Source organism: Monodon monoceros, unplaced genomic scaffold (genome assembly GCF_005190385.1).
Source record: "Monodon monoceros isolate NGI ecotype Baffin Bay Population unplaced genomic scaffold, NGI_Narwhal_1 Super_Scaffold_4, whole genome shotgun sequence".
Lineage (NCBI taxonomy): Eukaryota > Metazoa > Chordata > Mammalia > Artiodactyla > Monodontidae > Monodon > Monodon monoceros.
This window is the reverse complement of record NW_021703781.1, coordinates 13,915,144-14,059,322: the sequence shown is the minus strand read 5'-3', so window position 1 is coordinate 14,059,322 and position 144,179 is coordinate 13,915,144. Positions and strand designations below refer to the sequence as shown.

The following is a 144,179-nucleotide window of genomic DNA, read 5'->3' as shown; positions in this document are numbered from 1 at the left end:
GTGTGTGTGTGTATGTATATACACATACTTATGTGTGCGTGTGTGTATATATATGTTATGTGTACACATACACACACATAATTTTATATCTATACATCTGACTAGAAGAGCTGAGATGCTGTTCAACTTTTGATTACATGATACAGCAGCATGAGAAGTAAGGACTGGCCATGTCTTTTAAAAGGTGTTCAGTTTCCAAGCTGGAAAAGTAAAGTCAGCAGAAGAAGTGAGCACAGAAATGTAAATAAAGGCGAGAACTAATGGGCTTCCTTTCTTTCTCATTGCCTTCCATTATTTTCTCTGAGACCTTCTTAGCTCTGGGTTACTAATAATTTATACATTTCTTAGTTCTGGGTTACTAATAAGACTAAATACTGAAAATATCATGGCTACATTTTAATTTTAGAATTCCTAACCACCAAAGTCAGGTGATGATCACAGAACTTAAGAGGCCAAAAGCCCTTATACAGCATCTAGTCCAACTGCTTCATTTTATAGAAGAATGATAGGCCCAGGAAGACAAACTGTCTCATCCAGTCAGAAGCAGGGTGGGAATGATCTAGAAGCCAGGCCCTCTCACCTCACATCTGGGCTCGGTGACCTCATGCCACAACCCTCCCCTGAGAGATGGCAAGGTGGAAGAAGGAGGCAGGAAAGGGCTCAGAGTGTCCCTCCAGCCGAGACTGCACTCTTGCATTTCCCAAGGAGGTGACAGGGGAATCGAGGAGGGGAATAAACGTTCCTTCTCAGGGGACCACAGACACCCACCTGGAAAATAATAAATACGTCAGGTAGCTGAAACTGCTTTGATGACAGTTACTGAAACCTCACAAACATGACACATTTACTTCCTTCCAGTCTACTTTGTTCCTGACTGGGAAGTTCTGGCGCTTGCCCAACTGTGCGGCTCGAAGGCTGAGGGAACGTTACTACAGTAGGCACTGTGTAAGATTCTTCATTTCTTTCCTTCCTCCATGTCTCTGTTCTTTCCTGCTGTCTTTCTCCCTCCGGTCTTCCTTCTTTATCCACATGCCTTTCATTTCATTCCTTCTTCGATTATTTAATCATGTATCCTGTTAATCTTGGCTTCCAGACTGCTCAACCTAAACTTTTCAATCCACCAATAGCAACCTTACTAACCTTTTGGTTAGCATAAATGTTCCCTATTTTTCTTTTCCTCATATATATAGTCCATTTGGGGGTTAGTAAATGAATCATCTTTAAATCTTCTGGGAAGGTGGTAATAAGCATAAATAAAATTCAATGGATAATGAAAATGTTATAAATAAACCACTTTAGGTTTTCAAAAATCCATTCTTTGGCTTTGTTGTTTATACCACCAAGGAAATTATATAGAGGGCAAATATGGCCATCCACCTCTGACACCTACAGCATGGTTATTTGTAAACACCCCACCCTCTGAAGAGACCAGGTAATCTGGATCAAGCCACTTATGAGGGCCTTCCCTGGTGGCGCAATGGTTAAGAATCTGCCTGCCAATGCAGGGGACATGGGTTCAATCCACATCCAGGAAGATCCCACATGCTGTGGAGCAACTAAGCCCGTGTGTGCCACAACTGCTGAGCCCACGTGCTACAACTACTGAAGCCCGCGCACCTAGAGCCCATGCTTCACAACAAGAGAAGCCACTGCAATGAGAAGCCCGTGCACTACAACAAAGAGTAGCCCCCGCTCGCCACAACTAGAGAAAGCCCTCGCGCAGCACCGAAGACCCAATGCAGCCAAAAAAAAAGCCACTTATGAGAGTCTGGACCTTCATCCATATTCAGGGTTCTCACTTGGGCTCTAGGCGTTTTTTAAGTCCCTGAAACCATATGTAAAATTGTATGCAAAAATGTATTATAGCATATCACCTGTGAATTTTTCTTAGTCTTTTTGAAAATCTACTTAAAGAATGTTTCACCTATAGAGACTACCAAATAGTGTTTTCCTTCCTATTAAAGAAAAAATGTGGTTAAATTTTGCTAACTAAGAAGCATGAAAGTTTTCAGAAGATTCCTTGAAGAGCTCCAAAACAGGATAATAACTTCCAATATACTTGACACCAAGGTAGGGACAGATGATTTCTTTGTATACTTCGGACTGTCATTCTACAATATAAAAATATTTCTACCAACTCAGCTTGGTGTGGAGCTGGAGAGTGAAGAAATGGAGACCGTGCATCCAGGAATGTAGCTTACTTCCAAGTGTCTTGAACTCACCTGTATCACTTCCCCGACACAGGCATGGCCAGGGCAGTGCTTTCAAATGACGTCTAGAAAATTCCTACAAATCATTCCCCAGTTCCCTTTTCTTCTGTCCTTGACCCCACCTGATATATCACAGCCCTCACACCTGGTGCGGGGCCTGCATGACTCACCACGTGCTCACTGGTGTCCCGGCAGAGGCCAGCGGCCTGCTGGCTGTGATAGTACTCCAACTGCTTTTCCGCCAGTTCTACCCGGTGCAGCAGGTTCTCAATAAAATCCTGGAGCCGAGCTTTTCCCTGAACCTCCTTCTCAGCGGCTGCTTCCAGGAAATGGTTGAATGTAACCACTTCTCTGCAAGGCAAAAACATCAGAACACAAAATGGAGAAGCGAGACAGGAATTCATTCATTCAATACATATTTACTGAGTGCCTACTATGTGTCAGGTACTGCCCTAGGCAGTATGGCCACAGCATGATAAAAGAGATAAAATTACATTTTAAGTGATACATTTAGAGGCTACATTTTAGTAGAAGAAGATAGTCACTATAAAATATACAAATAAACATATATGTCATATGGTGATAAGTGCTAAGGAGAAACAGGGCAGGGGGACAGCGAATGACGGAGGAAGGGAAGGAGTAAGTGAAACTATAGAAAGCAAAGTCAGGACAACATTTTGGATGGGGCAGCATTTGAACAGACACCAGGAAGCAAGGAACAGCCATGCAGATAGCTGGGAAGAGCAAGCCAGGTGCTCGGTGGGAATGTGCAGAATGGCCTGAGGTACAGCAAGGAGGCCTGCAAGGACAGAGCAGAGTGGGGAGGGTAGGACAGCCAGAGCAGGGAGCCAGGCGGGGCCTCACAGGTCAGTGTGCCAGATGTTATTATGAGATGGGAAACCACTGGCCACTTTTGAGAAAAGTTCTGACTTACATTTGAAAAGTCTGGCTATTGGGGAAGAAAAGACTACAGGGAAGGAAGTATGGAAGCAAGAGGCCACACTGAGCACCAAAGCATATAAAAGGAGTCACCATGTCCAATAGTGTGTATATATATATATATATATATTTTTTTTTTTTTTGCGTTACGCGGGCCTCTCACTGTTGTGGCCTCTCCCGTTGCGGAGCACAGGCTCCAGACGCGCAGGCTCAGCAGCCATGGCTCACGGGCCCAGCCACTCCGCGGCATGTGGGATCTTCCCGGACCGGGGCACGAACCCACGTCCCCTGCATCGGCAGGTGGACTCTCGACCACTGCGCCACCAGGGAAGCCCCAATAGTATATTTTTGAGCTAAGAATGAAACAGTCCAAGAACTGCCATCTTGAGGTAGATCCAAGGTCTGTTGGGGAAGCTACGTTAGCTGACATAGGAGAAGCAATGTTCAGGTTGCCCTTCCCTAAAAAGTTGAGCAAAATACCTTTACCTACATAATTCATTGTGATTCAGAAATCCAGAAAAATTTTAATAACTATATTACTATTTTATATCTTTTTATTTCTAATGCAAGTATGAAAATACTGAATTATAACTAAATAAGTTCTTTATAAAAAATTCAAACACATTAAAATATAATGAAGAAAATATCACCTGAAACCCCATTATCCTAAGACCACCACTGTTTACATTTTGGTAACCATCCTCACAAACATCTCTACATATACACATACACACACACACAAATCAGTACTACCAATAGGTATACAGTATCACAATTCTCTCATTTGATTTGCCTCACTTAATAAGAAATCATGAAGATCTTTTTGGCCATCCCCTTTGTATGTTTTGTCACACTCACTGGAGCTACTGATTTCCATAATTTCACTACCTGTTGGATATAGTATTTCCTTTATGTGTCTTTGAACTCGCAACCTTCAGAGAGCAGTCCCTCATGTTTCTGGCCATGTTCTACTCACGCAGAACCAAGATTCTAAGGACTCTGATCATTGTTCCCCTAAACTTCATTCATTTTAGATTTAAAAATCTAAATGTTTTCTTAAATCTAACCTCATGCAGTTGTTCTAGAGAGTTCATTAAATTCATTGCCTTCTCTGAATCTTCTCAACCTCCACTTGATTTTTATTTTCTGCTAAGCTCCATAATTTCTTGAGAGTAGAACTTCAGGGCTGTTCAGCTCAGGAAGTCATAGTTTCAAAGAAGGTCTTTGCAAAACAGTTGGTGGTGGCTTCCAGATCCTTTATTCTGTACAACTGGTCAGGGAGCCACTTTTACAATTAGTCATGACTTTTCTCTCATAAATATATTACATCACACTTGGCCATACTGAAACTTTTCTGACACTTCCTACAGAGTCAAACGTCTCTGTAAAATGTTATATCATATATTTATAAAATTATTTATAAAAACAGAAAAGAGACTGGTTCTAACAATGATTCACTCCAAAAATTGCTCATCATACCAGTCCCCTTTTTTCTAGTTTCCTATCCAGATCAAACATAAACCCAGAGCCCATAATAATTCCATTATCTTTCAGGAGCTAAGAAGTAGTCACATATAGGAAATAAGAGTCCTTTTGGAAAGTTCTCTTTCATCACTAAGTTTCAAGTTTATTTCCAGATGTTTCCGTATGAGCCCTGCATAGAAGATGTGCACTTTCCAAGCTGTTCAAGCCACGGATACAAGCCAGTTTTCAAGCTCTGCCGTCATTTGGCTCTGACCTGCCTCCTAGGTAAGTCACAAACCCCAACCAGCAGCAAAACAGTGGAGGGTCCACCCAGGTGCCACATCCAGCCCTGTCATGGTTCTTAGTTACAACTGAGAACGCTTGGATGGGATATCTTCACACAGCTCAAAAGCACCGCTGAAAACAAAGCCCAGGAAATGGCTGCTCCTTCCTCTTTCCAATATCAAGGCTTCAATTCATTTGGAGTCAAGTGATGTTTAGTGGTGATGTTTGGTGACGTTTAGGATAACTGACTCATAAACCAGTCTCCAAATTGGTACTTACAGGGGAAACAACCAAAAACCCACAACCCTCTCGCCCACCAAAACCAAAAACATAGCAAAAAGAGCCAGTGTATTTTTTCAATTCATTTTGGTTTATAATATTTGCTATATTTATCTCATTACAGAAATATTTCATGTTTATTATGGGAAATACAAAAAGTGACCTATGGAAGATCTAACTGAGCAGGGACTGAATCAGCTTTTTGTTCTTTGCTGTAAGCCCATCACTCAGTACAATACCTGACACATAATATTCAATAAATATTTGTTGTAGTCAATGTTTAAAAAGGACAGGGAAGAAACAAAAAATGACCCATAATCCTACCACCCAGAGGTAACTACTGTGAACATTCTGGTGTATTTTTTCCAGTCTTTTTTTTTCTCTGTGCATATTTACTATTCTTGAGCTCTCAGGCTGTTACTGTTTAGAATATAAGACAGCAATATTTGACAGCTTAATCCCACAGAATTAACATCTCAAAAGCAGGAAAACAAATCTGAATGCAATACAGCTTATGATTGTGGCTACATTTTTAAATCATGTGATGTTTTATTACCGGTTCCATATAAAAATTTTTAAAACATTAATGCCACTAGTTGATTGTGGAGTGTTATGTTGTAAAAATGAAGCATCTTTTTCTAACCTCCCTCATTCAATTATCTTGTCCCCTAAAGCTAAGAAGTTAATACCCTTTCTTCCAAACAACCTGGCACCAATGCTAACCTAATTTCAGCTTATGGATGTTTCACATCAACTAAGAAAAAAAAAAAAAAGACATTTAAAACAGTGATGATTTAATTTTAAAAGAGAAGTTACACGAGACAAGGGCTGGAGATGTTCATACTGAGATTCTGTTTGGGTATCTGTATTAGGTAAAAACAGGAACAGAAACTAGTAATTAATTGTGGAATAGCACATGTACACAACTTCAAATCCCCCTCTCACATCCTGTTCAGTCTGGATTAACAATATCCAGAAACACGTCTTATTTTCCCAAGGAATCTTGTGAATTTCCTGAATGAAAAAGACAGAGATTTAACTACTTTGCATTTGTACTTTCTTTAATCATTATACTCCAAACAGTAAAATATCCATTCAAAGTGCAAGACAGACCAATGGATTTCAATGGAAGGGAGAAGGAAATGTTCGTTCACTGATGTGGTTTCAGATTCCACATTGCAGTTAACCTTTGAGAAGCTACCAACTGTCAAGCTCTGGCATAATATCAAAGCAGAATATCCACTATTCTCTCAAAAGGCTGTTAACATACCTCTCCATTTTCCTACCACATATCTGTGTGAGACTGGATTTCCTTCATCTACTTCAACCAAAACAACAAATTTGCAACACATTAGAGGCAGAACTAAGTTTCAGCTGCCTCCTATTAAATAAGCCAGGCATTAAAAGTATTCGCAAAACTTTGAAAACAATACCACTCTTTTCACTAAATTGTTTTTGGGAAAATTGTTCTTTTTCACAAAAATATGTTAACAAGTAATGGATTTAATCATTATTTTTATATGCATTAGTGTTTTTACTTTCTAAATTTTAATTTTTAATACAGTAAATATTGACAGATAAAACCCACACAGAGAAAACTTCTTGGGGTCCTCAGATTTTTTTAAGAGTGTAAGGGGAAGCGAGGCCAAAAAGTTTGAGAACTGCTGCCATGCCATGTACAGGGTGATCCTAAACCTCAGAACTCTGGTAAGGGTGGACGACGTGGGCTAGAACTCTAGTACGATGCAGCCACAATCCATACATTTATTTACTCCATTATTCAGGAACTCAACAAACATCTATTGAATGCTACAAGGTACTGGGCTTAGTGCGAGGGCATTCATGAACCGGTGGCTGTCCTCATGAAGCTTACTGTCTAACCAGGGGTCAGCCAACTTTTTCTGTAAAGGGCCAGAGAGTAAATATTTCAGGCTCTGCAGTCCATACGGTCTCTGTTGCAACTACTCAAGTCTGCCTAGCACAAAAGAGCCACAGAGGCTGTGTAACAATAAAACTTAATTTATGGACACTGAAATTTGAATTTCATATAATTTTCATATATTATGAATTATTATTTCTCTTTTGAATTTTTTTCAAGCATTTAGAAATATAAAAACTATTCTTAGCACGGGGCTCCACAAAAACAGGTGGCAGGCTGGATCTGGCTGTCTTGCACAGACCCCTCACATAGTGGGGGAAGCAGACCTTAAAAGAAACAAATACTGAAATAAGTACAAAATTACAAAGCTGGGCTGAACGTGACTAAGAAAAAGAATAGCACATGCTATCAGACAGCAGAGTAAAAGACCTGTGTGGTTTTATTTTAAGTTCTCAACCCTAACTCAGAATACAGTGTAAAGCTGGAAGGCCAGATGAGAAGATAAGGGCAAACGTGAAATTCAGTCCAGGTGTGGGTGCAGACCAGCTCTGGGGAAATTAACTGATTCTAGGCTGCTTCCAGCCCTATCTTTGACTTCTTTTTTTTTTTTTTTAAAGGTTAAAAATGACTGAAATCCAGGTTTTAAGCTTCAGTGGAAAATATGCTTATTTAAAGCAATATCTGATACTAAAGGAAAAGATACCAGAATACTACTATAGTATAAGAAACTGGCCTGAAGTTCGTTATCATGCTGAATGATTTGCAGACCTAGAAATCTTTCAGTATCCTGAGATTCACAGGCATTCAGAAACAAACACAGTAGAAGGAAGCACTGAGTGAAAAAGCCCCTTCAGTACAATCAAAGTTTTATTGAGAAAAAAATATCTGTTCACTCTTGCACTCATTTATTTACAGGATGGTTATAAAGGTCTAAAACATAGATAATATTTTATTTTTTACAGATTGAACCCCTTCAATTCCTTCTTCTGAGGTGGGTTAAAGATGGGTTAATTTCAAAAAAAAATCGAAGATATACTATCATGTGAACAACACACTCTAGAAGCAGGTGTAGAGATAGAGGGAAATGCACGTTAATGCACTGTGGTGTTCATTGCGATTTTACATTGGCATTGAACTATGCATTGCTTTTGTTTGTTTGTTTTAAATATTTACTTATTTATTTTGGCTGCGAAGGGTTTTATTTGCGGCATGCTGGATCTTCGTTGCAGCAATGTGGGATCTTTAGTTGCGTCATGTGGACTTCTTAGTTGTGGCATGCAGACTCCCAGTTGCGGCATGTAGGATCTAGTTCCCCGACCAGGGATGGAACCCGGGCCCCCTGCATTGGGAGCACGGAGTCCTACCCACTGGACCACTACACCAGGGAAGTTCCAAACTATGCATTGTTAATGAGGGAGGACACACTGATCATATCACTCACTGTAATCTACTATCCACAAACCATTTATCATGTCTATCTCCCTACGTTTCCACCTTTCATGGACATCCTTTAGCCTTACAATCCCCTTGGGTCTCATCGCTGCACATCACCTCCTTTCTGCTCCAGCATCAGTGAACTCCACTCAGCCTACAAGCCAGATGCTTTCTTCTGCAGATGCTGTTCCCTCCCCCAGGGTCCCTTCCCAAGCCCCCACTCTAATGATCCCTCTAACCTGAGGGCTCCACTCGCCTAAATGTGGGCTGGGTGACCTGCTGTATTCTCCCGCAGACCATGCAGCCTATCACAGCACACACTGCAGGGACTCGTCGTGCCACTGACGCCGTCAATCACAAAATCAGTGAGTTCAGGGCCCTGGCCTGCTCCTACACTGTGATTCCCACAGCACCTAATGTTGAGCCCAGCACACAACAGAGACTCCACAAATTTCTGCTGAATGCATGAGATGTCTAACTACATCTCTAGACAAAAATCTTTCGCTGACTAAAAGATACTTAGGTTTCCTTGTCTCTTTTTCCAGACAAGTATTGGGGCATAAAACCAGTAAGTAACCTACAACACAGGTACCTGCTGCAGAAATGAAGGTGGGATCTAAAATTGATGCCTCTCTCCTGTTCTTTTTTGTTTTTAAACATCCAGCGCTTTTTTTTTTTTTTTTAAGATGTTGGGGGTAGGAGTCTTAGTAATTTATTTATTTTTGCTGTGTTGGGTCTTCGTTTCAGTGCGAGGGCTTTCTCTAGTTGTGGCAAGCGGGGGCCACTCTTCATCGCGGTGCACGGGCCTCTCACTATCGCAGCCTCTCTTGTTGCAGAGCACAAGCTCCAGACGCGCAGGCTCAGTAGTTGTGGCTCATGGGCCTAGTTGCTCCGTGGCATATGGGATCTTCCCAGACCAGGGCTCAAACCCATGTCCCCTGCATTGGCAGGCAGATTCTCAACCACTGCGCCACCAGGGAAGCCCTCTCTCTCCTGTTCTTAAACAACACCTTTAACAGCTTCTTATCCCAAGGGCAAAGTTCCACCAAGTTATTTAAATTTCATTTTGCATTACTGATTTATGAACCTCTTCAGAAGTATATGAAACAGTAAAAATACCCCTGGCTAAAAATAGCCTAGCTACTGATCACAGAACACCTCAGACCGACTGTAATGTCAGCCACGAGGCAAATCATAAAGCTGGAGCCAACCACCTCCGAGCACTGGAAGCCAGGCTGCACACTCAGAGCTCGGGGTCAGCTCCTGTATCCCTGGCGGGGCCCACAGGGTGGAATCGACACCTGCCCCACATCAGGAGCCATGTCACATTTCTACTCTTGTCAGCCCTTTGCCTCATCTCTCTTTTTTTCACTTCCTGGAACACACCAAAAAGTGTAATATATGGTTCTAATTAAGAACTTAAAAAATAACTCTAAGGAGAAAGTCAAATTATTCTTATAAATAGATCAAAACCACATTCTAAGCCCCTCAGTCCAGACAGAAAGGGTAGTTTGGGGAGGGAGGGACAGACATGAGAGAGACAAATAGAAATTTTTTTTGGGGGGGTCTCCAAATTTTACCAGATGCCATCTCTAAGAGGGAATATTTGACATCCAGTTTTTCCTACATTGGTTCGTAAGTCTGCATGGAACACAGCCTGGATAGAGAGGCCCCATTTACATAAATGCAGTAAAATGTGGAGCAAACAGACACCTCCCTGTCCCACTGAACTCTACATCTGACATGATTTTTCTCGGCCTGCTTCCTAGCTATGGATCAGTCTGGAGACCACGCTGTCCACGCACTGCTTTAGCTGATCAAAACCGGGAAAGACGTAATTGAGTGGCAAGAGGGTTTAGTTGTGCAAAGCAAGTTACCAAGTCAAACTTGTCCTTCAAAGGACAGCATTCTACAGCCAGCTTTGGATAGAAACCTAAATGGACATTCCTGGTTCAAGCCACCCCTCGATGTCTCTTTTAACATACCCCTAATGATGTTTAATGTCTAATTTATCTGCTTGTCTACTCCTGTCATGAAAGCAGGAACTGGACTCATTTGGTTATCACTGTATGACCAGAACCTAGAATAGTACCTGGCACTCAGCAAGCACTCAGTAAAGATTTGTCTTCTGGCTGACACCAGGCTGGGAACAAGTCAAATGATGAAGGAAGAAGGGAGAGATTCTATCTGTCATAGCTCGCAAGGGAGCAGGATGGAAATTAGAGATGGAATTACAAAGAGGTCCCTCACTGCCATCAAAGGCTGGTAGTGCCACGTACTCTACCCTGACGGGGAACAGACATCCAGAGGATCAAGTTAAAAGCCGTTGTTGGAAGCTACAAGTCCCGGGTTGGTGTTCCAGAAGCTTAATATCAACTGTACTGATGATGCCACCATTTCCCCATTTCCCAACACCTTTGATGCCACCTGACATTTTCTTTAATCTCATCAGAAAAATAAATGACGTCACCATGGCAGCCCTCTCAACATAGCAGAGAAGCAAGCCATTCCAAAATGGGCCAGATTTGGTATTACCTAAGTCTTGATACTCTGGGCAAATAGCGTATTTTCAAAAGTCTGGCTGAAGCACAGTGAATTAATGGAAAAAGCGCTCAGCAGAGAGATAGGGAACTTGGGTTCCTGTTTCAGCTTTGCTACTAAATTTTTGTCCTTGTCATTCTACTGTTCTGGGCTTTATTTTCCAAATCTGTAAAATGAAGGTGGGTACCTTCCAGAACTAAAATTACACAGTCTCCTCAGGGTTCGTTTACAACAGTCACCTCTCTGATGTCCTTCAATGTCACTGTCCTCCAGCTACCAATGCAAATCCCGCCTTTCCTCCTCACTCCTTCAGTTTGGCCTCACCACATGGGAAAATGTGTTCTCTAATGTTCATGAACTTGAAACTGTGGCTTGTATGTAAGCACTTTTTCAAACTACCCTGAGTTTGAACATGGGTATGTTTTATTCTTCCTATGTAGCGTGTAAGTTCCTTAGGGAAAAAGACCAAGAATTTCATGTCCCCCAAACACACCTAGCACAGTGCTGGGCACATCACAGGTGCTCAGTCGGGGTCTTCCAACCTTACCAACAGATGAGTGTGCAAGTAAATTTAGGATTACTGCTATTACACTGATGTTCTCCAAAGCCCAGGTCACCAACTCAGCCAGGAATCAGCTACAATCTGTCCTTTCTTGTTAACGGACACCTTACTGCAAGGTTGGCTGGGACTGATTTACCTGATCATGGGCAGTGCTACCCTACAAGCTCTGAATACTCCTGAACAAGTAAATACAAGTACCTGTTTCCATAGGACTTTTAAAGTTGCACAAACTTTGTGAAGACAATGAGCAGTTTCTTTCTTGGATTTGCACTCCAGAAACATACAGACACCTCTCTGTGGAGGTACAATGAGACTCAGGACAAAAGTACAAAACACTGCCAGTTCAAACAGTCTCCTCTGTTACAGAGCATATATATGACTTCTGTAATCCGAGTTGATTCAGCCTATAGATGGCCTCAAGGCAGAATCAGCCCTCAAGTCTTTTTTTTTTTTTTTTCAGTATGAAAGAATTTTAAAGTTATGGGGAAAATCCATAAGCAAGAGAGCCTCATGTGAATGTCAAATACTAGGTGTTTGCTTTTTTTTAAACCAAAGCTACTATCTGTGTCTTAAAGGGTCCCCAGAGTTTAAGTCAATTTCAAATGGGACTGTAACAACCTACTTCTTCTCACAAATGGGCCTTGAGAGCTCGTTTGGAGGGGTTTAACAGGAGAGCACAACTCCTGGTATGTTCGTTGGCCAAGCAGGTCTTCCGTATATGAAAGGTCATCTCTTTGGTGGAAGGCTTAGCACTGTGAGGGAGTGGTGGAAGGAAGGAGCGTGGCCCAGCCAGGCAGATGTAGTCAAATCACCCTGGTTTCAGTAGTGTGACAGATGGGCAGCTGGCTTGCTCTGCTCCCCATTTTGGGGTGGGGGATTTAGACACTGTAGCCACTGAGGCTGTTGGCCACAGTTGCTCTCTCAGACCAAGAGCTCCACTGTCCTTCCTGGAAAGAAGACTCTTTCAGTTCTGTTTTATGTACAGAAAGAGTGATTATTTGAGGCTTGAATACAGAAATTAATGGCACAGGCCAAATGAAGGCTTAACAAAATGAAGACTTTGTTTATTTTATGTTTAAAAGTTTAAGGCAGTTTCACTGAATTTTCATTTAAGGTGTTTTTTTAAATGTCATTGCTTTTTTTCCCCTGGTAGTTCAAAAATGTCATACTAAAAATCAACTCATAATGTACCCTCAGGTATACACCTAAAAACATGAATGAAGATATATGTACAAGGACGTTAACTGAGACATTATTTTTAACATCAGGAAAAATGGAACAAAACCATGTATTCATCAATAACAAACTGATTAGAATAGTATGTGTCATGATTCCACTTGGGAAAACACAGTAACTCTGTATGTGCATAAAAAGTATGTATGATTGTATGGACACAGGAAAGGTCTAGAAGGACAGTCACTGAACTAAACAGTGGCTGTCTCCAGAGGATGGGGTGGGGGATGTTTGGTGAGGAGGGAGGACTTTTAACACATACAATTTTACCCCATTAAATTTTTTTTTTTACAAGTATATTTAATTTTTTAACTGGTCCTCAGGTAACAGCACTGGATTAACCATATATAACATATTATCACTATGGATTCATGCATGGCCCACTTTTACTAAAGTTAGTTAACCAGTTATTTTTAATAATAAATCACCCTTTGGGCTTCCCTCGTGGTGCAGTGGTTGAGAGTCCGCCTGCCGATGCAGGGGACACGGGTTCGTGCTCCGGTCTGGGAAGATCGCACACGCCGCGGAGCGGCTGGGCCCGTGAGCCATGGCCGCTGGGCCTGCGCATCCGGAGCTTGTGCTACGCAACGGGAGAGGCCACAACAGTGAGAGGCCCGCGTACCGCAAAAAAAAAAAATAATAATAATAATAATAAAGCACCCTCGAACACACAACCCAAAATAAAAGGTAGATCCTTGACAATAACCTACATCTAACCATATGCTCCTCCCTACCGTCACATTGTTCTCCCATACTCCAGGCAGCCACCACCCCAAATCCCATGTCCGTTATTACCTGTGTACTTAATAAATAAAACATGACAAACAAGTAAATGCACACAATTAATTTGGTTGTCTTTTAAATTCAATGCTCATCAATCACACAGAAATATCACTAATTTAATTCTAGGCTTTTCTCTGCACATAGAGCAACCCCATGTGCCATTTTTTCAGTGGTGCAGTGTTAGTCACCCTGGGTGCTACAGCAGGTCAAGGCACTAGCTTCCCACCAGGGAACGTCAAGAACCAAAAGAGAAACATTTTTCGATGGAGATCATCTCCCTAGGAGCAGAGTATCAGTAAATCAATGGCTGATTCAAATCCGTCCTCACTACATGATTTTAAAATCATCTAGTTGAGCAGAGCAGGCTTTCCCTCTAGGTAGGCAGTAAGCATTTAGTAATAGCAAGTGATGATCTCTTTAATATATAGAGTTTCTCAGCCTCTTACCAAGTAGAGAAGCTTTAATTTACTACATTTTAAGAGAGAACACAAAATAGAAGAGTGCCACAGGGCAAAGAAAGCATGAAATTAAGACAATCTGTATAATAGAACTCAACTTATTTGAAAACCTGCCTTTTAGGCTGTTTCCGTCAATCAATTTTTACGTCCTTTGGTTCTGTGAATTCTGAGCCTCCATTTAAAATTAAATCCAACATTAAGCATTTGGGAAATAACACTGCATTGTTACATATACTTTTCTAGTTTGGGTTGAATCCATACTCATTGATAAGGAAATGCTTTTCCAAGTGTGATAATTTTTAAAGTAATAGCTTCTCTGATCACCTATAACTTGTAAAAACCCGTGTGAACTCTTTGCAAGCAGGCATGACTTAGTCTAGTATTTTACAAAAAGAAAATTCTCAAACTTAAATCAGAAGAGTATGGAAATCTCAGAAGCTTCCTCTGGGTATCCTAATGTCTGCTTCTTCAAAATAAAAATTATAATTAACAGATTCTCTGCTATTGACATGTAATTAATATAGACAGGTAATCCAAAATGGCAAAGAAGCCAAAATTATTTATATTTAGAGTATACTTGAACAAGACAGCCTCTCATGTTCTTGATTTTATTGCCTGGAGACCGTCAGTGAGACGGAAAGGGTCCCCTAGTACTCCCTTTCTGCCTTCCCTCTCAGCTCTCTCCCACCCCCCCTCCCCACCCCACCCACGACCACGGCCAGGAAAGGGTCCCATGAACAGACGGCACTACTCCTCTCTCTAAAAAACTTATTTGTAGTGGTTTACAGTTTCCAAAGTGAGAAGGAATTCGATATTTCGACTTTCATGTTGCTGAGCTGGAGACCACAGTGGAGAGGGTAAATAGTATTAAAAGCCTTATGCCTCCTACATTCAACTATATCAATGGGAGATGTAGCCAAGGTACCTGCAAGTGATTAAAACCAAACCTTCCTTAACATTCGAGTGTAACTTGTGAGGGGGTGGGAAGGGCCTAAAGCAACGGGGTTAGCATCCTGTTTCAACGCCACTTACTCTTCTTTCCTGAGAAGCTCCTCTTCAGATTCCGTCAGGCGTTGCCTCAGCGCTGCGATCATCTCCACGGCCACATCCACCTGTCTGTTCAGGGCCCGCTCTCGTCTCTGCACTTCCTGCTTTTTCTGAGTCAGCTGCACAAAAGCTGCCCGAACTTCCAACAGTTCAGCCGTTTTCTGGGCCAGCTCTTTGGTGAGTTTATCGATTCTCTTCTCAATGGTCCTGTCCACAGCCTCGACCATCCGATTGAATTTTTCTCTGACATGTGCCTCGAAAGCTGCTTTGGTGTCTGAGGTGGGAAGGCCAGGACTGGACCTCAGGCCATCCAGCGAGTCTGCACGTAGGTCTACCGTAGTGTAGGTCTGCACATAGGACACAGGCCTCTCTGCCACCACCTCGAATGGCTTCCTGTCCTTGCCGTGTTCATGCGAAATGCTACACAAGTTAACATAGCTCGGTTTCTGCTTCACTATGTTGCCACAGCTCTGCAATTTTCCCTGTTTCAGGGGTTCTGAGGAACTGACTAGGTCTGTGTCTTTGAGGGACGGAAAGAGGCTGCATTTTGTCAAGAGGGTTCTTTCCTGGTAGCTGTGACTGAATTCCAGATGGGCCCTCAATGAGGACAGGCTTCTAAATCTGGTATGGTCCCCACACCTCGGGCAGCGGAATGGCAGGCACACAGCGACATTCTCAAAGGACTCCTGCCAGGGGTATCTGCTTTCCTCAAAAGCCTTCTGTTGCATTACTCTCAAAGTCCTGGGCAGGGGAGAATAAAACAGGTAATTGGCACGTCTGTTTAAAAAATGCTACTGAAACGATTGTTGCTGATCATCTCCATGAGGACAGAGGCTTTTAAATTCCAAATGACTTTTGCATTTAATATCTTATTACTAAAATTAAAAACCTACAATCCATGGGCCAAATCCAGCCACATTCCACTCATTTGCATATTGTCTACTGCTGCTTTCGCACTAAACGATAGAGGTGAGTAGTTGAGACAGAGGCTCTACAGCAGGCTAAGTCAAAACTACTTACTACTTGGCCTTTATAGACAAAGTCTGCCAAACCCTGCTTAGGATAAAAAAGGTGGGTAACATTCCCTTTCCACAGATGAGAAGACTGGAGCAAGGAGGTAAAGTAATTAATCCAAGGTCAAATGGACAGTGTCAGATTCCGACGTGGAATTCAAGTTTCCTGCCCTCCTGAATTTAGTACAGTAACTGCAAAAAAGTGTCCTATTTTACTGATGACACTGATAAGCATGAATACAAAAAAAAATGAGAAAAACTCACATGAATTGCCAAAACAGGTCCTAAGACAGCAAGCTCAGCAGTCTTTCCTCAAGTCTAGGAAAGGTTATCACTCAAACTAGGTGCAGTGGCATTAAGCACACAATCAGCTGAAAAATTTTCAACCTGAGATTTTTGCCTTTAATTTTTTTTAAATTATTGCCATGATGATTTAAATCAAAGTGTTATCATAATAATGATGGCCCCCCAATACTCCAGATTTACTGAAATCTGGAAACCCAATATGTCAAATACTATTGAACGTTAAGTGGGGCCACAGACAAGATTTTATTAAAACAGGGTGTCCTGGTTGGATTTGTCCTGTCTGTTTTAACACGAAAACCTCTAGGATGGCAAAAGTTTGAACCAGGTGGGTATCAGCATAACTCTTTTAATAACGGGAAGTTCTTATTTCCTTGCAGACATTTATTATCTTAGCCCTAGCAACAGATGACTGCTAGCAACCCGATTCCACAAGCAGCGCCTATCTATTCCCTCCAGGAAGGGTTTCTTCTTAAATGTAACAAGCGCTGGGCCCCAAACAGAGGTCTAGACTGAGAAGTGTTGTTCCTAGGCCCCTCAGCCTCGTCAGAAGTAGAGGCACCAACGGTCCCCACACAGCTAGGCAAAGCTTCCAGGTTAATAAGCCTCTGGCCCCCAAAGAGGGGACCCTCTTCCTGTGCTACACCAGGCTGTTGGACCATGGGTTTTCTGGAGACAGGATGCCAACCCTGGCCGGAAACTCAGGCCAGAGGTGAAGAAGGGGAACTCGGGATTCTAGGGAGCAAGGGGAAGGGGTGGAATCCCTGCATGGGGAAATGGGTAATCACGCACTCCGGGAGTACGCAAGGTTTCAATGGCCCAGAGGAAGCTCCAGTTCACAGGGTGGGCGGACAAGCCCGAATTTCCTCTGCCTACGACAGGGCAAGCTGGAAATGACTGTGCCTCGGGGGTCCCGGCTCTCCCCGCCCCTGCCCCGCAGCGTGCCAGCCCGTCGGTGCCAGAGTGGATACATGCGCACACGAGTTCCCGCAGGCGGGGGCCGAGAAGCCCAACTCCCCGCCGTGGTACGGGGACGGGACCTACTGCCTAGCCCGGACGGCCCCCTCTGCCGCGCCCCCGGCGCCGGGCCGCGGGCGCAGATGCCCACTTACCCGACTTGTTGCTGCCCCTGCAGCTGCTGCTGCCGCTGCCGCCGCGTCGCTTCTACTGCTGCGGGTGCGAAGCGGTTTTCAGCAGAGCCGTAAATCAGGCTGAGCTGGTCCGCTCCCACCCCCCGCGCACCCCCGCTCCGGGACGAGCGGCGTCCAGGGCGGAGCGTGGCGCGGGCCAGCGGGGGCGGCGTGCGCGGTCGCCGGGGTCCCGCGCGCTGAGAGAGCTTATGGCCTGGGGGTCCCGGACTGCCGTGGTCTCGCAGGGGACACCCCTGCTCTGCTCAGCTGCCGAGAGCATCGTCCGCCCTCCCCCAGCCGTGGAGCGGGATCCGGCTCAGGATTCCACTGACATCACCGGGAGCGGTGCTGGGATCGCTCCCCTGGAGAGGAAGGAGGAAAGCGTGCCAGCCTCGGAAGCGCTGCGCTTTCCGCAGGCCCTGGCAGGGTTTTTTCGCACTTCACAGTTATTGGGGAGCGGGAGAGTGTGCATCAGGATGAAGCACGGCTGGGCATCTTCTTTGAAAATCTGCCAGCAGGAAGATCCGGGTGTATATGTTAGGACCTCTTCATCCTAACATCCCCAAATAACTAACCTAGAGAGTCTACCCTAACCTTCCTGGCAAGTGTCCTCCTGCTAAGTTAACTGGCAGAACTAAATCTAGAAAAGTACAGGGTTGTGAATAGAGAAACGAGACCCGCAGCATTCGCACCCCCATCTCTGAGGGGCACCCTCCCCCCCAGCAAAAGTGAAGATTTATCACCCTAAAGGGAGGTTTGTTTCCTTCTAAAGGACACTGATGACTCAGCTTTTTTTTTTTTTTTTAAACCTCTTGGAATATTCCTAGTCTAACTGTTGAAATACGAAACCAGAATAAAAGTTACCATTGGGTTTTCTTGTCAAAAGGAGAGGTTTTGTTCATCTGCGGACACTTTAATGAATCTTCTTGACTCCATAGGGTGTCTCTCTTCTCAGAACTTATTTCAACCTTGATTTTATTTTAACTGTAAATATCTCAGTAATTGTCTTATTTTGTTTGTTTGTTTTTTGGTTTGTTTTGTTTTGCAAATGAATCATCACATCAATGTAATTAAGAGTCCAAACTCTGGAGTTAGGCCTGATTCAAATCCTAGTTCTAGAATTGAAATGTATTTTACAATATATGAAATATGGTCATTACATTAACCAAAAATTGACCTTAGAAGAACCGAACAGGAACCTTCTCAGATGTGAATACGCTCCTGAGAAGGGAACCCAGCTCAGTTCCTATACCTTCTCCATGTCTGCAACACTCATGTGTGTGCAGAGTCCCCTGCGTTGCAGAGCCCATAAGTGGCCTGAAGATCAGAGGCAGTCCTTTGGAATCAGACAAATCATTTCACACACCGAGTGTCAGGTAATTATGAAAATCCAGAGGTTATGAATGAACCTGCTCCAGACTGACTGTAAGGATTAAGTAGCATCTGCTGCTACATCTTCATCTCCCTAATGCAACTAATTGCATTCATGTTTTCTGTTTTTCAACCAGTGTAATTGTGTACCTACCACCTACCAGTACTAATCAGTTGCATCATTTAAGCTTCAGAGTCAGAGCTGTAATCTGGCTTTCAAGCCTCCACCAGAATAATCTACTAGAAAACTCTATTTCTGTTAAATTTCGTTGGCATGGCAACCACCACGCAACACCATGCCTTAAATCCCACAGCAGTCTGTTAGCCAGAGTGAGTCTGCAGAGAGCAGGCCGTATACAGAGGCTAAAAATAGACAATTTTACAGCGCGGTTTCCCCTCCCCCACTAGGAGGAGTGTGCCTTACTTGCTCCCTTTGGTGAGGTCAAACGTGAGCCAGTTGAGAGAATGGGCTAATCTTCCAGTTTACAGATTTCTCCACCCCAGTGCCTGGACTAGGAATGTGGAGACCCAAGGTCTAATACCAACTTCACTCCCTAATTAGCTGTGTGAGATTCAATGCAAGAGGGGCAACATCTCTGGGCTTCAGTGCCATCATTTGTAAAAGGCAGGAGCTGGAATGGACTAAGGATTTTCCAGTGCCACAGTCCTAGCTGCTAGTTCAGTTAATGTGTTTGTCATTTCCCTGCTAGTGTGGATGGGGTGGCTCGCAGAGAGGACATGGCAGGCAGGCGTGGTGCTGGTGAAGTTTGTCGTTTGTCAACAAGTGATTTGGCAAAAATCATTAGGTGTGATCTCTGGTAATTATAGCTGATGTACAGAGTGCTTATCACATGCCAAGGACGGTGCTAAGTGATTTTCACATAATATGCCATTTAACTTTCCTAACGAGGCCAAGAGAGAGAGATTACTAGTATCCCTATTTCATACATGAGTAAACTGAGTCATAAAAATAGTAGAATTAATAGATCGTTTTTACATAGGTAGTAAATTATATAGCTGAAATTTGAACCCAGGCTACCTAAATTCAGAACCTGCATGCTTGACCATTATTCCATTGTATCTCCAGTGCCCAGATCATTGCCTGCTCCCCTAAGGGCCCTCAAAAACTAATTGTTGAATGAGCAGTGAATGACCACTATGCTAGAAGGTTCTCAGTGCATATTATTCACAAAGCTTCAAAGCCCTTTCCTTTCTTAGTAGTTTATAATGTGAAGAGAAAGCTTTGCGACATCCGCCCTAAGCTAAATGGTTGTAGGGGAGGTAGAAAACTCGTTACTCTGGAATAAAATATACAGAAAAAGATACAGTTAAATTATGAGTATTGGTAGGTAATGAGTCTGAATTATGTAATTATGTGAAAAATGAATTGTGGAACTGATGCTCTGTCAAAATAGGGCCTGTTTCCTAGGACCTAGAATACATAAGCAATTTTCTCCTACTATTTTAGGCAAAAGTTATATTTGTTTTTAGAAGCAGAGAGGAAAAAGAGGGCACTTAGGACTATGGGCAAGCGAGAACTGAACTTGCGAATAACATATAGGCTATAGAAATAAATCTGATTGGGAAGAAGGATTCCCACCACCTCCCCTGTCTCAGCCTCCCACAGCAGGTCCTAGGTTCTGCTAAGACCATAAGATGAGTTGAAAAGATAACTTCTTTGGAACAGTAGTATTATAAGGTGAAAATTAGTAGTGTTCTTCAGTCTCTACCTTCTAGTCTAACGTCTCGCTAAAAATGAGTTGTTAGCGTACTTTAAACTTTTTATTGGAGACGAATATACCTATACTAGTTTTTCATATCGTAAGGGAAAGCCCTAATGAATTTTCACAACTGGAAGCATTCGTGTGAGCAGCATCCAGATCAAGAGACAGCAGTTCCCTGCCTCAGAATACTCCTTGGTGTTCCTAGCAAGCACCTGTGCCCTCCTCCACGAGGGCAACCATCATCCCGACCTCTAACAGCACGGCACACGCCTGCCTCTGTATGCTTCATGTCAATAAAATCCTGTTAGGTCTTCCCTGGTGGCGCAGTGTCCGCCTGCCGGTGCAGGGGACACGGGTTCGCGCCCCGGTCTGGGAGGATCCCACATGCCGCGCAGCGGCTGGGCCCGTGAGCCACGGCTGCTGAGCCTGCGCGTCCGGAGCCTGTGCTCCGCAACGGGAGAGGCTACACCAGTGAGAGGCCCGCGTACCGCAAAAACAAAACAAAAACAAAAACAAAAAATAGTGTCTGGGTCCATTTTAGGTCATGGTTTCTTCATATAAAGTTTTAAATGGAGAATATCCTATCAATATCTTTGACATCTCCACATTATTGGATCTTCCAATCTTTTAATATAGTGTAAATCTCTAATTTGTCTTTACACCTTTTATTTAGTTTTAGTTTTTTCTCCTTAAAGGAGTTGCTTTTGGGGGGGTTAGTTTTATGCCTAGGAACCTTATATTTTAGAATAACTTTTTTGGTAAATTTTCATACATGTACAGAAAGGGTATGTCATAAATTTGTGGCTTGATGAATTTACACAAAGTGAATATACTCATGTAAATACTAACCAAATCAAGAATAGAACATTACCAGGCCCATCCCTTAAGAAGTTTCCTTTGTATTCCTTCTAAGTCACTACCTCTACCCTCTTCCCAAAAGAAACTACTCATTTAATTTGTCATTTTAATGTAGTTCAGTTTTACAATGTTTCCCTTATAATTAGTGCTTTTTGTTCCCAGTTTAAGAAATCTCCTTCCTAAGTTTATTAAAGTATTCTCCCTTGTTATACTCCAGATGCTTCCACTGTGACATCTTTGGCTCAGAAGTTATGTAACTGTATGTGATTGATCTCCAGCAGTTGGGGTTATTTTCTAATTTTCTTTTTATTATTGATTTCTGGTTTAATCCCAACATGATCAAAGAGCATATTCTGTATGTTTTGAGTCTTGTCAAATTTGTAGAGGCTTGCTTTATTGCCCAGCATGGGATTAATTAAGGTTTGTTCCATGTACACCTGGAAGAATGTGAATTCTTTCACAGTTGGGTAGAGTTTTCTGCATATGTCATTTATGTCAAGTCTGTTAATCCTCTTATTCAAATCTTCTTTACCTTTAATGATATTTTCACCTTAAAAAAATGTTTTTTTTTTTTGGTGAGAATGCTGAAGATCTACACTCTTAGCAAATTTCAAGTATATAATACAGTGTTGTTAACTATAGTCACTATGCTGTGTATTAGAGCCTCAGAATTTATCTTATAACTGAACATTTGTACCCTTTGATTAACATCTCCCCCCCCACCCCCAGCTCCTGGCGACCACCATTCTACTCTCTGTTTCTGTAAGTTTGATTTTTTTAGATTCCACATATAAAGTGATACCATATATTATTTGTCTTCCTCTGTCTGGCTTATTTCACTTAGCAAAATGCTGTCCAGACTCATCCAGGTTATCACAAATGGTAGGATTTCCTCCTTTCTCATGGATGAATAATATTCTGTTGTATATATATACATCTTCTTTATCCATTCATTCATTGATGGAGACTTAGGTTGTTTTCATATATTGGCTATTGTGAGTAGTGCTGCAATGAACATGGAAGTGCAGGTATCTCTTGTGATTTCATTTCTTTTGAATATATACTCAAGAGTGGAATTGCTGGATCATTTGGTAGTTCTATTATTAATTCTTTGAGGAACTATTTTCCATCATGGCTGTAGCAATTTATATTCCCACCAACATTATCAAGGATGAATTTTTGACTGCTTGTTTTATCACCTAGTGAAAAAGTATGTAAATTCTCCCACTATTCTTGTAGACTTGGATATTCCTATTTTTAGGTCTTAAGTTTTGCTTTATATATTTAAGAGACTTATAGCCAAATATAATATGCAGAACTTGTTTGTAATGTGATTGAAAAATGTATTTTAAGACACCAGGGACATTTGAAAATAGGCTGTACATTAGATGATATTTAGGAATCATTGCTAAATTTGTTAGATGTGGTGATATCTACTAGAGATAGAGACTAAAAGGTTTATGGGTTAAATTTTACAACATTTTATAGAATTTGCTCACAGAGTAAATTGAAAAGATTAAGAAATATATTTCCTTTAATATTTTTATACTAAATGCCTCTTCCTACATACAAAGATATTATAGAGAAATGATTTATCACATGCTAAATAAATAAAGCTGCCTCATTTCCCATGGAAAGCTGGCTTGGAATTTTGTGAGAGGCCTTGGTCAAACATAGACAAATACTCCATTTTTTTAAACCACTAATAGATGATTCTTCTTTCTTTTTCTAAATGTGAGCAAAAAATATTTTGGGAAAGAAATAATATAGTATATGCAGTTGTGGATGGCTGGGAATATTTTCAGAGTGAAATCAGAAAACTCATGGGATTGTTAATTTTATGTGTCAACCTGACTGGGCTGAGATGCCCATGTAGCTGGTAAAACATTATCCCTGAGTGTGTCTGTGAAGGTGTTTCTGGAAGAGATTAGCATTCGATTCAGTAGACTGAGTACAGAAGATCTACCCTCACCAATTGTGGATGACCATCATCCAATCCATTGAGGGCATGACTAGAACAAAATGGAGGAGGATAAGTGAATTCCCTCTTTCTCTTCTTGAGCTTGGACATCCATCTATCCTGCTCTTGGACATCAGAGCTCCTGGTTCTCTGGCCTTTGGAGTCTGGGACTTACACCAGTGGCCCTCTGGTTTTCAGGCCTTCAGCTTTGGACTGGGAGTTACACCATGGGCTCCCCTGGTTCTCAGGTTTTCTGACCTGGACTGAATTATACCTGCAACTTTTCTGGTTCTCCAGCTTGCAGGTGGCAGATTGTGGGATGTCTTGGCCTCCATAACTGCATAAGCCAATTCCTATTACAAATTTCCTCATATATGTGCATATGTATCCTATTGGCTCTGCTTCTCTAGAGGCTCCTGACTAATAAAACCCATAAGAAAAAATTGTATTTAAAAAAATATTTCTTAAACATGGTCTAAGGGGAGATTTTGAACTAAGATAAGTTCGCTAAGATGTACACTGTCATTAGTACCCATATATGTGAGCCAGTAGTCTTCAACACAGGAATCGACTCACAAGGCTGTGAGCAACAAAATAAGGGAATACCATTGGGAAGGTATTCAACTAGAATGGTCTTTTGTAGGCTGATTATGAAGTGGATTTAATGGAAACTAATATTTTTTTCCTTTATGAGTTGGAAATCACCGGTAAGTAGCTCTTAGGAAATTTGTGCAGATATTAAAAATACAATTTGCTGATTGCCTGAGCTCATCTCTCTGTAGCCCATATAATGGGTACTAATTTTTCTTGTTTTCAGATGTAGAAACTGAAGTTGAGACTTAGATCCAGACAGCTTGCATATAGTGTAACGACAGCAGCAACCCTTACTGGGCAAATACTATGGCACAGGCAGTATGCCATGTATTTTACCAACATAATTTTCCTTGTCAGGAAGGTATGATTATATTCATTTGATGAATGTGAAAACTGAGTTTCTAAAAGTGAAAGTGACCTCCCCAAAGCTCTACTCTAAGTACTGGGTACCTGGAATTTAATCCTGGATTTGTCTGGCTCCAAACCCTGTATTCTTTCTTGTGTATCATAAAACTATTGACCGCCATGTGCTTCAGATTAAAATGATCATTTAACTACATTATATGGGATTGTTTTAGAACACGTTACTTAAAATTTTTCTTTTTCCTTTTCCTTGCCAGTTATTTTATTTCTTCACCATTTAATTCGTTTTTAAAAGTTATGAAAGTATGCTCGCTTGTGTTTTTTTTTAAGATCAAATAATAAGAAGGTATAGTTAATTCCCCTGTTTACATCCCATGCCCTTCCTATAGATGACCACTGTTAAATTTCTTACATAGTCCTTTTCAGAAATTTTCTGTCTATTCAAACACATACACACACATTTTTTTACTTAGATGAATGTATATTTTATTTTGCATATTGTTCTGTACCTTTTTTCACTTAACATATCTTGCACATCTTTCCACAGAAATATATAGAGAGAGCTCTACATTTTCATTTTAATGGCTATGTATATCGGCATTCCATTGTATGGATGTACATCATCCAGGTAAGCAGTTCCTATTAGGATTGCTTCCCTTTTTTTTTTTTTTTTTTCTGCGGTACGTGGGCCTCTCACTGTTGTGGCCTCTCCCGTTGCGGAGCACAGGCTCCGGACGCGCAGGCTCAGCGGCCATGGCTCACAGGCCCAGCAGCTCCACGGCATGTGGGATCTTCCCGGACCGGGGCACGAACCCGTGTCCCCTGCATCGGCAGGCAGACTCTCAACCACTGCGCCACCAGGGAAGCCCGCTTCCCTTTTTTTAATTGCAAACCGTACTGCAATGATCAGTCCTATATGGATATCTTTGCATACTTATGTGAGTATCTGTCAGATTGAATTAGGTGCTTGAAAACCAAGGATTACCTTCTAAGCAAGTTCTAATTTTGGTTCTAATAAGTAATGGGGCATAAATTTCAAGGGACCCAAGAGACCCAGAAGCCAGCTAAAAAGAGTTATTATATAGCACCTTTATTCTCTACTCAAAGCAACTTTATTCAATATTCAGATATTACCACATTGGCTTCCTTCTGCTGCTGGTGAGCAGAATTCTTTCAAATATCTGAGCTGTCTGCACTCTCTGTGTTTTACCAGGATGATCATGGAAGGTTCTGCCTACAGGTGAACGACATCTTCAAAGGGCAAATAAGTTTTGATTCTTTCAATTACCTTCCTTGAGGTAGAAATCCACTGGGACGTGCCAAGTCTCTCATCCTAATTGTTAAAGTAATATTACACAGCATTCTGGATCAGTTTATTGAACAGACATTTTCCATAAACTCTGCAATCTTTACACATCCAATTTGTGGCAATAATGTGAAGCTGGTTTTACTAAGAAAAGAGCATTCCCATCCTGATATATCTTACTTGTGAACAATTGTTATCTCTCAATTTGATATTTCTTTTTCTTCAAAAGACAAAAAGGTCATTAAATATATGGAGTGTGTTAAGAGAGGGATTTGACTAAGGATTTATTGGAATGAGGATAAATTCCTATAAGTAGAAATGCTGACTTAAATGGCATGGTTTTTAAATTTTGATAAATATTGTTAAAATGCCATTCAAAATTGTTTAAATGTATATTCTCACAAGCTTACAGTACTCTGAACCCCTACACACACATCTTCATCTCCACACACACATTTTCATCTTGGAAATTGCTAATGTTCTAATTATGGAAAATATTATTTGTAAAACATGTTATCTTGTTTTTCAGTTGCATCTTTAAATTATGAATGCATTTTAACATCACATATTTCTTTTACTTATGACTGAACTGCCCAGCTAGAATTTATTTTAAGCATCTCAAAGAAAAGTGGGGAGATCATCTCATGATGGGTAAATATGAAGGGAGACATGTCCAAATTCCCTTGGGAAAACTGCTTGTCTTCTGCAGGCTTGCTGAGATTCTTTAGTACAGTCATGGCCACTGTGATTCTCTAAGAGAAAGGGTGGAAGAGGGGTTTGAAGGAGAATCATTGCACACTCCTCCCCACCCCCAGCCTTTCTTACCACAGCAGTTCTGATGACGCCACCTCTGGCTCCTAAATGCTGTGGAAATTTTATGTACGAGTATATATTTCTGCATGTAAAAACTGTAAAGTAAAAGTTTATTTGTTGTTATTCATTATTCAGTTCTGTTATATACTTATTTTCAAGAATGTCTTATGTAACGATCAAAAAGGGGGTTAGATAGTATAATAGATCGTCTGCAAAGATGACTGTGCCTCCCATCAAGCAGTGAAAACTGTTTCCCCTCCCCTTGACTCCAATTGGCCTTGTGTCTTGCTATGACCTATAGAATGTGATAGAAGCATTGTTGGGCAAGTTCTAGGCCCTGCCCTTCAGAGGTCTGGCAGCTTCTGCTTTCACTCTCTTGTTTATAGAGTAAAACAAGAGTTGAACCATAATTGTAAGAGAGAGAATGAGAGACCAGCCAGCTCCCAGCCATTCCAGTCACCCTTGCAGAGATGCCCGGCATGTAGATGAAATCATCTTTGACATTCCAGGTTCATGTGAAGTGTCCAGCTGACTGCAGTCACGCAAGAGATTCTAGTGAAGAGGAAGAACCATGTGAAGAGGAAGAACCACCAACTGAGCCTGGCTAACTCTCAGAATCATGAAAATAAAATAAATAACTGAAACACTAAGGTAGGTACTAAAATAGTACCTAGGGAGAAAATCTTGTGAAATATAAAATAAAAACCAGTTGTCAAGACAAAGGAGATCAGTGTAGATGGATAGAGAAGGCCCCAGACAAACAGGAGAGTACAAAATTCTTATCTTGAGTTAGGGTTCAATGGCTGGGACTAGTGTTCTAGACCTGTGTTTCCAGTATAACTTTTTTCGATGATGGAAATATTCACCTGTGACTATTGAGAACTTGAAATGTGACTAGTGCATGTGTGGAGCTGAGTTTTAATTTTTATTGAATTTTAATTAATTACATTTAAATTTAAATAGCTCCATGTGGCTAGTGACCACCATATTGGACAGTGTAGCCACTATATCACATGTCACACTTCATCCTGATGAAGGGATAAAAATCAACAACTCAACCCCAAATTGTGTCTTTTCACCTGTACTCCTCCTTAGAATTCTGAGAGGAACTTCATTATACTCAGACCTTCATCTGCTTTAGAGTCTCAGCTGAGAATAACCATATCATCTGTCAACTTCTGCATTTGGAGAACCAAGAGTTAGAAGTGGGCTCCCCCTTGTTATGGTCTCTGAGTAAATAGAGAATAAATAGGGGCTGAGAATAACTTTTTTTAAAAAAATCTGTCTTTGCCTTTTATTCTATGTCTATAAATAGTCTTGAAGTAAAAGCACTTGTTATAAAGGAAATTGTTAAGAGCTTTAATTAGGGTATTGAATGCAAACCCAAACATATATAGGTATGTGGTGTTTCCCAAACTTCCTTCAATATAGAAATATTTTGTGTGTGACTTCTATTAATCTCTTACAGCAGCAATAGGACACATTTGGGGAATGCTCTCCTACAAAACTGCAGAATTTTTATTAAACTGGGTTAAATGTCATAATGAAATATTGAACACTTCAACCATGAATACTACATGGTAACTTTCCAAAATCAATTCCATTTCCTTAATTAGAAAATTAATCATTTGAGATTATTAAACAAATATGAAGCAAGATTAAAATGATGATTTTCATTTCCTTATGGGTTAATTTTTAAATAATTTAACAAAAACAGAATAATACTTTTCTCAGAGAGGGCAAGATTATAGCTGAGATTTCATTATATGGTAACTAGACTCCAAAATTTTCAAACACTATTTTTAACATTCCTACCTCCTAAAGGCAATATTGACATTCACATGAATAAAATCATTCCTCTTCTATACCCATCTGGCAGTAAACCATGATTTTCCAAAGAGCCAAGGACAAATAATTATTCCAAGGACTCTTTTTTGCTGGAAAGACATTCTTACTTTCTTAGGAGAATGTAATTCGTTCTGCTTCATTGTTGGATTTAACCCCAGTGAAATTGAAAATATATTATTCCTACTGCCTATGAGTCCTCAAAAGACTCTCCTACCCTCCAGAGTTTGTTCCAACCGGTTTGTCAAATTAAGGTAAACAAGCAAATTATTCCAGTCACTTAAAGATCTGGTTAAAATGTGAGAAAATATCTCTTCTCCCCAAATTCCTATTCATGGACTTTTATGGTTGATAGCAATCCTCAAAGGTCATCTTCCTCCACCTTCTCGTGTTGGCTGCGTATTAGGATGAGGTGGGGGTGCTTTTAACAATGCAGGTCCCTGGGCCCCACTCCAGACTATCTCAGCAGGGGAACGGGAAGCAGGCACAGACATCCTAAAAGCCACTTTGGAGACTCTAATGCCAGTTACGCCTTTGAGCCAGTCCATCCTGCTCACTTTACAGACGTGTAGACTGAGGATCAGCCGGCTAAGTGCGTCACTATTTTGTTTCTTATTTATGAGGCCATCAAAACTAGAACAGTCTGAACAAGTGGTGGTTTTCCAGCTCGTACACAGTCACTAGGATTACAAGTGTGTGTGTGTGTGTGTGTGTGTGTGGAGGGGGGTGTCTCTAGGAACACCTCAGGGTGAAAGGGGACAGTGAGGAAGGGAGAGACTCTAATCTCCCATCAGAACACCCCACCTAGCTGTTTGTATATCGAGGTACTTCATATTTCATTTGAAGAGAGGGTTCCACTGCTAAAAGTATGCCAAGTCTGAAGAATAACAAGGTGAACATCACGAGTCGATTTCTGAGATGTTTATCAAAGTATCTCAGGAGCCAGACACTGGTTCAACTATTCATGAAATGTAAAAACATTTAAAAGAACAGAAGAGTGTTTATTCTTAAATCACATGTTTTTTTTCCAGGTGTTTGATGAGCTCCAAGGGACTATCTAAGCTCAAATATTTGCACCTATGAAAAGTATGTGTAGCAGGTAAGAATCTCAGGCCACAAGTGCAAGCTTTTAAAATGTATTTCATTTTTCTTCAACTGACTTAATTTCTATTTTTATGTTCTATTACCCTGATATCTGATGTACTTTGACTCAGGGTATGTAGGTTATTGCAAGGCATCAGGGTGGGTCTCTGGTCCCTGATCCTGTCTGCCCTCAATGGCATCCTCTGAAATATCCTCTTTCCCACCTGGCCTCAGGTCATGGGTACATATGGATCCTGTTTACTCCTGACCACAGAGTCTCTTAAGTCCTCTCTATTGGACTTGTGCCCATCGCTTGGTCTCTCAGGAAAGCATTCAGCTGCTTCCAGCCCACCTGGGTTTGGGAGACCATGTGAGGGTGTCTCAGGCTCCCCTGGGCAGACAGTCCTCCACCATATCTATTGCTTCCCCACCATGCTGCTGAGGGGAGGCCCATAAAGCTTGCTGTCTCTCCAAGTTCCACTCAGGAAGTGAGGCACAGCTCTTCTTTGTCACTGGAGCCCCAAAACTTTTCAAGGGCATGCCCCAGCAGTGGGCACCAAGGCAGAGGACCCTCTCCAGAAAACAGTATCTGAGTGTGCTCTGATTCTTCTCTCTTATGGATATCATAGTTGAGAGGATAGGGAAACTGTCTTGAACTGAGAATATTTTCTTCAAAAACCATTATTCTGTTCTAAAGCCTTCAGAATCCAGGCTCTTGCAACTCATAACACCTTTTATCTCAAGGCAGTTGTTTCTGCTATCATTCCAAAGGCCTATTTTAATACTCAGAGAATTGCCTACTTACCTTCCCAGAAGCCATCCCAGTGGAGGTAAGGAAATTGATAAGAGACAAAGGTGGACAGGGGGAAAAATGCGTCAGTTAATACATCAGTATCATATCTTTCTACACAAGCATAAGGGGAAATACCGATCAGGTTCTGATCAATTTCTTGACATCTCTTCAATGCTCATCACTGTTTCATCCCTTTCTCCTTGTTATATATACTCTCTAACCAGGACCATCTACATAATTTGAGGAGCCCAGCACAAAATAAAAATGCAAGGCCCCTTGTTCAGAAATTACTGCTAATTTCAAGACAGCTATAGCAGAACATTAAACCAAGCACTGGGCCCTTTTGAACACAATGGCCTGGGTCACACCCATGAAGCCAGCCCTGTTTCTAACCCTCAAAGCACCTCTTTCTTTGATTTTTAGTGGAGTGTTGTTTGTACTGTCGAAAGAAAAGTCAGAGAACTTTACTTGATATGAATAATTTATTGAATGAGAAACAAGAACGGGGAGATTTCAAACCCAAAACTTGTGTAAAGTTCAGAGGCATGGCATTACAGGATAGCTTCTAAAGTGAAAAGGAGGATGTTGTTTAGCCTTTACAATGATTAGTTATTACATTGGGGGTTTCCAGACTGCAGGAGGTTGGTGAAAAGTGATTATCTTATACCATTTGGGGAAGATGACTTAAGTTTTATGATTATCAAAGACATTGACAAGAAATAACCTAAATTACATTTCACTTACCTTCATGAAATGAACCGCTTAGTTTTGCATAAGTGGCTTAAATGGTTTTTGTCAGCTTGAGGGATTTTTAAACCTGGCTTCATTTCATTTTATTTTAAAAGAATTATCAAAATAGCTTAAGACAATCTAAATGTCCAGTAATAGGAATTCATAATATAAATTACAGAATTTCCATATGATAGACGACTATGAAGTTATTTATAATCATGTGGGGATATTAAACAACATGGAAAAATGTTACCATGATTCTATATATTGGAAATGTTAACACACCTGCCCTGACCACACCCCATTGTGAGGGAAACAGCCCCACCCATTCCTCTTGCAGCCAGGCAGGGGGGCCTTGCTTTACCATGTTTCCTCCTTCCACTATTGTTGATTGGCTCAGGAGAGTAACAGATGCAAGGGTAGCCAATTAGTAGACTTGCCAGCAACCTATTGTCTGTATGCGCTGGATGAAACACAGCAGGGCAAAGTTTGAAATTTGTACTAAAAACCCAGAAATCATGAGACAATAAGAGTGAGAGCTCAGTTAAAAGGCAATAAGGAAAAAAAAAAAAAGCAATAAGGTAGATTAAAGATTGAGAAACTGCTGTAAGAAGTAGTAAACTGAAACTATGAGGGAACAAAAATTAAGAATAGTAGACAGAGCAATTGAAGGCGGGGCAAACAGGCAGATGGAGGGCAGCCAACGATGCTGTCAACGCAGCTCTGCAGCAGGGACTCCAGCTCCTGCTGTGGGGTTCTTGGCAGATGCCTGGGCTCCAGATCCAGACTCCAGCCCTTTGCACAGGAACCTGCCCTAACCTGGCCCCTGTTCTTAGATTTCCAAGACAATTTCCTTGTCATTCTTTGTAAATCCTTTCAGGACTGGCCTCAGTGGATCTCTGTCTTGCAACTGTTACAAGGGTGTGTAGACAGCCCAATTTTATTTTTAATGTTTGCTTACATGTATCTATGGATATGAAGTAGAGTTGCCAACTTACTAACAAAATTCTTAAATGTACCGAGATTACGTTGCTTCTTTATTTCTCCATTAACTGATCTGATCCCCTAAAAGATACTTCTCACTGGGTGCCTGGGACAATCAGACTTGGCAATGTTCCAATCTTCTGTGTCATAAATGTTTCCATCCACTTAACACATTTATTTAAATTTCAACTCGCTCGGTTTTTGTTAAAGATATACCTGCATGTAGACAAAATAACATATTTGTAAGGCTATTCGTTGCAGCATTGCTTATAATAGCAAAATTTTATCTATGTTCATCAATAAGGAAAGAGTTGAATAAATTATGAAGTATCCTTACACTACTCTCCAAAAAGCAAACAAAAGAATGGGTACACTATATACTGTCCTGATACAGAAATCCCAGTGATACATTTTAAATGGGAAAAAGGGCCAAAAATAGTTATGCTCCCTTTGCTTTAAGAAAATGAAAAAATAAGATTAAAAATATGTATTAACATTTCTAGTAATAGCATAAAGAAACTCTGGAAAGATACACAAGAAGCCAATTAAAATTGTGTTCTTTGAGAGGAATGCTATTGGGGGATTAGGAATGGGGTGGATGAGAAAGCAAGAGTTTTTTCTGTACATTGTATAAATCTATGGACCATGTCAATATTTTACTATAAAATGAAGCATATTTTTTAAAGCAATAACATTCAATCCATAGTTTCAAATAGCATCTTTTGTGTGACTGAGTAAAGTGATCCATCCCTCAGACTTACCCTAATGCTCTACCAATAGCATCTGATTAGGGTAGATTAAGCCATCTAATGGTGGTAGAATGCGGTGGGAGGGACTTGGACCCTTGCTGGCCACCTCTCTTTTTTGCCTGGTCATGCCTTCCCTCTGGCACTGCAGCTGAAGTTGGCAACTGGTGTCCTTTACCGTCTGATCTTAATGTGGTCTGGCCCAGTGGTGCTACCAGGCTGACTTGGTCTTATCTTAGCACTTGATGGTGCTTAGGACCTCCCGGGTCTCTCCCGTAGCCCCCAGCTGGCTCTGCTTTGAGTCTGATCCCACAGCCTCTACTATAAGATCATCCTTCCCAGGCCTGCTGACTTCCACAGGGTAATCTTCTGATTTGACCCCCAGCCCCCTACCCCATTCCCCACCTCCTCTATCAGGAAACCTTGGACCCAATCAGTGGCATACACAAATTAGAAGAGCACTGGAAAGCTAAACCTTCTTCCTGCATATATCTCCCAGAGAGAGAACTTCCCAGTTCACACTGATATGGCCAACTTCCATGTTGGTATGTGGGAAACTTACAAGGCTATCTTCCCAAGAGACCCAGGAAGAGATCCTGGGCAAAGGCCCCTGCCCTTAGCATCCTGTCCACTTTTCTTACACACTTGGCTTTGGTCTAGAGGGGGATTTTGTTTTGTAAGTTTTACTTTTAAAAGGAGCAAGTATTTTTTAAATGTTAATTTTCTGTTGTAACTGGTGAGGACATGAGAGTTTGAGGTATTGTCCTTTGTACTTTTCTGATTTTTTTTCTCATTATTATTTTTTTTAATTTAAAGACAAAAATTCAATCAAGCCATTTCTGATAGGGCCATTTTTAGAACTATTTTGGGCGAACAAGCTGGGATTTGATTCAGTATCATGATTGGTTTGTGAGCTGCACAAAAAGTGAGGTGGGGAGGGGTTTAGAAAATTAAAAATGGAAGATACCCCCCCACACACATATACAAACACAATACCCCAGTCAATGTTTATTTATCTTCTGCTATCCAGATAGTTGTTGCAGATGACTAGTTTATTTGGCTAGTTCAGACTCAGACTAAGAAACAGATAAAGGGAGATAACTTATGTGGTTCTCCCATAACTCTCTTTTCTCAAGTGAGAAAATTTGGTCTTTGATGTCCATCCTATTTGATCAAGAGAATGCTGACCTTCTTCCTTAGTTATAGCAGATTTTATTCAAGGTAAAAATGTACTCAGAAAAATACTACCTCTTTGAAAATCTCTTATGTAAAAAATAACTCTTGTGTTTTTAAGCTACTGTAGTTGGGTTTCTTTTAATATCAACCTGACTTCATTCCTAACTGATGTAATCATGGGTGGCGAATTTATTCATTCATTCAACAGATTACTATTGAAAATCCAGGTCCCAGGCACTGTGCTAAGTGTTGAGGATTCTGGTACTAGATATTGGAATAATGCGAAAAAAATAGTTATAATTATGGTTATGCTGAGTGCCTTTTCCATTTGCCCCTCCAAGTCCACTCTCCATGCACCCTGCTTTGTACCCCTGGGAGGCTGACCCATATGGATGTCATCAGTGAGCTCCCTTACTCTTTGGCTCCAGTTGGATTATTTATTCCCCCGGCTCCCTCCTGTGGGATTGCTACACACTGGCTTCATCCGTCTACTGAAAGTCCCAGCTCCTCTTGGGCATCCCTTTCCAACTATTCTCTGTCTCCAGGCTCTGGTAAATACCCCCTTTTCTTATTTATTCAGGCCTCAGGTGAATAGTACAGTTGTACTAAGCTTGGGGTTTCACCACATCCTTCCCAGGCCTTTATAAAGAGTTCCTTTACAAAATGCCCCTCAAGTTAGTCAGCTGGATGGGCTCTCTGTTTCTAACGACACAACTATCATTTTATCAAGAACTCCTTTTGTGTTAAGACGTTGCCAGGTGTGTCATTTCATTGAATCTTTACAATCTTGTTAACACTTTACCCGGTAAGGCTGAAGAATAGAGATTAAGTTAACCATAACCAAGTTGTTAACTAGGTTATTTTATATTCTTAACCAGGAAACTTACAGAGATAGGCACACCCTTATACAAAACAGCACGATCAGCATTTTTCATGGGTGTACCCCTCCACCTTGCTTCTCACCCCAGCTTTCCTTTCTGTGCGTCTGGCTCACAGCATCCCAGTGCTGCCTCCTGAGGTGCGGGGTTCCCTTCCTGATGCCTCTCTCTGGTCAGCCATCCCAGCAGTTCTCCTGGCTCTAGCCACAGTTACTTTCTCTGTGCCTCAAGCTTTCAGAACACTGCCCTCCCTTCCCTTCAGTAATGGCAAGTTATCTAAATAATAATACTGCAGCACCTGCCAATGATTATTATTACCTTTCTGAGGGATAGCAAGAACTCTAGTTGACCCATTACCTTCATTTAAACAAAGGGCTTGACCTGTACTGTTAATTTTAGAGACAACTGTGATGATTAGGAGAGACATTTTGGTATTTATGTCCTTATCGACTGCAGATCCACTTGGTATAAAGCGGTCTTGTGCAAGACACTAAGAAAATCTCTCATATTTCTTGGTTCTTAAAACTAACTCTCACATTAGTTTTGTGAAACAATTCTATGGCAATTTTCCACCAATGTAATTTGATTCCTGAAATTATTTTCCATTATGTGTCTTTAAAAATTTTGAGTTATATATTCCACGTTAGGAGAACTCTCCAGGCAACGTGTAGAGTTAACAGAGGTTAAAAAAAAAAGATCATTTTTGATAGTGAAACAGTACTCCCTGTTACCTTTCATTTGTGTAGAAAAAGTCCAGCCAAGTCCTTTTAACAGTACAAAGGAAAATAAGAAATTTAGCCTCCTAAACACTTTCACATTCTCTTTCCACTCTATAAGACATTTTTAAGAAAAGAGTTGTGTCCAAAAGTGCATTCAGTATGTTTCCCCAGACAACATACATTCTATGGCTTCAACTTATTTGTTTCTAATATTACTGGGAGGCAGGAAAAAAATATCCAAATGGTTCTAGCTGCATAACAAAACCTACATGCCAGGAACTCTTAGAATCCCAATTCTAGAAGCAGCCCTCCAAATGTGCATGTGCTGTTTCCATTATCCAAACAATGGTTGAGTGGTTTAGTATGTCCTAACTAGAGAAGCCTTGTTTATAGTGAATGATACCAATGGCAAAGAATTCTGCCAAAACATTCTGTTGCACAGGTCTGAGGCTTGCCTGAAGCATGGAACTCAAGAAACCCAGTAGTCATTTGGCTTGGCATGGTACATTTAATTCCAGCATGGAATTTTCGAAAAAGTGTGGAATCCCTTGTAATATTCTTCTCCTAAGACTGTGGAGAGAAATATATTACTCACACCTACCAATTTTCCTTTACTTCTGCAGTAATAAGACAGAGACTGAAGAGTAGAATAACTCTGGTAGGTTTAAAACATGGCTGCAAACTCTTTGACACTCCTCCCACTGAGAGGTGGGGTCTTAGCCCCTCCCCTAGAACCTGACAAGCTTGTGACAGCTTTCAGACGTACAGTACTGGCACAGGGATGCTATGTGATTTCCAAAGCTGGGTCATAAAAGGCCACATAGCTTATGCCTTGTTTGCTGGCACTTTCTTCTTAGAGCCTTGAGAATGTAAAAGTCTGCCTGCCTTGAATCTGCCATGCTGGAAAGGCCTGGAGTAGGCACTCTACTTGACAGTCCCAGCTGAGTCCAGGCTCCCAGCAATCCATTCCTGTCAAGGAAATAGAAATGTGAATGAAACTGACTTGGACCCTCCAGACCAGCCCAAATTTTCCAGCTGAATACCATCAAGCAAACAAAATTTGGGGAAGTTTGTTTTGTAGCAATAGGTAACCAGAACAATTACCTCCTAGGTTAACTGGTCATTGATCAGCACACCACTATTGAGCAGCATAGTCTGCTTGATAGATAAGAAAATGAACCACGAAGTTACACAGTAATGCAGGGCTAGAGCTTGATTTCAGCTATTATTGAGAACTGTGTGTTCTTTGTTCACTATGACATCTTTTCATGCTGGTCGTAAAATTTTCAAACTAGAATATTAAAAATAATTAAGTCATTGGCTATTGATTATTGAAATTCATTGATCAAACTGTATTCTCTGGAGCCTTAGGGTTCCAAAAAAGATGACCCAAGGCTCATCCTGGGAGAGGAAGCAATAGGGGTAGAATGGCCAAGCAGGGGCGGTTCTGGCCCTGTTTCAAACCAAATTTGTTCTGCCTTTAGTAGCTGTATAAAGTGTGTTGATATTCCACTTACAATATGTTTTTTAAAATATGTTTACTAAAACAAAACTAACAAAAAAGTTTTCAGAGTAGTGATGTCGTCCAAAATCCTCATTTTAAAATTAAAAATCCATGTCCTGACAAACAAAGCATTGTTTCTTGCCCAGAGTTATATCTAGTTATTGGCCAATCAAGTTCCATGATTCCTATTACAGTGATTTTATCATGATTATACAATTAGCCTGTGTCATGCGTATTAGCAACACCCAAGACAGAGCTGAGTTTATTTATCCAATTAGTTTATTTATCCAATTAGTATCTACTGAACATCTATCAGGTACCAGCTCCCACACCAGGTCCTGGAGATGTGGTGTTGAACATGATGGGCAAGGTCATCGCTCTTATCAGGGTTACCACTTAACAGGAAACCATTATCAACCAGTCATCCATGAGCTTCATTTCCATAAATGGCTTTGTCTTCTGTCTCCATCTTATTCATAACGAGAACTATCTATAAAGAAAACGTTAAAAGTCGTATCATTTAGTTTCTTGCTGAGGACAAAAGGGGAAAAGGAAGGAAGCAGGGAACTATAATGATCTAAAAACAGGAATAATTAGGTTCCAATTAAGCAGAGTAGGGCCATTATATAAAAAACAAGGCAATCTAGAGTTTTTAAATTCCTATAAAGTTGCCAAAATGAATTTTCAAGAAGTCTTATCCACTTCTTTGTGTTGTTTATTCAGTTTTGTTGAGAACATCTCAATTATTCCAGGAAGGTTTTAAGTGCTCCATGTTTCAGGTAGCATTTATATAGCATATTTATTATAAAGATTAAACTAAACACAGGTAGGAATGTGAGATGGTTTTCAAAAAGAAGTAGGCTACTTAAGAGAGAATGTGGACGTGGGCGATTTCTGAGCCTCCTTCTGAGGACGTGGGTATAGAGCTAACAAATAAAGTACCTCGTCAGTCCAGTCTTAAAATTCAATCTCTTCAGGTCAACCAGTTGTAGAACCTGCAAACCAAATAACTCTTAATGACTGAGTTAACACCCAGGACTCTTTATTTTTGAAGATTCAAAAGGGATAGTTTACACTTTCTATTTTAATTTAAAATTAAATAGATAAGGCTCTGCTTGAACTGTTGAGAAAGTTTAGCTGTAGGAGCAATCTTTCTAACTCATTCTCTTCTTTAAAAGACTTCAGTTTTGGCACAATCATTTTCAATTCATCCACAAATCCTTTACTTTGCACAGTCCGTAATTTCAAGCCAAAAGCCTTTTTCTTTGTTAATAGACAAAGCTCATTTATCTGGCACTGTCGTCATGAAGTAGTAGTGTGTTATGGCAAGCTAAAATTCCAGAGAGTGACCACTTTTACTACATATGAATGACTAATTTTCACATCTATAAAAACAAACCAGAATATCACACCCAACTGTGTACTGATGATTTAACTTTTGGTGGTTCAAATGGCACAACAAAGATCGAGCCTCAGCATCACATCTTAAACATTTAGTCCCACTGACTACAATAATAGATATAAATGATGACAAATATTGGGCTGGGTCTCCACTAATATGAGAACAAAACTTTGAAGTCTTTTAAAATGAAACTTTTATATGAGCTTTTACTTCCATTTGTCTAGAAAGCATTCTTAAAAAGAAAAAACTGAACTTCATAAACACACACAAATACACACATATAGTTACATATATTTATCTATCTCCCCACATTAGAGATGAAACCTGTGATTACAGCCTGTATCTTGAAGCTTTATATATCAAGCTCCTAGCACAGAAGCACAACCCAAAGATGGTACTCAATGAATGTTTGTTAAGAGAATAGAAAGTAAATAATATTTTATCACATTTCACTTACATCGATTAATTTTGTTTTGTTTTGTTTTACAACAATCTTATGACTGAAAAAGGTTGACTACAAAATTGAGGCTTAGAATATTTATCACTATTACAGCTATAGTATTATTATGTAGTGGGCCCAGAACTGGATTTTTCTGACCAAATCCTGAATGACACACTGGTCTAGAGTCTCATGATTCACCCTTAGGCCCGAAGTAGAAACCTATCTTTCCTAAGACCAGGGATCTCCCCTCTTTAACTGAGCAAGTCTGTCCCCTAGCAAGGTGGAAAAGGCTGCTGAGTAGGTAACAGGGAGTATCTGCCACAATGTTCTTACATAGGAAATTGAAAGCCTTCTGTTGCTTCCACCCAGTTAAAAAAAAAAAAAAAAAGTATCTAGAACCCTTCCTGGCCACCAGTATTATTACGTTCCTACCTTTTCATCTTTGTCCCATCCCTTCCACAGGGCTAATGCCTTCAGTCCTCTCCCCTTCTGAGTTGGACAGCCCTTCTGGGTGCACCATCACTTCTTAGCTGTCCATCTTCTCTGCATTGACCCCTGACAGCTTCCACTTCCCAGGGCCGCCCTATGGGCAGCTCCTTTTTCACACTCCAGGCCCCCCTACTGTGGAAAATAGGACCTAAACAAATTAAACACTCTTCTATGTGTCTTAAATGTGAATTCCTAAGAAAAAAATCATCAGTAAGTCCTAATGACTACATCAGTCAAAATTGAAACAAAATATATTAGATCCATTGAAACAAAGTATATTAAAAGGCACAATTTAATAGTGAAATAATTTCAGAATTATTTAAGTAGAATTCCTAAAAGATAAATTCTGACTCTACTGACATGAATCAAGATTTCAGTCCTTGGTCAGCAGTCACCACTGGACATGTAATTAGATTCAAAATAACACATTCTAAATTGGTCTCTTAACTCTCGCAAATTGTTTTCTGCCCCTCAGCTTTACCCCTCAGCCTCTACTTCTCCCTGGATTGTTCCAGACTTGTATCAGGATTTCACCTCTATTATTAGCCTAAACTTGTTTTTTAGCAAAATGACGATCAAATGTCAGGAAATTGGTAGCGTGCTGCCTGATTCTGTGTTGCGCAGTTTGGAGAGTGGATGTGGCCACAGTGTGGAGAGCAGTCAGTGGGGCTGTAGGAGGGAGATGAGAGAAAGCAGGACAGATTCCCCTGTCCCTGGCGTGCATGGAACATCTGTTCCTGTATATTAAATGGAGAATCAGACTCGCCACAGCACTATAAACCAACTTCTGAGGCATAATTGGGTAGTTAACATTCAAAAGAAATAGTAGGCTCTGTAAAAACAAACAATTTTCTCTTGGCAAGTGGGAAATTACTATTGAAATTTTGTATAACATTAAATAATCTCTTATCACCATTTCAACAGTCAATTTCAAAACAAACCTAAAAGTGTTCTGTCTTATTTCATTTGGTCTTACAATGATAAACAGATTGGTGGTCCTCTCCTCTCCACCTCCCTGCACGTAGGGACATGTGTGGTGTACATACATTCATTAAACAGATAGAAATTGACCATCTATTATGGGCTGGACACTGTAGGTAGAGATGATAGTGTTCAAGACCAACAAAATGCCTGCTTTCAGGGAGGTTACATTCTGGTGGGATGTGACTATAAATAACCATCATACAATAACTGAATAAGCTATATATGTATATATATGTATATACATATATATGAATGCTGTGTACTGTATTATACATGAAAACATGATGGATGAAATGAAAAATACATACATATTAAAAATATATATATTATATATCTAATTAAAGCAGATTTGAGAGCTACTTTAGATTGGGTGGTAAGAAGCCATCTCGGGCTTCCCTGGTGGCGCATTGGTTGAGAGTCCACCTGCCGATGCAGGGGACACGGGTTCGTGCCCCGGTCCGGGAAGATCCCACATGCCGCGGAGCGGCTGGGCCTGTGAGCCATGGCCGCTGAGCCTGCACGTCCGGAGCCTGTGTTCCGCAACGGGAGAGGCCACAACAGTGAGAGACCCGCGTACCGCAAAAAAAAAAAAAAAAAAAAGAAGCCATCTCTAAAGAGGTGTCACTTAAGATGAAATCTAAGAAGCAGCCAGCCACAGAAAGGTCAGGAGATCTTCATTCCAGGAAGAGAGAACACCTAGGTCAAAGGCTCTAAGGGAGAATAAGTGACACACTTGAAGAACAGGAAGGTCAATGGCTAAAGCAAAAAGGAAGAGGGGGATGAAGTTGGTGAGGTGGGCAGGGCCAGGACCTTGTAAGCTGAGGTAAGGTATCTAGGCTTTATTCTACTCCTTGCCATACAGGATTCATTTTATTTATCCATTTGATTGTTGATAGGCATTGAGGTGTTTCCGATGCTATGATAAAGGATTTTATAATGAAAGGGTATATCTACACCTTCCTATCTCCTTTGGAAACCCATACCCCGCTAACACCAAACACACGCTTTGTTTAGATAATAAGAAAGTATATCTAGGACTTAATAGCACGTTTTTACATTTTAAAAGTAATATATGAAATAACATAACTATGAAAGGAAATGTAGAGGAAGAAACAAAAAAAGAAAATCATCATTTCTAGTATCCTATCACCTGATGTCCTAGATACCCTCCCTTTGTCTCTGAAAATCCATTTTCCACCCTACTTTGAGCTCTGGAAGCCTGATCTGCATAGGCTGCATTAACCAGCCCCCTTTGGCTTCTGGACTCCTATTAGACTTGGCTAATGGGAAGCACCAGCCAGAGACTGGAAGGATGGAAAACAGAGAAATTGAGGCATTTATTCTCCTTGTTCACTTCCTGCTAGATCTCCATGGATTGGGTGTATCTTTCTATAAAAGGCCTCAGCTTCTGTTAGACGGCCCTCTCCACATAGCCACTTTCTGGGTTCTAACGACTATTCTCTTTAAATCCTTTCTACATCTTTGTAAATAGTCCCTTTATTAAATTCTCCTCAAAATACCTGCTCTGAGTGTGCCAATCGTAACTGTCAGGAATCTGACTGATAGACCAGAGATAATATTTTCTGTATTTATTCCAATATATTTCCAATAACTAACGCATAGTTTGGATCATTCTCCTGTCTCTTAATATTTTCCCATATTATTAACTATTATTTGAAAATATTACTTGCATGGTAATATTTTTCCGTTTGTGATTTAAGCATTCAGTAATTATTGAACACTTAAATTATTTCCAATTTCTTCCTATCATGATATGATGAAAAATATCAGTATTCCTACCTTTCTGATTAAAAAGCTCTTTCCTGGGCTTCCCTGATGGTGCCTTGGTTAAGAATCCGCCTGCCAATGCAGGGGACATGGGTCCAGGAAGATCCCACATGCCTCGGAGCAACTAAGCCCATGCACCACAACTACTGAGCCTGCGCTCTAGAGCCCACGAGCCACAACTACTGAGCCCACATGCCACAACTACTAAAGCCCGCATGCCTAGAGCCTGTGCTCTGCAACAAGAGAAGCCACCACAATGAGAAGCCCGTGCACTGCAACAAAGAGTAGCCCCCGCTCACCACAACTAGAGAAAGCCCGCATGCAGCAACGAAGACCCAACGCAGCCAAAAATTAATTAATTAATTAATTTAAAAAAATAATAAAAAGCTCTTTCCTTACTCTGAGGTTATTAAAATATTCTCCTATATTATCATCTAAAGCTTTATTGTTTTGCCTCATATTTAGATCTACAATATAACTATAGTGGAATTTTCTTTCAGGACACCCAAGCTGTCCCAACACCATTGATTTGAGTGACCATCCTTTCTCCCTTGGATCTGCAGGGCCACCGTTTTCATAAGTTATATGTCCATATATACGTAGGTTTATTTCTAGGCTTTAGTCTGTTCCATTGGTTTATTTATTCTTGTGTCAATAATACTATATTGTTTGAATTAACATGACTTCATAATAAGTCTTGATATCCAGTACAGTAAGTCCTTGTACCTCTTCTTCTTCTAAATTGTCTTGGCTATTCTTTTTTTTTTTTTTTTGGCTATTCTTTTATTTTTAGGAAGAGGAGAGGTGCTGAAGGATTTCCTGTTTTGTTTTTAATTTTATTTTTTAAATGAACATACAATAACGTTGAATTTTTTGAGGGATACAGTTTTATGAATGTTAACACAACTATAGATTCATTTTATTACCACCCAAGTCCGGACATAGATGGCTTCATGACCCCAGAACTCTCTCATGCTGTTCCTTTGCAAGCCACCTTCTTTCCCACCCCAGCCCCTGGCAATCACCGATCTCTTCTCTATTGGTAGCGTTTTTCTTTTTCGAGAAATTCGTCTAAATGGAATCATACAGTATGTAACCTTTTGAAACTGCCTTCTTTCACTCAGGACAATGTCTTTGATATTTATCCAAGTTGTTGCATGTTCCTTTTTATTGCTGAGCAGTATTCCATTGTTTGGATGTGCCAAAGTTTGTTTAAATATTCGCCCTTTGGAGGACATTTTGGTTGTTTCCAGTTTTTACTGATTATGAAGAAAGCTGCTATAAACATTTGTGTATGGGTTTTTGTGTGAACATAGATGTTCATTTCATTAGGGTAAATACGTAGGAGTGCGACTGAGGGATAAGAACTGTATGTTAACCTTTGTAAGAAACTGCGAAACTGTTTGCCAGGGTGCTTCTACCATTTGGTATTCCCATTAGCAATGCTTGATGGTTCCAGTGGCAGAACACTTGACATTGTCTTTTCTTTTAAGCCACTCTAATAGTTTGAAGTGATGTGTCATTGTGGTTTTAATTGGCATTTCCAAGTGACTAATGATGTTGAACATCTTTTTATGTATATATTTGCCGCCTTCTCTTTGGTGAAGTGTCTATTCAAGTCTTCTGCTTTATTTATTTATTTTTTGATTCACAGAGTTTATTTTCTTATTGTTGAGTTTAAGAAATTCTCCCTATATATTGGATACAAGTCTTTTTTGTAGGATATGTGATTTGAAAGTATGTCACGCTCATCTGTAACTTGTCTTTTCATCCTCTTAACTGTATCCTTCACAGAGCAAAAGTTTTTAATTTGAGAGAGAACTTTGATGCTGGTGGTGCACACAAGATGACTGAAGCAATAGTTGTGGTAAAAATTCCTTGATGGCCTCAGGGCGATGTGGTGCCCGGGGTGTCTGTGATGGTGGTTGTAGGGGTCAGAAAAGGAAGGCCTGTGTGACCTTAAGTGGTCACCATCACGATCTTGCCCTCCAGGTGCAGCCCAAGCATGTGAATAGCAAGTAGTAGCAGCCAAGGTGGTGAGAGAAGAACAGATTAGAACAATACTGTCTGAGGTTTACGGAGTGACATCTTAACAGACCGCCCTTAATGGAATTCAGAGGAGGGGGAGGTCCCTTTTGTGCAGAGTGATAAATTAAAATGAGTTCTTTGATCCCAACACATATTAAATGGTAGTAATTTCTCCTTTTCCTGTCCTGGATGTTCCACTTCACCAGCTGCAGCAAGTTGACTATCCCATTAGCTTAGTACAACCTAAGAACACCGTCTTCCAAAATAATTACCTTGGGTTCATCTACAAAAGGCTGAAACTTTCCAATAAAAGCAAACACAAAGATGTGCTTTAAACAAGCTGTGTGCGCCGTCTCGTAGTTTCCTGTCAGATTCCCAGAGAAAGTCCATTATTCCTCCCGATGAGTTTTTTGATCACTTAAACAAATAGAGCATTCCGTTCCTCTCATGATTTGTCATAATGAATATTTTCAAATTAATGTATCACACAGTTAATAAGTATGGCATTATTGTTTTCTTATAAATTTGCTATCAAACTTTGGAATAAACAGGCCCATGGCAGCAGAATAGATCTATACAGTTTCGAATAGTTTCAAAGCTTATTTCTATTCCTACCATTCTAATTTCTGAAAGAATAACAGAAGCATAATAAATTCCTCCTTTCTTGAACATAATTTTTCGAAGCTAATGAGAAATATAGGACACTAAAAATGTTAAGCCTCAAAACTGAAATCTTTCAATATTTGTCCAACAAACATTAGCTTTTGTCCCATGTAATAGACAGTGGGATTTTCCATTGCTGTTGATGTTTTAGAGTAGTGAAAAGAAGGTGGGAAAGAGATGAGAATCTTCTTTATTTCTATAGAGGAAGATGTTTTCTATGATGAATTTAGATTGTATATAAATATAGCTCTATTCCAAGTTAATATTAACATTAAGACACATTTTAGAATAACATAAGTTTAAAAGGGGGGCTTGGGACTTCCCTGGAGGTCCAATGGTTAAGACTCTGCGCTTCCACTGCAGGGGGCACAGGTTCAAAGATCCCGCATGCTGTTTGGTGTAGCCAAAAAAAAAACCGGGGGGGGGGGGGGGTTATTTTGCAAAAGTCCTTCTTTGATAACATGGCCAAAGTCAATAGTCAAGATGAAGAATAAATCCGTATCTATTTTTTAATGATTTAAAAAAAATTTTAATTTATTTTTTGATTGCATTGGGTCTTCGTTGCTGCGCGCGGGCTTTCTCTAGTTGTGGTGAGCGGGGTCTACTCTTCGTTGGCAGTGTGCGGGCTTCTCATTGCGGTGGCTTCTCTTGTCGCAGAGCACGGGCTCCAGGCGCACGGGCTTCAGTAGTTGTGGCTCAGGGGCTCTAGAGCCCAGGCTCAGTAGTTGTGGCGCACGGGCTTAGTTGCTCCGCAGCATGTGGGGTCTTCCGGACTAGGGATTGAACCCGTGTCCCCTCTATTGGCAGGAGAATTCCTAACCACTGCGCCACCAGGGAAGTTCCTAAATCCATATTTATTAAACAAAAGGTATTAAGAGATGAAATGCTCTCTCTCTTTTTTCTCTCTTTCTTTTTAAAGAATAAATAGGTGATAAATTCAGGATGATCAGTAATCTGACTGAGGTATTCTTAACCTGTCACCATAGGATCTGCCCCAGAAGAACTTTTCTTTCCTCAACTTCAACCTCCTTACATTATTTCTGCTTCCTTACTTTCTCCTCTTCACTTTCTGAACTTTCCTGTACTGTGCAGTGGTGGTGCAATAGGGGCTTAGTAATTCAGCTTTTCACAGTAAGTAAACAGGTTCCAGCATGTAGGTAAATGAGTGTGAATGGATCCTTGAAGCCTCAAAGGAAGGCCAAGAGAATTTTAGCTTTCAGAATATGTATTATCAAAACAAAACAACTCAGGAAAGCACCAAATAACAACATAGCTTCTTGGAGAACTCACTTGAGAGAAAAACAGTAAAATGCATCCCTGGGAAATTAGTTGTTAACTATAAGGCAGTTAATTTTAGGGGAACATTTTCCAAATGTGATCATTTAAATTATGTTATTCAGTGTTTAAGTCTTTTTTTCTAGCAATAATTAGAAAACTGGGTAAGTTGTCATTTCATTTCATGATTGATCAAAATCAGTAATTCTTTGTTTTTAGGTCTTTATTGTATCAATTGGAGATATTTGTAACAAGAAGTTATAATAGAATAATCAGATTCTGAATCTGTAAAGAACCTTGGAAAAGTCCTATCCACCCTTTCCCTACTTCCGAGCCCACCCCCTGTTAATTTCCTGATGTGAATACAGAGAGGCTAGAACACTTGTCCAAGGCCACTGGCAGAGTTGGAAGTAGCCTAGAATTAGCCAAATGCATCAAAAGAGTTTAACTGCCCCTCTGACTTAGCTCATGGTGTTCTCATCATCTCAATTTTTTAAAACTTGGTTTTCATCTCACCCACTCTTGGAAAGTTTTTTGGCAGAAACTGATGCCTCTCCTTTGCCGTTCTCTTGTAAAACCATGACACGCAGTGCACATGGCATTTATCTTCTATGTTGTAATCACGGATTTCCCTTTATCTCCCTCACTAGACTGGGATGACAGGTATTGTGTTCTGAAATTCTGTATCCTCAGCACCTGTGTAATATCCTGGATTGTTCTAGGAAAGGATATAGAACTCAAGTCAGATTCATCTGACTAAATCCTAGGACTGCTTTCAGAACTCTTTTGAAGGAAGTTATCCTTAGGCTGAAACCATAGCAGTAAATATGATGTTAGTCTGAACCTGCCTGGGGCCACTACCTGGAGCCTGATAACGAAGCCAACACTGAGGAAAACAAGAGCTGTGAAAAGAACAGATAAATATTTGTTAATATCCCTCAAGCTTCTGAACACTGCAATGCTTGAAATCAGCAGTATCAACTAGGATGCTTTTGGCTATAAATAAAGCATTCCATTACAATGAGCATTTCTTTTCCTCATATAACAAAGAGTTCAGGTGTAGATTGTTCTAGCAATGACTCAATAGATCAAACTAGGGCTCTTGGCCCACACATCTTGTCCAATCACTGCAGCATCACATCTTCACACAGCCATGTCCAAAGACAAGAAGGAAAAGTGGATTCTCCTTAAGGACTTTCTCTTTTTATAAAGAAGGAAAGTTTTTTAAGGGCCCTAAGTTGGCTTCTCCTTATGTCTCACTGGCCAGGATTGGGTCACATGCTCATATCTAGGTCAAGGGAGGCTGGGTAAGGGCAGATATGTCATTTTTCACCTCCACAGTGAGAGACAGGCTCTTCCAGCAAGCAAAAAAAATGGTAGTGGGGGAGGTAGACCACTAGCAGGGTCTACAACACTGATTTTCCACAGGTTTTTCAGGTACATGAGGAAAAATATTTAATTTATTTAAGACTCTTTGAGTCAGTTTCTGTCCCCTACAACAAATCATGTATAACAAAATATTTCATTTTACACATTTATTTTTTTATTATAAATTTCTTAATATTTAAGATAAATTTCTTATAAATTATATACCATTTCCAAAGAAATAAAAAATTATGAAGATTATAAAGGCTATTTTTTTTTTGCTGTCCATATTTTCAGGAGACCCAAACATTCATGTATGTTAAGTAGAGCATTCATGCACTTACTGAGAAGATAATTGAGCTATTATCTCACAAATAGGGTTTTGGTACAATTTCAACATAAAATCAGTTAATATTTTATAGAATTATTCACTGTTATCTTGTTTTCGATCTCTGAGATTAGAATTTAAGATTAGTGTGCTCTTTTATCCACCACACATTCTGCAAATGCATGTCATTCCATTGCTCACTGTTTAAAAGAAATTCACAGAAGAAGAACATAGAGTGTAAAGACATAAAAGCTGTACTCAGTTGACTGGCAGAATTGGGACTCAGAAGTTTTCTGTACTTCACAAGAAAAAAAAAAAAAAAACTTGGCTACTTCCAGTAAAAAATGTATTTCTTTAGTGTATTTTTCAGTGACTAACTTTTAAAGACTTGAACCATTTGTAAATTAGATATTCTTTCCAATTTTTTTTCTTAATGATGTTGCTTTATTTTTTTCAAAAGCCAGGACAGATGGCTTTTTTATTTTCAAATTTAATTATAGCTGTACATATGAGAAGCAAACTTGTCACTGCCTTTTGCATGAATTTTCTCAAAATTTTGCAGACAATTTTATACATACTAAATTTTCTCAGGTTTCATAATGGGTTCAGAAAATAGATATCAGCAGGACAGCTGGACAAATTTGGAATGAGTAGTATTAAAAAATGTGCCTTGTACCCCAATCACAATTATATTGAGATATCGAACTCTTATGAGTATAATTATATTTTAGTGAATAAAAATATAATCTGATCAGGGAAGCAAGGTGAATGCTAATCCTAATTGCAGTTTTTTTTTTTCCAAGAAACTTAATTTAATGGATGGACTATTTGTTTAGCTTCAAAACATGTTCATTTGGTTTGAGGCACACCCTGACAACAAAAAGAGTGGGTGATCATTTTTACCGAGGAGCTCTGAGAAATGAAAGAAAAAGAGATATCTAAAAGTTTATACACATAGACTTAATATAACTTGAAGCAGAATGACACTTCATGGGAAAAATCTGAGCTTTTTTAACCAGCTTCCATGAACCTCCAGGAGACCACGGCATGCAAATAATTGCAGTTTTGAACTCTCTTTAAAGTCATTCAAAATTTAAAAAAATCTATGGTATATCTCAAATCATGTTAAAAATCATTAAAAGTGATGTAATTAATGCCAACAATTACTGTCTGAAATGTGAAGATGATAAAAATATTTCGACAAACTGGAAAAAGTTGGGGAAAAAAATCAAGCTTGAACTTGACTGGGCCTCTAGAGTTTCTCAACCTTGGCACTATTGGCACTTTGAACTAGATAATTCTTATTGGGGCAGGGGGCCTTTCCCATGTATTGTAGGATAGTTAGTAGTATCCCAGGTCTCTTCCCACTAGGTGCCAATAGCACTCACTTCCAGTGTGACAACAAAAATGTCTCCAGGCATTGACAAATGTCCCCTGGGGGCAAAATTGTCCCCCTACCCCCCACTGAGAACCACTACTGTGGATCCAACTACCAATTTACAAGAAATTCAGAGGACAGAGGAACAGGAGATGGAATCAACAAAATTTACTCTGTGGGAAATTCTGCAGATCAAATGACCTTGTTTTTTCTACAAATAAATTGCAAGAAAGAAAGAAAAAGAGGTTAAAAGAGACTTAAGAGGCATCAGCCAATTGCAATGTATGGAACGTATTTTTACCCTGATTCCTACAAAGCATAAAAATATTGTGCAACGATAAGAGAAGTAAGAACACACTGAATGGATATTTGATAATAGTATGGAATTACTGTAATTGTGAGATTGTGGCTATGTCCCTAAAAAAAGATTTTATCTTTTAGAGAGCCTACTGAAATACTTTCAGAAGACATGATATGGAATTTGGGATTTGCTTCAAGGTTGATCCAGGAGGGCTGGGGTTGGGAGGAGGGAGCAACTTAAATAAAACAAGACTGATTATGAGTTGATAGTGTTGAAGTCAGGTGATGGGTTCATGAGAATTCACTTAATTAGTTTCTTTTACTTCGGATTATGTTTAATATTTGCTATAATAAATAATTTAAAAATATTTAGACATGTCTTTTCGAATAGTTTTAGCCTCATACACTATCCCTATAGTAACAGCTTAATTTTTGTACTGAGTTATTAATTAATAAGTTAATTGGCCAGAGAAAAACACAGTGCATTTGCTTTAATCTATATTGGTTGGCTCTATTGATCAACTTAAAATTATTGGTAAATCACTGTCTTATATTAGGTAGACAGAACAAAATCTGACACAATGCTCAGTATAGTAGTTTTCAGGTAGTGCCCCCCTCAACCCTGGGGTCCCACAGAAGTACTTTCAGAAATATTTGATTCAAATTTCACTTTTTAAACACTTTTTCCAATTATTTTTTTAAAACTGTCATTTAAAATAATCCAACTTGGAGATTTACCTATCTGTTAGCATATAAGTAAAGTTAACTTGATTTTCCTGACACTGAAGAGTGAAGCTACGTCTGCCATCACTGTTTAATTGAGTAAAGAACATACTGCAATTGCAAGGTGAGTGGTTGAAAAGTAGTACAATTTCCATGACTAGTTTGTGTGAATTCAAAATTTCTCAGCGTTTTGTAACCCTCCCCAAATGCAAATATTTAAAGTACCTTATGACTGCAACTTGCAATACTAATATCCAAATATTAATTTTTTGTTATCCTTGATCATTGTATAATACTATAGAAATGTTTTCAATTATACTAAAATAATTGTGTGCCAATCAAATGCTGTATCATTTACTTTATACATTTGAAAAAATAGTGCTAGAGCAAGAAGTTTGAATATCAATGTCCATGTGGAAAGAAAATCAGGAGACCTAGTGAGGCCTGGACATCAGGTTTGAGCAAACATACCAGATGCATCTGAGGCAGAACCACATTTCAAGAAATGAGGCCTTACATGTTAGAAATTTCATTCCAGTTAGAAGCCCCATAAGGTCAGGAATCACATCTGGGTTATTCACAACTGTATGCCCAAGCCATTACCAACGAATGGCTTGTGAGAGCTTTATTTCCCACCTGAATCTCCATTAGTTCCCACCAAGACACTCTAAATTCCAAATTAATTATTTGTAAAGTCTCTAATTCATAGTTTATATAAGTTTCTCGAAATGATTAATTTATTATCTAAGCAAACAGACTCTAATTCCATTTTTAAATGTGGTAAATATTTAGAACATGTAGAAAACACTTAGAAAAATGGCATGCTTTCCTAAGCATACCATTTATTCAGCATACTAAGGTCCATAGATACAATTTAAGAGTAGAAAAATAAGCCATGAAATCAAAGCCATTAGGAAAATATGTGCTACTTTAAAGTAATGTAGGTGAGAAAGGAATTGGCCCCAATTAACTTAAATGATAAACTTAACATTAAGAATAATTGGTTGGGGGACTTTCCTGGTGGCACAGTGGTTAAGAATCTGCCTGCCAATGCAGGGAACTCCGTTCAAGCCCTGGTCCGGGAATATCCCACATGCCTCGGAGCAACTAAGCCCGAGCGCCACAACTACTGAGCCTGTGCTCTAGAGCCTGTGCTCCACAACAAGAGAAGCCACTGCAGTGAGAAGCCTGTGCACTACAACCAAGAGTAGCCCCCGCTTGCCGCAGCTAGAGAAACCCCATGCCGGCAATGAAGACCCAATGCAGCCAAAAATAAATAAATTAATTTTTAAAAAAAAAGAATAATTGGTTGGTAGAATTTTCAAAAAAGAATTGTGTTTTCAGGTTAATGATTCTGCTTATCTTTATCCTGCAATTATTTTCACAATTTTTTCCATTTTATTATTCATCTGTAACTTAGCAATTGCTAAATGAAGTGGTAAATTCTATAAGTACATAAAGGGAATGAACTTTCTCAAATATAGAAACTATGGAAGAGCTTAAGCCTCTGTCAAAAACCCAGCATCTCTTCAACATGCCTAAGATTCAAAGGTTTAATTCTTATTCAACATTTCAGATCTATATTATTTACTATAGCTTGTTAGATAGTATGACTCTTGCTAGTATTATATCCTCTGCTAAAAGAAAATTCAAAGAGTTTGATCCTTAATCTCTTGGACTCTAGCCTAAATTAATGACAGATTTGTGTACCAAACATGAAGTCATAAAAATCCAAACCAGAGTACAAAATAATTTAAAAATTAAGGATGTTAATGTCCCCTTTTATACTTTTAGCTAAACATCTTGAAAATAAGTTTCCCCTAATCAATAGTGTAATAATGAGAATGATGTTTGTACTCTGAAGTCAAATATGATTAATTTTAGAGTAAATCAATTTTACAAAATTTATTAGAAGTAGAACTAATAAAATTACTGTGGTATTATCATATTAGTATATGATAATTAAAGAGAAAATGAGCATATCAAATTTAAAGGATCAAAACATGATTTATAATATCCATAAGGATTAATAACTTACAAGAGAATCACTCATTTCTTTAAACAGCTTTGGTTTATTAAAAACTAAAAGTGTGAAATGACTAGCACTCATTTCATGTTGACCTATTTTAGAAAAAAAGCAAGTTGATTATTAGGAAAGCAAATGAGAGCCAAGAGAAATAATCTATCCTAATTGATCATTAATTAATTTTGACTGGTTGTTCTTGCTAGACATTTGTATGAAATTATTAACATTGAAAGTACTTCAATAATTTAGCCAAGTATTTGACACAAGTTATTTTAATGATACACGAAAGACATCTTGTTAACACTCTGGAGTGAATAATGTTATTCATACAATCATAAATATGATGATCATAATAATAGATTCAGATTTTAGTCTCATTTTTTAAATTGATTACCATGGCATCAGACCGACATTTTATCTAGTTTTGTATAACCTTTTGATATTAACCTTGTTAATTTGGGGTTTATAGCCACAGAAATAAATAATAATGATCCCGAGGAATTATTTAATTCAACATACAGAATTTTATAAAGTATATGGGAGAATTGAGACTGAGGGTGAAGGTGGCAAGGCTTTTTCTTATACTTTGCATCTGAAAAATCAAGTACATAAAATTAAGCAGGTAAAATCCTATGTTGGTTATACTTCTAACAGAAACCTTTCTCTAATAAAACCTGAAAATGAATTCAACAACACTAAGGCTGACTCTTGACTTTAGAGAGAGAGAGATGTGACTACTGATCAAGAGCTCTATCTTAAAAGCTAGATTATGCTTTATTTTTCAAAAGAAAAATTGCTGCTACTGCTAGGAAAAAAAAATTACTTTCTCAGTGGACAAATGAATATGTTTGTTTTTTGGTTAGTGCAGCTGTACCATAGTGCAGTCAAGGAAGCGTTTTATTTAAAATACATTACAGCTGTCACGACCCCTGAGCTCCTGGTGATTAATGAATCTTACATAAACTATGACAATTGGATATGGAAGACTGGAAAACAAGTGGCACAGCAGGATCTTCAATACTAGGCATCTTTTCCTTCTCACTCTTTTCTTTCCATTTAACTGTTTACATGTCCAATAGGACATGTAAACTTTTAGGCTCACAGCCTGAAATAGAAACCATAGCAGGAGCCTTTCATATATTTCTGTTGATGTTGATGAACATGAGGAGATGGCCATTGGGGAAATCATAAATTGCTACCTGGGTGAAACCTTTACCAATACTGTAAGCAGTCATTTTAAAGTGATGGAAAAATATTGTGGTAGCCAACCATTAACAACCAATTCATGTCCTTCAGTAAATGTTATCATCAAAAAGGCCACATCAGAAAACCACTTTATGAAATGTTCTTTTGTCAGATATAGGAACTGCACCTTAAGATGCCTTATAGTATGTATCAGTGTTTATACAAATACATAATAAATGAAAGCTAGCAATTTATCATATTACTAAAGATCTTTAGGAAGAGATTGCCAGTATGCCTCAGTAGCATATTAAAGGTATTTAATAAGAAGTAAATTCTTTGTTATTTTTATAACATTTTACAATCATTACATTGTTTCTATCCTCTTTTATAAAATTGTGGAATAGAACTAGATAGATAATCTCTAAGGCTTGTTCTAATTTCTAAAATTCTGTGATTGAATCTTTTTTGCTCTGAAAGTCCTATAGTACATTTTAGTAATAGTCACAAAAATTCTGATCTGATAAGCCATAAAGAATTGACATCAACCCAGATCTTTTTTTGCTAACATTGTTACACAATACATTTTATTCTATACCTTAGAAAAACATAGTATAGCACCTATCTTGTTCATCTGGTGATAATTAATAAACCATTCTCATATTCAAAATATGTATTGTAAGATCTTCTATTTATTTAATAAATTTAATCTGTTATTCTATTAAGATGAATTTTCTGGGACAACCTACATTTTTTCAGGGGGAAATATTTTGTTTGAATAATAAAAGGTGATTGACATTATCAGTTTGAATAAAAAAGGTGATTAACATGCTTAGTCAACAATTAGTTTGTTTCCCCTATTAATGAATTAAGGCATAGAAAAAAAAGATACACTAAGGGCTTTTAAGAATTCTTTTTTTTTTTTTGCGGTACGCGGGCCTCTCACTGTTGTGGCCTCCCCCGTTGCGGAGCACAGGCTCCGGACGCGCAGGATCAGCGGCCATGGCTCACAGGCCCAGCCGCTCCGCGGCATGTGGGATCTTCGCGGACCGGGGCACGAACCTGTGTCCCCTGCATCGGCAGGTGGACTCTCAACCACTGCGCCACCAGGGAAGCACCAAGAATTTTGAAAATTCTACAGACATCTTCAACTTATAAAACTTATATTTGTTAAAACTGCAGTATGTTAAAAAGTAACTTATAGTAATCCCGATTTTGTTAACCATTATTTTAATTTTTTTAATTTTATGAATTTGAAACACAGTTAACAGAGGCAAATTTAGTTTCAGTAAATAAATATAATGTTCAAAAGGGGAAACTAATTTCACATTAGGTAATAAAATACGTATCATTTTGTATGTAATTTCTATAATTAGCTTGAACATAAGAAACTATTAAGCAAAGATGCGAAGTAGAACTCAATTAAATAAAAACTATGCAGAAAAATAAGGTATTAGGCATTGGGAAGAAAATTCTTTCAACAGGGAAACTACCTCATCTTTTCTATTTAGTATAAATATCCTTTTTCAGTACAGCAACATTTAAAAGAATATTTTGGTTAGATATTTTTCAAGTAAAAATCAAGTGTATGATTAGTACATAGAATTCTTCAAAGTATTTAGAGCTACACATTAAGGAAGCTACACATTAAACCTGCATGTAAAATCTCGGGTTTTATTAATACTATGCTAGGGAGAAAGAGTGACATTGTTATACTAACATCTACAAAGCAACAAAATGAAACTCCAAAAGATGAAGATATTGTTAGGACATAAAAAATACAGATGTACATCTAATGACTGCATGCTTTGGCATGCACAAATGTCCTTTCAAGAACTCAGAGCCACATTATTTGAGTTACAAGTGACAAGTTTCTTGTTGATGCTATACCATATACTATTCTATATTTTACTTATTTCAACTAAAGAGTTTAGTGCATCTTTTACAAAATGAATATTTTTCTGTAAGTAGCAGAGAAATGATTTGAAGAAGTAACTCAGCATTTCATGTATAATTATTCATCACACATCATCATCATTACTGTGATAGCACCAGACAACCAAGCACTTTATAGAATTAGCATGGAGCCCCACCCTACCTGCCTGGCCATTCATAACACAGCAAATGGCAAGCCAAAAATAACATTCCCATAAGACCCAGAATTCTCTCTCACGGACAGCTCTAGTGAACAGTTTACGGTCGTTGTTAACCAGTGAAGAAGAGCTCAACAGGCTCACACACTTTGCAAAGTGGTCAAAGGATTCTCCTGCCTTTAGGTTTTCAGAAAATAATAGAAACAGCATTTTTACAAGACTCTGTGATTCATTCTTTCCAATGTGAGGATCTCAATGGAAGACAGGGGTCAAGCCCTTGGAACTCAGAATGCGGGGGTGAAGGAAAGGCAGATGGAGTTTGAAAACAAAACAGTTTAATAAGCTTGACTCTGCAATTTGTGGTAAACAAGCCAACTCAGTGCTCACCTTGACATCACACAAAACAAAAATGTAATATTTTCTAAGGTCAAAATAAACTTTTTTCTTCTAAAATTACCTTTGGTTTTACTTTTGTTAGTCACAACTTTTTAACTTACAATAAATTTCAAAAGCATTAAAGACTCTTTAAAGAAGTTTATGGTTGTAAAAGAAGGTGTGCATAGTTATTTAGCTACTTTAGATGGAAATATTACTACTTCGTGCTGAAATTATCAAGTCATTCATTCCACTGTTATCTGATTTAAATCTAGAGTTTTCATAACTTCCCTAATGTTTTCTTCTTGGGATTAGGATTATATAGGGGAGAATAAACCAATTCAGTGTTGTTAATGATACTACTGGCATATATTTGCACATGCTTTACATTTTTCAAACACTTTCACAAATATTGGATACCAAAAAAAAAAAAATCCAGTGACAAGGAAAGAATGATTAATCCTATATCACAAGTGATGAAACTTACATTTACAGATGTCAAGTGACTTGGTGCATAGATATTTGGTGGCAGGGCTAAGACTATAGTTTAAATACCATCTCTTAGTTTGGTACTTGTATCAATCAGGATGGGCTAGGTAATGCTGTAGTGACAAACAATCCCCAGATCCAGAGGCTCAAAACAACAAAGATATATTTCTTGCTCCTAATATATGTCCATCAATAGATGTCTGTGGGTTCTCCAGTTCTCTCACTCTGAAACCCAGGATTTTGCACCATCCACTATCTGTAAGGTTGCCTGTCACTGGGACAGGGGGAAAGAAAATTATAGCAAATCACATACTTGCTCTTAAAGCTGCTGCACAGACACTTCTGCTCACGGTTCATCAGCCAAAGCATGGCTCATAGGCACAGTCAACTGCAAACAGGCAAACTTAGGAGCAAGGGAACCAAACCAAAACTATTTTGTGAATGTCACTGATTACAACAGTCAGTCCTATTAGGCACTAAACATTCAATTCACTCTTCTTCCTATAGGCAATATGTACTCACCTGTCCCTGAAGGAGAAAACCCAGAAGTGTCTTTCAATGAGAACATCAAGTTCAAAGAGCAGAATCTATGGGTGATACAGTGTAGTCCCTACACCAGGAAGAAACATGCTTCATGTCTGAGTGTGGCTCTGCTTGATCCAAAAAACTTCTGAACTAAAAAGGCAAGTCATCAGTTCCCTAAACATCCAGTATACACTGATAAACTTGTGTTCAGGGTAACCTCAATAACTATTCCCTGGAGAAAAATAGGAGACACAGCAGTTGCTGGTGTGTAGCAGGTGTGAAATCCCAGTAGGCAGATATTGTAAGGATCCTTTATCCCGAGACGAGAGAAATGTTCCTTGATTAGACCCGGAAGGGGCTTTCCAGTCCATTTATTCTCCATGGCTCTCTGTTCTAACCTTTGAAAAATGCTGTCTTTTCCATTTTCCTTTTTGGACACATTCAAAGTGAGCATCAGAATATATGACCTTGTTAGGACACAGAGCAGCTTCTTCAGTGGCTACATGTGCAGAAGGAGAAAAGTAAAGATAATATGGTGAGTTTTCCTTAAAATCAAATATGTGCAATTTGACTGCTTTTTATTCTGTAATTATTTACTTCTTATATTTGTGGTGTTCAAATACCCTTTCTTGTGGACTTTTATATCAGCAGCGTGGTGGACTTCATGAATAATGGTTCCTCTCACTACTGAGTAATTTTGCATGAAACATAAATTTTGCATAAAATATAACTTTTGTAGCATTGCTGAGATCTCCAGAAAGAAGAAAAATCTCTAAGGGACTAAAATTAGAATAACAACAAAAATAACCAACCAAACAAAAAAGCCTTGAGTTGAAACCAGAGCTGTAAGCTATATGTGCACACATGCATATGCACTCACACAAAGCATTTTGCTTTGTCACTGGCAAGTAGAAGGATCTGTACCTGAGAACCTTATATTAAACTTAAGAATCTGGCCTGACTGGTCTTAGGTACCTAGAGCCTTTTGGCTCCAAGCAGAAGCATAGGCAAATCCTCTCTGGAAAAAAGTCGAGATTAGCTGAATTTGAACACAATAAATAAGACGATAGAATAAGGTTTAACCTCTGTCTAATTGTAGTCCCTGAATAACAGAATAGAGAGAACAGAGGAAAGGCAATTTTTGAAGAGTTAATGCTTAAGAATGGAGAAAATAAATCCAAAGTTACAAGGTGAACAATGTATACTTAGTGAGATAAAGAGTTAAACATTAGAAACATTTCCTTTAAAATCGTGAAGAAAACAAATATGCCCACTATCACCACATCATTTAACACTATAATGGCTGCCTGTCTCAGCCACTGCACTGAGATAAAAAGAATAAGGAAAATTAGAAAAGAAAGAAACAAAATTGTTATTATTCACACTGAGTCATTTACATAGAATACTGCCCCCCAAAACCTACAGACAATTTATTGGAAATAATAAGAGAATTTAGCAAGGCATCTGGATATAAAACCAGCAGATGAAAATCGGTTTTATTTCTATATACTAACCACAAATCGAAGACATATTTTTAAAGCATTATTTCCAATAGCAAGAAGAGATACATGGAATCCAAAAATGGAACAAAAGATATGCGAGGCCTATGTGGAAAAAACTGTAAAACTTTAAAGACATTAAAGAATCTAAATTTGCAACATATGTGATGTTCACGGATAGGAACGCCCAATAACCTAAATATATCATTTCCTTCTAAATTCAGTGCAATTCTAATAAAAATTCCAGTAGGCTTCTTTTTTATTTCTTTGGAACTTGAAAAGCTGATTCAAAATGTTATGTGAGAGTGCACAGGCCTAGTATGTTGGCTGGATACTCTTGAGACGGAGAAAACAATGGTGCATATCCATAAAGAGAACCTTAAAAGAACCAAAGCAGGAAGAGAAGGGTTTGTCTTTAGCCTAACTGATGGCATTAATGCGCCTAAAGAAAAAAGTTACCTAGAGAAGGAGCTGGGTTTGTCTTGGAAACGAGGGGTGCATATGAGAGGCTGTGAGGGAAGATGGGGAGTGGAAGAAGCAGAATTAGAAAAATTTGAGGAGGTGAGTCTGCAGGTATGCCCTCTGTTAAACATAGATGGGTCTGAGTATTGTAGCGTGATGCTATTATTAGATATGTAAGTCAGCGGTTTTCAAACATTTTCGTGCAAAACACCTAAAAGAATTTTTTAAAACTTTTTACCCCTTACATATTTTTAAGGCGGCATCTGTTATGTTTTAGCATACATCTAAATAGTTACAAAGGATGTAATTGCTGATGTATTAAAAAAATATAATTTAAAATTTAAAACATATTTATTTAGTGCATCCAATGGAATCCAAAATGTCAAAGACCCATCCACCATTTAAATATATGAACAACTTAATCTGTAAGTTGGAAATTTTAGTGTTCCTTTTCCTACTTGAACTTGTATTTTTATTCTACTTCCTCCACAGAATTTTATGCTCATATAAAATATTTTTATGCTTGAGAGGTCTTTATTGCTCATCCTGTCATGTTTCTCTGCAGCAAACATATGCATGTTAATTGGAATTTTATATTTAACTGTCAAGAGTTTTCTTTTGGGTTGCATTATTAAAATCATTAGTAGTACACAATTGCTAAAAACAAAATAAGTATATTACAAATTATAATGGATCAATATTAAACATCAAAAGTGAAATTTTCCTGGCAATGAACCTCATAATGAGATGGATGAGCCTCTTCTTCCCTCCAATTAGTTTATGTATCCATGGGTGAATATTAAATAATGCTAGAATGAGCCAGCTTTCAACATCAAGTCCACATCTGGTTTTCATTTTTATAAACGTAAGCCCTAAGCTTGTGGTTCATTGCTTATAGCAACATCAATACCAATAAATTTAATTGTCCCTTTGGCTCCCAGATGGCTTTTATACCCTGGGGCATGCAGTAGGAATGGGTAAAAGTGATGCCTTTCTTTTGTCAAGTGGGAACAGGTGGCTGTGAAAAGGGGCCTTATGTGAAGCCTAGAGAGCAGGCAGGTCATAAGATGGGGAATATAAGTTGAAGATCATGATGATGATTCCTTTAAAACTGCCCAAGCCTATATAAACCCTGACAAGGTCTTTGTGTGCTATAGTTTGTGGCTCATTGATTCAAGTCCTAAAACCAATTCCTCTGGCTGATTTGCTTGCTCAGTATGGAGCCCTCTGATTTTTACGCCATTCGAATGTCCTTAGGCCTGTGTGTAATATGCATGTCACGTTAACAGTAATAACTCAAATTGCACTTAATTTCGTCCCCACCTGCTGACAGAACCTCTCATCCTTTGCAAATTCCACCCACCCAACCCCCCACCCAAGCTCCTAAACAGCGGCTCTTAAGTGTTCACAGATAAATCCACATGGCCAGTTCTTGTCTCTCACTGGGCATGGGCACCAATGCATTACGGTTGTACTTTTAACTTTCACATAGTATAAAATGTACTGGAAATGAATTAAATGTAAATTAAATTTTGTAAGCCAAAAAATGTATTATTATTTTGTCAAGTAAGTATCTGTTAAAATACCATACATTATTACCATTGTTTAACTTGTACAAGAATATTTTAAATGTTTTAGAAATATTTCTTATTATGAAATGTTTAAGACACACAAAAGAATATATGTAATATTTAGGTAAGTTACCAGGTAAACATTAAAATGAATACATGTGAACCCATCACCCAACATAAGAATTAAAGCATTACCATTACTAAAGCATGCTGTTTCCATCCCATCCCACTGCTTTTCTCCCAGAGAGTCACTATCCTGAGTTTTGTTTTTAGCACTCTCTTCCTTTTTAAATATAAACTTGTAAATACATATATAAGTATATGTATGTATTCCTAAGCAATGTATTGTTTAGATTCTCTTATTCATCTTTATAAAAATTATATATTTTATGTACTCTTCTTCAACTAGCTTTCTTCATTCAGTATTTCTAAGATTCAGCCATGATGTTACATGTATCTATGGTTCATTCATTTTTGTTGATATATAATATTCCATTGGGTAAATCACCACAATTTTTTTGCCCATTCTCCTGAAATGAACATTTGGATTGTCTTAATATTTTTGTTATTACAAGCAGTGTTGCTGGTGCACATTTGCAAGAGTTTATCTAAGGATATATAGATCTAAGAGTGGAATTGCTGGGTATTCCCATTTTCAACTCTGTTAAGATAGTTCTGAATTTTTTTCCAAAGTGATTGAACAAAGTTACATCCCCTCTACCAGTGTATAATATCTTCTTGATTTTCACTTTCACCAATCCTTAGTATTATCAAACTTATTATTACCAATCTAGTGACTATAAAATATTATCTCAATTTTACAGGTTAAAGCTAATGATAAATTTGAGCAACTTTTCACATTTTATTTGCCATTTGGATTTACTATCCTGTAATATGTGCCTACCATAACTTTTGATCATTTTCCACTGGGACTTTTTTTGATTTGTAGGAATTCTCCCTATATAATCTAGGTATTATTTTTCAGTGGTGGGTAATATATCTTGAATATATCCAACCCTATTCACATAAGCTTTTCTCATTCAGTTCTCAGTGTTCCTCAGGTCCTGTACGTTAGCTCATAGGTTCTGGTGTTTTCTTCCTGCAGTAGCAATGCCTCATGTTTATGTGGGATAGCCAGTTTACAAAGCACTCTCACAAATCTTATCTCATTTGGGTCTCTCAACAACTTCTAAAAGAGAAGTTGGGTATTATTATACTTGTTTTATAGATAAGGACACTGAGTGGCTTGCCCAAGGTCACAGGCCTAATAAGTCCTCAGACTCCGTACTCCATATCCCCCTTATGATTATATGATGCTTCAGCTGTTTATAGATGATGGCTTATTCATTTAAGCAAATGCTGCACTTCTGCTTAGCATCTTTACTTCAGTTCCTTCTTTTTTATGTTTATAATTCAAGATACAGCTCTAGTCTATGAAGTTCATTCTAAATTCATTACCTACAAGATAATGTAAGTATCCAGATGAGTAAAGGAAGCTCCAATATGATTATTTAATAGGGTTTTTAAAAAAAGAATGTCCAGGGCTTCCCTGGTGGCGCAGTGGTTGAGAGTCCACCTGCCAATACAGGGGACACGGGTTCGTGCCCCAGTCCGGGAAGATCCCACATGCCGGAGCCTGTGCTCCGCAAACGGGAGAGGCCACAACAGTGAGAGGCCCACATACCGCAAAAAAAAAAAAGAATGTCCAGGAGGATACCAGAAACCACAACAGTTACCTGTTCTGGGGCAAATCACATTTTTGAAAGTAATGGGTCTATTATGTAAGAAAGCTGATTTCAAATTCAGTATTTTTCTTTCTTTTGGCCTTTTAGAGAGTTAAAAAGAGGAATACAGTGAATAAAGAGAAGAAAAATGTACTTTAATATTTATTAGTATTGTCTAAATTGGCTGTTCTATTTATGTCAAATACTGATTTTCTATTTATTTATTAATTACTAAATATTATTTATTTGTTGTATTAGCTATAACTAATAATTAGTATTAAATGTTGAACTTATAATGGGAAGTGATATTGATAGGACAGTAATTCCATCACTCAACCTCTGGCTGAAGCTCCTACACCTGGGCAGTTGAGTGAGAAACCACCTACTGTGGGAGCCCAAGTGGGTGGGCTGTTAGCTCTCAAATGAGAGATACCCAAGTGTTACCTGTCAAGCATTTGAGACGGTGAAATGTAGTACTTCTTACTTTCTAGGAGTTGTTAAATTCGTTCATTCATTCACCCTCAAGCTGATCAAACCACTGTATGTGAAACCTTTAATCATTTGATAGTTTTCGTAGATTATTCAATTTTTATGTACATCACATACACCAGAGAAAACTATGTTTGATGAAATTAGCAGTAATAAGAAAGGACCTGAGTATAAATAAAGAAATAGCATTCCTACTCTGAGGTATTTTAATCACCATATAATAGTTGTGTCTTAAGCACTTCCTGGGTACATCCTTTGATGAGTAATAAAGAGATAGAACCTCATTGTATCTTCTTCTCCAAAGAGAAAAGTTTTAATAGCCACTGTCTGTTCTACAGATAATTACTAAATATGACCTTTCCTAGGTCTCTTTTTTCTAGTATAAATGCATCTCCAATTATATACCTAGTATTTACTCATCAAATATTCCTACATCAGTGTCCAATTTAAAATTTGTTGGCTTGCTATTTTATTTTTGATTAGTGGCATTTTTGCTACTTTAATTAGGGTACTGAACATCACTGTCAGTACTAAGGTTTTTGTTTTTGTTTTTCTTGGGTCTTGCTTTTTTGGCACGTGTGAATTTTGTTTCGTATAAAACAAAATGACTTTCTCGTGGTCTCTGATGATGGTCTCCTTTAAAATTAAAGGAACATCTGGTTTTGGTGTGGGGATGATCCACGATTACGTTGTGACTGATCTATATTAGTTACTTGTACATTCTTTTTTTTTTTTTTTGGAATTTCACAAGGGGAAAACTACAAGTAACGAGTTTTATATCATTAAATTTGTTACAGATTTTCATGTTCAGGATAAACGATTTTTCAACCTTGGGTGAAAAAACTTGCATCAGTTTAAGGTGACTGTGTTTTACCTTAGGACAACTGTTGCATGCCAATTTGCGCCTGCGCACACGCGTGTGTGTGTGTGTGTGTGTGTGTGTGTGTTTAAACAGTTAAAACTGAGTTAAAAGATGTAAATTTAAAATTTGTTGTGTATCTAATCTGTCCCAGGTTCAGTAAATAAACAATTCTTTAAAAACAAACAAACAAAACAATGGTTGGCTTGGTCTTGTTTCCATGAAGTGATGGTTTCTCTAAGTATTTTGTTCTGAGTCTGAGAGCTGTGTATATGAGAAATAATATATGGCTGATAACGAGTACCCTGTGTGTATTTCTGAGTCAGGTACTATACTAGGCTCATAAGGCTCACTTTGAATAGGGGATAATTATACCACAAAGTGGTAAGCATGAGAGAGAGGTGTGCATAAGGGGAGAAGGGTACCTAATGACTCTAGAATTCAGATCTGTGTTTGGAGAGAATGAGTTGAACTCTGTATTGGTAGTTTTGAACTCTACATATTTTATAGTTGTGTGTAAGGATATGGGTCATCCCTAATGACCCATACATTCCTAATGTAAGGGGAGAGCCATTCTTAGATGGGCAGCTTCTAGTGTCACTTGGTCCAGGGCCTTGAAGAGGCAAACTACCCTTTTGAGAGAAAGGGCATTCTTTACATTTTCACAAATTCATCTCCAAACTAACTGGTTTAAAAAAGTCTTGTGGATAATGTGACCACATAACTTAATATCCACTTTGCCTAGGACAAGATTTGTGGGACATTGGGACGACAGACCCAAACAAGGACTGTCTCAGGCAAATAAACAGTCACTTTATATATGGAATGAAAAGTGACCTAGGCCTTTATGAGGTGAGCTGGGATGGTTGATTTGATAGATTCTACCCTCAGGAGAAAAAATTGTCAGAAGCCAGAGACTTCTGTTGCCTTTTCAAGGGAAGGACTGTGGATATTTTTTGTTGTTGTTTTTAATAAATTTGTTTATTTATTTATTTTTGGCTGTGTTGGGTCTTTGTTGCTGTGCACAGGCTTTTTCTAGTTGTGGCGAGCGGGGGCTACTATTTGGTGTGGTGCGTGGTCTTCTCATTGCAGTGGCTTGTCTTGCGGAGCACAGGCTCCAGGCGTGTGGGCTTCAGTAGTTGTGGCACATGGGCTCAGTAGTTGTGGCTCATGGGCTCTAGAACACAGGCTCAGCAGTTGTGGCGCACAGGTGTAGTTCCTCTGCAGCATGTGGGATCTTCCCCAACCAGGGCTCGAACCCATGTCCCCTACATTGGCAGGCAGATTCTTAACCACTGCGCCACCAGGGAAGTCCAGGACTGTGGATTTTTAAAGAGTTTACAAAGGCCTGAAATCTTTGGCACTTCAATTTTGATTTTTAAAGATTCCATGCTTTGCCATTATATTTAATTCCCAATAATTAGTTTCCCAATATGATTTAAAGGGTCTTTATATTGGTCTTTAGTGACAGCAAGAAATGGGACTCTGGGGAAATGATACCTCATTCAGCTGTCACTTTGGGTGTTGGTGGGGAAAGAGTAAGTAATGAAAGAGGTTTTTTTCAAGAAATAACAGACTACTCGGCTGGGGGGGAGGGGCATCTGGAATTACAAAGAAACACTGTGGACACAAGAAAAGGGCTTGTGAAATGCCTGACACGGTGTCTCACCAGCCTGATTAATAAGGCCATGATCTCTAAGTGACCCCGGGTGACAATCTGCGCTGTGTGTGAGTGATCGCTGAGGGCAGTGTCATTTGGTTCTCTGGGAGTGAGACCACGGGTTGTCTGTGGGAGTCCAGGGACTGCAGCCTAGGGTCAGTCCACCCCGAGCGCTTTGGAGGGCCTACGGTGGGATGCAGGCCGAAAGCTCCCTGCGCAAAAGGCTGGCCTTGAAAACCAGCAGCCGAAATCGTGCACCAGGTCAGGTGCTCTCAGTGACCACTGCTTTCCCCACGACCCCGCCCACTCCTGTCTCAGGCCCGCCCACACCCCAAGCATTGCGTTAAGTCGGCCCACCGCTCCCTATTGTCCAGCGGGCACTGAGAACTCGGGTCTCCGCAACGTTCAGGCGTGGGCGGCGCGGGGCGCGCCCACTGCGCGTGCGCGCGCCGGCTCGCAGGCCCCCTCGCCCCCTCTACGCCGGGACTTGGTACGGCCGGGACGTCCCGGCGGTTGGCGTCCTCCGCTGCTCCAGCCAGGGGCGGGCTTTTCAAATCTTACCTTTGGAAGAGTGGCGGCGGCACAGGCTGTGGCGCTGGTGATGGAGGGGCAGATCCTGAGGGGACCCGAGCTCCGCCCGGCGGGGCTTCCCGCTCAGCAGGTGAGTGAGGAAGGGAGCCGGCTTCAGGTCCTCAAGCGGTCGTTTTGCCTGGACGACGGGAAATTCCCCCCCCGCCCCTTCGCGTCTCGTGTTCCGCCGTGGCCAGGAACAAAAGAACTAGGCGACTGCACTTTTGAGGCCCTAATGGAGCTTGGAAATCTCCCCGTTCCTGTCTCCCCACCCTCTCCCCCAATTTTCTTAGGGAGGAAACAGGCCCGGAATGGGGAAGCGACGCCGGAGTCTCGAAGCGCGTTTTGGGGCGCACCTGTCCGCCGCCCCTCCTCCCAGGATTGGGACGCTTGTCTTTTTGGAAGGGTGGGTGACGCAGGGGGAATGGGAGCCCCGGGATATCCCGGAAGCCCACCCGAGGCCTGTGGAGGACACTTGGCTTATTACTCGATTTGACGCAAAGCACAATCACTGCAGGAGCTTTGTCTACACACAGTATAAACTTGGTGGAGAGGGCTGGAGAAGTAAACTGCAACCTCTGAACTCGAGAAAAAGTTGGTCTGATGGTGGATTCTTTTTGAATTGGATAGGAGAGAAGTTTGGTGTTTGGTATTTATCCATGTAAAATGTGTGTTAGGAACCTTTCTACTTAATATAGTCCAACATTATTTCTTGGCCGTTATTAAAAGTTTATACTTTCCACTCTTAACCTTTAAAGAAAACTTAAAAGATGGGACTTAGAACTCTGATCTCTTTGAGCTGGATCTCCACTTCCAGTTTACTCTCCACCGTGTTTTCCCTATTTTTAAAGTAGATTAAACCATATGAAATTCCGAGTTTTGTAGGTCAAAATTGGTAGAATATTAACAATTTTGTATGGTCCCACCTATTACCTTTGCTTAGCAACTCATTTTCTTTTCTGTAAACCTTAGAACCCTCAGCAGATAGAAAATTGTTAGGAAGTCTCCATAATGCTGTGAAAAGGAAAGCAAGACCTTGAGTCGTTATGCAAAGAGGGCAGTAACTTTATCAGTAATTTATGCTGTTATGCCAGCATTTCCAAAAATTTCAAACATTTCGATGCAGAGTGTTTCTTTTCTGTTCTATCCTGTTATGTACTTTTGTTACCGAAATTGGGGCCCGGCTGCTGGCTGCTCAAAAGCCAATAAAGAGGCAAGATTGGTGGAAAGGAGTTTGCTTTGTTTTGGATGCCGGCAAAGGCTGGGGTCGGGTGGTGGGGTGCGGTGTTGGACGCCTGTCCAAAGGCTGACTCTGCCCCGCTGACAACCTCTGGACATGAGCTTCTGTAGACAGAGGGAGGGGCTACATGTGGAAACGGCACAACCAGCTCTGACAGCCGTCTTCAAATTGGTCTTGCAGTGGTCTGACCAGCGTCGTCGTGATTATTTTAAGCACAGTTAACCTTCAGTTCCAGGGTTGGTTTGTTCCCATTTCTTTGAGGCTAGTTCTCGGATTCTGGCAGCTTATGTCTCGGCGCAGTCTGGTCGCCATGTAGTTAACGTCCACCTGCTGGGGGTTTCAGTACCTATCAGACAGCTCCCAGGATGTGGCTCAGAATATTACCTATAGCCCTTGAGAAGGAACTGAAGGCCCTCGACTTGGCTTACTGACTAAATTATTATTGTTTTGTCCCATTTGACTGCTTTTCTTTGCTTCTGCATGTTCTCACTTCTCTGATTAAACTTATCGTTTGACTCAAGTTTTTCCACGGGCAAAAAGGCAGGCTGAGGACATGGGGGGCAAGGACCACAGGGTCCTGCTCCGTTTCCCTTTGATTGTACTAATTATTTTTTTAAATTTGATTTCTAGTGAATTGGTGATCTTGAGGTTCTTGCACTTACCATGTAGGTGTTGGTGAGGCCGATCAAGTATATTTCTTGAGCTGTGTGCACCAGTAAATGTTTTTGTATGGTACAAAAGAGATAAGAGGATAAGGTCATAAAAGAAGTTTAGCTACATGGAATGAAAAGAAGTATTTAAATATACGTAACGGCTGGATTATTTACATGTAGGAAAGTACATTACTTAAAGATTCTTAGGCAGCAACAAATTAAAATAATTGAGTTGTGGAATTCCTTCTGTTTGGATCTTGGAGAAAAATTGCAAAATAGTAATAGGTTTTAACCTAACAGGAATATTGAGGGTCAGTAAGAGAATTTTATACTTGACTAACACTGACTCTTTGTGTTTCCTTTGATCCTAATGAACCTGCCGTCAGATAGGGATAGCACCAAAGATTTTGAGATGGTCACTCACTAGTGTAACACCTCTACTCAAACCTTGGAGTCATCTGTGACTACTCACAGCATAGAATATTGGCTTTGGAGTCAGATTAAGGTAAAATCCAGCTCTGTTGTGCAGCCTTGAATAAGTTACCTGTCTTTTCTAAGTTGCAGTTTCTGCAGTTGAAGAATGGTAAACTGCTTATCACAGAAATTTTTTGGAATTTGAGAACCTCTTTAAAGTACTTACCACAGTACCTAGCACTCATACATGCTGAGAGATGACTTATTTTTGTTATTATCTTTTGTCCCATTCATCTGAATAGTTGGCATAGCCACCTACCTTTTCTTACAAATGTTTAAGCTTTTGAAATTTTTATAAAAATAAAATTTGAGAAATAATATTTTCTCATTGCAGAAAAGTAAACATAGACAGAAACATGAATTTAAGAATTCTTTCTCCAATTCCATTCCCCAGAATGAGCACTGTTAACAACTTCTAGACTTTTCTCTGTATGTAAACAACTCTTAAAATACACAAAATTTCTTTTGGAAAGAATGTATACTGTATATACTCTTCTGCAATCTTTTTCATCTTGCTCTCTTAGCTAACATGGTTTAACTATACCCATTAGGTGGGTGATAGTTTCTATCTGGATTACTACAGTTTTCTTACCAGCAGCCCAACTTCTTTTGTTTTTTTTCTTTTTTTTAGTCAGTGCCTAATTCCAACACTAAAGTCATTTTCTTTGTACTTCCTTTGTGCCCTTCTAGCTCTTAAAATCTAGTATATTTCCATTTTCTACATTATCTAAGTTTGCACATTTAAGGTCATCTGTTTCATTCTTAGCCTTACCCTATCCATTTATTTTTACCTGCCTGACTTTAAATACCTACGAGATAAGGCTTCTCTTTGACCTGATAGCAAGCCCTTATTTAGAAAATTGAAGAAGAAATAACAAAAGGAAGGCTCTCTCCCCATTCTCTGCTCTTCTTGGAGGCTTGAATTCACACACTTCTAAGAGGGATGCATACAGGGAAACATGCTTTTGTCACGGGCCCTAGTCAGCCTTGACTCTGCCATTATGGTTGAGGCAGTGATGATTTTCGCTCCCTACTCTTCCTCTTTGAGGTCAGTAAGCATCACCATTGAATGCCACCCTCATTACATGATCATTGTTCTCTCTGTGGTTCGCACTAGACATCACTCCTAGCCTAGGAGCACTTTGTACCCCTTTTTAACTTAAAACAAATCCTTTGACTCCATTATGTTTTTCTTGGCTAGAGTAGTTTGCTTGACCAGAGATGTTTTCTCTGCATGTAAAGTATAGATGTGTACTATATATTATAGTATATACTATACTAAAAGAACTTGTATGGAGAACACAAAACTGGCTAATGCAATGGTCCTTTTTTTCACCCTGAATGTGTTAAAAAAAGAAACTAGCACAACATTTTAAATCAACTATACTCCAATAAAAAAAATGCATACACTTAATTTATCCATCTTCTGTCAGCCCTCCCAGATCCACATCCACTCACTGTAGAGCAGGGGAGGTAAGGTCATAGTTTACTAAGTATGTTCATTTGGCTGGGTTAGGGATCAGCAAACCACTTCTGTAAAAGGACAAATAGTAAATATTTTCAGCTTTGTGGGCCACACAGTCTCTTTTGAAATTATTCAGCTCTGCCTTTGTAGCTTGAAAGTAGCCATAGACAACACAAATGGGCATGACTGTGCTCCAGTACAACTTTATTTACAAAAACAGGTACTGGCCAGGCTATAGTTTGCTGCCCACTGCTCTAAAGGACAGAATTCTAATATAATATCTGCTAGCTATATCTCATTTCCTTACTGAATATTTAATCTTAAAAATACTGTAATTTTTTTTAAACCCTAACTTTACATTTCCTTTCTCCACTATATCCCATGCCTCTCTACTTTTATGAAGTCTTTATCAATAAGTGAAGAAAGACAATCTTCATTTACCAGATGGAAACCTTTAGAAGTCCGAACTGATTCCTTAGTGTTGTCTCTGGCCACCTACTGGTTTCTAAAGGTTGTTGCAACTTTCCAGATGGCTGGGGAATTTCAAGTAGTGCAGCCCTGGTTCTCTGCTGTGGCTGTGCACTGAATCACCAGAGGAGCTTTAAATAAAAGTGCAGGTTCCACCTCCAGAGATCCTATTTGTTTTGGGGTAGGTCATAAGCTTAGGTACTTTTGTAAGGCCCTTCCTCTCTGCCTGAGGTGATTCTAATGTGCAGCCTGCTTTAAGAAGGACTGTGCTAGTCCTTCAACTGGCTGCCTGACTGTAGTATTTAAACTGGCTGCCTGACTGTAGTATTTAAAAAGCAAACTTGAATTTAATGGCACCAGATGGTATTCGTTTATATTTGAGTTGTGGGGTAAAGTTATTCATCCCACTTTCAAGTTTCTCCCTAAGTAGACTCTCCAACGCTAACCCGCCTGCCAGAGTTTATTTCTATAGACATATGGGTCACATAGATAATTCTTATAATTGATTACTAATTACATTAAAGAAGAATTTACTTTGGGACTGACAAGTCATAAAAAGATGAGATGGAGTTGTTGAAATTCAGTCATGTGTAAAGAAGGAAAAGCAGCAAATGACTACATTTATATAGTACATCAGTTTTGAGTTATACTACAAAAGAAGGTTTTTATGTGGCGATTACATGATGTAATTACAGGAGGTAGTTAAACAGATCTGTTTTCTGCGTGTGAACAGCACACTGATTGATTTGGGTAATCAAGCTAAATCATCTGCAGTTTTTCTTTTCGGGTCATCATAGACTATTGCTCTAACTTTCAGCTTTCCTTTTTGAAAAGATTGTCCTTTCAATATCTGGAAATTTTGTTATTAGATTCATTCAGATTTTTGATATAAATTTTATTCCAGTTAAAAGGTAAACTCTAGCGTTCATTTTTTTGTTTTTTCTAACCGCAGAAGCTAGGATGATCTCTTCATTTTTAGAAATAGACATACTGAAGCATTATTACATGTTTGTAGTATATTAAAGAGTATCTAGTGATTTATAGTTTTTAAAAAGTCACTGAATTTAAATCAGAACAATACATTTCAGTTTATAGAATTTTGATGTTACATATGAAACTTGTTTATAGAGCCAGGCCATTTTAAGATCCTTGTACAGAAGGAAAGACTTTCAGAACTAAAATGATTTAGTAGTTTCATGGTGACTCTTAAAACTAAAATAAATATATCCAAAAACTGTGTTCTAAATCTCTGTTCCAGGTAGCTAAAGCTTCTGACATTTTCTTAGCATAGTTCTTTCACTCTCTTGCTTCTGAGATTTTATTTACATTGCTTACCCTAACAAATAGCCTGTTACCTCTCTGCTGTTAAACCTTAGTTCCTTTATTCAGCATCTGTTCTTTTAGAAAGTTTTTCCTTGGTTAATTTAGTGTCATCGGTTACATCTTGCCATCTCACAGTGCAACTTACATAATACATGCATGTGCTGTATTGTTCACATTGGTTATTATATTCTTGTATTAGTTTCCTGAGGCTGCCATAACAAATTACCAAAACTGAGTGGCTTAAAACAACAGAAATTTGTTCTCTCAGAGTTTTGGAGTCCAAAAGTCTGAAATCAGGGTACCTGCAGGGCCATGTTCCTGCTGAAGGGACTAGAGAAGAATCTGTCCTGGCCTTTTCCAGCTTCTGGTGGTTGCTGGCAATACTTGGTGTTCCGTGGCTTGTAGACTCATTACTCCAGTTTCTGCCTGCATCTTCACATGGAGTTCTGTATGTATCCCTCTGTGTCTTCACTTGGCTTTCCTATGAGGCCAACAGTCATTGGATTTAGGGCCCACACTAATCCAGTATGACCTCATCTTAACTAATTACATCTGCAAAAGTATGTCCAAATAAGGTTACATTCTAAGGTTCTGGGAGGACAGGAATATGTGGGGGACACTATTCAACCTTGTACAGTTACAGTAAGAATATATATTATTTCTCACCTTTGTTTCTGTTCTGTTTATCCAGTAGATTGTAAAGACTTCCTAATAAAGCAAGAAATTAAGATTTCGCACAGAGCCTTTAAAAGATTTTATACTATCATACACTAAAACTTTGTTACTTTCCCAATGTATTATAAAAATATAATACTAGTACATTTTCCATCTATTAGGGGTAAAAAGAAATGTTATAATTTTGGGTTTTGCTACCTTTTAAAAATGCTTTTTCTCTCTCTTTTTTTTAAGGACTGCAGCATTCAAGAAAAACTACATTTAGAAATTCGAATACGAGAAGGGGTATGGAAACTCCTTTCTCTGAGCACTCAGAAAGACCAGATTTTGCATGCAGTTAAGAATCTCATGGTGTGCAATGCTCGAATAATGGCTTACACATTGGAGCTGCAGAAATTAGAAGAGCAGATTGCGAATCAAATTGGAAGATGGTTAGTGACATTGTTTACCTATGGCTTTTAATGTACTTAAATATTTACATTAAAAACACCATATAGGGCTTGCCTGGTGGCGCAGTGGTTGAGAGTCTGCCTGCCGATGCAGGGGACACGGGTTCGTGCCCCGGTCCGGGAAGATCCCACATGCCGCGGAGCGGCTGGGCCCATGAGCCATGGCCGCTGAGCCTGCGCGTCCGGAGCCTATGTTCCGCAAGGGCAGAGGCCACAACAGTGAGAGGCCCGCATATCGCAAAAAAAAAAAAAAAACCCAAAAAACGAAAAAAACAACACCATATAATTTAACCTGAAATGTCAAATCACCAAAGCTTTTAAAAAATACATTGAAGTAGCCTCTGATATCATAAACATTTTTAAGTAGGGCTCAGAGTAAACTTACTATTAAGGCAGCAGTTTTTACTGGCCAGTTTTGTTGTGTTCAGTACTTCCAGATTGTAAAATGAAGCGGTTAAGAAGCAAGGAGTGAGGAAATATTTTAAGAAGAAGGACTATGACTGATATCTGAGTGTATAGAAATGTAAATTTAAAAAAACTAATTGCTTAAAAATAAACTGATAAAAAGATACTAGCTGAGAGTAATGGAAACTTAGAAATTGAAATGAGTGGGCAGCAAAATTAAAGATATAAATGGAATTAAAGCTATGAATGGGATTAAAGCTATGAATAGACTTAAAGATATGAATGGAAGGGAACTTAAAAATCTGCTAACACATTCCTTTCATATGTTGAGTGTAAGTTCCAGAGAGGCAAGTGACTTACTCAAGGACACTTGAGTGACACTAGTGACGCTAGAACACTAGTGAGTGTTCTAACTAGTGACAGAAGCTAATGAGAGGTTACTTACGATTTGCTAAGTAACTTCTGGTCCTTGTTCTCTCTGTCACTACATGCTGCCTTTTTGGATCAGGTCTGGATTTTGTGTATGAAATTTACATCCTATCCTATTTACAATGCCAAGTCTTATTTGGACCTTAGGATTGACTCGATTTAGTGGCTAGATATTGGTTTCCTTTTTAATATAAATGGTTTCACATTATCCATTGTTGATCGGTCTTAACGCTGTAACACTAACTGAAAGTTTCTTTTTAGACATTAGTGGCCATTGATTGGGCTGTTCATGGTACACCTCCATGAAATTCTTGAAAAGTAAGGTAAAAACACAGGTCAGAGAAAGATTTTTGTAAAAATAGAATATTTATGAAATCGTATAATAAACACTTATGTACGAAGTGGCTAATATTTATTAGCTTTATTCCCTTGGGATAGCGATTTAATCTCTTTGTGCCTTATTTCCTTCATTACAGTTGACATAATAATATTTACATTTTGAAAATTAAGATGATATATATTAAAAACCTAATAATACCTTTTATGTAATTAGTACTCAATGTATGTCAAACAGTTTTCACTATTATTTATCCCTGGCATTATAAAATGAAATTATTCCAGTATCATAATCCAGGAAAATACTTTTCAGATACACATACACTGGACTAAGTCAGTGCTTCACCAGCTGTGTCAAATATATTACTTAGAGTAGATGATTTTGTATCACAAAATATGCAAAGCCAAGGAATAAATATGGCATATCTTTTTATAGCATGAATTTTTAAGATAAAGCATGAGGAATTTAGGATTGTGGCATGGTTTTGGATTATGCTACTCATCGGGATACATGTTCCTTCTCCCCAGCCTTTATAACAATATGTTGTCAAGGGGTGGGACTGTTTAAGTGGAAGAATTTTAGAAGCACTGGTTTAAGTACAGTGTGGGACTAAACACTCAATATTATATCATTTCTCACAGTTATATGGAATGTTCCTCTGGGAATCATGTCTACCCTTCATATTCATGTTCTTTAAGTATTTATAATGAATTGTGAACTGGCCATTTTCTTTAACAACTTTCCTGAAGTTGCTGATTTGGAAAAATGTTAAATAAGCTTAATTCCTGTTGGATTTTTATAACAAAGATAAGAAAAAATATCTGGGACTCTCAACTGAAGATGTGTACAATTTTCAGTTTCTTTACTGATTATCTTTGATAGATGAAAATAGCTTTGATGCTATATTTGTTTTATATTTGAACATTTATATTTGTTCATCACTTCTTGCCTCCATTAATTATTGAATTATTTCTTTAAAAAATCTGAATATTCTATATGAATTATTTTGTTTACAACTTCATTTTGTTATGTGCAGATATAACCTGAGGTTACTGATCAAACATAACTGGAAATTATAGTACTTTCCTTCTTACTACATAAAAATGATCTAAAGATAAAAGAGAATCCATGATAGTTTTTTTAGTTCCTTGAAGAAAGTTATGTAAATTATGCCATTTGATTAGTCAATCCAATATTTATTGAATATCTACTACTTGTAGAACACTTATTTAGTATTGTGCTACTGTATCCAAATTCAAAGAACAGAATTTGTCGAAATGTGAGTATATTTGTATATTCAGCATTCAAATACCTTACCTTTAGAGACTCAGTAGTCTGTTCCTTAGCTTGGTTTTGATGGTCTTTAAGATAGAAAAGTGCTCCACTTTTACTTTGCTACCAGAATTAAAATAGCATTTTAACGAGTCTCCTACCTACCACTAGTCTTCCTTCTCTAAAGTTTTATGATAAAATGTAAAAAAAATTAATACAGACAATACATCTAGACTCTTTCAAAGAAGAATCAAATCAGTATGAAATGGTAGAATCGATAAAGGTCTAATGGAAGAATTGGGTCTGAATCTTCCAGATCGTAAAGGATGGGTAGTGTTTGGTTTGTTGAGTAGAAAGAAAGCAGATTAAAAGTAAGAAAAATAGCAAAACAAAAGCATAGGGTGAAAAATGAGCATGAATTCAAGAACATTGAAGAGATGTGTTTGGTTGAGGCTGAAGATCAAGCCAAAGTTGAAAAGGAAGTGGGTAGCAAAATTCAAGAAAGTTTACAATGACATCAGGTTAACTGGTATTAACTGACAGCCTTTCTAGGTGCCAGATACTGTGCTAGGGTTTCACAAATGCCACATCACAAACTGAGAGAGGTATAAACCTCTTTATTAAAGATTTGGGAACAGGAAATTGGAAAATATTAGATAACTGTTTCAAAGGGCACACAGTGACTCTGTGACTAGGATGTGAACCCAAACGACTTAAAAGCCTGAGCCTCGCTTAACCCTCCCCAGAGAAGCCCATGTATTTTGTACTACCCCACGCTGCCCTGTTAAGTTGTTATAGAGCTTTACATTTATTTCATTATTTATCTTTTACCATTTTATTTTCAGTAAGAAAGAGGCATGATAAAACGGGTGTTTAGGAAGGTTATCTGGCAGTAGAGTATTGAAAAGGATGGTGAGACAAAATAACTGAAATAATAAATTTTTAGGGAAAATATTTAAGAACAGGCAGATAGAGAAGTAATCAGATAAGTAACTTTTGATGAGATAAATGAGATAAAAACTAGTGCATGAGTTTTGGGTTTTTTTAATAGGTATTTACTCAAGGTCCTCTTGATACAGTAACAACCATTCTGCAAACAGTTTCACTTATTTCTCAATTTATTGAGTTTATTAAAGTAAGCAAATAGTCTTACTTCATTTTACAGCCTGTTTAAACTGGGGTTCCAGGAAAGAGTTAAGCCCTAATGCCCCAAGACATGCATTGTATACAATGACTTAACTTCCGTGTATTTAGAATAGTACTAGTTTGGTACCATTCTTGGGAGAATTGAGAAAATAGTCATTCTCTGGTTTAGTTGAGGAACCCCACTTGAGAAATCAGTGATATAGTCATATCATTTATTCTTTTTTTAACCACCTATCTGAGAATATTGGTAATTGGTTAAATGTTCCATTACCATAATGTTCTAATAATGTAACAGAAGCTTTGTTCTCCTTAAATGTATGTAATTATGAAACACCTTCTGGTATACTATCTATTTTTTACATCTGAATATGCGAACGATACCCAGGTTTGTGTAAAATTCATAATAGAGTTGTGTAAAATTCATAATTATGAAACACCTTCTGGTATACTATTTTTTACATCTAAATATGCGAAAGATACCCAGGTTTGTGTAAAATTCATAATAGAGTCAGGGTGACTCAAAAAAAAGTAGAATATGGAAAGTTTTCTAGGTTGAGTAGACAGTAGCTAGTGAGGGTATGGAGTGGAGCACGGACAGCTGACTGCCTTATTAGTTCAAAGGGTAGGATTACTTGGTTACAGCAGTCTGTCAATATGCCAGTCTTTTAAGTGGTAAACGAGACTATCTCCCTGCCTTTTCCCTGCATGTTATAGCCATATATACCTACTTAAAAGACTTGCTTATATTGGTCCACTTCTTAAAAAACAGCTAATGGTTTCCATTTACTAAAATTCCTTAGGTAGGCATTGCATTCCAGGATCTTCGTGGTCTGATCTCAAACTACTTTCATAGTAGTTTACAAATTAGTTCTTAACTTTCTACTTTACAGATTTATTTCAGCCAAATGCTTGATCTGTATCCCCAAAACAGTTCTTGAATTTTTCTGTCTCCAGTGCTTTTGCTTATACCGAAGTGCCCTATCTTCCATTCCCATTTCATAAGACCTCTTTTGCTCTGCAATACCCTACTTGCATCATCAAAGTTTCCCTTGAAATTGTATTCAGAAAAAGATCACTTCTTCCTTTATTCTCATAGTAAGGACTCAAAAAATGATTATTTGCCTCCTTTTAGTTCTAGTAGCATCTGAACCATGAATATCTCACTGTAGTATACTATATTCTAATAGTCTATATTCCATTTATGAGCATGTATTATCAATTAAATTATAAACTTTTAGGGGCAGGGACAATGTTGGTTCTTACTTATTAGATGAAGAAATAGAGATGATATCACCACTCATTTCATACGGTTATTTTTGAGGATTTAGTGCCTGGAGCTTGGAGGCAACTCAACTAATGTTGATTCTTTTCTCTTTCTTCTTTGTATCCCCAGAACACCTAACAGTGCTATATAACTATTTAAGAGCAATATAATTTGTGCTTCATAACGTTTTGCCTCCTCCTCCCTTCCATTTGTATCATGAGCAAATAGGGCTTATAATTTAATAACAGTTAATTATATGGCAGTTACTCATTTTTCTTCTTGTTACTTTCTTCCATGTTCTTAGGTTCTTCCTGTTTTTGTTGGCCTCTGTGCTTGACATGTTCCAGATTATCATTTACTATTTTCTACTTCGTTCACTTTTTTAAAACCAACTTTTTATTATGAAATTTCATATGTAAAAAGTTTAAGAATAGTATAGACATCATGTATATTCTCCACCTGGAAGGACCAGTTAATAGTTTGCCATATATGTTCATCCACTCTCCTCTATCTTGGTACTCATACACACAGACACATACTCACACACATATGCATGCATGCATGTACACACATACACATTTTTCTTTTTTTGTGTTGAACCATTTGAAAATAAGTTGCAGACAACATGGCATGTATATCTCAGTAGTTCAGGGTATATCTTCTAAAAACAAGAACTTCTCCTATATAACCAAAATATGGTTATCATATATAAAATATTGACAGTAATTGCATAATCGTCCACTAATATTCAGTCCATATTCAATTTTACCTAGTTGTCAAAAGAAAATTCTTTATAGTTCCTTTTCCAAAACCAGAATTCAGTCAAGATTCATTTGGTTATGTTTCTTTAATCATTTTACCTTTATCTAAAAACTCCTTGCCATTGATGCTTTGAAGAGTCTAGACTTTAAAAAATATCCTTTAAAAATATTCTGCACTGTATATTTGTCTATTTAGGGGAGGGAAGAATTTCTGCTCTACCCCTCTTGGTTCTTTTGACTGGTCTAATAATTAAATAGGTACAAGACAGATTAATAGGAGAAAAACAAATTTAATTTCGTACATATGGTGGTCCCATAGGTATAAGACTCAAGAGGTGACCAAAGCATGTTGTTTATACACCTTTTTAGACAAAGAGTAAATTATTTGTGAAGATTTGACAAAACAAAAGGGTTTGGGCTTGGAGTAGCAAATTAATGAAGAAGTAATGAAGTTTGTTTATACAGCTTCCTCTGCCCCAAACTCTGTATCTCTGGTAATAAGGATGCCCTCCATCCTCCAGCATAGGGAGGATATCTTCCCATGGGAGCTTTGTTTCCTGCTTTCAGGGGAACAAAGGAGGGTTAGGGTGTTCTTCTTGCATGGGCTGTTTCTCAAGTGACTTGATTTCATTTTATTTTTAATAAATTTATTTACTTATTTATTTTTGGCTACGTTGGGTCTTTGTTGCTGCACGTGGGCTTTCTCTAGTTGCGGCAAGCAGGGGCTATTCTTCATTGTGGCGCACAGGCTTCTCATTGCGGTGGCTTCTCTTGTTGCGGAGCACAGGCTGCAGGCACGTGGGCTTCAGTAGTTGTGCCACGCGGGCTCAGTAGTTGTGGCTCACGGGCTTAGTTGCACTGCGGCATGTGGGATCTTCCCAGACCAGGGCTCGAGCCCGTGTCCCCTGCATTGGCAGGAGGATTCTTTGCCACTGCACCACCAGGAAAGTCCTCTCAAGTGACTTTAATTCAAAATAGTCAACATTCCACTTTGGCATATTTTGGGGTGGCCTCCCACAAACCCCATCATCTAATTGTTTCTTTTGGTATTATTGAACCGTTTCTCACATTCCCTGTTTTTGCTGTAACTGGAAGTTGGATCAGACTTAATCAGACTCAGGTTAAACATTTTTTTTGCAAGAATTTTTCTTGGTTAGGTTGGGTACTGTATATGCTGCCAGTGTGGTACGATGTGATATTTGTTTTTACCGCTCTAAATGATGCTGAGTTTGATCCCTTGGTTTAGATGGCGGTTGCCACATTTCTCTTCTGTGATATAATGGTTTTCCCTTTGCAATTCATAAGTAACCTTTGGGCTATTACATTGGGGCTGGGAGAATATTCTGTTATCCAACAAGCTTTCACTTAATGACTGTATCCATTTATGATCCTTGCCTAAATTATTAGGGCTTTACAAGACAGTGATTATCTAATTCTATTATTTTTTTCTATACTTTTTAGCTAATATTCTTCTGTAAGGAAAGCCATTCCTCTTCTTTCTCTTTCCATAGATTTGTGGATTTTTTTTTATTCAATGTTTTATCATTTATAGTCATTAATCATTTTGATAGATTAAATTTTCCTAATTTTGTTCAATGGAAGTTCCGTCAAACTGGCTTCTTTTTTCTTTTGACCTGCTTTTATATAAGTCTTTAAGAACTTTCTTACTTTCTGGCCCAAAAGGTGACCCAGGTTTGCCTTGTATTTTCTGTGCCTTAGACCTAGAGTCGGCCATTTCTCTAATGACTCCTGATTCCCTTTAATGGTGAATAGTACTTTGAAACCAAGATGTGGGCACTAGGTGTGCTCATTGTTATTAGGGATCACTTCTTTTAGGTCTTGAAAAGGACATAGCTATGGGAAAGACTTTTTTAAAAATCATGAGTTTATATTGATATTTATAGGCTTTGTTTTCTTGAATTACTTTATATTTGTATCTCTTTTTCTTATGCTGAAAATCTTAATTGCTAACCAACAGTAATATATTTCCTTATTTGTTTTATATGTTTCTTATTTGTTTTATACTATGATTATATAAAATAGTTTCATAATTATAGTACCAATACGATTGCTGACATAAACCCACCTGGGTAAGTTCAAGATGTCCTTGTAGTTCTTTTCCAACATACAGAAATTATGGAAACTTTCCAATATACAGAAAAGTTGAAAGAATTGTACAGTGAAGACTGATATATCCATCACCTAGAGTCTGCAGTTAATATTTTACTATATTTACTTTATCCTATATCCTTTTATTTATCTGTCAATTCATCTTATTTTTTATGATGCAGTTCAAAGAAAGTTCCTTTTTGTGAGTGTGTATGTGTGTATACATACAAATATACATACATTCTTGTGGATAAAGGGTTAGGAGACTATGTTTAAAAGTTACTTAAAATGATCTTTTTCTCTCTGTATGGTTATGTTATCAGTTTCATAAACAGTCATTTGTTACTTGTGTCAGTTTGGGGTTGCCTTTTTTTCCCTCTTTGAATAAATCATGCTTTCTGGATATGTTGTATTTCTTTTTCCCCAAAGCTGGATTAGTAGTACCTGCCTCTGTCCCCACTTCAAGAGGCAGCCACTGTTCTGCTTTTTTTCCCCCCACCATATGTTTTGCCTGTTCTAGAGCTTAATACAAATGGAATTGTCCAGTGTGTACCCTATCCTTTTCATCAGCATAATACTTTTGAGATTCTTCAGGTAGCTAGCGTATATCAGTGATTTGTTCCTCTTTATTGGTAAGTAATATTTCACTGTATGAATATACCATGGTGCCACTTCTTTCCTCTGGGGTTGACTTTTCTCTAATTTCTTCCTGGTTTTGGTTGCTTGCCAGTCCCTTCAGGTAGTTGTTTTTTAATAGTTTTTCCATATTTTATATTGTTTTCTATGGGAGAATTTCTCTGATATGAGCTATTCCAACATTACCAGAAGATAAATTCATTTTGTTGAATCTTGAGCAAATAAATTTTTAGTTTTTTCTACTTTATGAAATATTTTGAAATTTTCTTTCTGACTTAATATGGTCAATTTTCATGACTGTCATGGGCTTTTGAAGTTATATTTCATTTTTCAGAGTACGAAGTTCGATATGTATATATATATTTATATATATGCAAAAGATTAATGTTATTGATTATGTTTTTATCTTTTGACCGCTTGAACTATCTTTGACTGAAAGAGATAGGTTAAGATTTTTGTTATTAAGGTTTTGCTGTCTTACCCTTGTATATCCTGTACTTAATGTTTTATGAAACATTTGGTACTTTAGTACTTGTTATATATTTATTGCCAGTTGCAGCCTTTAGCATTATAAAAGTGTCCTTTTGTTGTTGTTGTCCTATAATGCTTTTGGATCTGAGTTCTACAGTTTCCTGAGAACAAGATCATATACCCTGATTTCTTATTGTTTGCATTTGTTTGGTGTATCTTTGCCCATCTCTTTAGTTTATTAGCCTTTGTGAATTGTTTGGTTGAAGGTGTGTTTCTTGTATTCATCCCAGAGTTCGGTTTTACATTATGAGCCTATCTGAAAATCCTTTTACTAGAGGAGTTAAGCATACTTACATATATATTACTGATATATTTGGTTTCAGCTTTGTCACATGTTCTTTTATGTTATGTTAACTTACGTGTATTATAATTATAGCTTGTCTTTTACCCTGTGGTCTGTTTTCTTTTTTTTAAATATTAATTTATTTATTTTTGGCTGCGTTGGGTCTTCGTTGCTGTGCGTGGGCTTTCTGTAGTTGTGGCGAGCGGGGGTACTCTTTGTTGCGGTGCATGGGCTCCTCATTGCAGTGGCTTCTCTTGTTGCGGAGCATGGGCCCTATCTAGGCACGTGGGCTTCAGTAGGTGTGGCTCGCAGGCTCTAGGGAGCAGGCTCAGTAGCTGTGACGCATGGGCTTAGTTGCTCCGTGGCATGTGGGGTCTTCATGGACCAGGGCTTGAACCTGTGTCCCCTGCATTGGCAGACGGATTCTTAACCACTGTGCAACCAGGGAAGCCTGGTCTGTTTTCTTTATTTAATTTAAGAAGAGTTTTATTGGTCATAGAAGTTACTAGAACTTTATATTTAAAAACTATATACTGATAACTTTATAATGACCTTAGTTCTTTTTTTCTTAGGCTTTTCCTATTTTGTTTTTCTGCTTTAAATGATATCATTTTGTTTCCACTTACTATTTTCTGTGTAGAAATCAATGAACTTATTCTATTTTCCCATGTCTTCCTTTTCTACCTTTCTTTTTTTTTTTAGGGTTGTATTTCTCCTTTGGTAGGTGGATAGTGTTTACATACTAATCTTGTACTTGTAACTTCACCTTTGTTTTAGTTTTTGATTTGCAATTAAATATATATAATGTTCACTACCTGTCCTTTTGTTGTACTTTCCAAAATTATCTCTTGTTTAGAGGAAGCTCATGAGCTAGTAGAGTCCACAACCTGAGTGCAGTTTTCTTCACATTCTTGCATGTTTAAAGTGCTTTTCTTTAGTGTTGGTACCTAAAGTGCAGCTTGGCTGGATACAAAATCCTTGGCCAACACTTTCTTTCCTTGAGCTTCTTGAATACCTTGCTCCATTGTTGTCGTGTTATCAGCAAACCTAATGTCTAATTTTTTTTCCTTTGTGGACTGATTTTTTTCCCTGTAAATGACTTGGTCTTTTTATCTGGAAGCTGAAAGATGTTTTCTTTATCTTAAAGGCTGGTAATTTTACTGGAATGTGACTACGGCTGAGCATTTTAGCTCATTTAGTGCCTTTTAAATATGTAGATTCAGTTCTTTTATTTTCAGGTTTTCCTGGAGTTAAAGCCTCCAGAAAACATTAATTCTGTCCTATCTCATTGTTTTAGTTTTCTTATTTAAGGACTCCAGTTGCACACAAGTTGGATCTTCTTTGCCTGTCTTCTATGTCTTTCACTTTTTCTTTGATGTTTTTAAACTCTTTATTTTATTTTTGTTCTTTTGGTTCTTTGGGTTCTCATCCACTGTGTCCCTTAGTGTACTTTCAGTTTTATATTTTTGTCCTTGGGCACCTTGTATTTACTCTTCATTTTAGAGATGATTTTATTTTTTCCAGCCTCTTTCCTTGTTCTCTTATTTTTTTTCTTCTTTTTGCATTATTTACCTGCTCTTTATCCTTTACTAATGTGAGGTGTTAGATTTCAGATTCATGGTTTCTCTCATATTTGCAATAGCTTACTTAGCTACACTTAATTCATTTTGGAGTATCGTGTTACCTTGTTTGTTATTCTATATTTTTTGGAAAGTTTTTGGTGGGGTATTTTTATCAGCTGAAGCATTCTGATTCTTTCTACTTTCACTTTATAATAGCTTTCTATGGGTGTTTGGATCCTTTTTTGTTGTTGTTCCTAATGAAACAAAATGAAATACGTAGGATGTAGCATTTTCCTGGGCCAAGTGATGGTGGTGGGGAGGGGGTTGGGTAAAAAGGCTTACTTGGTTTCTTAGTTCAAGAGTGTTTTCTATTATTGGAACTATGAAAAGTAGTTTCTTTAATAAATGGTTCCTTTTGGGATGTTGGTTGGTTGGTTTTCTGATCCTTTGATACTGGTTTGTTTCTTAGGGTTTTTAACTTAAGCTGCTTTCTCCTTCTTCTCCTCTTCCTCCTCCCCCTCCGTGTCCCTCTCCCCTTTCCCTCCTCCTCCCTTTTTTTTTCCATGGCCAAGTCTTCAAAGGATACCTCCCTTATTGCATGTCTGTCTTCTCCACAAGACTAACAACTTCTGAACCAGAATTATTTTGGAGCCCCTACCAGTGCTGTGGTAGCACTGGTTTTATATCCATTCTCTTTTCTTATGATCTTCTAGAGGAGATCATAAGTTGATCTTATTTGCGTTTTGCAATACCAGACTCTTTACTTGTGTAAGCCCTCCAGGAACTGGTTTTGATGCTTTCAGTTGTCAATTTCCTCTCTTACGTGTAAATTGAAGTTTGTGATAGTCTCTTTTCCAGTTATGCTGTCGGTGTGGGCTGTAGATGATTTTGCTTTCCTTGTTGACGTGAAACCTTTTGTAGGATTTCCTGGAGAGACTCTAGTTTAGGTGGCTACCATTATTTTACACAGACTGGAAAGTCATACTCTGATCACTTTAACAAATGATTTAGTGCCTCTTCCACATAAGCTCCAGGTTCCACATAAGCTCCAAGTTAATACTGAAGCCCAAAATACAAACACTCACAAAGTAATCCTAGTATTTGTGTAGCATTTCTAAGAATGATTCAGAATACATTAAAAATATTATTGCATTCAGTAGCTGTGAGGTAAGTAGATACTTCCTGCATTTTACAGGTGAGGTTGCTGAGGCTAAGAGGTTAACAGCAACTCATTAACCAGTTATTGATGGATAAGAGTCACACCTAAGACTTTAGTCTAAATCTACTGCTTGCTCCACCAAAAAGACATATCCTATTTTACTTCATTTAGTATTCACTAAGTCTTTACTGAATGCCTTAGAATGTACTGAGCTGTATACCAGGCACTGGTGATTGAGCAGTGAACAGAATAGACAAAAAAATCCCTATTCTTGCAGAGCTTACATTTTAGCAATAATATTCTCCTCTGCCCCAACCCACTAGTCTGTCTCTTGCCTTAACTTCTTAAAACTGTATTTGGCTTTGTGAAAATAATACTAGTCAAAGACATTTATAGTACCTAATTTTAGGTATCATTCACCATAATTCTGATTTTAATAACGCCACAAAAACTAGTTTCTCATACTCCAATTGCCTAGTTTAATTGCTTATATACTACAATATAAACAAAAATAAAAATGTGGATTGCCAGTGAAAATTATGTACTCCTGGTATTTCTACAATAAAACATGGTATAGTTAAGACATTAATTTTTTTTTTTTAAACTTTATATTGTTTGGTGTCTGTTGAAAAGAGGTTGTTGTCTCAAGGTTTGAAGTAGAAAACTCATCTTCCCAGCTTAACATAGTTATGAAGGTATTAATTTTATACCACATAGTTTTAGGGTGGTTTAAAAGTCCACATTAAGCATTTCTGTGTGTTTTAGTTTTCACTTATTTGCACAAGAGGTGAAGAATTTTATAACCTGCTTTGAAATAATAGAATAGTATTTAGAATTCTTCTAAATGCTTTGTTAATATAAAATTCTTTCATCATTGTGTTATTTCTCATTGTATCTTGTTAATTCTGGAAAAGAAATGCTATTTTAAATTCCCGTATGGAACAACATAAAATAGGATAATATGTATTTACTTGGCCAATTTTAATACAGATTTTTGAGCAACAAAGTGGCTGATTGGCACCCTCTGTTGGTCATTTTATTTACCTACAGGCAGAAATATAAGTTAATAAAACAAAGTTAAAAGTTTGTCTTATATATTTTTATCTCTATCTTTTAAATTACAAGTCTTACCAAAATAATGCTCTAAACTGGGTTCATAAGAATAAGGTACAAAAAAAAAAGAATAAGGTACACTATTATTTAGCTGTGCTTTCGTTTGAATGATTTTGTGGTTATTTGCTTTTTCCTCAGACTGGCTCTCTAACTGTAGCATTTAGAATTGACATTAACATTGCAGATTTTAAAACAACTATTGATTTAACTGTAGCAAACTATTAGCTACAGTAGCACATTATTAAACAGATAATGTTTAACAATTTATTGTCAATTTGGATTAATTAGAAAAACATCACATTTTAGCACCCTAAATAGCAGTTGAGTTATTTGAAATGAAAATAATTCAAGCTTCTGAAACATGAGTCTGGATTACTTTAGTTCATCTCTCAATTTTTTAAAGAAAGAATCATTCTGTAAGATTATATGGTTAATTGGATTTATATTACAATTTGATAATATTTGTATATAATAAGTTTGTTGACAGGTCCTGAAAATGCCTATGTAAGTAATTTTATACTTATAGGGGAGAAAGCTATACTCTGCCAGGTGGTTGAATAGTTTGGAGGGGAAAAATTTTTTTGGTAAATATTCAGCAAGTTTGCTTTTGGTGATTCTAGTATTTTAGAATTTCATTTGTCTGCCAAAGCCTCAAGTTTAATCCAATTTAATAATGCCTAATGGATTTCAATTTTAACATAATTTATGACCTATTCCATAATACTCAAGTTACTCACTGTATTAGAGCTTCCTTGTATTTTTTCACTGAAATAAATATTTTAAGAATTTATATTATGCATTGCTCATATAGAACGTGTTTTTAGAAGTATTACAAATGCCAACCAACTGTATTTATATTGTATTTCTTGTACCAATTTGAGGAAATTGAGATTTGTGTTTGGTTTCTAGTGGGCCTTTCAGTATATTATTTTCACCACAACATAGTAGACTATTCAATTGAATTTTTCACTCTGATGAATTAATAAGCCAGCTAAAATTCTCCGTGACAAACTGAACTTGAGTATAAAATACCGAACTTGACTCTTTTTAAAATTTATGATTCAACAAAACATTATTTTGAAATAATGAGTACTTTTATTTTTCACTGAGTGAATTTCCTTTTAACTTAAATACCAGTGTGACCATAAGGTAATTAGATAGGATCCTGAAAATTTATGGCTTTAAGTCTACAACATTACTTTAGTTACACCTAGTGCTTGATTCTGTAAATACCATATAAATGTCCCATATAAGCTTATCGACTTCAATACGTCAGTAAATTCTTTTTGCTCCTTTGGAATATATTTCGCCTTTAATACTTATGTGCTTAATCCACTAAGAGAGTAAAAAAAGGTGGGATGATGTATTTTGTTTTCAAATTTGGATGCATGATAATGAATATATTTGCAATCTTTTTAACAAGGCTACTGAAATGTGTTAAGGTGTGTCACTCTCCTGAAACTTAGTTAGATACACTTCAAACTCCCACCCAATCTTTCTCCAAAAGCCCTTTTAGAATCAGAACAGTATTCAAATGAAAAGTTTCTATCTTACCACGTATTTGAAGTACCTAGTTAAATTAACTGGCAGTTAATTGGCTAACCAAATTAAATAGAGGCCAAAAAAGAGTGCAAAGAAGAATACCCCTGGATACATTGCTCTAGAAATGGAATGCTAATCTCTAAATGCAGGTTATTAGGAAATAGGATATTGGATAACTATTCAGAGATGGGATTGATTTGGTCTAATAGAAGATAACTATTTTGAAAAAAAATTTTTTTTAATATTTAAGTATTTATTTATTTATTTAGTTGGTTGTGTCGGGTCTTAGTTGCAGCTCGTGGGCTCCTTAGTTGCAGCTCATGGGCTCCTTAGTTGCGGCTCACCAGCTTCTTAGTTGTGGTACGTGGGCTCCTTAGTTGTGGCATGCAAACTCTTAGTTGTGGCATGCACGTGGGATCCAGTTCCCATACCAGGGATCGAACCCAGGCCCCCTGCATTGGGAGCGTGGAGTGTTAACCACTGCACCACCAGGGAAGTCCCTGAAAAAAATTTTTATGATAATAGTATAGTCTACAGTCAGAACTGGAAGTGTCTTATATCCCAAGAATTTCCTTTGAGACCTTTTCTATTGTCATGATAATGTTTTCCTCTCCACATTTTATTCTCTCTAGAGGGCTACTCCCTTCCTTTGCCAACTTAGTTCATTTATTGTTTCAGTGTATGCTTAGCTTTTTAGAACTTCAAGGAAATGAAATATGATATTACCACACATGAATATGTAGCAGAGAGTAATTTTTTAAATATTTGTTAGATTTTATAAGGATAAGATACCCTTGGGCAGCATGTTCATGGTTGGGAAGTTCATTAACTTTTTCAGGCAACTATAATCTGGTAAGCTAGAAATATAATTTATGAAATGGTGATGCAAGGTATTATACTTCCTAGGACCTGTACAAATATTGCACATCTTGTTTTTAAATGTAAGAGGTCACAAAAGCCTTTCATTGTAGAGTAAGCCATTATATAATCATCAGGGAAGGTAAAGCTTGTATGAAAAAAATCAAAGATAATGGCTCTATATATTTCTTTTAAAGCCAGCTACTGTTGACTAAACATCATAAAGTTTGAGTCAAATAGTTTATGTTAACTGGAAGTCATTATTATTCAAGGATGTGTTTATTTTTAATATTTAGGCATTTGTGAAAGTTCGTTAAAACAATTGCTTATTAGAGAAGATCCTTTTTTTCATTAGGGTTTTTTTTCTTTTGACAGTGATGTGAATTTTGAAAGTAAAGCACGAACAGCATGTAAGGGAAAGATTGCCATATCAGGTATGCTATATTGGATCATTTTTCTATTGCTGAATAAATTCTATAAAGTAACTTCCTAGAGTTAGTGGGGCTTTTTAATTCCCTATGTCCATTTTCTTTTTTCATTTTATTTTGCATACCTCTATCAGAATATTTGTTCTAAAACACTGTTTTCATCATTATGCTCTACATTTGTGTAGAATTTTACAATTTGAGAAAACTGTTTCATGTATATTACATATATTATGAAGTTTTTTCCTCACTGCAACACTGTGTAATAGGTAGGGTAGTTCCCTTTTTCTATAGACTTAGAGGTTAAATGACTTTGGTTGAGCTGGGCTGCAAACTCAAGTCTTTAGACTCCCCATTCCGTTTTTGCTCAGAAGTTTCAATACTGCGTTTAACGTTTGTCTACTCCAGAATTTCCATGAGGGTTGGAACCCTGTTTGCTTTGTTCATCACTATATACCCAGGAGCTAACACAGTGCTTCTACGTAGTTATCACTCAGTGAATATTGATTGGATGGATGACTACACTCCATTGCCCATAGGATAGAGACTAGACATCCCCCTAGAGTTTTCTATTCCCAAATATTTTTCTAGTCATATCTTCCACTACTTCTATACATAAGCTGTCTGCTTTAACGAGACATTTCTCTTCCTGTTCTGTCAACACACCCCATGTTCCTAATACCCAGTTAGCTGTTGAAATAACTATATTATCTTCAGGATCTATTTGCTCATCTATAAAGCCTTCCCTGTTCCCTGCTAGAAATGTTTTTCCCTTCTGTAATTCTTAATGCAGTTAGGAGACACTTTACCACTAGATGGCACTTATGCTGTGTTGTCTCAGTTTCTCCAAAGTGTTAAGGAAGCTAAAGACAATGGCTTGGAGATGCCACAGATTGAAGTGAATAAATACATGGCTGACTCATGTGTATGCTAGTTAGATAATGTACCTTTTATAAATATTATCTCATTGGTACGTTTTGGAAACAACAGACCTCCAGCGGTCCTTAAGTAATAACTAGTTTGTTTCATTGGTTAAAAGCCTCAGGGAGGCTGCTGCTGTATTTCAGGCCCTCTTACCCAAGGAACTGTTTGGTTGTTTTTTCTTTTTTTTTTCCCAAGGAACTGTTTTTAAAAATGTCTTAAAAAAAAAAAAAAAAAAAAGTCTTCATGTTAAAAATTCTCCTACAGGAAGGATATACCTGAATTTTACATATGACATAATTGTCCTAAATCAGAGGAATTACCCTCAGCAAAAATTCTTCAGAAAAATATCTGAGCTATATATAAAAATCCATTGCTTGTTTTATAGTTATTTATATTTATGTTTTCATCTTTCCAATTATGAATGGAATAAAACATGTTTTATATCTTATTTATCCTTTTGATGCCAAGCATAGCACTTTTACATATTAGTTGTTCACTATGTTCAATACATTTTAATGTGAAAAAACAAAATATTATAGATCTTTAAAGGGGGTTCTCTAAAAATACTTAAACATAATCCTCCATTCCTTGCTTCTGATGTAGTGCCACTCAGTACACAAATGAGATGTGTTAAATTGCTGTTGAAGACTGAATGCCATGATAAAGTTAGCCTCTACTGTCATTTCATAATAGTTTATTGACTGCAGCAATCATGAAATTAGCATTAACTCTCCATTTAGAAGAGTGTTTAAATAAAAACATTTAAAGTAGAGAAAAAACTATTTTCTTGACCATGAATACTCGAGTATAGAAATTAAACTTATTTCTGCATGTGTTTCTTCTTTTTAAAAGATAATTTTAAATTAAATTAAGGAGCCAAAAGTCTCAGAAAATGGGATACATATGTAATTTGTTTACATCTTTGCTTAGGCTTAATTATATCTTGTCTGTATATTTGTGAAAGATAAAAACAAAGAACATTAAAAACTAATTCACCTTTATAAATCCATTTTCTTTTGACATGGGAATGAAAATGTGACTTTTGATCAAAATGAATATTTGCAACAAAGTTTCATAATGTTTCTGAGATTACATTGATTTCCAGGAGATACCTGGGATTTCTATTTCTAGCTTCACTCACTGGCCAGATCTTTATAAAAGTAAAAAGAATAATTGAGGTTTATCCCGATTGTTTCTGCTCAACACCAAATAATTGCATATGGTAATTGTCTCAGCCTATTCACTAACTACTAATTCGATGACTAAAGCCAGATCAGTTCACAAAGTACCTCGGTTTTCACTTTTGAAAACGATAGACTTCTAGGACCTGATAGCATCAAGTTAGCTATCCTATTATGGCTCTTTCGCTTTACCATTAAAGTGTCAATTAAGACATTAAAAAAAAGACAAAGGTAAGAGTACTGTAAATTAAAACTGAGTCAACCATTTGCAAGAAGCTGGAAGGAATTTCTACTCTTCGAGACTGAATTTTAAAATGTAGCTAATGAGTTACACATCTTTTGCCATCTGAACAGTACGTGACCACCTGGGAAATAGATAAGAAATGTCCACCTTCTCCTCTTGAGGATCTGACATAGCTAGGCATGGGAAAGGGCAAGACTGACCAATAGGCCATGGTTGTACAGCAAAGTAAGTAAGGGTCCATGTTCCTTCCAAGATAGTGTAAATAGTTAATACCACCCTACTAGAAAAAGAATAGCTGTGAAAAAGAACAGTTGTGAACTGCAGTGAGTCAGCAATTCTGGTCAAGCAAGAAGCAGGCCCTTTGACAGGACATCAGCCAAGTCATAATTATAAAACAATAAAGGTGAGCCCATTAAAATCAAGAACAAAATAGCAATGTCTATTATATTAATATTATAACAGAGTTTTAGAAATTTTAGCTAAAATAGTAAGAATGAAAGATGAAACTACTGAAAAGAAATAGATAAATTGAGTACTATTTGAAGATAATAGATTGCAGACCTAGAAAATATAAGGAAATTTACTGAAACATTGTTTGAATTAATAAAGAATTCAGTAAAAGTGGCTAGATTCAAGATATATACATAAAAAGTTGTAGCTGCTCTCAACACCAGCAAGAACGAGTTACAATAAAAGCAGCAAAAAACAAAAACATTAAATACCGCATGAATAACCTTAATAAAAATATGAGGGTAACTGTATTATGCTACTCTATGTAAATAGCATATTGTAAAGTTAACAGTTCCCAAGTTACTTTGGATACTAGAATTCTAATAAAACATTGGAGGGGGAATTTTGACACATTATTTCTAAGATTTACTTAAAGAAATTAGCAAGAGAGAATAAAATGTTTTTGGAAGGACATATTTCTGACAGATGGTAAAGTATATTATAATGTTTCAATGGTTATGATGGTATGGTATTGGTATCAGGATAGATGACGATTCAATTAGATCTATAAAGCATATAGCCAAGGAAAGAACACTTACTCAGAATGGCATATATGATAAAGATGGCATCATTCAATCAGTGAAGAAGAGAAGGTCTATTAAATATATAAATGGAGCTAGAACTGTTTTTATAAGAAGAATATTTATATGTTTACCTCACATACTCAAAAATCTTACAAATATTAAATAATTTTTTAAGATTCATTCATTCATTTATTTGGGCTGCATTGGGTCTTCATTGCCACGTGGGCTTTCTTTAGTTGCGGCGAGGGGGGGTTATTTGTTGTTGCCGTGCATGGGCTTCTCATTGTGATGGCTTCTCTTGTTGTGGAGCACGGGCTCTAGGCTCACGGGCTTCAGTAGTTGTGGCACACAGGCTCAGTAGTTGTGGCTCACAGGCTCTAGAGCACGGGCTCAATAGTTGTGGCTTGCAGGCTCTAGAGTGCAGGCTCAGTAGTTGTGGCACCTAGGCTTAGTTGCTCTGCGGCATGTGGGATCTTCCTAGACTAGGGCTCGAACCCGTGTCCCCTGCCTCGGCAGGCAGATTCTGAATCACTGCGCCACCAGGGAAGTCCCTAAATAATTAATTTTTAAAAGTACAAACCATAAATATATTTTTAAAAAGAAAAGGAAAAATGGGCCATGGATACAAACATATTCACTGAACTGGCCAGTAAGTTTATTAACATTTTTCTTAGTCAAGAAAATGCAAATGTCCAGTGGCTAAGACTCCATGTTCCCAATACCTGCCTTCGATCCCTGGTCAGGGAACTAGATCCCACATGCTACAACTAGAGATCCCACATGCAGCAATGAAGATCCCGCGTGGTGCAACTAAGATCCGGTGCAGCCAAATAAATAAATAAATATTTTAAAAAAGAAAAGAAAACGTAAACAATTAAATCCTGTCACTTGACTATTAGTAAATATATGTATATTTAATTGAAGTACAGTCAGTTTACAATGTTGTGTTACTTTCTGGCATACAGCAAAGTGATTCAGTTATACATATATGCTTGTGTATATATATATATTCTATTTCATATTCTTCTCTATTATAGGTTATTACAAGATATGAATATAGTTCCCTGTGCTAAACAGTAGGACCTGTTGTTTATTTTATATATAGTAGTTTGTATCTGCTAATCCCAAACTCCTAATTTATCCCTCACCCACCCCCTTTCCCCTTTGGTAACTGTAAGTTTGTTCTCTGTGTCTGTGAGTCTATTTCTGTTTTGTAAATAAGTTCGTGTTGTATTTTAGATCCAAAATATAAATGATACCATATGGTGTTTGTCTTTCTCTTTTTGACTTGCCTCACAGTATGATAATATCTAGGTCCATTCATATTGCTGCAAATGGCATTATTTCATTCTTTTTTATGGCTGAGTAGTATTCCATTGTATTTATGTACCACATCTTTTTTATTCATTCATCTCTCAATGGACATTTGGGTTGCTTCCATGTCTTGGCTGTTGTAAATAGTGCTGCTATGAACATTGGTGTGCATGTATTTTTTCAAATTATAGTTTTGTCCGGATATATGCCCGGGCTAGGATTGCTGGATCACATGGCAACTCTATTTTTAGTTTTTTGAGGAACTTCCATACTGTTCTCCATAGTGGCTGCACCAATTTACATTCCCACAAACAGTGTAGGAGGGTTCCCTTTTTTCCATACCCGCTCCAGCATTTGTTACTTGTAGACTTTTTCACGATGGCCATCCTGACCAGCATGAGATGGTACCTCACTGGTTAGGTAATTTTTGTAGTTTTGATTTGCATTTCTCTAAAAAATAGTGATGTTGAGCATCTTTATGTGCCTGTTGGCCATCTGTATGTCTTCTTTGGAGAAATGTCTATTTAGGATTTCTTCCCATTTTTTGATTGACTTGTTTGTTTTTTTTGTTACTGAGTTGTATGAGCTGTTTATATGTTTTGGAAATTAAGGCCTCGTGGATCGCATCATTTACAAATATCAATACTTTCTCCCAGTCCATAGATTGTCTTTTCGCTTCGTTTATGATTTCCTTTGCTGTGCAGAAGCTTTTAGATTTGATTAGGTCCCATTTGTTTGTTTTTGCTTTTATTTCTATTGCCTTGGGAGACTGACCTAAGAAAACATTGGTATGATTTATGTCAGAGAATGTTTTGCTTATGGTCTCTTCTAGGAGTTTTATGGTATCCTGTTTTATATTTAAGTCTTTAAGCCATTTTGAGTTTTTGTGTATGGTGTTGAGGGAGTGTTCTAACTTCATTGATTTACATGTAGCTGTCCAGCTTTCCCAACATCACTTGCCAAAGAGATTGTCTTTTTTCCATTGTATATTCTTGCCTCCTTTGTTGAAAATTAATTGACTATTGGTGTGTGGGTTTATTTCTGGGCTCTCTTTTCTGTTCTGTTGATCCATATGTCTGTTTTTGTGCCAGTCCATGCTGTTTTGATTACTGTAGCTTTGAGGTATTGTCTGAAGTCTGGGAGAATTATGCCTCTAGCTTTGTTCTTTTTCCTCAGGATTGCTTTGACAATTCTGGGTCTTTTATGGTTCTGTATAAATTTTACGATTATTCAAGTTTGGTATAAAGTGACAGGGGTTAATGTGACAGGGATTGCATTAATTCTGTAGATTGCTTTGGGTAGTATGGCCATTTTAACAATATTAATTCTTCCAATCCAAGAGCATGGTATATCTTTCCATTTCTTTAAATCATCTTTAATTTCCCTTATCAGTGTTTTTATAGTTCTCAGCATATGTCACCTCCTTGGTCAGGTTTATTCCTAAATATTTTATTTTTTTGATGTGATTTTAAAAGTGATTTTTTTTTTTTAACTTTCCCTTTCTGGTATTTCATTGTTATCGTAAGTAAATGCAACAGATTTCTGTATGTTAATCTTGTATCCTGCTACCTTGCTGAATTTGTTTATCAGTTCTAATACTTTTTGTATGGAGTCTTTAGGGTTCTTTCTATGTACTATCATGCCACCTGCATATAATGACAATGTAACCTATTGCCTTCCAATTTGGATATATTTTATTTATTTTTTTCTTGTCTGATTGCTGTGGCTAGACTTCCAATGCTATGTTGAATAGAAGTGGTGAAGGAATTCCCTGGTGGTCCAGTGGTTAAGACTTTGTGCTTTCACTGCCGTGGGCCCGGGTTCAGTCCCTGGTTGGGGAATTAAGATCCCACAAACTATGAGGTGCGACCAAAAAAAAAAGTGGTTAGATTGGGCATCCTTGTCTTGTTCCAGAATTTAGTGAGAAGGCTTTCAACTTGTTGAGATATGTTTCCTCTATACTCACTTTGGTAAGAGTTTTTATCATGAATGGATGTTGAATTTTATCAAGTGCTGTTTTTGCATCTATCGAGATAATCATGTGGTTTTTGTCCTTTCTTTTGTTGATGTGGTGTATCACATTGATTGATTTGCATATGTTGAACCATCCTTGTGACCCTGGGATAAATCCAACTTGATCATGGCATATGGTCTTTTTTATGTGTTGTTGGATTTGGTTTGCTAATATTTTGTTGAGAATTTCTGCATCTGTATTCATCAAAGATATTGGCCTATAATTTTCTTTTTTGATAGTGCTTTTGTCTGATTTTGGTATCAGGGTGATGGTGGCTTCATAGAATGACTTTGGGAGCGTTCCCTCCTCTTCAGTGTTTTGGTATAGTTTGAGAAGGATTGGTCTGAGTTCTTTGTATGTTTGGTAGAATTCCACAGTGAAGCCATCCAGTCCTGGACTGCGTTTTGCAGGGAGTTTTTGTTTTTGTTTTTTGTTTGTTTGTTTAATTAATTATTTTTTTGTTAAATTTTTGGCTGTGTTGGGTCTTTGTTGCTGGGCGTGGGCTTTCTCTAGTTGAGGCGAGCAGGAGCTATTCTTCATTGCGGTGTGCGGGCTTCTCATTGTGGTGGCTTCTCTTGTCACAGAACACGGGCTCTAGGTGTGTGGGCTTCAGTAGTTGTGGCACGTGGGCTCAGTAGTTGTGGCTTGTGGGCTCTAGAGCACAGGTTCAGTAGTTGTGGCGCATGGGCTTAGTTGCTCTGCAGCATGTTGGATCTTCCCGGACCAGGGCTTGAACCCATGTCCCCTGCATTGGCAGGCGGATTCTCAACCACTGCACCACGAGGGAAGCCCCTGGGGTTTTTGGTTTTGGTTTTTTTTGGAGATTCTATTTCACTTCTAGTGATTGGTCTGTTCAAATTATCCATTTCTTCTTGATTCAATTTTGGTGGGCTCTATGTTTTTAAAAACTTGTCCATTTCTTCTAGGTTGTTCAGTTTGTTGGCATATAATTGTTCATAGTGTTCTCTTATGGTTTTTTTGTATTTCTGAAGTATCCATTCTTACTTCTCCTCTTTCATTTCTTATTTTGTTTATTTGGGTCCTCTCTCTTCTTGGTGAGCCTGACTAGAGGTTTGTCCATTTTGTTTACCCTTTCAAAAAACCAGCTCTTGTTTTTATTGGGTTTTTTTTTATAGTTTTTAAATCTCTATTTTATTTATTTCCTCTTTGATCTTTATTGTTTTCTTCCTTCTGCTGACTTTAGGTTTAGTTTGTTCTTTTTTTTTCTAATTCTTTCAGGTGGTAGGTTAGGTTATTTATTTGAGATTTTTCTTGTTTTTTGAGGAAGGCCTGTATTGCTATGAACTTCTGTCTCAGGACTGCCTTTGCTGCATGCCACAGATTTTGAATGGTTGTGTTTTTACAGTCATTTAAACTTAATTGATATTTTCAGGACATTATATCCAAAAAAATCCAGAATATACATTCTTTTCAAGTGCACATGGAACACTGTCTAGGATAGACCCACATACTAGGACACAAAACAAGCCTCAGCAAACTTAAGAGGATAGAAAGTTTTTCAAGCATCTTTTCCATGTACAACGGCATGAAACTGAAAATAAACCACACAAAGAGAAACAAGAAAAAACAATTACATGGAGACTAAACAACATGGTACTAAAAAACCAGTGGGTCAGTGATGAAATCGAAGAGGGAATTAAAAAATACTTTGAGACAAATGACAATGAAAACACAACCATAAATTAGTAAATATATTTTAAAAATTATTGTTGGATGAAATGTATGTAAAGTGTTTAGCCAAGCTTTCTACCTGGTTGGGCAGAATAGGGATGGAGTAATACAAAGATGTTCTAGAAAGGAAATTGGAAATAGGCACTAAGAACCTTAGAATTCTAAACAAATAAAAATGTAGACAAAAGATCATGGGATCTAAAAGTGAAGCACATCATAAAGGTAGCCAAATAGCTTATGTTCAGAAAGATTTATAATTATTTGAAAGTGACATAATTAATAGGTATGAAAAATATGCAAATAAACTTCCTAAGTGTAATAAGGAAATGTCTTAAACAGAAATTTTCCAGAAAGGTTAGATATTGTTTTTGTACTGAGTACAAAATTAAAAATTAAAACTAACTTCACTTTATCATTGAGATTTCTACTGTGCTGTGTTATGCTGTAATCACACATCTTAATCTATTTGGTAATACCTTAATTCTCTAACTTTGAAACTAGGCAGATAACATAAGAATGTCAGGAAAATTGTTACTACATAATGTTAACCTAGTATTAGAAGTAAAGGGAAGAATGGAGAAAACTAGGAAGGCAAAATTTTGACTGTGTCAAAGCTCTAGATTAATTTCCGGAATAAAGATTGTTAACACAGTCACTTTGGAGTTTGAAGAACGTGTGAATGAGAGGAATATGTTTAGCTCACTTTTAGAACGTACGCCCTTTTCTTGGCCTGAAAGAAGTAATACATTCCTCTTTTTAGTTTTCTTAAGGAAAATGCTAGTTTGTAACATGAATATACAAAGATCTGCAAATTCTTTTGTAGACAAGTTAAATCTTCTTAATGGAGAGATCTTGGATTTGTTTGTTAAGAGCTGGGTCTCTCCCAGAAACCAATGATCTTAGACAAGTCAATCTTAGACAACTTAATTTTCTTCATCTTTAAAGTTTGCATAGTGGACAAAAGTTCTAAAGTCATTTCTACCTCTACTATTCTATGATTTTGAAATATATTTAACTACATTTGCTGCTAGAACACTAGGTTACCCAAATTTCACCTATTTCAAAAACATAAATCATGAAAAGAAAATTTTATGGCATAAGCTTATTACAGACCTTTCTTAATCAATTAATTTCTTGAGTAGTAGTTGGTGGGTTTTTTTAGTAAAATAAATATAACAGATTTTATATTCCCAGTCTAAGCTGTTTTTAAGAGAAAACATTATTGTGTTTGAATATTTAAATAATAAATAAATATTGGCTTTAATGGTCAGAATCCATTGTGGAATTCAGAGGTTTATTTCACTCTAAGAAATGAAATTTACCAAAATTATTACTTGTCATTTCTTTTCCCCCTCCTCTATAGATATTCGTATACCACTAATGTGGAAAGACTCTGATCACTTCAGCAGTAAAGAACGTATGTATGATTTTAATTGTAATTGAAATATCTTCTGTAATATGTAGTAAATTTGAGATTATTAGGAGAAAAAACTGCTTCTCCACTGAAATAAATGGATGTCATTTGACAGAATAAGCAGAATCTTGTTGATAGGAACCTGTGCAAGGATGGTGAGTAACAGGTAATAGAGAAGGGAATTGTGCAATAAAAGGAAATGTTTGAGTCATGGTAAAGGCAACATTATTTGACGGAGATCCTGGAGATCTTTCTGCGTTGTTTTCTTACTTCAGATTATTTAACAGGATGTAAGAGGAAAAGATTTTTAGCTTGATCTGATTGTTTTCCCCTTCAGCATTTTATGGCTTCATATAGTCTTAACAAATCCATGCATTGTGGGTCATGGAAATTAACCTCAAATGATTTTTAGCTGTTAGAGGCAAAGCAGAAAAGATATGATAATCCTTTATCTTTCTTGTCTATTGTGATAGCTTTAAAATCTGAATCACATTGAGCACAATTAGTTTTATATGAAAAATCCAAAATCAGGTTAGTATATTTGTTATTCAATTAGGAAATATAAATTACTTTACAAAGGAATACATGCAGGTATTAAGTACATCTTTCTGATTACAGTAGAGAGTTAAGTTTTTCTGAAGAGGTACATTTTCTCAGTAATGAGGTTTCAGTCCTTTAATCACCTAATACTTTTTAAAAACATCATCAAATTAGAAGGCCCAGCAGCTATGGTTTTTGTGTTCACATGTCTACTTTTTATTGTTTTTGTGGTTTCCTCCCTTTCAGTTTGGTGGAAAATGTTTTGCTGTTAATGTGCTTGCTCCTAACCTCTCATAATAGAAAACTTATTTTTCTTAAAATATACTTGGAAACCAAATGACAGGGGTAATAGTATGTACATAAAATAATAAATTTGCTATTAATTAAAGCTTAAAGAGTTTTCTAGGAATAAAATTTGTGAGTTTGGTGGGTACTTTAGGCTGCTGAGAGGCCTCTATTTTTAACTTTATTTTTTGATACTCCCTACTTTAATTGTTGTGCCTTAGTTGGGCAAGCTATTAATATATATTGGCAAAACAGTCTCTATAAAAAGTTAAAGGATTACAGTGTACAATGTATGAAAATAAGAATCTATTAGCAAATATTTAGGCTAATTATTTTCATTTTCAAGCAGATTTTAACATAATATAGGCATGATTCATCACATGAATCATTGTGTTATGTTGTTTTTCTTCTCTAGGATCACAGCGCTATGCCATTTTTTGTTTATTCAAAATGGGAACTGAAGTTTTTGATACTGACATGGTGATTGTGGATAAAACAATCACAGATATATGTTTTGAAAATGTGACCATATTGTAAGTATTTTTTAATCTTCATTGAATGAAAAGAATCTAAAATTCTACCTTTTTCAAAGGAAGGCAAATTTATTGGATTATTTTTGAAGCATTAAAATCTTTAAATGTTTAAATTGATTTTGAACATTGCATTATTCAAAATAAGCCCATCTCTGCATTTGAGATTTTTCCAGTGTAAAATAAAGTGGAAATCATGTAATATTAGTAGTAAGACTATGAATACAGTGGAATCTCATTATAACATTATTTTATATAGAGTGAATTTGGGCATAAAAGAGGTTCTTACATCTCATATAGGAGATTTGGTTACAGAAATACCAAAATAGTATAACAACTTTATGAGATAGTTCTGAAATATGTACCATAGGCAAAGTACTTTGGTAAAATTTTGAGATGTTCTTTTTCTTATGGTGCACTTTCATGTTTTCACTCCAAAACAATAAAAAGTTGGGTGATCCTCAGGGCTGTTTTTATTGCCCCTGCTCTTTTACAGGCTCATTTTATTGTGGTCATAATATAGAACCAGAAAGAACTCCTCAGGTAGCCATAGAAATCATTTTTAACTAACATAAGTTTTTCCTGGCCTTTTTTTCTATTGGCCTAAATCAGTATGTGATTTTTATTTCTTACAGGGTTTCAAAGACAGTATCTTTGCATCCAAATATTAATAACTACTTAACTATTAAAATCAATATACATGTTTTTTCCATCTTCTATGGAGCTATATACAGTTGAGATTGAAAGTACTAGTTTTGCCACTCATGTAGCATTAAAAAAATGATTGCAAACCATGTTTTGTGGCTTTGGTTCAGTGTCCCATAAGGAATTGTACAGCACAGAAAAATATAATACATTTTTCTGAGTTGTCAGCAGTAGTGCAGGCCATCTTATAAGCTCTACTGAACCAAAGAAATTTATTTATGATGCCCCAAATATTGCCAAATGTTTACATAATTGAGACTTAAAAATAAATATTTATTATTTATCTAAATATACTTATTTCCATTATCAACTATTACTAGTGCATCTTTTCTTGCCAAAATCATCCTGTTAATGGACTCTTTTCTTCACATCACTTTGCTATTGTTTGTTTTTACCACAAAGACAAAAATCATAATTTTTTTCACAGAAAGAACAATGCAAGTTACTTGGGAAGACAACTCATGATTTATAATTTTTTTTTAATTCTGTAAATATTTTAAATTGTTCTAAAAATAACTGCTCACAGATGTTCTAAATGTTATTTTAAAATGTGCTTTTTGTTATGATTGTTTTAATAAGTATTCAATATTTATGAATCTCTGGTTTTTCTCTAAATATTGACATTTGTTAGTCATTACCAGGAATACTGTATGTTTCAGAGTTGCCAAATAATAAACTATAAAAATATTTGGAAGTTATTCCTTGGATTTATTCAAACTATAGTTTGGCTATTTAAATCTTAAAAAGTCTATGCTGTGTTTTTAAAATATCTGAGGCTGATGGATTGTCCTCTACAGACAACATCTACTGCTGATGGACCTCCTTTGCGATTTGAAGTATATTTTACTGTTACTAACATCACCACAATCGTTTATAGTAAAGATAGTTCACTGTGTCTGAGAAAGAGCAAAGCCAATCTTGGCATTGCAGATATTCTGCATATTGGTTTAATAAATACATACTGAATATCTTTTATGCTAGATTAAGAATGCAAAGATTACCGAGACATCACTCCCCCTCAAGGAGTTCATGCCTTGAAATATATCTCTTTATATTCATTTTTTTGTTTGTTGTCTCCTGTACAACTAAATAGTGAAATGCTATTTCAGAGTTATTAGGTACAAAGGTGGAGCGGGGAGGAGGGGCGCGGTGTTGAGTGGACTGTATGACTCTTTATGAAAAAGGCGTGAAAACTAAAGGTTTCAGCAGAAGAAAGCTTTTGTTTCTTTTAATTTTCTTTGTGTTCTTTGTTTTCAAATCTTTTTCCTTTGGAGGAATCGTGATTTCAGGAAATCATACATGTAATGTAAATACCTTAAAAACAGCTATATTATAGGAATGAAAAGGAGAAATAGCATTGGCAACAAAATGACCAGGGCATTTTATTCTTTTCCTTTAAATAATTTGCCTGTAAATATTGGTTAAGTTGAGTTAAGATTGCCCTACTTTAGAAGCTGGTAGCTCTCGAAGTTGTAGTGACTCTCTCAGGTCATTTAGATACTAAATAAACACTGGGATATTCTATCTCATTAACATATATTAACATAAACCTGTTCCAAATGCTGCTTTTAAATGTTATGAAAACATCACAGGATGTTATTTTATTTTCTACTGAGTTAAATTTCTAACATTATGATTGTCCTTGTTTTTAGTAATGAAGCAGGGCCAGACTTTCAGATAAAGGTGGAAGTATATAGTTGCTGTACAGAAGACTCTTCTATAACCAACACACCAAAAAAATTAGCTAAGAAACTGAAGACATCTATAAGCAAAGCTACAGGGAAGAAAATAAGTTCAGTGCTTCAAGAAGATCATGAAATGTGCTTGTCCTTCAGTTCTGCTATTTAGTAAGTTTTCTAATACAATATTTACAGTGATACAGTATAATTATGTATTTGTGACATTTTAAACTATTGTATATGGAGAATATCTTTACATTTTAAATGGGAAAAAACATCCTGAGGCAGGAATATAACTTGGTTGTCTGACATTTACCCAGCTGAGTTATCCTTAATACCTTCCTTTGAAAGTAGAAAGTTGGGGCTTCCCTGGTGGCACAGTGGTTAAGAATCTGCCTGCCAACGCAGGAGACACGGGTTCGAGCTCTGGTCCCGGGAAGATCCCACATGCCGCGGAGCAACTAAGCCCGTGTGCCATAACTACTGAGCCTGCGCTTTAGAGCCCACAAGCCAAAACTTCTGAAGCCCGCACACCTAGAACCTGTGCTCTGAAGCAAGAGAAGCCCCCGCAATGAGAAGCCCGTGCACCGCAACAAAGAGTAGCCCCTGCTCGCCGCAGCTAGAGAAAGCCCGCGTGCAGCAACGAAGACCCAACGCAGCCAAAAATAAATTAATTAATTAATTTAAAAAAAGAAAGTAGAAAGTTGGGTGACAGTGTGCTTTTAGTGATTTTGAATTCCAGTATCTAGCAGAAAGATGAATTATTTTTCTTGAAAAGGGACTATCTACATGTTAAGTTGTTTGCTACATATAAGTCTACTAATTGGATTTCTGCATATGTCATGCATTAGTCTTAAAGATTTTAAAAAATATTTTATTTCTTTATAACAAAACCACATTACCATTATCACATCTAACAAAATAAAAAATAAGCTCTGAATATCATCTGATGTCCAGTCTGTGTTCAAATTGCCCCAATTCTGAGGAAGTTCTCTTCTGATCTGTGCAAGTGAAGATGCAAACAAGGTCTACAACATTGCATTTAGGTGAGTCTTTTAAGTTTCTTTTAATCTTTAACAATTTCCCATCTACTTTTTTCCTTGCCATTATTTATTGAAGAAGCCAGATCTTATAGATTTCCCATATTTTGAATTTATCTGATTCCATCTTTGTGGTCTTTTTAAACATCTTTTTCTATCCCCTGTGTTTCCTACAACTTGTAGTCAGATCTAGAGGACTGATTAGTTTCAGGTTCTCTTTTAGGACAATGTACTTTCTACTGTATCCCATTTGGAGGTCTTGTCTCACTTTTACTCGTGTTAAACCTGACCAGTGGGTTCAGGTGTTGTCAGCCTGATCCATCCATTATAAAGTTCCCTATCAATCTTTTATCTAATGGTGTTAGCAGCTATTGCAGGTCATTCATTATTTAATTAGGGGTTATAATTTGGTGACTTTCTAAATTTGTCCTTTATTTATTTATATTTTATCTTGATTCTTTTCTCTCTTTTTTAAAAAAAATATTTATTTATTTATTTTTGGCTGCGCTGGGTCTTTATTGCTGCATGCGGGCTTTCTCTAGTTGCAGAGAGCAGGGGCTACTCTTCGTTGCGTTGCACAGGCTTCTCATTGTGGTGGCTTCTCTTGTTGCAGAGCACAGGCTCTAGGTGCGCGCACGCGCTTCAGTAGTTGTGGCTTGTGGGCTCTAGAGCACAGGCTCAGTAGTTGTGGCGCGTGGGCTTAGTTGCTCCATGGCATGTGGGATCTTCCCGGACCAGGGCTCTAACCCATGTCTCCTGCATTGGCAGGCGGATTCTTAACCAATGCGCCACCAGGGAAGTTCTGCATTTATTTTTAAACCTAGAATTCTCTCAAAGAAGAGCTTTCTTTTGTTAACTCTCTGGATATAAATGCAAAAAAATTGGTGGAGGAGAAGGAGGAAAAAAATACTTGGTTCCTTCATTTTAGAATAGTAAGTTGATGTTCTACCATGGAGGTGATCAATGTTTTGTTTTATTTGAACTCTTGTATTTTTATATATTTGTGTTTCAATCTATTACAGTTATTCTCTTTGAAGCCAATTTGTCCCATCTTTGATCAGTGGGGAACCTTTAAGCTGACTCTGCGTCCTTTTGACACAACCTAATCTCTGATTAGCTTCTTTGCTCTCTGGCCAGGGAACATGTTCCATGTTCATCTTTTGTTTTTCTGCCCACAGTTGGAATCACCATCTCTGCAAGGAGCCCTGGTTTCTTTCAGATACTTTCTTTAAACATTGTGTTTGCTTCTTTACAAGTATTTTTATCTTTATGTTTCTTGGGAAAACTGTTGTACAGGCTGCATTCCTAGAATTTCTTTGCATGTCTTGGTAGGGATGGCTCTTCAGCATTTAAGTAATTTTACTGTAATTACAAAAAGCAAAATATTTTAGGTGTAGATCCTGGAAATATCAATCATCAAAATGTAACTAAATAACTTTTTCATATCAGATATATTACATGTGAAAGTGACCTGGGACTCTAGCATTGTGGCTTTCAGTTTATTTTGATTGAGATCCACAGTAAGAAATACATTTTACATTATTACTGAATGCACAGTAACATAAGCAGACAGATTTCGTGAAGCAATACTTAGCCCTTGCTATTTATAGTATAGTCACTTGACTTTTTTTATTCTAGTTATTTTCAGTTTCTTTTAATTCCGTTTATGAATCATTAAATTGATTTCATGATTGTTGAATGGGTCCCATCCACTGAAAAAAAAAAGGCATAGAAGATGTAAATCTTTGCTAATATAAATGTCGTTAAAAAGGAGGGAGGGATACCCTTTCATTTTCTTCCTTTAGAATTAAGGCCGTCTTAAAACTTTTGTAGATTAAGATGATTATCAAGTATTTGCTGGAAAATGCTTTAATTCAACTATAAGGTAATGGAACTCTGTCTTTTTGATGATTGAATGAACAATTGTATTTCTAGTTTGAAGCATAGATTTTAGAACTGAAAGAGATAATCACCAAGTTAGTAGTTTTAAAACGTTTTTAAGCAGCAAAATTCTTTATTTAAAAAAAAAAAAAACAGGACCAACATAGGCAGAACACTCTATGACATAAATCACAGCAAGATCCTTTTTGACCCACCCCCTAGAGAAATGTAAACAAAAACAACAATAAACAAATGGGACCTAATGAAACTTAAAAGCTTTTGCACAGCAAAGGAAAACATAAACAAGACGAAAAGATAACCCTCAGAATGGGAGAAAATATTTGCAAATGAAGCAACTGACAAAGGATTAATCTCCAGAATTTACAAGCAGCTCATGCAGCTCAATATCAAAAAAAAACCAAACAACCCAATCCAAAAATGGGCAGAAGATCTAAATAGACATTTCTCCAAAGAAGATATACAGACTGCCAACAAACACATGAAAGGATGCTCAACATCACTAATCATTAGAGAAATACAAGTCAAAACTACAATGAGGTATCACTTCACACTGATCATCAAAATATCTACAAACAATAAATGCTGGAGAGGGTGTGGAGAAGAGGGAACCCTCTTGCACTGTTGGTGGGAATGTAAATTGGTAACAGCCACTATGGAGAACAGTATGGAGGTTCCTTAAAAAACTAAAAATAGAACTACCATACGACCCAGCAATCCTACTATTGGGCATATACCCTAAGAAAACCATAATTCAAAAAGAGTCATGTACCACAATGTTCATTGCAGCTCTATTTACAATAGCCGGTACGTGGAAGCAACCTAAGTGTCCATCAACAGGTGAATGGATAAAGAAGATGTGGCACATATATACAAGGGAATATTGCTCAGCCATAAAAAGAAATGAAATTGAGTTATTTGTAGTGAGGTGGATGGACCTACAGTCTGTCATACAGAGTGAAGTAAGTCAGAGAAAAGCAAATACCGTATGCTAACACATATATATGGAATCTAAAAAAAAAAAAAAAAATGGTTCTGAAGAACGTAGGGGCAGAACAGGAATAAAGATGCAGATGTAGAGAATGGACTTGAGGACACGGGGAGGGGGAAGGGTAAGCTGGGACGAAGTGAGAGAGTGGCATCGACAGTTATACACTACCAAATGTAAAGTAGCTAGTGGGAAGCAGCCACATAGCACAGGGAGATCAGCTTGGTGCTTTGTGACCACCTAGAGGGGTGGGATAGGGAGGGTGGGAGGGAGACGCAAGAGAGAGGTGATATGGGGATATATGTATATGTATAGCTGATTCACTTTGTTATAAAGCAGAAACTAACACACCATTGTAAAGCAATTATACTCCAATAAAGATGTTAAAAAAAAAAAACAGGACCAGTAGTGTCCTGAACAAGTTACATTATTTCCTGGGCCTCAGTTTTCTCATGAAAGGTAAGGATGCTTAGACATAATCATCTATTTTTAGAAGGCTCCTTAGAGACATTTTAGGGTTTCATATACCTTTCAAGCATGTAAAAACAATGACTGGGCTTCTCAAACAGTTTAAAATTTCATTGTTTGGCAGGGAATACTTGATTTTTCTATCCTGTCATTTATTATTTGTGTGACCCAAGACAGATTAATTTACTCTGGGTTTTTATTTTTCCCTCTGTAAAATGGGAATAATAATAATGTAATAATATCTAACACCATTGGATTATTATGAGACTCAAAAAGGTAATTCATGAGCTTGGTATGTAGTAAGCATGTAATAAATGTAGCTGTTACTATTATTGTTACTATTTTTACTGTTCTGAGACCAGTGCTTTTTCTGAAAATTTTTTTCAAATTCATGCTGAAGCACTTCAGTTTAGAAACCTTCATAGGATTATAAAATGTAGAGATATATTTTAAAATTGAAAAACCAATGTTTATCATTTCATAGAAGATACTCTAAGTGATGTTGGAACTTGTGTTTAACCTGTACTCCTCTTCAAAGCCTAGAGGTGTATTTGAGAATAACATTATTGCTATTAAGCTCTTTGTAATAGGGACTGACATATTTGTCTTGAAGTGTTCATTCTCCTGTTCAGATTTGTCATTCTATTTGGTTTATTTCGTGAATCCAAACACCAATTTTCCTTATCAACATTTCCCATGAAACTTGCATGCCATTTGCTTATTTATACCATTAAAGCTGATCAAAAGATAGGGTAAAACCTTTTATAACATTTCACCAAATTATATTCTTCCAATACCAGCATTCTTTTGAGCTTCTGGTGTGAATGCCAAGTATACTAGGTTAAACTCATAGCCCAGAACTACTCTTACCTGATACTTCCTTAAGTGACCACTTCAGCACCCTGATAGGAGTTTGAGAATAGCATTAGTAATCAGAATGCATAAGAGGATCAATTTTTATTTCTTTAATAGTGATCTAGTTCAATGAGAAGATTCCTAATATAGCTTTTAATTTTTAACCAAAATGGGCAAACTATATCTTCTCTAATTATATGGCATGTGCCCAAATATAGCTGTTCTTCCTGACAAAAGAGTGCATTTTTTTCAGACTACCGTTTAAGATAGTCATTTATTTTTTCATAACATTTTTGGAACCCCCGCTCCATCAAATGTTACAACAATTGGCCTATTTGCTTTTTTAAAAAAATGTAGCTGATTAAACTTTTGGGAACTCAATATTAGGGTTGGCTAAAAAGAATGAGAGTAATGTTTTAGTAAGAAAACGTTATCCTGACAAGAATGTTTTAAAACTGAGATCATTGTTGATTTTGGAAGCATTGGCATTGTAATTACTCATGGTTTAAAAATGAAGTAACTTGAAATATCATCATAAAGTATTGTTTGATCTGAAAGAAGACAGTGAACATTTTTGGTAATTTTTAGCATGCTCCCTGGTGTGATTCATTTACTCATTTTATTTGTGGAATTTAGCTTACTGAAATTCCTGTAGCTAGATTTTCCCAGTGTTTCTAATAGCTGAATTAACTATTTTATGCTCCTTGAGAACCATTTAGTACATTATTCTTCATTGTATAAATTGTAATTTTAAACAATTGTGAAAACTAGTAAAATTGAGAGTGATTATTTACTGGACAAAAATGTGTATTAAAAAAAATAAGCCCCAATACTACATTTTAAATTAGATTGAAGTTACAAAACAAATATCCTTGTGCAGAATAAGTGGATTATTTATGTTTTGAGGAACAGTGGTGTTAATGGTTTGGTAGTGTGAAAGATAATGCAGTGTTCAAGAATAACTAAGGAATTACTCACCTATTGGGTATAATTTTGTTTATTCATTCATTTAATCATCTTAGAAATTATAATTCAGCAGTTATGTCACATGGTACTTTGGATTTAAACGTTAGTAAGTCATGTTTCCTGCACTCAAAATTCTTAAGGAAGTATGAAGGTAGTAAGTAAAGTATAGTGGGATTCTGTTTCCAGTGTACCACTTGCTAGTTATAGGCAAGTCAATTACATTCTCTGAACTTCAGTTTCATCATTTGAAAATATGGACCGAAATATCTGCCCTGACTACCTGAAGTAGCTATTGTGAACTGTTAAAGATATTGCATGTTAAAGTGCCTTAAACTGCACATAGGAAGATGTAGTATTACAAAGCTTTGCGTGTCTCTGATTTTTGGGGGAGGTTTTCATCCTACTACCACTTCACAAATCCTACGGCATTTATTATTTCATTACAAAAGTAATATAAACTTGAGAAATAGAATCTAGAAGAGAAAAAAATGTATTCATAGTTCACCCTAAATCAAATACTTTTTATAATTTTGAACTGATATTTTTCCTCCAGGTTTTAAAATTCCTAGCCTTGGGGATAGATATTCATAATTATACTACACATTCATATACATGCATGTATATACACACACACATTTTCTTCTTGAGTTATTACAGTCTTCACATGATCATTTTAATGACCACTATCAACTGTCTCTCTCATAGCTTATTCTTAGGGGAGGTTATCAATAATGTTTTTTGTATTGTTATTTTAAGATGTGTAATTCATTGGAAATAGAGGCAAATGTATTACATGTTTACCTTAAAGTAGTTGAGGAAAAGGTGTCTTAGTTACAATTACTTTTTAAGGCCTGAGAAAAAAACTAAACATATACTTGGGTCATCACATAATTTTCGCCTCTTTTGTCACACAGGTTGTCACCTCTCCAGCGCACTCAGTGCAAATGCACAGCCTATAACATAGCTACTTCCTGTGCGCACTAAAAGCAGTATTTCGTACTGCACTGTGTATGGAAATGATGCTATTCCTGAAGTGACGCATACTCTAATGTTTTTAGTGGTCAGCGAGAATAAATTACATCACTCCTAAAAATAAAACGCAAAGTATCTTCATTCTCTTTCTCTCCCAGTCTGTGCCTCTCATCACTATTTCAGGTATTTTTCTTGTTGGATTTAAAATACATATAGACTGTCCATCTAATACTTTGACCTCTAAGTCTGATGACCTCTTTGCCTCCAGTGATCTTGTTCTCATGCCTGTTTTAGCCATCCACCCCACAATTGTACCCTAGGTCTTGTCTGGTCTCTGTAGTAGTGTCCCACACTATCTACCACCTCCCACGTTTCCAGCTTTCTCCTTTCAGTACTCTGACTCCAACTTAGCTAAAGTTCTATGATTTACCATTTTGTTCTTTCCTAGCATTTCTCTCCTTTTGTCATACTTACCTTGGAAAAACTTCAACCTTGGTTAAATCCTGCCTTTAGCTCTTCTGCACCTGCACTCACGAGGAATAGATGAGGAACCTGGAGAAAACAGTCATACTGACTGGTCTCACTTTAGAGGGATCACTAACCTGAAGTGAGTTCCAGTATGTGCAGTCCTACTAAGTGTCCGTAGCCCTCCACTTTACCTCTCGTCAGAGTATTTCACATTGTGTCACTCTCTCTTGTGAAACCTCCAGTACCCACTCCTCTCCACTCCTTATTCAAAGCTGATGACTTCATTTCCTATATCATTGATGCTGCTGAAGTAATCAGAAGAGAACTTGCATATCCTCCATCAACCAAATGTATCAGCCTACCTGCATCTGTATATTTATTTGCTGCTTTCCTTCCTTGTAACTGCCTTTGCTCCATCTGAGGCCACCTACCTGTACACTAGATCCCATCTTCTCAAGTACACAGAAGTAGGCTCCTGCACATGTCCCCCACTTCTACTACATCTTCAGTGTTTCTTCTCCTGCATCATTTCCAAAAACATACAAACATGCTGAAATACCTCTCATTTCCTCTGCCCCATTTAACAGCTATCCTTTACAGAAAAGTTTTTTATATTCTCTATCTCCACTTTTTGTCCTCCCATTCTCTCTTGAACCATTTCAGTCAAGTTTCATCCATCGTTCAGAAACTGCTCTTGTCAAGGTCAGCAGTGATCTACATGTTGCCAAATACCATGGTCATTTATCATTATTCCTCCTTCTGGACCTTTCAGCATTATTCAACACAACTGATCACTCTCCTGAAACACTTTTTGAACTTGGCTTCCAGGATACCACTTTTGGGGTTTCTCTTCTGCCTCAGTGACAGTCCCTTGCCTGTCTCCTTTGTTCATTGCTCTTCAACTTAATCTGAAATGATGGAGTACTTGTGTCCCAATATTCAGTTCGCACATTTTATTTAACTAACTTTCATTGAATTTCATCTATTTACTGTTAACTCCCAAATTTAATTTCTTGAATAGTTTTTCCTCTCCTAACTGCAGATTCATATATCCACCTGCCTACCCTACAACCCATTCTCAAACTTAATCTGTTCAAAACTAAATTCTTACTTCCCATATCCATTCTCTCAGTCAGCCTCCTTGCAGTTAATGAAAATTCGCTTTTTCTAGTTGCTCAGGCCAAAAGCCTTGGAGTTGTCCTTGACTCTGTCCTTTCTTTTACATCCCATGACCACATTGGGTCAACTTTAAGACTATATCAGGAATCTTAGCACTTCTCACCACCCCATCAACTACCACCCTGTTCCAGGCCTGCATCAGCTCTGGACTGGTGAGGTGCAGTAACTTTCTAGTTGGCATTACAATCTTGGCCTCTGTGGTCTGTTCTCAACATGGCAGCCAGAGAGATCATTTAAAAATACAAGTCATATCATAGCATATGCTGCCTCTGCTCCAAATCTACCACTTGCTTCCCATCTCACTCAGAATAAAATCCAGGGTCCTTATCATGCTCTACAGGGCATGCCCTACTGCAGTGTAGAGTGTCTGCCCCTTCTTACCTTTTAGACATCTTGTCTCACTCTCCCTCACTGTACTCCAGCCACACGGCCGTCTTGTTGTTTGTCAGATACACGCAGCATCACTTATCCACTTACTGTCAATAATCTGTTCCTGAAAATAACATGTTTTGCACTAAAATGCTGATAAGGAGTCTATTTACCCTTATTTTAAGTAGGAACGATTGTAATGTAGTTGCATAAAACCTACGTATCAGTTGACAAATTATCATGTTAAGATCATGTTTAACACATTGTGCCCTGATCACCAAGCAACTCATATGATTGTTAATAGGCAGTTTTGTGTGTAGTAGTATTTACTCTTCATTCTAATTGCTGTTCTCAATTGCTCCTATTGTTTCTCCACAGTTTTTTAAAATACTTCCTCCACTTTGGGGGGGGGGCACTTTTTATGTAACAGTAGGGAAAAATAAGAGCTAATTATGGAAGGCACTACAGAAATTTGTTCAGGATAAGTGAAAATAGCAGAGAATGGCCCACACTGAGAATGAGGCTAGTGCCTCTTAGCTCTAGAAACAGTGGAGATTTGTTGATACTTAGTGGACTTTCCCAGTAATCTACACAGGAGTCTGAAGTATACCAATCGTATTCAGAATGTAACTTAAAATTCTACTCGTGCATTGTTTTGTTAAAAATTTTTTGTTGAGTTTTGGAGAAAGAAACATAAATTTTCCTGTGTAAACACTGACAAAAAACATTGGCTGGTGAGAGATATCTCTGGTCTATATTGGTTGTATATTAAAAACCAAGATATATCAAACCAATAAATCAAATGCTTTAAGCCTTAAACTTATAATGTATGGCAATTATTTCTCAATAAAACTGAAAAAAATACCCAAAACCAAGAGGCATTCTCCCAGGGAACAGCATTCCGTGCAGTATGCCATTGTTTATTAAAGAAGTGCGTGCATGCATTGCATTCTTGCTACATGTATATATATATTTTTGTGATAGAGATTTTATTACATATTTAGTAAGAGACAAAGAAGGTTTATGAAACATACCACCTGGCCCAATTAATAAAAATTCTCATCAGACTTTATATGGTAATTCTATTTTTAATTTTTTGAAGAATGACCACACTGTTTTCCATAGTGGTTGTACCATTTTATGTTTCCATCAGCAGTGCACAATGGTTCCAGTTTGACCACATCCTGGCCAACACTCGTTGCTTTGTTTCTTTTTATTTATTTATTTTAATAATGGCCATTCTAATGGGTGTGAAGTGGTTTCTCATTATGGTTTTGATTTGTGTTTTCCTAAGGATTAATGATCTTGAGTATCTCTTCATGTTTTTATTGGCCATTTGTATATTTTCTTTGGAGAAATGTCTGTTTAAGACCTTTGCCCGTTTTTTAATCGGGTTGTTTATTTTGTTGTTGAACATCTAAATATTTTATGTAGTGGAAAATATACTAAAATACTTAAAACATGTCTTTTTTCTCACTATTAGTGGTGCAAAGTACAGTTTGCTAGCTCATACTACCCTGAGCTTGGAAAGTGCTGAGAATAGCTTCAAGACCCATAATCTGTCTATTAATGGGGATGGTAAGTACAGTCTATATTTTACTTATTATACATGTTATATCAATATATGTGTGGTGACAGTAATAATTTTTAATTTTAATATGTTCCCCTGAAGTGATTATTGGCTTAAATAATGTAGTCACGAGTAACTCTGTGGATTCTTGAAAATATGTCTGTCCCTTTTCCCCAAAAGCAGAAAGTTTATTTTTCTCTTTCTACTGTTTGCTAGAGATTTGTTTGTGAGGCTTGCTTGGTGAGAACAGAAAGGTTTTGCATATTCTGAATCCTTGTCTTTGACTTGAAATTGGTGACTTTACCACTCTTCTAGTTGTCAAAGATGTATCTTATTTTTAAATTTGAAATTGAGGAAGCCAGTAAAAGCATGAAGAGCCATCTATCTTTACAACAAAAGGTATAAGGAAGGTAGTATATAATTTTATATATTATACTTCAAAAAATGAAAAAGAATAAGTAACCCAAATCATATTTCCAAACTACTTTACCAACACTACTCTATATTTTTCATCATAGGTAAAAATAATCTTGGAGCGTGGACAGTGCTCCTACTGTTTTACAAATCTTCTAATCACTTACCTCCCTTCTTCACCTTGCTATATATTTCTTTTTAATAAACTATAACTACAAATTATCATCTAGAGAAAAAGGTTTAAGATTAATTTAGCCCTACCTTCCCATATATCCTCTGCTTGCTACCAACAGAAGGTAGGCATGAGTGATTCTGTGGATCACTCATTACGTCAGTATATGTTATGTCAATATATGTGTAAACACTGACAAAAGCATTGGCTAGTGAGAGATATCTCTGGTCTATGATGGTTGTATATTAAAAACCAAGATAAATCAAACCAGTGTTTTACATTCAGTGTCAAATGGTTTATAACCCATATTATATGGTATTAAGTATTTGAGTTTAAATCTACCATCATATTCTGTGTTTTCTGTTTGTCTTACTTATTCCATGGTGGTTTTCTCTTTCTTGCGTCTTTAAGGATTGATAGTTTTATCATTTCAGTTTTTCCTTGTTCTAATTAAAGTTATAATTCTTTTTCTCATCTTTTAGACATTACCTCTAGAAATTTTATTAATCATACTTAAGTCTAAAATTAAAAGATAATTTTACCTTTTTCTCAGCTCCTGCAAGGACTTTAGAATAAACTCCATTTCTTTGACCTATGTGCTGTTGTTATATATTATAATTCTGTTTGGTTTTTAAATTTCACAAGATGTTTTATACACTTAATATTTATTTAGATTTGCCTGCATGTTTCCATGTACTGCTTGTGTCTTATACCTTACATCTGGTATTATTTTCCTGCTGCTTGAAGTGTAATCCTTAGAATTTATTTTAGTTTGTTCTGCTAATATCATACTTCTTAGTTCTTTGTGTATGTCTGAAGATGACTTTGTTTAGCTTCATTCTTGAAAGATATTTTTTACATGATGAAAAAACCTTAATCTTTTACTTTGTGAATATTAAAGATATAATTCCAGTACCTTCTGGCATCTCGTACTGGCTGTCGAAAATCATTTGTCAGTGTGTTGCTTCTGTGAAGGTAACTTTTAATTTTCTCTTTGTCTTTGGTTTTCTGAAGCTTCACCGTGCTATAGGTGTAGAATTTAATTTTATTTATGCTGCTTTTGGACATCCTTGAACTTCTTTAAATTGATGGATGTCTTTCATTATTTCTGGACGAAATCTTACTTGTCTATTCAGGCAGCCTCTGATCCATTCTATTGCCTTTCTGCCTGTAGCATTCCTAGTAAACCTATGTTAGTCTTTCTGACTGTATCCTCTATGTTTAGTACCCTTTATGATGTATTCCTCATCTTTTTGTCTGTCTTTGCTGCTTTTCTGGATTTTTAATGCACTATCTTCTGTTTCCTTTATTCTCTTTGCAGCTCTGTCTGATCTGCTGATAAATCTGTATACCAAGTTCTTCATTTCACTTATTGTACTTCTTATTTCTAGAAGTTCTGTTTGACTTTTTCAAATCTGCTATGCCACTTTTCACTTTTTATTCTCTGCATATATTGTTAATATTATCTTTTAGGTTTTTATTAAAAGAGTAGGCATAGCTATTTTATAGTCTATGGCTAATGATTCAGATATATAAAGTCTTTCTTGATCAGTTTCTCTCTTTTTTTTTTTTTTAACTGGTTCTCAGTCATGATGTCTCAATTCCTTGCACGTCTAGTTATCTTCATGTGCTTGTCATTGTAATTGAAAGTCTACATAGAGGAATAAATTAATGCTCGGTGTCTCTTTTTGCATCTCGCAGGCACCTGGTGAGACTACCATTCTGGCCTCACTTTATCCAAAGACCATGTCTGAGTTTCTCTGCATCCCTTCATCCCTACCTCCAGGCAGTGGGAATCCTGGGCAGTTAGGTTGGTTTACTCATGGTTCACCACTACCCTGTTGGTGATTCCTTTGGGATATCAGTTTAATATGAGGAGAATCGTCCCATTAATCTGCCTACATTGTTCAGGTCCTAGACTGTGATTTCTGTTCTGCTTCCCTCATCTTGCAGGATCATTAAGTCATAAATTGAGATTTTCTGGGATTGGCAAATGCTCTCAGGACAAACACAGCTTCTGTGCTCATTTAACTCACTGGTTCTCATCAGATTTGTACTGGAAGTTTATTATAGTTTTGTTACCTCTTTCTTGCTCTGGGGAAAAGTTTTAAAATATATTTGGTTCAGCATTTTTAGTAGTTTTCAGTGGGAAGATTGGTCTGAACAATCTAATCAAGCCTTCTATCACCCAAAACTTGAAGTTTGCAATAGTATTAGCATTGTCAATTTTATCAGAATACTTGGCAAATTAAGTTTGTTTAATTCCATTTGTGTTAGTTCTCTAGAATTACCAATATTATCACCATATGTTGAGTGCCTATTATGTGCCAGACATTGTTCATTGAAATATTATTCAGCCTTGAAAAAGGAAATTCTGCAATATGTGACAACATGAATGATCCTTGAGGACACTATGCTAACTGAAACAACCAGTCAAAGAAGGACAAATACTACCTGATTCCACTTATATGAGGTATCTAAAATAGACAAACTATTAGAAGCAGAGAGTCGAATGGCAGTTCCTAGGGCCTAGGAGAAGGAGAAAGGAGGAGCTGCTAATAAACAGATCTAAAGCTTCAGATATACAAGATGAATAAGTTCTAGAGATCTGCTGTACAACATTACAACATTTGTTAACTCTACTGTATTGTACACTAAAAATCTGTTGAGAGAGTACATCTCCTATTACATGTTCATACCACAATAAAATATAAATAAATAAATGAACACTGTTAAAGCAGTTTTTATTCTTAGTCTCTGTGAGATGTAGTTATAAGGGAGCATCACAGTGAAGTGATTAATAGTGGAGACTGGAGCCATCAGCCTTAGATTCGTATTCTAGCTCTAGCACTGGCTAGCTGTGTGCTTTCACAAGTTCCTCATTTTGTTATCATTTATATTTTACAAATGAGTAAAATACAGCTTAGAGAATGTAACATGCCAGATTATGTAGCTAGCCAGTGGTCGAGCCAGACTTCAAGTAATCCAGGAAAGGCTGTGCTCTTTCTGCTATGCATTCCGGTTAGGCACGATTACTGATAAAGCACCTAAAGACTCAAAATACTATCGAAGTGTGAATAATGGAATTGGTGATGAAAGGTCCCATTCTTTCAACCAAGTCACCTGAAAGGTTGTGGAAGGGAATAAAATTCACAAAGAAATCATCGATTTTAGCAGTGTCACGTCTTCAGTGTTCTATAAGATATTACTAGATTCTCCTTTAATAAAATGCTCCTGAGCAAATAAGCATGGGAACTATGTGGTATACTTCTTTCTTTGAGAAACATAATAAAGACTAGCATGTTAAAGACTGTGAAAAGACCTGTGCTTACAGCAATAATACCCAACACCTGTTGACATTGGAACTTGTAGATTCCACAGAAAAAAATTTCAAGAACACTAACCTATATGCCTAACCCTTTTGATGTGATAGGTTTATCTCTAGAAATGTGTGTAAATTAAAATCTTGTAAATCAATTATATTTTGAAAAAAAAAGAAAGCTTGTAATTAAAAAGAAACAAAATTTTATACAGAAAAAATCCACCCTCGGATTTATTCATTAATAAATCTATGTTTAATAGGGTTTCCTAAATAAATTTATGTCAGTGTCTACCAAATACTATAAAATAAAGAGGAAATACAAGATTTTTGAAATTTATAACTCAACTTTATTACTTGTGCTAGTTTAAGGAAAAAGCCAAAATGATATCTTAAGGCTTATATTTGTCATCAAGAAATTTTTATACTTTTTACAAAACAATGAAACCACATTGTAAAGATTGACTCACATGGAACTGAGATGTTATCGATTCTTCCTCTTGCCTGTGTTTTGTTTTTGTTGTTGCTGTTGTTTTTAAACTCCATTTTGCTCCCCATCTGAAACTACAGATGAATTAGATAAAATCTTTAAGTAATGAAAAGTCAAACTGCTCTTTCACTTCCTGTTTCATTTCATCTTGTCCTAATACCACCTTTGGTTAGAAAAGAAGAATTAAGTATTTTGATTAATGTGTTGCACAAGAGCAGAAAGACAGCACTGAGAAATGGAAAGGATATGGTTTGGGGAGTGAGAGTGCCCTGGATATGAAATTATGAGAAGCATCTTTTACATGCCAGACACAGCGATAAATGTCAGGCACACATTATCTTATGTGATTTCACAGCAACCCTAGTACTTAATAGGTAGTATTTTAAGAATGAGAAATTGATACTCGGGCAAGTTAAGTGAATAGCCTAGATGCTGTATTTCTTGTCAGAAGTAGGGAGAAAAAGCTGTGACTGTGCTTTATTCCACAGTGGTCATGAGCTGTAGAGAAACCTATGTAGGAAGTAAGTGGTGATTGTAGTGTATGTGGCATGTGATCTGTAGAGCAAAGAATTTTACATCCAGTATATCTTTTCAAGGTCTGCAGTGAGGAAGGAATTATTTTTCTTGGTGTGCCATGAAATCTGAACTTATTTTACTAGAGAAGCACACTGTTACATGTGGTATTTAGGTTCCAGATACATTATTGATTGTGACTGGTCTGAAAAACTAATCATTTATGATTCTGTTTCTTTAGGAGGTGGATCCTAACTTAAAAAAAAGCCATTCATAAATCTGGGTTTGCTATGTAAAGAAATTCGCTTTTGGGGCTTCCCTGGTGGCGCAGTGGTTGAGAGTCCGCCTGCCGATGCGGGGGACGTGGGTTTGTGCCCCGGTCCGGGAGGATCCCACATCCCGTGGAGCGGCTGGGCCCGTGAGCCATGGCCGCTGAGCCTGTGTGTCTGGAGCCTGTGTGCTCCGCAACGGGAGAGGCCACAACAGTGAGAGGCCTGCGTACCGCAAAAATAAATAAATAAATAAATAAATAAATAAATTCGCTTTCAAACTTTAAACTCATAAATCACAAGGGTGATTTCAATTGTATTACATAGATGCATGCTTTTATAGAATTTTTATTTCATTTCCTGCCTATTTTAGAAAAGGAGATTCTCATTTATTTATGTCTGCATTTTTAAATCATTGACTTTATTGTATTTATACACTTATTTCTCTCAGATCAAACCCTTTGTTTCTAAAAGACAGCAGCTTTAACAAAGAGTTGAATAGTCCCAGACAATTTGTGGTATGCTATTCTTTAGTAGAATGTTGAGCAGGTAAATTGTTAAAAAACTGTTTTTGTGTTAACTTTGTGCTCTTCATTTATGCTGGTCTTTTTCATTTAACTGATGTGTCAAGCCTTGGCTACACTGCCTCTATATATTAAATAATTGTATTTTTACAAAAAATGTTTTATTTTCCAGACTTACTAAGACCTTTTGGTCAATGATAGTAACAGCCAATGGTTAGTCATTTTAATAGGCAGTTACCAACATGGGTGCAGTGAAAACTTTACAGATATTTTTTATGTGGTCCAGTGTGAACATAGGACCGTATGTTGCATTTTTATTTATACCCCAATACACAGAATAAATTATGCAGTGCTTTCCTTCCATACAGTTATAAAGGTTGTATACCTACCTGCACACTACATTAAAGGACTATCTTAATGTTTTTTGAAAGAACTTTTTAAAACAATTGCAGACTTACAGAACAGTTAAAAGTTGAATATCAAGATTTTTCCCCCCAAAATATATGAAAACAAGTTGCTTACCTGATGCTTCATTACTCCCAAATATGTTAATACCTGTTCCTACTAAAAGACATCTGGCTACATCACTACAGCTATTCAAGTCAGCATTAACACATTACTATTATTTCTACTAATACAGACACCATTCAAATGTTACTCCAATAATGTCCCTTATGACAAAAGGATCCAGTGCAGATTCACACATTGCATTTAATCATCATGCCTCTTTAGTTTCTTTCAATTTAGATCAGTTCTCCAGTCATTCCTTGGCTTTCATAACCTTGAATGACATTTTTAAACATCATAGTTATTTTGTAGAAGTTCCCTCAGTTTGGGTTCGTCTGATGTTTTCTTGGACTGAGACTCAGGATATGCGTCTTTGGCAGAAATATCACAGAGGTGATGCTGCGTTCTCATTGCATTCTATCAGGTGGCATCTTTTGATTCATCCCATTACTGATGATGTTCACTTGATTAAGGTGGTGTCTGTTAAGCTTCTCTACTGTTAAGTTACTCTTTTTGTTTTCCTCTTTGTAATTAATACATATTTTATGTGTGGGAGGGGGATACTTTGAAACTAAGTATATTTATTCGACTTTCAACTTATTCATTGATTTATTTATATCAACATGGACTCATGTTTTACAGTTTTATTCAGTGCATTATAATCTGCTAATATCTTGTTTAAGATTCAGATTGTCTCCATTTTGGCCAATGGGAGCACATTCAAGATGGCTTCTGTGTCTTTTTACATGTCCTTCTCATTCATTGGGTACTTCCTTGTGTAAGGCATAACAAGATATTTCAGGCTCATCATGTACTTTCCCTGCCCCAGTCCTGGAGTCATCCGTTTCTCCAAGGAAGACTGGTTCTTTTTAATAGAAATAATATTTAGAAGACATGATCTGAGCTATAGGTATATTCATTGCTATTAGACTGTCACTATTAGGTGTCACTTTTCCTAGGCCCTCTCAGCGGACATACATGTATATATATTTTGTTATGCATTTCTTTTTTAAAATTTATTTATTTATTTTTGGCTGTGTTGGGTCTTCATTGCAGTGCGCAGGCTTTTCATTGTGGTGGCTTCTCTTGTTGCAGAGCACGGGCTCTAGGTGCATGGGCTTCAGTAGCTGTGGCATGTAGGCTCAGTAGTTGCGGCTTATAGGCTCCAGAACTCAGGCTCAGTAGTTGTGGCGCACGGGCTTAGTTGCTCCGCGGCATGTGGTATCTTCCCGGACCAGGGCTCGAATCCATGTCCCCTGCATCGGCAGGTGGATTCTTAACCACTGCACCACCAGGGAAGTCCTGTCATGCATTTGTTCTTTTTTTTTTTAAACATCTTTATTGGAGTATAATTGCTTTACAATGGTGTGTTAGTTTCTGCTGTAAAACAAAGTGAATCAGCTATACATATACATATACCCCCATATCCCCTCCTTCTTGCGTCTCCCTCCCACCCTCCCTATCCCACCCCTCTAGGTGGTCACAAAGCACCGAGCTGATCTCCCTGTGCTATGCGGCTGCTTCCCACTAGCTATCTATTTTACATTTGGTAGTGTGTATATGTCCATGCCACTCTCTCATTTCATCCCAGCTTACCCTTCCCCTTCCCCGTGTCCTCAAGTCCATTCTCTATGTCTGCGTCTTTATTCCTGTCCTGACCCTAGGTTTTTCAGAACCATCTTTTCTTCTTTAGATTCCATATATGTATGTTAGCATACGGTATTTGTTTTTCTCTTTCTGACTCACTTCACTCTGTATGTCATGCATTTCTTAATCTCTGTATGTTGAAAACCATGAGTTCACACCAGTATGTCTAGTTCTAATCCAATACCAAAGAGTTCATTCTGCACATTTGTAATTCCTTCCTCTGACAGTGAGAAACCTGTCTTCTATTATCTTTAATGCTTTTTATTCTTTGGTCAGTCTCCTTAAAAGCAACCGTTTTCCATCTTTCTCACATAACTGCTTCTCTCTCCTGCCGGGGCTCTGACTCCCCTTCTGGGCTGCCCCTGGCCCCACAGGGATACTCCTTACCTTGCTCAGGCTCACACAGCCCCCCCAAGGGCTGCCCTCCTCAGCCCATGTGAACACCATCAGCCTGCTGTGCTCTGACACCCCATACCCTGCTGTCTCTCTGCTTGCATTTCCATCTCCCCAGGCTCTGACACACTGTTCTGGGTCACCAAATGTGTGAATGGTCCCCTCGCTACTCTCAAACTGACTCCCGTGGCTGGACCGCCCCCTGCACTCTTCTTAATTTCCCTGGATTCGGACACCTCACTTGGGCAGCACCGCACACAGATACCCTCCTTACTTTACCTGGGCCCCTCCTCCCCACGCCAGGCCGGCCACTGAGCAGAGACCCCTTTTGGGTTCTATATTCCCCATGTGATCCGTCCTCCTCAGCCCCTTCAGGCTCTGATTCCTCATGCCAGGCAGCTCTCCCACTCACCCTCCTTACCCTGACTGGCCCCAGCACCCAGCTCTGGCACACTACTGCTTCCTGCCCACCCCCTGCCCAACTCCTGGCACAGATACCCATTGTGGTGGACTCCACATAATGGCTTACACCTGAGTTGTTCAGTAAGGGAAGGGACAAGGGGAAAGGTCAAAAGGGTTATTATTAAATTCTTATCATAAAGTTGTGCCCTGAAGTGTTTTATTCAGAGCATCACTTTGCTAATTATTATAATGAAAATCAGAGCAAAAAGTAGAATTTGACAAACAAAAATCACTTTATTAGGATGTTTTTTAAAATACATGAGTTTACTTATATGCCCTGAACTACCTCCATTGATTAATTACTTTAAGATCAAACAAGAGATCAAGAGACTAAAAGTTCCATGTCTACTCCAGGTGATAGCATGCTGTAAACTATCAGTTTAATATCATCCTGTCCTGACTGCTTTCTTTTATTTGATTTTGTCATTGAATGCAGTCATTTGAGCAGGATGAACCTTTACATATGTTCTTACATAAAGCAAAAAAAATTGTAAAAATAATCAAAATGTATAATAATGACCTGAAATAGACATATATTTATAACTTGACTTTTTTCTCGTTTAAATAGAAGAGTCTTCGTTTTGGCTTCCCTTGTATGGCAACATGTGCTGCCGATTAGTCGCCCAACCAGCTTGTATGGCTGAGGATGCCTTTGCAGGATTTCTTAATCAGCAGGTTAGAGAACTTTAAATATCCTGCAACAATTATAGCTCTAATTTTGATCTTAATATCCTGGCAGTTGTTTGGCATTCTGAAATTGTGAAGTATTTTTTTTTTAATAAAGTCTTCTCTTAAATGACAGTTCTCTCCTTGTTAGACATCAAATGTGGGGGGAGGGTGCAGCTGGGAGTGAGAAGGTAGGGAGGGGGAGGGGTCTGATGCAGTTTTGATGGCTAAGGGGCTACTCTTCCAGGTTCCTCGGCTTCATTAATAGCAGTAACAGGATAATCAGTACCAGAGGACTCCTTGTGGAAACTGATGAGGACTGCTCAACACCTTTCACATGAAGGCCTTTCTGGCCGACAGCTTTTGGCACAGTTTAGGCCTCTGGGCTTCCAAAGCTGCCTCTGTGCCACCTACTCCTAATTTATTTATAACCATAGTTATTTGTATTCAGTAAATAATTAATTATGGGCCTCAATGGATCAATAGCTTTTTAAAAAAGATTCCATTAAGAGGAAAGAAAATTTGCATTCTTACAGGGAAGTCAACATTTTCCAGTGTTCTGAGAACAGTAAGGGAATATTTTGAATATTCAATTATTTTGAATATTCAGTTATTTTTATACTTTTCCTGCGTCATTACGTGAATTGCTGTGGAATTCCAATCACTAATTTTTAATAGACTAGCTTCTCTAAAACTGCACTGATTTATGATTTTATGTATATAAAAGTTATGTGATAATTATTACCTCTTTTGCTTAATGCTTTTGAGAATTCCACACCTTTCTTCTCTGATACAAACTTACTTTTTTACTTTGGGCTATTGACTTATTGTATAGTAAATTAATGGGTAACTCTATCACATTAAAACATTTCAAAAAACTAACTTTGCTAATTCAAGTATTTTGTTGAATTTAGAGTTAAGATGATAAATAATGATTTAAAGTTGAGAGTTTCTTGATTTTTCTTTTTCAGCAAATGGTAGAAGGTCTGATTAGTTGGAGAAGGTTGTATTGTGTTTTAAGAGGGGGTAAACTCTATTGTTTTTACACTCCAGAAGAAATCGAAGGTAAAGTGGAACCAGCTTTGGTAGTGTCCATTAACAAGGTAAATAAAATGCTATTTTGAAAATAAAGGTATAACATTTTGTGAAGTTTGTTCTTTTCTATTACAATTCACACTGTTGTCATCTTATTTACAAAAAGGGAAGGACTGCTAAAACTAGGTTAGTTCGTAAAGATATTCTTATTTTTCTTTCCATTTATAGAGCTTATCTGGTAAAGGAAATACTATATATTTCCTCCGAAAACATAGTAATTGGAATCTATACTAGCAAATAGATTTTAAAGCAGAGACTGTAACTCCACATTAACAGGGTATTTAAATTTTTTAGGAATTTATTTAATTAAGAGATTATAAAAACATAAATTGTTAGCTCATGTTAACGATGATGCTCTTTCTAGTTAATACTTAAATGAACCCATAAAAAGAAATTCCTGAGTATACTTTCTGATTTCTTATGGGGCTAATGGGCAGTTGTTCAACCTTCTGCCAGGACAAGAAAGCCTCACATTCTGTTTAGAATACCACATACACATAAATATACTGGTTTGATACAAAGGAAATTATAAAATTTTAGTTAGAAAGTTTTCACCCAAAAATCTGTAGGAAAAGTTTTCAGTCTAAGGCAGGCTTATTTTCTTTATCTCACAATCTTAAATTTGTTTTCATCTATCATCCAAGTCTAGTGTTTATTAGAGGATTTTTGTCCCCTCTTTTTATAGCATTCCTACTCTAGAGTTAAAATGGCATTTCTAGAGTAGAATGTCATGTTTTCTGCCTATGGACTGCAATTAATCGTTTTAGTTTTTTTACTTTGCTTACCTTCAGAGTGGTTGAAGTGAAGTATATGATAAAATATGAGCCATCACATCTGTTAACTGTAAGATACATGTTCTACTTGCCTTTAAGTTATCTTTTGAGGAAAAATGTAAAGTTATATGTCCTGAAAAAACATGTAGATGCTGGTCTGCTAGTGTATAAGGATTTAGTTAATTTCTGTGATCTTTGCAATAGTAACATTTGATCTGTTTCTATCCTGCTTTTAGAAATGACACTACTTTTTACTCAAAGGAAATCCTTCAGTGAGACCTTTTTACTATGTAATTAAGTCCACTTAATTTGTCTGTTTTGTGTATAAGAAAGATTAATGTTGCTCTTAAATAATATACCTCAGTATTATAACATAGTGAATTTATTTTCATTTAGAAAATTAGGTTAATGAAAGTATAATTTTATTATTGGAAAATTGATACAATTTTTTCATTGTTCTGTTTTGTTTATGCAGTGTTCATTCCCCCCCATAGTCTTTTGAAAATTTCAAATGTACAGAAAAGTTGAAAGAAGAGAAAAGTAAAACCTGATACCCATCACCTAGATTCTTCAGCTATTAACATTTTGCCACATTTGCTTTCTCTCTAGATAGTTAAAAAAATTTTTTTTTCCGAACCACTTGAAAGTAAGCAGCATACAGCATAACATTTCTTTCCTAGAATATGTCAGCATATTTCTCCTGAAAACAAGGACATTTCTTTCATAACCATAATATTATTATCACACTCAATAAATTTATTGTTGATAAAATAATATTATCTAAGATACAGAGCAAATTGCCCCAGTTATTCCCAAAATATTCTTTCTTATTTTTATTTTTTGTTTTATCCAAGACCCCATCAAGGGTCACAGATTGCATCTGATCACTATGTCTTTTGTTTCCCTTTTACCTAAATTGTGCCCTTCTCTTGCCTTTTTTTTTTTTTTTATGACACTAACATTTTTGAAAAGTCCAGGCAAGTCCCCAAATCTGTTTTTGACTAATTGTTTCGCTAGATTCATGTTAAGTATTTTTGGCTGGAGTTCTACATAGATGATTTTGTCTAACCTTGTTTTCACTAGGTAGTAAAAATGGAATCCTACCAATTTTTTTCTTACATGATGCACAATGGAATATGGATAGCTGTAAACCAAATTAAAATGTAATCTAAGCAAATGATATTTTAAAAGTGTGATTTTAAAACAGTCTTCAAAGTGTTCATTTTACCTATCTCAGCCCTTTAAGGAAGGCAGAGCATGTAGGTCAGCCCTGATTTACAGGTATCTTATTTCTGTTTTACAAGTGACAAAACATACTCAGAGATCAGATAGAACTTGTTTAGCTAGTAAGTAAAATTATATGGCTTACTCTTTCCTAATGGGTAGAAAAAAATAGATAAAAATTCATGGATTGTTTATCTGTTTCTTCATAGACATACTGCAAGACAAGATTTGGAAGGCAAAATTAGACTTTTCCCTATCTCCATATCCACTTTGTATCAGTTTTGAAAGTAAAAAGTAACTCTGAAATGAAGTTCTGAGTCCAAAGCCAAGTTACCTGTAGGCAATGACTTAGGCATGTATTGAATCTTTACCATTTAAATTTAAGAGGACAGTTATAATAGAACTCCTCTGTTATTGTAGTCAGTGCATCTGTATTTTCTTATTTGATGACAAGAGTCTAATTCCAGAAAACTAGTTAACAGGATCTACATGGCCTGACTAAATTGACCTTTTTCAATTGACTCATTTTTCCTTGTGGTAATAAAGGTGATGGCCTGGCAACCGATGGGATCCTGTAGTCAATCGACTCCATTATTAAGATGACTGAAATCAGCGTACCTAGAAATCCCAGTGGTGGCTCCACTATTGAGCTTTACAAATTCACAGGAAAATGGTTTGTCTAGTAATTTGTATAGACTCGACCTTAGACTTGGCGGGACAGCGTGGGCTGTATTTGACCCTGAGGACTGATGACATAAATATCTCTTCCATCAAATATGACTTTTGTCTAAACTACCAAAAAGAATTTTAATATTAAACCATGAGGTAAGGTTAGGGTTGGGAAGAATAATATAATTTAGTTGCTTATCTCAAAGATTAAACTGATGACAAAGTGTTACATTCTGTAGCTTTGCGATATTTCCATCTTAATTTCCTCCAGTGCCGATTCCAGCACTGATTCCTGTCCTTTCTCTTCAGAAACTTTTCCCTTTGCATTTCCTACTTCTTTTTTTTTTTTTCATTTTTATTGGAGTATAGTTGATTCACAATGTTGTGTTAGTTTCTGCTGTACAGCAAAGTGAGTCAGTTATACATATACATATATCCACTCTTTTTAGATTCTTTTCCCATATAGGTCATTACAGAGTATTGAGTAGAGTCACCTGTGCTATACAGTACGTCCTTATTAGTTATCTGTTTTATATATAGTAGTGTGTATATGTCAATCCCAATCTCTCAATTTATTCCTCCCCCTCTTTCGTCCCTGGTAACCATAAGATTGTTTTCTACCTCTGTGACTCTATTTCTGTTTTGTAAATAAGTTCATTTGTACCATTTTTTAAGATTCCACATATAAGCGGTATCATGATATTTGTCTTTCTCTGTCTGACTTCACTTAGTATGATAACCTCTAGGTCCATCCATGTTGCTGCAAATAGCATTATTTGATTCTTTTTTATGGCTGAGTAATATTCCATTGTATATATGTACCGCATCTTCTTTATCCATTCAAATGTCAATAGACATTTACGTTGCTTCTGTGTCCTGGTTATTGTAGATAGTGCTGCAGTGAACATTGGGGTGCGTGTATCTTTTTGAATTATGGTTTTCTCTGGGTATATGCCCAGGAGTGGGATTGCTGGATCATATGGTAGCTCTGTTTTTAGTTTTTTTAGGGAAACTCCATACCATTCTGCATAGTGGTTGTACCAATTTATATTCCCACCAACAGTGTAGAAGGGTTCCCTTTTCTCCACACCCTCTCCAGCATTTACTGTTAGTAAATGTTTTTGATGTTGGCCATTCTGACCATTGTGAGATGATACCTCATTGTAGTTTTGATGTACATTTCTCTAATAGTGATGTTGAGCATCTTTTCATCTTTTTTGGCCATCTTTGTCTTTGGAGAAATGTCTATTTAGATCTTCTGCCTATTTTTTGATTGGATTGTTTTTTTTTTTTGTTATTGAGCTGCATGAGCTATTTGTATATTTTGGAGTTTAATACTTTGTCAGTCACGTTGTTTGCAAATATTTTCTCCCATTCTGTAGGTTGTCTTTTTGTTTATGGTTTCCTTTGGTGTGCAAAAGCTTTTAAGTTTCATTAGGTCCCATTCGTTTATTTTTATTTTCATTACTCTAGGAGGTTGTTCAAAAAAGATCTTGCTTTGATTTATGTCAGAGAGTGTTCTATGTTTTCCTCTAAGAGTTTTATAGTATCTAGCCTTACATTTAGATCTTTAATCCGTTTTGAGTTTATTTTTGTATATGGTTTAGGGAGTGTTCTAATTTCATTCTTTTACATGTAGCTGTCCAGTTTTCCCAGCACCACTTATTGAAGAGACTTTCCTTTCACCATTGTATATCCTTGCCTGCTTTGTCATAGGTTAGTTGACCATAGGTATGTGGGTTTATCTCTGGACTTTCTATCCTGTTCCATTGCTGTATATTTCTGGTTTGGGTCCAGTACCGTGCTGTTTTGATGACTGTAGCTTTGTAGTATAGTCTGAAGTCAGGGAACCTGATTCCTCCAGCTCCATTTTTATTTCTCAAGATTTCTTTGGCTAGTCAGGGCCTTTTGTGTTTCCATACAAATTGTACAATTTTTTTGTTCTAATTCTGTGAAAAATGCCATTGGTAATTTGGTAGGGATTACACTGAATCTGTAGATTGCTTTGGGTAGTATAGTCATTTTGATAATGTTGATTCTTCCAATCCAAGAACATGGTATATCGTCCATCTGTTTGTGTGTCATCTTTGATTTCTTTCATCAGTATCTTATAGTTTTCTGAGTACAGGTCTTTTGCCTCCTTAGGTAGGTTTATTCCGGTATTTTATTCTTTTTGATGCAATGGTCATTGGGATTGTTTCCTTATTTCTCTTTCTGATCTTTCGTTGTTAGTGTATAGGAATGCAGGGGATTTCTGTGTGTTAATTTTATATCCTGCAACTTTACCACATTCATTGATGAGCTCTAGTAGTTTTCTGGTAGCATCTTTAGGATTTTCTATGTAGAGTATCATGTCATCTGCAAACTGTGACAGTTTTAACTCTTCTTTTCCAACTTGGATTCCTTTTATTTCTTTTTCTTCTCTTATTGCCGTGGTTAGAACTTCCAAAACTGTGTTGGATAAAAGCGGCAAGTGTGGACATCCTTGTCTTGTTCATGATCTTAGAGGAAATGCTTTCAATTTTTCACTGTTGAGGGTGATGTTTGCTGTGGGTTTGTCATATATGGCCCTTATTATGTTGAGCTAGGTTCCCTCTATGCCCACTTTCTGGAGAGCTTTTTTTAATCATAAATGGGTGTTGAATTTTGTCAAAATCTTTTTCCACATCTATTGAGATGATCATATGGTATTCTTCAATTTGTTAATGTGGTGTATCACATTGATTGATTTGTGTATATTGAAGAATCCTTGCATCCCTCAGATAAATCCCACTTGATCATAGTGTATGATCCTTTTAATGTGTTGTTGGAGCATTTCCTACTTTTATCTCAGGTTTCCTTTGAGCCCTTCCATTCACCTGAAAACTTCACTCTTAATAGTAAATGCCACTGGTCTCGTTATTTAACTATGTCAAACACCATCTCAGTCAAGAAATCTGTTTGTTACTTCTAAAAACATGACTGTTATCTAATTATATCTTGTATTAAAGTAATTTTTACTTATTTTTCTCAGCTTATAAGATTATTCAAATTTATAGAAAAGTTGAAAAAAATACTACAGTGAACACTTGTATACCACCCAGATTTAACTGTTAACATTTTGTCATATTTGCTTTATCTATTTTTCTTTTTTGGGGAGGGGTTTAAGCACTTTATATTTTATTTAATTTTTTAATCAGCTGTTATGGTGGTATGGTTTACATAAAATAAAATTCACCAGTTTTAAGGGTACAGTTTGGTAACTTTGACAAATAATATACAGTTGTGTAATCATTACTATAATCATTATTGGATTATAGTTTTTTAAATCTTTTTTATGAGAACATTAAGTCTACTCTCTTAGAAAATGTTACTTATTCAATAGTGTTATCAACTATAGTCACCATGTTTTACGTTAGATCTTTGGACCTTATTTATCTTATAGCTGAAAGTTTTGTTTTGTTTAGCTGCAAGTTTATAAGGTCTCTTATCTATATTTTTTGCTGAGCCATTTGAACATAAGTCTCCAACATTGATAATTCATCCCTGAATACTTCAACATCTTCCTTTTAAAAACAGGAGCCTCTCAAATTATATAAATTTATATATATATATAAAATTATGTATATGCATATATATATACATAATTACAATACCATTATCACAGCTAAGCAAATTAACAGTAATTCTCTTATATCATCTAATATCCAGTCCATAGTCAAGTTTCCCCGTTGTCTCCAAAATGTCCTTTTAGCTCTTGTTTTCAATCTAGGACTATTCAAAGCTTGTGCATCCTTTGTACTTCTTCTAAACTGTAAATTAGGTCTAGGGGCTTGATTAAATTCATTTTAAACATTATTATGAGAATATTTCATGGATAATAACAAATACTTTATGAAGAATTCTGTTCAGAGGCATATGATGTCAAGTGTCTTACTATTGGCAATGCCAGGTTTAATGACTTGGTTAAGGTGGTTACCACTAGCTCTCTCCACTATAACGGTAAATTTTTGTCTTTACAATTAGCAAGTCAATGAGGTGATGCTTAGACATAGTGTGACTATCTTTATTGTCCAGCAATCTTTCACATAATGGTTTTAGTGAACTGATTGCCCTTACCTGAATCGGTCATTATATTGGAGATTGCACATGTTTTTCTACTACTGTCCTTCCTTCTGTATGTGTTAGCTGGCATTCTTTTGTAAAGGACTTTTTCTTATCAACTAGGAATGAATTACAGTCTTTCCTGAAAAGGCTGGGTAAATGTTTAATGTTAATGACCAATTTTCAGAGTAAGGAGTTGTGTTATTACATGTTGACATTGTATTGTTATTGGCAATATGTATTGGAGCGGAGTTACCCCCTGCAGAAGTAGCACATGAGTGTCGTTTCTGTTGTCCCACACCACCTCCAATATTATGATAAACTCATAGATTTTAATCTATTCAATCTACTCAGTGTTTTAAATTACTTGGTTTTTAAATATAAGCTAGATGTTTTAATTATTTTGCTTACTTTGTAAATTTCTAAGGGACATGTACTATTAGAGTATTCTTAAATAAAGGGGATCATTGATAAATGCCAACTTGGTTGGATAGTGTTTTTGTTTCAGTTTTTAGTGTATTTCCAGTGCTGGGTCTCTAAGATCTTTTTATGCTTAATAATGTTAAATGTTAAATACACAGTTTCTTTCTTTTGGTTGTCTTTCTCCTCTCATGATTTAGAAAATAATAATTTTCCTTAATGCTGCTTTAAAAATTATGTGAAAACATGAATTTTACAGTTGCTAAGGTATATAAATAATAGTTCTGCTATTTTGATCACAGGATCTGTTCTCTGACTATAATTCTTGTCCTTCTAAATGGCATTTCCTGTAAGGCTAAGTCAGTTCATTAATTTTCAGAGGGAGCCATCTGTGGAAATAGTCACATTAAGGAAAGAAAAGCCTAAAAGCTATCCCCCTCCTCTTTTCAATCCAAATTTGAAAGGATGATTTACTTCAAAGTGATTGCTTCAACTTCAAAAAACTTCCCTATGAATGTTCTTGAGCTAGACATTCTCAATAAGGGGTACTTAACTGGAGCCACTGAATCTCCTGTACGTTGTAGAAAGCATTTTATTAGCCAAAGTTTTATCCATTGCCAGTGGGGTGGGGAGTGGAATGGAAAAGAAATGTGAGTCTTTGAGATCAATAGTCTTTTCTTGATCTAAATAGTATGCATCACTTCATTTTAATGAATAATAAAATCTGTACCAAACAAGTCAATAACACTAGTTGGTGTGATAGTCCTTTGTTACATTGTCTTGAAATTGTTTTTAACCATTACATTTATCATGGACCCTAGCAAGTAAAATTACCATGAAGCACATGGGATTTTCTTCATATTATGTTAGTCCGCTTAATGCATGTATCACCTATTCAGATTGTCCCTTATTAAATACAGCAAAAAGAATTTTTTAAGCAGTCTTTTCCTTTAAGAGTTTACATCTGATTTCATTGACATAAAGTGAAAATAATTATATCACTAATACTAATCAGACCCAATGCTTGGTTTAATTTATGGTTATGCTTTATATACTTCAAACATTCCTTGTCATATATTGTAGAAGGTATGCTTTCTTTGTCATTAGAATACATATAAGGTCTAAAGCTTGTTTTTAGCCATCAACAATTTTGTCTTCATCCCTGATTAACAAGACTTTAGACCAGACGCCTCTCAAAGAACTCATTTATCTTTACAACATGTTTGTGAGGAAGGTGTGAGTGAAATATTATCTCTGCATTATAGATAAGAAAGCAGGCTCTTAGTTTTTTGTACTTGTATTTTATTTCTTAATTGTTTTTTTGAAAAATTTCAAGATAATCTCTAGAAAGAATGGTATAAACGAACCCATCTGTACCCTCACAGATTTCCTCCACCGTTGGATTATTTTGAAGCAGATCCTAGCAATCATATCATTTTACTTGTAAATATTACAACTGCCGTACTTAAAATTTATAGCCGTACATAAAGTCAATATATCATCAAAAATCCAGACAGTGTTCAAATGTCTCAGTCTTGTAATTTTTTAAACAACTTTTTGAACCAGGATCCAAATAAGGACCATACATTGCATTGATTGATTAGTTCTCTTAAATCTCTTAGTCTGTTGGCTTTTATTCTAACCCCCTCTTTCTCTCGCTCTCTCTTTCCCCTACACATATACACACACAATTACACACAATTTGTTTGTTGAAGAAATTTGGTCATTTATCCTACAGAGTTTTTCAGAGTCTAGAATTTGCTGATTGCATCTTCAAGTTGTCTTTTTTCTTCTATTTCTGAATCAGATTTAGGTTTGTTGGTTGGTTGGTTAGTAAGGATATGTCTTAGTACTTTTATCAGGAGGTGTATAATAACATCTGGGTCTTCCACTCATGTTAACATCCACTGATGAACATTGCTTAGATTCTTTATTTCATTAGGGATTGCAAACTGCTGCTATTTTAACATTCTTCATTTATTAGCTGGGACACCTCTACTTCATCAGCTGTTAGGTTGAAGGACAGTTTTTACAAGAAACCCAAGATAAAGGTTTGATTTTTTGCATTTATATACTAGTTACCAAATCTATGAGGCAGTTCCCTAGCATCCTTCAGAGGTGACCAATGAGTTAGTTTTTAAATATCATTATGAATTTGTGGATTTAAAGACTTTTCATGCATCAGTCCATTACCATTGTAATTCTTATTGATGTTCAGATTGTCCCATCCTTGGCTACTGGAAGCCTCTTCAAGTTTACTTTTGAGTCCTTTTAGTACAACCCTAGTAATCTTTGATTTCTGGTAGGACAAGATGTTCCAGGCTCATCCTATATATTTCCTGGCCCAGGCTTGGGATAGGCCATTTCTCTAAAGAGTTCTGATTCCTTTTAGTAGGAAAGAGTATTTAGAAACTATAATCTGGGTATGTAGTAGACATTTTTAAAGTCATATAGTCAAAAGTAAAGTAGGAAACAATTTATAAATCTAGTTCTGATCTGGTAATTTTCCATTACTACAGAAATGGAGAGGTTGAAGTACAGTTTTAATTCAAAAATAATGAAAAACCTAAAAGAAACTTTCCTTTGACTTCAGAGTTAATTATATTTTGTTACAAAATTGACTTCTCAGATTGTACTTTTCTTGACTTCACTTGGCCTTCTCGGGGTAACCATCGTCTCATGCAGTGGAAAGTTGTAGTTCAATATGTGCCAATTGACAAAAGTAGAGCCAGCCAAGGATGAAAATTTCATCGTGAATAATCTCAAATCTATCTACGTATCAATAGGAGTTGATTTTGAAGCCTCCCAAATCAACTAAACAGGTTTGGAATTAGCAAAAGCAAAACAAGAAACTGACCTTGCAGAGAACGCTTATCTCAGAACATGTTTCCTCATCTATAAATTAAAGAGCGGATTATCTCTAGGATCTGAGTCTATCAGTGTAAAACTTTTTAGCATTATCTGAGTTATTGTTTTGTTATCCATTTATTCATCAAATATTTTTCAATCACTTAGTGGGTACCAGGCAGTATTTTAGTTGATGTAAATAATGGGGGCAAGAATACCAAGTTGCTTTTTGCTTTCATACCCTGCTGAGAGGAGATACTTATCTTTACATTGTGTGAGCCCATAATGATAACAGTCCTAAAATTCATCTCGTGTTTTCTAATCTATTCCTTGTTTGGGAAGTGAAGTCCTGAGCACTATGATTGATACTTTGCCCACAGTGAAAAAAAAAATTGCACGAACTTTCTGACATTATCAGAAACTTTGTTTACTCACTTTTTCTTTGACATGCAGTTTTTTTGGTTGAAAAAATTTCCCATTAGTTAAATTATTTTGGATGATAAAATATAGAGGTTAATTCAGATGATCTGTGTTTCATTTGCACCTTTTAAAAACCTCTCGTGTTGTAAAAATTTAGCAGTATTTATGGTTACCAGAGTTAACGGAGTGTACAGTATTTATATACTATTGTATTATTTTCTATTAGAAGGATATAAATGACCCAGTTTGTCAGATTTTCTACATAACTATTTTTGTTTGAAATGGTATCCTGGTATTATTAATAATTGTACCTATTCATCTGTAAAAATTTCAACTTATTTAAAAGCTGAATCTATTTTAATTCTACATACAAAAAGTAGTCAGAAATTTGTATTAAAATGGATTTGGGTGGAGGGAATCACAATTTCAGCAACAAGAATACTTCATATTTTATCATTCAGGTTTTTTTTTTTTCAATACAGCAATAGAGGGTTGTCCCCCCAGCCCTCCGTCTCTGAGTCAGCTTTCATTTAGTCTGAAAGAAGCATACCAAAGATTCTTCTGAGAGCTTAAGTCATTCTCTGCTAGTGATAATAAACTTTTATATTTAAAGAGGTTGATTACATGTTATCAGGCTCCAAAGATGCCATTTAGGCAGCATTTTTAAATACTGTATAAGTAATTACTTTAAAAAGTTAATTCACAAAGTTTATTACCAAGGAGTATAAAGTATAAAGGAGTATAAAAAGACCCTATTATGATAAAATTACAGTGTCGGCCATAAGTGTTAACAATCCTCTGAAGACACTCGCATTCCTGCTTTTTAAAAAATGACAGGATAGACTGTCTCTAAGTTATCAATCCTTATATTTTGAGATACTTGAAAATTTCAAAGTTATGTTGCTACTTTATATAGCATACATTTTTTCTCAAGTGATTTTTGAATAGGAGTTCCTTCCTTCAGAAAAGAACTTCTTATGTAGCCTGTATGGTGTTCACCTGCCCATATTTACCTGTTTTTCAGGGAGTGAACAGCTTTTCTTCCAAACTCTTTCCTACTTGTATAATGTCCACATAGACATCATTAAATGTGTATTTTGGTGTGTGACTCTGCACACAGACTTTCTTCACTCTAAACTCAATGAAGTGAAGAATTTCTTCCCACTCTGAATCAGCTTTTGTAACTGCCAGCCAAGTATTCTTCTACACGCATTACAGTAAGCTTAACCATACTGCTGTAGAGCTGCTCTACCCGATACAGTAGCCACTAGCCACCAGTGGCTGTTAGGCACTTAGGATGTGGCCAGTCCAAGTTGAGATATGTTGTAAGTATAAAATACAGACTGGATTTTGGCGGCGTAGTGTGAAAAAAGAATGTAAAGTATCTCAAATTTTTCTTATCAATTACATGTTAAAATAATACTTTGAATATATGGGTTACAAAAAATACATTATTTTAAAATAATATATTAATTAATTATTACATAATTATTTTCACCAGTTTCATTTTACCCTTTTTAATGTGGTTACTAGAAAATCTTAAGTTACTTACATGGCTCACATTGTATTTCTAACGAACAGCATTGCTGTAGAAAATGTCATGTCAGTCATTTTCCAGGCAGCCAAATCACTATCTTTGCTTAATAGATAGGTCTATTCCAGACTTTCTTTTCCACGATTCCTTGGAAACTACATGTAGTTGCTCGCTTATCATGTGACTTAGCAGTGCCTGTGTGTGACTTGGGAATAGTCTCTTCTACACATAGACACAAGAAGGATCACACAATGTCATACCTAGTACCACTCAGAAAAAAGGTTTAGACTATCACCGTGTATGAAACCATTGCCTTTGTTGTAAAGTGTTGCATTCATCATTTAAAAAAATAATTTTTACCATTATAAAGGTTATATTACTTTATGGATCTTTACCTATGAGCTTTGTAAATGAATGTTACATATGAAATAAGTGTTAATGATGAAAGCCTAATTGTTTACTGTAGTAAACATTAAGTTATGGTTTTACTGCTTTAACTGATAACACTGTATACTATGCATGAGTATTAGAATAAGAAACATACTTTACTGATTCTTCTATTTTATTACTGTTGAAAACACAGTTAACATAACTCAGAGTTATAACATACTGTACTTGTTTTATTGCAAATTTTAAGACGTATATAAAAGACAGCAAACTCCTACTTAAACTAAGAGATAGACACAGAGACTATGTTTTAATCTCATGTAATTTAACATAAGTGCTATATGTAGTATACTTTGAAATATTACTCAGTATTTTTAATATCAAGCATTTTTAAAATAACCTTCTAGATATGAGCTTGAATATTGAAAATTCTCAAAATTACATATTTTAAATTTCAGACAATCAGCAATAAGATTGTAATTACATCTGGTATAAATATGGTAGCTAAGCAATAAAACATTTATTCGATCATTACAGAAATAGTCTCTTGTAAAACAACAGTTTTGTCTTAATATTTAGGAAACCAGAATTCGGGCAATGGATAAGGATAAAAAGAAAAGAATCCATAATTTCTCTGTCATCAACCCTGTTGCTGGACAGGCTACAACTCATATTTTTGCAGCTGACAACAGAGAAGATCTTCAGAAGTGGATGGAAGCCTTCTGGCAGCATCTCTTTGATCTTAGTAAGTTGACATTTGGATTTTCTAGTAGTATATTCATGTCGCATGAAGGGATGTACATAGCAATCTAAATATTAAGATTATATTATAATTGTATAGCTTGTATCAAGAATTTGTTATGCTCTTGAATAAAATGGTAGTATATCATCAGTGCATTGATGCTTTTTTCTCTCCATCTTTCCCCAGTGCATGACTGATTATAGTATAGTATACCTTTGAATTCCTAGTATACTTACCTGTTACTTTTAAGTTCTGGTCTCTAAAACAACTAGACCACATTTTTTCAAAATATTCGGTCAAACTACTTAAGGCAGTGTGTTTGATCAAAGGAATAATAAACTACATGAGGAGTAAAAAACTTCTCTAGGGTAGTGATGATCATAAAATATTGAAATGTTCAAAAGGAGATTCATTTTTATGTAGGCTTCTGTTAACTCTCAATTCATTATTATATCATTTTGGACATCATCCAAAGAGATTTTTTTTTTTAACTGCACATATGGTTTTCCAGTTTCAATAATACAGTTCAATGGCATGGATTATAAAAACAATGTGATAGTAATGTAATAGAGTCCTAGTATGTAAAATATGTGAAGTTCTAATATTCTCAATTTAAGGAGGAATTTTATCAACAGGAAAATATTAAAATTGTATATTGAAGATGTAGACTATTGATAATGGCTGTTTCTAAGCAAACTAAGCCTACTGTAGATTCAATCAGAATTTTATGTCTTTAGAATACTTTTCTACAGAACTGAAAAGTAGAGCCATTTCCAAACAATAGGAAGTTACTTCTGCAACTCCTAGAAATAATCCTGGAGATATTTTAGGACATTTTAGGAGCTGTTACCGAGAACTCTAAAAACAGTTAATATCTGCAGTCCTCAGATTAATTTTTATAAGCCTTCTCTGATCCATGGCCTGGTCAGTTATTACACTGATGGTTGAGGAGGGGGAAGAAAAGGGATCTAAATTTATTGATTACCTTCCACATACCATATGGCTTCATTTATTTTTCATAACAACCCAGTGAGGTAGAAATTTTTTTCCCACTGCTCTAAAGATGAGAAAATTGAGGCCTGAAAAGGTTACAGGTTTATTGCAGGGAACCAGAGGACTCTCTGCATGGCTTTCTTGGATTCTTTATAACTTGTTTTCCTTAAATACTGTCCTTTGGCACTCAGTAGATATTTAAATATTTCTTCCAGGCTTATTAGCATGCGCTACATTTCTTTATTTTAAAATTTCAGCTGATCTTAGGTGTGTAACTTAAAAGACAGCAACTTCCTTTCATTTGCTGATCACAGCTAAAATTTTAACCGCTTTCCTAAATGCTCTGATTTAGAGAGTCTGTCTTATAAAAAAGACTGTGTTACTTTTAGAAATGATTCTGGTATTTTATAATTTTTATGTGGACAAAAACAGGAAGGAGGAGTAAAGGAAAGTAAAAATGCCAGAATATTATAGTCTGGATATCAACTACTATTAGATGATCTCATGTTTTCATTCCCCAAATTATGTAAAATAATTTATCATGCTAAAAGAGGGACTTAGAGGGATAAGAATCTCATGACATTTTTATAGTGTCAAAGTAATAAGAAAGTGATGACGATTAGGTTCTCAGGTCTGGCTACTTTTTTAGTATTTAATGCTTTGGGGATAAAATCTGCCAATCTGTCTAATTTTTAAAGTATAAATTCTATTACATTTGCTGTTTAGAATTCATTGTGTAAGATATGAAGGTATGAAGCAAAGATGGAAGGGTTTATACTATCCTGAAGATTGACTTGTACTTTAAAATTTTTACCCTCCTAGTGATAAGTGTAGCCTCTTATGATCTTAGGTGAAATATGATGTGTAGAACAAAGTAAAGGATAGATATCCAGGGCAGAATAAAGTAACAGTAATTTAATACTTAGAACAAATTTCAATTACTTGACTTAGCTTAAGTGTATAAAATTGTGAGGGTGAGATAACTGGAAATCATGAGAAAACACTAATGGAACTCGGTGTGTTTAGCCTGTGGAAGAACAGCCTAAGGAGTGAAGGTTGGGAGGCAAGGGGGAGGTAATAGCTAATTTTTAATATTGGAGAGCTAACAAACATGTAAAAGAGGAATGACACTTGCTTTGGACGATCAAATAGGGTAGAGCTAGGAATGGTGAGTCAAAGATAAATTTTTTCAAATATTTAATAATATAAATACTGAGTTAAATAAGCAGCTTAACTTGACTGGGAACACTGTAACAATAAATACGGTGGGAAACATCTTCAATATACAGATTTTATGTGAACAAAATGTATCCATTTAATATTTCATATTGGGCCTTTATTTTTATGTTAGCATATTAGTATTACATTTAACTGTGCATGGTAAAATTTATTTACTGGTAAAGTAAATGTTTAATTGTAACATCTTGACCAGTGAACATACCACATTTATACCTATGACTGTAATACATGGGATAATGTGGCTTTATATTCCAGTTTTCAACATGATTAGTATTCTGCTATCAGTTTAACAATGAAAAGCTTTCATCTATCAATATAGAAAAAAGTACTGCACTACATAACTTGTCTAAGGTTTGACCGAGAATTGTTTGCTGGTTTAAAGTGTTTCATTACTTTCCCAGTAGATAAGGCCTTTTTTTCCTGCCCCCAAGAAGGAAAGGCTGGCTTTTACATATTCATCTAAAAAAGTAGAAAGGTGGAATAAGTTATCAGATCTCAGATCCTACTAGATTTAAATTCTACAGGGCAACCTCTGAAGCCTCAAACTCAAGATTTTATTCCCTTTATAGATTGCTGTGTGAGTTATTTTGAAATTTTTACCATATTCTATACTTAGTATTGTAATAAAACATACTGAAAGGTTTTTTTCATGCTTCTTAACTATTTTTTATGTTTCTAAGCATACTGAAAGGTTTTTTTATGTTTCTTAACTATTAGGTGGTGGATTTTAAATTTATGCATATATTACCTTATTAACATGACAGTAAATTAGACTTAAATCAACAAAAATAGATAATTTGACTAAACATGAAGTGTCTTTAATTTTTAAGCCATGGAAAATAAGTTGGATATTGAATATGGAGGTTGAGAATTAATGAGAGAAATATAGATCATAAATCATTATAAAAAGGCACGTGTATATTACATTTACTTTTCTGCTAATGTAAGATAGAATATAAGAATGGTAAACCTCCATAACTTACTTTTATAATGAATATATAGACACATAGTTTCTAGCACAGCTGTTACCCAGCGTGCAGGTCCACAATAAAGACGGAAAGGTTACATTTTTTTTACACCCACTCAGGAGAAATAAATCTGAGAATTTTATTTTGAGATGAACATAGTAAAACATAATTACAAGAAAAATTAATGTTGTCCACACTTTTGAATTTTAACTTAATTGAAACAACTTATTCAAGAGTATTTTTATTATTATTCTGAATGCCTAATGGCTTTATTTAACGTGTCCTTCCTAAAACAGATTAGATCCAGTTAGAATTTTGAGTGATCTGTCTTTATAGTAACAGGTTTTTATATATCCTAACTAAAATGAAAATACAGCATTTTTCTAGTTTCCTGATTTTTGAAAGGGCATGATAATCATCTTAAGAGATCATTTTTATATAAGCAACTCTTATTTCTTAATTAAAATTTTCAAAGTTAAAATCATTTTTGAGAACCACTAACTCCTTACGTTTTTTCCTACTTCCTGCTAGGTAACTATATTTCAGTTAATTTTTACCTTTCAACTGTCTTAAATACTGGATGTTTTTATTTAATATTTAAAATGAGAGAATTTATACAAACCTTTGCTGTAAATAGAGATTTTAGTTATTGACCATCTAGTGAAGTAGTATAGTATTTAATAGCCTACAGATCTTAGCTTAATATCTGTTCATAGAGATTTATATTTAAAATAGAGTACTTTTATGCCTAGACTTAGACTTTGAAATCATGGGAAGTACTAGGATTTTATAGCTTCTTTAAGATAATGCTTTATAAATTCACTTACTTTTCAAATCAAAAAATGTGTTAATATCTGTTGAAAATTAAATATACATCTTCACATTTATGTTTTAAACTAGCGTGCCTTTTTCTGTCTTTCTTAGGCCAATGGAAGCATTGTTGTGAAGAACTTATGAAAATTGAGAGTATGTCACCACGGAAACCACCTTTGTTCTTGACAAAAGAGGCAACCTCAGTCTACCATGATATGAGTAAGTGGGGTTTGTCTTTTCTAAGCTGCAGGGTAACAAAAACAACATTGTCCTTACTCAAGCAGCTTATTCTGTTGACATTAAAATGCTAAAATTTTCAGGGCACAGTCAAAATGAATGAAAAAAGACTATGATTATAGTCTAAGGAACTCATGTTTAATAGATGAATTAATACAAAATTAATGAATACACATTTTTCATAGTTTGAATGCTTAAGATCAAACAAAAATGTTAAGGCTTCAAAATGAATAAGGGTGCACTGAAAATAAATATTAGCTAAGTAGCTGATGAAAATTCTGAAGTGTAAACTTGAGATTCTAAAATATAATTATGTTCAGTAATTTTTTTCCATATTTTATTAAATTTGTTTTAAAGTAGCATTGATAAATGAATATTAATAAATGGACCCTTTCATCTCAGGCCAAAAAATTGGTTAAGTTTAATACTTAGGAAAATTTTAAATTTCTAGACTCATTAATATTCCATTTTCCCACACTTTGAAGGTTATTTGTCTTTGTGGGATTGCCTCAGTGAATAGTGTTGTGAATAAGCACAAGTCAGAGCTAAATTCTGGTGTATTTTTCCACCAGTGTCCCTGCACTTACATATACCTTAAAATGTTGGATTTAAAATGAAACATTTGAGTTTACACATTTGAGTATATCATGTAATAGACGTTTATCTGTGTTCTATTTTTCCCAAGGATCATAACCAAAATGGTATTAAGGCTTCACTCTGTTTCCATGGGTTTTTTGTTTTGGATTTTTCCCCTATTACAGAGACTGCTGGTCTACAGGAAAGAATACTAATCCAGTTACATTTTCCTAGTTTACATATCAGGGTTTTATAAAAGGGAATCCACTCTTACCTAGAAGTCAGAATAGATTTTAAATCCAACAAAAGATATTTTATAAATACTTAACCTGCAGAATTCAAAAAAATTCTGATGTAGCTCCACTCCTTTGAAAGCTGGATTTTACACATTTGTTTAGGAATATCTTTAAGTGTGTGTGTGTGTGTGTGTGTGTGTGTGTGTGTGTGTGTGTGCAGTGCACAGTACATGATCTCCTTATTTTTTTATTTATTTATTTTTGTGGTACGCGGGCCTCTCACTGTTGTGGCCTCTCCCGTTGTGGAGCACAGGCTCCGGACGCGCAGGCTCAGCGGCCATGGCTCACGGACCCAGCCGCTCCACGGCATGTGGGATCTTCCCGGACCGCCGCACGAACCTGTGTCCCCTGCATCGGCAGGCGGACTCTCAACCACTGTGCCACCAGGGAAGCCCGATCTCCTTATTTTTTGGTTCCATTAGTTCGGTTATTTTTACAAGTAAACACATTAAAAAAAAAAAAACTTGCTTATCCTAGTCTGTTTTTGATAACTATTTTTAGGTAACATATTGTAATAACTTTCTTGGGCAAAGCATATACTGCTTTTGAATTTTTTTCCATGTATTTTTTCTTAAAATTATTACAGGCATTGATTCACCTATAAAACTTGAAAGTTTAACTGATATAATACAAAAAAAAATTGAACAGACAAATGGAGAGTTCCTTATTGGTCAGCATGAAGAATCCTCACCACCTCCTTGGGCCACACTCTTTGATGGTAATCACCAAGTTGTCATCAAGAAAAAGGTATTATCTCCTGCAAGCAAGCAGTTACATGATGGGAAAGGGAAAAAGAGACGAGCTCCCCTTCCTCCTTCTGGTAAAGCTACATTCAGCTTAAAAACACAGAGCAACACAGATCAATTGGTTAAGGACAACTGGGAAAAGACAAGTGTATCTCAGACCTCACCTTTGGATACCAAATTATCGACCCTAATGCATCACTTACAGAAACCAATGGCTGCTCCTCGAAAACTTCTTCCTGCCAGGAAAAATAGTTTAACTGATGGTGAGCACACAGACACTAGAACCAATTTTGAAGCCAAGCCAGTGCCAGCTCCACGGCAGAAATCTATCAAAGACATTTTGGACCCTAGATCATGGTTGCAGGCACACGTGTAGAAAACCCTTAATGTCTAAGACATTTAACAAAATCTGTAACTGTGAGGCTTAATTCAGAAGCACTATAGATGTAGTAATATGTAATTATGTAGGTAAATATGACAGTGATTTACATCAATAATTAATAAGCTATTAGTTGTAAAAAAAATGTTTTATAATGAAGAAATGGATTTCTCTAGCAGAGTGCAGGAGGCAGTTTCTAGACAATATCCCAGTTATTGGAAGGGTTAATTTATTCCTAAGTTAGTACCAGGCAGTGAACAAGCACTAGGCAGAAGAAAGCATTAAAATTTCTTTGGGGAGGGATTGTCTAGTAATTTAAAATGTGTTAAATAAGAGCCATATTCTCATTGTGAGGATTTTAATACTAATGGAATGTTTCAAAAGTTTTATTCAAACCACAAATTATAGAATCCACCCAAGAAAATTTCTTCTTAGCATTCTGGAATTCTCATCTAATGGTCCACTGGCTCTCATCTATTGTTTAACTCACTAGTTAACTCAGTGACCTTTCAGATTCCTGAGATACATTTTTGAATATTAAATTCTTCATTTTTGAAGGGAATATGTAATGTGCTGTTCAAAGTTGTTTCCTTGATGACCCCTGAAATCCTGTTGACATTGACTCTCATAAGTAAAGCAAAACATTTTTTAGTTTAAGGAACAGGTAGATGAAATGTACTTTACTTCCACTTTTCTATGCATGGTACTAATTTCTATTGTGACATTGGCATTTGGGGAAGTGAGTAGCTGATTAACACCTTAAGATTCATTCAGTACTTATTTAAAAAGCACGTGGCCGATTCAAAATATCAGAAAAGTTGGCCATGATAATAATTTTCAGAATTAATCCACCTAAAAATTTTTAATTAGATTTCCTTTTTCTAGTAAGGGTTCATGTCTGCTACTGATATTTGTCATTAAAAGTCATACTCTTTCAATAATGACATTGGAATCATTTCCATAGGAGGTAATTTCCATAGCAACTAATCATAGTGACACAAACAAGATTATGAAATCAAGTGATGAATAAATAGCAACAGAATGAATACCTCAAAGGAACTAAAAAATCCATTTTCTTAGTAATTATGCTTCTTGTAAACAACAGCTAGACAATTTTTAAAAATCTAATCAGAATTTCCAAGTAAAATAAAACAGTTTCCTTAAGGTGTCAGCAACAGCACTAAAAATTTCAATTCACACTGAACCCTAAATGTCATTGCAACAAATGAAAATATAAGAATTAAATTACTGCCCTGTGTATAATCTCTAGAGATCTTTTTAAAGCTTGTAAGAACTCTTATTTGGATCGGAACTACATTATGTTAAAGTAAAATGAACACTTGACAAAAAATAACATTAATTTAAATGGAGCCTTTCATTATTTTTAGATAGCAGAGTCTTTTTTTATTTATGTAGAATGATGTAACTGCCAGGTTACTTTTGTGTTTACCCAGGACTCCTAGTAAGAATTGGGACTCAAGGGAGTAATGATACAAAAGGTCTCTTGTGACTGGCGACACCAGGATAGACATAGCATTTGATGAGAAGGAAATCCTATATGCTTGCCTGATAGAATTTAGAGACAATCAAGTGTATGAAAACCTAAAAAGGTAGGATTAATTTGTTTTTTCTAACTAGAAGGCTCTCGTAAATCTCAGTTGTGATTGCCGATTCAGTAAATGACATTAAAAATCTAATGGATATTATTTTTGTTTATTTTTTAAACCTCACTGCTGTTTTTGACAGCATTTTAAC

At 36.8% G+C, this 144,179-nt stretch overlaps 2 protein-coding genes and 1 long non-coding RNA gene across 3 annotated transcripts in view; 2 read left to right on the top strand and 1 right to left on the bottom strand.

Annotated features, from left to right (window-relative positions):
• Window positions 1-17,652, bottom strand: part of ZNF365 (zinc finger protein 365) — a 25,206-nt gene extending 7,554 nt beyond the window's left edge. Inside the window, exons 1-3 of the mRNA XM_029245621.1 lie at window positions 17,543-17,652; window positions 15,100-15,855; window positions 2,381-2,561 (exon numbers count right to left, since the gene is read on the bottom strand). Coding sequence (XP_029101454.1) covers window positions 2,381-2,561; window positions 15,100-15,842 — 924 coding nt within the window. The 5' untranslated portion in view covers window positions 15,843-15,855; window positions 17,543-17,652. The remainder of the gene's footprint in view (window positions 1-2,380; window positions 2,562-15,099; window positions 15,856-17,542) is intronic.
• Window positions 17,653-26,995: 9,343 nt separating this feature from the next.
• LOC114908886 lies at window positions 26,996-57,025 on the top strand. The gene is made up of 3 exons (XR_003797061.1): window positions 26,996-27,200; window positions 29,426-29,493; window positions 56,847-57,025. It is a non-coding gene; the product is annotated as an uncharacterized LOC114908886 (long non-coding RNA).
• An 8,526-nt stretch (window positions 57,026-65,551) lies between these two features.
• Window positions 65,552-142,421, top strand: RTKN2 (rhotekin 2). The gene is made up of 12 exons (XM_029200874.1): window positions 65,552-65,789; window positions 72,231-72,427; window positions 88,228-88,286; window positions 98,044-98,097; window positions 99,335-99,452; window positions 101,807-102,001; window positions 112,521-112,615; window positions 121,886-121,992; window positions 122,955-123,086; window positions 136,015-136,180; window positions 140,302-140,409; window positions 141,886-142,421. The coding sequence occupies exons 1-12, from the start codon at window positions 65,730-65,732 to the stop codon at window positions 142,419-142,421; spliced, it is 1,827 nt and encodes a 608-aa protein (XP_029056707.1). The 5' UTR covers window positions 65,552-65,729.
• Window positions 142,422-144,179: the final 1,758 nt, after the last annotated feature.

Excerpts from the sequence above, each read along its gene's own strand:
- RTKN2 (XM_029200874.1), top strand. The coding sequence starts at position 65,730 with ATGGAGGGGCAGATCCTGAGGGGACCCGAGCTCCGCCCGGCGGGGCTT. Across the intron at positions 65,790-72,230 it reads CGGGGCTTCCCGCTCAGCAG|GACTGCAGCATTCAAGAAAA; the intron begins GTGAGTGAGGAA and ends CTTTTTTTTAAG. Across the intron at positions 72,428-88,227 it reads GCGAATCAAATTGGAAGATG|TGATGTGAATTTTGAAAGTA; the intron begins GTTAGTGACATT and ends TTCTTTTGACAG.